This window comes from Taudactylus pleione, unplaced genomic scaffold (genome assembly GCF_031769625.1).
Source record: "Taudactylus pleione unplaced genomic scaffold, aTauple2 ptg001041l, whole genome shotgun sequence".
Taxonomy (NCBI): Eukaryota; Metazoa; Chordata; class Amphibia; order Anura; family Myobatrachidae; genus Taudactylus; species Taudactylus pleione.
The window spans coordinates 549,602-693,780 of NW_028285442.1; the positions used below are offsets into that span (position 1 = coordinate 549,602).

Genomic DNA, 144,179 nt, shown 5'->3' on the forward strand with positions numbered 1-144,179 from the left:
AGCACATTCAACAGTAATGCAGTCTCCCAGAGATCTTTTTTATGCTGGGCTGCCGTTGTACTGTAGACCTAATGACCGGATAACCTTCCAGCAGGGGGCGGCTCACGCTGCGCGACTTTAGGCCTGGTCACAGTGTTATACGGACCTCCCGAGAAATATAGCGTGGGGAAAACACTGGTAATGTGAAGGTTGGTTTAAAGATTACTGCGGCCTGCCTGTGTGTGCAGCAATCTTCCAACATTTTAATATATCCCCTCCAATATTGTTGCTCAGCCTTCGCTCCGGATGGAATGGTCTGTGCCATGTGGTCACCCAGGTATGGCCAGTTTGGAAAGTGAGGTTCTGCCTTCATGCGGCCATCTTTGTGGATACAAATTATAGTTATAGTGCACTTCAGTAATCTAATGAACAGAGTTCAACTATCTTTTTTCTCTGAAATGTGCACTAATGTTGTTAATTAAGATACTGTCTTGCCTTAAATTTTAAGATGGCTGTTAATATTTGGATATCCCCTCCCCCATATACAGAAGGAGCGATCGAAAAATTATTGGACAGATTTAGACCTCCTGCTCTGTGAGCTCACAGTAGGATACATCTTCTAGCTTCTGGTAATGGGTTTAGGAGTTTGGTGTGTTCTTGTAAATTCAACTTGATCAGTGGTTCTCAAACTCTGTCCTCAGTACACCACACAGTTCATGTTTTGCACAGGTGTAGTCATTACTCACTGACACACTTAAAAAAAATCTACAGGTGAAGCTAATTCTCACTTGTAATTCTGTGGGGAGACCTGGAAAACATGCACTGTTTGAGGACTGAGTTTGAGAACCTGTGACCTAGATAAAAACATCCATAGTTGGAGCCTTGGGAGTCTGTTACATGTATGTAATGATCTTTGCTATTGACATTTTGTATATAAATATTTGAAATATTTTACCTTGGTTTGAACAAGTACCTGCTTTTATTTTCATTGAGAATTCAATCTAATCACATGTTCTTAATTTAAAATTAAAAAAAATCTCAGTTGGCTACTTAAAATAAAACAACCTCTTAATCCTGCGCTTGCAGGTAATTCCAGTATTGATGAAAGCTCCAAATGTATGATATCAGTCCGTACATAGAGAGAAAAAATAAAAAGAAGAAACTCGATATATTCTCCATTTGGGATAGATATCATAACACCCTTGGTGTGGGTTATATCGTAGGTGAGAGTACAGTCCAAAGTTCAGATAGTTTCCACAATATCCAAAGTCCCGAATATAGACACCTCACACGTGCCTGGTTGCATCAATAACTAGTGCTTACATGTATGCTTACTTTTCATAAGCTTTGTAGATGCACATAGCAGTTTCTTTATTTCCACTTTCGATGTGTCCAATTATGGAACCTTACATCCGGATATGTGGAACCCAAGGAATCCAAAAGATATAAAATAATCACCAAAATGATGGTAGGTATCTTCAATGTATTAAAATGTAGATAAAATACATATAGCCTATTGCATACCAACATCCACACACAAATGCAGAATTTTAAAAACTTGCTTTAGGGACATCAAAATATGCTAGTACCCATTTTCATGTACCCCAAATTTGATGGGACCACTTAGGTTATTTTTTTCATTTTTTTAAGTGCTCTTCTGCATCACTTGTTCAATGTCGGGTAAAAAATACCTGCTGCGGCTATTTAAATCCCTGACTTTCAATTAAAGGCTAAAACGGGGGTACCCATAGTGATCTCCCATGTTTTTACAACTTTAGGGGGGTCTTACAATTATTTTAAGGAAAACTTCGTAACTTTCCGCAAATCCAACTTCGGAGTTTCCCGTTTTCGTTAATTTTATATTGAATACGGGGATAAGCGGGAGTGCGCACCATACTTTACCGCAGAAAAAAACTCCGATATGAAACGTTAACTTCGACAGTGAAGTTAACATTTCATATTGAATACCCCTCTATGTATTTTACTCCTTAATTCCACACTGGACTTCATTTTATCAAGCCTGACCTGAACCAGATCAATAATATAATCTGCAACATTAAGCTGTATTAATGAATAAAACTTAAATGACATCTCCCCCTTTATCCTTTACTTGTAACAAACTAAAGAGGACAAGTGAAGGTATTTACCATAGCAATCAGTTCTAGCTATCATTTTATAGAATGTAATAGATGAATTATATCTGATTCTGTTAAGGATGGTGTTATAATATCTCTCTCTCCAGCAGGAGCACACTTTTTACGCTTGTTGTCAGGGACGCCATTTTTTTCAGATTTCTTCAGAAATATGACACCAACACCATATTTCTGAAGAAAGCACTATGAAAATGGCGCTGGCTCTCTCAAGGCAGGTAAATTCAGTTGTTGCAGGCTGTGCTGTATGGGCCCTCCTTGACCCAGGGGCCCGTATTCACCCCTCACCCAGTATAGATACGACAGTGATTGTTGCCATTACACCCCCCCATTCTTGACACACATATGCAGTATATCTAGTAAAAGCCCCTAAGATATAGTATAGTAGTAGGACAATAAAACTTTAATATAGAGCACTTCTCTGGAAGATAAAGGGATTATGGAGAAGAGAAGTGTAACAATAGCACCTCTACTGGATAATGAGGTCCGCAGCATAATAGAAATCAGCTAAAGTCCCGTCACAAAATGTTTAATCTTTCCTTAATATTTACTTATGACATATCTAAAGGGGTAATAAAAAAATGTAGGGTCAGAGTCACTTTTATCAATTTATTATCCGATTTGTGCTGATGGTCATTTTATGTCATGGCTTTATTTCAGAGTGTGTTTCATGCTTGGGTGTTGATCGCAGGTTAGAATGGAAATATTGGAGTAGTGCTCCTGAATCGTGCGTCTGTGCACTGTCGTGTGTTTACTGTTTGCTGTGGCCTTGATTCATCATCCATTAGCACCTGAAACAAAAAGTATGTATAATAATCTTGTTAGTAAAAAAAAAAAAAATCTGTATATCCTATCCATTGCACATGATAAATGAGCGATTTTATAACCTAAAACTATTAATTCATAATCTCCAGTCATGGAGAACATTGAATACAGCTGTCTTCAAATTACACCTGTAGTCACAACTTTAAGGTCTGTAACACTAGTAGACTTGTGAATACTAGAGGAAAGTTGTTGTAATGATCTCACTTGTACAAAAGGTCAGTGATAATGGCCATGGTTGGATTTAAATTAGTCTCCGTTTCATAGAAAATCACAGGGGAGCGAAGAGACCCATATAAGGTTCAGTAACATCTATTGCTTAAACTTGTTTAACCGTTCAAATAAAAGTCCCGTGCGAGACTGCCAGATCTTTTAAAGTAGCATTCATTTAAAAGGCAAAAGACTAGGGTACCTGCGCTATAACTAATTACTAAGTAGGTATTCTAAATAATAGTAGAATGGACGGTTTCTCAGTATATAAAAAACAAATTTATTAAAATATAAACATATAATCTAAAAGCACATGAAAATGAAAAAAGGTGTAAATATTAATGAATAATGAAATTAGACCAATGGGTATGAGCTAAGATCGCATAGGACAACCATATGAGGAAACTGTTAAGTCTCTGTTGTTCAGTTTGTATCCTTGGTATTAATTATGACTCATGAGGCAGCACAATATTACCGGTTCTGGAAAATCAAACGTTCATTCAGCCCTTAGCATGATAACCGTAATAGTATAGGCTGAAGTGGGTCCTCCGGATGTTTGTAAACTGCTGCAATTGCTGATATAATTCAGTCCAGAGTCAGGGTAAATATCCAAGTGAGATAAGGTATGGTAAGTCCAAAATAGCAATCAAATGTAGCGCTCAACGCGTTTCACTGGAAGTGTTTGGAGTCCAGCTTCCTCAGGAGCATATATAAATGTGTTTCCAAATGGTCTCGTTCATGTCCACTAATCTTTCACATCTGTGTATAATTTACACTCACACAGAAAAACCATCCATTAAAACTAAAATACTCTAAAATGAAGGCAATCCTACTTAATCATAATACATTTAAACTGCAACATTTAAAATAATAAACAGCCAATTGTGTTACCTTAAAAAGTAAAAAATTCAATGAAGAAAATTGATAGTCCGGTCATGTGATCACTCCCGATTACATGACCCGGAAACGCCACATTCGTTAGAAGCAAAATAAAAGACACAATGAAGTTGCAGAGTCATGTGATAGCTCCCGATCACGTGACCCGGATGTGCCGCATTCATTAGAAGCAGATAGAGGGACATAGATGTGAATTGCATAAAGTTATGTGATCGCAGATCACATGGATCTCATGCATCACTAATCTAAGTAAATAAATAATATAATTAGATAAAGGTAACAGTGTTTTAAAACATGGATAGAAGTTAATGGCATAGATGTTGTCACGTACCAACATACAACCACGTGACCCAAATATCCCCATGGATCATGAGAAAGGCAAAAGGAAATACAATTGAATTTTATTAATAGGGTCACGTGAAACATGAAAAGCAAGTCAGATGACTTACACAAACCAACAAATATTCATAACACAATAATAATTATATAATAAAAAATGTATATATATATATATATATATATATATATATATGTGAGTGGTTAATAGATAAACCCAATCAATAAATATATATCTATAAACATTAATGGTGGTTGATGCAAATCAAAAGTGAATCATCCCCCAGATGTATAATGTAATAGGGTCTACATACCATCAAAATTGGAAAATACTCAGAGTATCCCAGTACTAACGTATGAAAATAGGGAGAAAAAATAGGAATATAAATGAATATAAGAAAAAATTGTCTAAAAGTATAATGAATCGGATCTCAATGTGGGCCCACATAAAAATCTGTAATGGTAAAGATATTCCTATACTTAAATAATCATAATCAAATTTAATGTTGCATTCTTTCCATTTAAAAGGCAAAACCAGGTTGACTTTGCCTTTTAAATGAGTGCTACTTTAAAACATTGGTCAGTCTCGCATGGGACTCGCTGATTGCCTTGTGCTTACTGTATAGTTTTTATACACATAGTCAGTCCTCTCCTCACATCGTGACACTGCGCCTGTCCCATCCAGACCTGTACAGGATGCTGCCGCCCACAAGATCAGAGGATAGTTACAAATTGTCACCAGGTGGCGCTATTGTGGTCAACCACAGTTTTCATTAAAAGAACATTCTCTACAGCAGAACGAAGCATGTTAGGGGGAAGATTGCTTTGTACTTGCTTCAGAGTGCTCATAGTAGGGAGACTTTCATTTTAACAGGCTTGTAGATGAAGAAATCAAATATCAATTGAAGACAAATGTACATTCAATGGCACTCTATCAGGAGGGTAAAGAGCCACCAGTGTGTGGTGTTACGATGTGCCTGCCTATAACCAAAATTTTTATATTTTCAATGCAAATATTTAAATTTAGGTATGGAATAGAAAGTTTCCATTGCATACGTTACCTACAGTTCAGAATATCTGCTCCTGGCGATATATTTACTGAAGGTCGGTTTTGTATTTCAGGGTCTAAATCATACATTTACTAACAGATGATGTTTAACATTTTTTTTTAAACAATGTCAACAATCATCTGTTAAGCTGCCTACACACTATACAATTATTGGGCTGATTTGACAATAATCGGGTGATTGGCCTGATCTATCGTATAGTGTGTATGTTTTATCAGTGAAACGCTGAAATGGTTAGGGAACATCCACAAACGCATTCCTTCAATGATCTGATCTGTCGGTCAAGAACGAAAATCTTGGCCTCAATAACCTGATATCGAGCAGTGTGTGTGCATTCTCCATAATTACCCATATTCCCCATGTTCTCCTGTCACTATGTCATCATCCTTGTGGGTGGTCATATGTAAAATCGGTGAGGTGTGTATTGGAAAATTGGTAGCTACTATGGAAAAATTGCATATTGTGTAGCATAGATATTAGGGTTTTCAGTTTTCCGAAAAATCGTTCCGTTCCTCGTCCCGATCAAAAAAGTCTGACAGTGTGTAGCTAGCTTAATTAACTGTGCAATTTAGGGGTGTATTTACTGAATGTCCATTTGGGTCGATTGTGTTTTAGGGTCTAATGACACATTTACTTAGAGATGATATTTTTTTTTACATTGTTTAAAAAAAAAAAAAAAAAAAAATGATGTAAAAATTCATCTGTTAGTAAATGTGTATTTTAGAACCTGAAACACAAAATTGACTTTTAGTAAATATACTCCTAGGTGTATAATGCAGACATCGCTGATGAGCAGCTTTGGCCTGTTAATGACAATAACAAAGAACATCTTTAGTTACAGCCTAATGCTGGGTACACACTGACAGATACATTGGACGATAAATTGATCGGCAAATATATATGCTGCACGTCGCCAGTGTGTACCCGCGATATGTCGGTGAACATCGTCGTTCACCGACATATAGCATTGGCTGTGCTTTACAGCCGATGGACAGATATGTCTGCAGACATATCTGTCCATCGGCAGGTGTGTACGGGCAGTCGTCGGACAGTCCGTACACACAGAGCGGCAGCCGCGAGTAGGAGGGCGGGACACGCTCATGACCCGGCCGCCGGGTCCTGCCCCCTGGCTGCCAGAATCCGAGGGCACAAGCAGATGATGGCCGTTCAGTGTGTACGAACAACCATCATCTGCAGATATATCTGTCAGGTGTGTACCCACCTTGAGAGAAAATTGTCTAACATGTGGATACCCCTTCCTTGTTCAGTCCACCTCCCCTCACCCACTGTTCTGCATAATATATGATATTAGTACATTAGAGTGCAGCCTGGAAGCTATGTACAGTCCTATGACTACAAACTAATGAATAAAAAACACTGAATCCAAACAAAAAGTGTCAGTCTCAGTGAAAATGTATTTGTGGTATAGCTGCGTTCTTTGATTTGTGCAGGTGTGTTGAAATTTCCACCAACGCCTATGGGCTGAGAAGCAAATTGGCTGTGGTTGTGGAAGCCCTCAGTATATATATATATGAGACTATACCAACGCTATTAAAGTACATCTAGCATGTGCCAGATAAGCGGCTCTTCGTTTAAATGTAGTAATATGAAGTGTTCTTATGTTCCATCCCTGATCATCAGCATTATCATTTACTATATTCACTTTGCTATACCTGAAATTAGTGTCTGTAAAAGCCTATTTGACGATAAATATTTATAAAATCGCTAGTAACAAATATTTCTACTTCAGGGTCCATAGGGCGTACACAGGGTGACCTTGGGGTACAGGTGGTGTCGAGTCATCCGGGCACCTTACACAGTACATTTTTCTTCCCAGGATGCACTTGGGTCTCCCTCTATACCCCGCCCCCGAGCCAGAGGCACCTCAGTTTCATTGAGTGTCCGGCTGTAGTCGGGTCACTTACACGCAGGGGGGCCTGTTGATGTAGTCCCCGAAGATTTTTTTATTTTAAAAGAAGTTTGCTTCTACATAGCGACAGCGAGGACAGTCCAGGGGAAGTCCGAGCTGTCGCTCCGTCACCCCGCCGATGCCGGTACTGATCCGGGGATCTTGGCGGGCCTCTGGGGTCTTGGCTAGTAGGGACCCTGGAGGATCCCTGGACTGCGGCCAGACGCTACGGGGATGCAGATAAGCGGCAGGTCTGCGGTAGTGCACGCCGAGTCACAATCTTTTCCCCCAGGGCGGGGTACTCCCTGGAGATGACAGCAAGTGGGGCCAGCCACTGAGTCCTGCGTCCCCTCTAAGCCACCTGGGACTTTGGGCTGGAGTTCTGCAGAACGCTCCAGCGTCCCAGGGGTTAAACGCCGGCCAGGGGAGGCAGCCTTCCCTGTCTAATAGCCGGCTCCTCCCCGCTGCACAGTGCGCCTTTCCACCGCGGTCTGGTTCGGCTGTGGTAGCTTCCCTCCTCTGGTTCCGCCCCCTCAGTAACCTCGGTGGCCATCTTCCTGGCTGAGTGTCGCAGAAAGCAGGCGGTGCGGAGTCTGGGTCCCCCTACATACCTCTCCTCCTGGACGGTGGTCAGTGTACGTAGCACTTTTGTCCTACCAGACGCTAGTCTGCGTAGTTGACCAGTAAAGTGCGATTTAGTGCAGGTATTTTTATTATTCTGCATTGTATGTGTGTATTTGACTGTATGCTAGTGCTGTCTGAGTTTCACTTTCTTACTGTCAGCCATTTTACTTTCCCTGTACCTGTTCTCTCTCTCTCTACACGGGTGTTGTCGGGATACACCCTCACAGTCTGTTAATTCTGTGCAGGGGGTTACATACCTTGTACTGCTATCCTCTTCACTATGTCTGGCAGTGAGCGTGATATGCCTAATTTGACTCCCGCCCAGCTGTCCTGTAAAAATGTACAGCGACTTTAGGGGTGGGAGACATGGTACTGGAGGGATTATGTTTGAGGTGCTATGATCCCCCAGGTCCCTCTACGGTCCCTGTCACTCCGTGGGCATGCGTTGCACAAGCACTTACGCCCATTGCGGGATGTTTAGCTGCCCTTCCTGTGTTTTCCCCTCTGGGGCTCTCACAGCAGCAGCTTATACCCTCTCAGAGCCTGCTTCAGGCGGCTGCACCCTTACAGGTGCTATCTCTCCAGTGGGTTAATACAGTTTCCACTGCATTGCAAAATGCCGCAGAAGTGCGACAGGAGGAGGCCTCTCAGGGCAGGCTGGCTAAAAGATTTTTGCTGTCATCCCAATCTACTCTGTATGATGATGACAAGGTGTCATCTGAGGATGGGGCGATCCCGGATGATTCTGACTCCGACTCTTCCATACGTGAGAGGGAGTCCAAGTCGAAGATGAATATCCCGGGTCTGATACAAGCTGTCCGTGCGGCCTTGGTCACAGAGGAGGACGATCCTCCAGCACCTAAGTCCAGACATGCTCTTTTAAGCCTGTAAAGGCGGCCACAGCTATTTTTCCTTTATCCGACCAGCTGGTGGACCATCTGGAGGTGACATGGAAAAATGCTGGGAAGCGTTACCAGCCGCAGAAGTGCCTGGCCCATGTTTATCCATTTGCTGAGGACTATTTCTTTAAATGGGAAACTACACCAGCGGTGGATTCCCACTTTACACGCTTGGTTAAAAGCGCGACTCTCCCTATGCATTCCACATCGTCCCTTAATGATAATACTGTTAGGAAGGTGGAGGTTTGCCTGATGTCCATTTATTCCCTTTCAGGTGCCGCGTGCAGGCCAGCTATGGCTATCTGGTGGGTGGCTCGGGCTATGAAATGTTGGGCAAACACCCTGGAGGGGTCCTTGTCTTCAGATGCGACAAGGGAGCAGTTGAATCTTGTGGGCAACCTGCGAGATTCGGCTACTTATATAAATGAAGCAGCCTTGGATGTCAACTTATTGATTGCCAGGATCTCCAAGGCAGCTTTTGCGGCTCGCCGCTCCCTGTGGCTTCGTTTTTGGCTTGTCTGCTACTGTTCCCTCAGGGTCTCTGACTTCGTCCTTTTGGGCCGCAGGTAAAGCCAGAACCCAGTCCTTTCCTAGGCTGTCTTCCTCCAAGAAATCTACCAAGCCTAAGAAGTAAGCCTGGAGTGAGCGACGTCCAGCTGCCAAGTCTGATGGGGCGGGCCTCCCCTGGTGGATCCCAGGCTAGCAGGCCGACTTCTTCAATTCGCCCAATGCTGGTGTCAGACTACCACAGACACCTGGGTGAGAGAAGTGGTCTCTCGGGGGTATGCCCTCCTTCCGCAGACGGCCTCCCCATCAGTTCTTCTGCACAGGCCTCCTGTCCAACAAGGACAAGGTTTGACCATTCAAAAGGCAATACAATCCATGCTCCAGGCTAGGGTCATTGTACAAGTCCCGTTATTCCAGAAGTGAACGGGTTATTATTCCAGCCTTTTTCTGGTTCAAAAGCCGAACTGATCCCACTGACCGATCCTCAATCTCAAGTCCCTGAATAAGTTCCTTAGGGTACCTCGGTTCAGGATGAAACTCTACGTTCCATTATACTAGCTATGGAACCTGGGGATTTTATGGTGTCTCTGGATATTCAGGATGCACCTTCATATTCCGATTGCTTCGGGTCACCAACGTTTTCTCAGGTTTGCTGTGTCTCAACAGCATTTCCAGTTTCAGGCCCTGCCGTTTAGCATTTCTACTGCACCTTGGGTGTTTACAAAACTTATGGCGGTAATGGCAGCCCATCTGCTCCAGGGGGTCCACCTTTTACTGTACCTGGACGACCTCTTGCTGTTGGCAGGGCCTCCAGAGGTACTTCACCACCACCTACAGCTGACAATATCTGTCCTACAGATGCACAGATGGTTAATCAATTGGAAGAAGTCCTCCCAGATCCCATGTCAAAGGATGCTTCGTCTGGGAGCTCTGTTGGATTCCCAACAGCAGAGGATTTTTCTGACAGCAGACAAAATCTCTACTTTGCAGACGCGAATGCGTAGATGCCTCCACAGTCGCCGAGTGTCCATACACTTAGCCATGCAGTTACTGGGATCCATGGTGTCGACATTCGACATGGTGGAAAATGCCCAGTTTCATTCCCGGCCTCTGCAGAAATTGATCCTCTCCCGGTGGGATGGATTACCGCATCGGATAAGGACACTAACAATGGTACTGTCACGTCTGAGACTGGAGTAGAGGATGTGGAGGGCCTAAGTTGGGGGAGGAAGTGGAGACGAGGGGCCTGGATATATGTTCTCCTCATCCACAGGTCTTGAGTGTCGGCGAGACCTGGGCAAAGGTGCGGAGTCTAACCCACTGGATGGTGTTCGCCAGTGACCCCCCAATTGGGATTTGGGCTTAGCTGCACCCCGTGAGCAGGTCGCGGTCCTTTGACCAGGTACCCAAGCCCTGCAGGGATAGAGACACAACACCCGTGGCCCAGAGAGGTTATGCCTGCTTAGGCACAAAGCAATACCCTAACCGTACAGTAATACACCTTGACACGAGGACCAAATATCAATAAGGATTTCAAGTGGAGAGCGACTCACGGTTACTTGAGAATTCACCAGAGACGTTAAGGCACACAGGTAGAGATGGTAACACTGCTGCACGGATATCCACCAGAGACGTTTAAGGCACACAGGTAGAGATGGTAACACTGCTGCACGGATATCCACCAGAGACGTTTAAGGCACACAGGTAGAGATGGTAACACTGCTGCACGGATATTCACCAGAGACGTTTAAGGCACACAGATAGGGATGGTAACACTGCTGCACGGATATTCACCAGAGACGTTTAAGGCACACAGGTAGAGATGGTAACACTGCTGCTGTAAGGAAAATAGGAACCTGGACCGGAAACTCACTAAGGCACGCTAGGAGACAACCATTGTTCAGGCAACTTCCTGTAACCTGTGGAACAGTTATATACCCAGGGGAACCCTTAGACAGGTGCACAGCATCAGCTGATCACAGACCTATCAGGAAGGAGGATACAGTCACATGGGCTGACTGTCATGGCGGCGCCCATGTCCGGACTTGCGATGCCAGACACCAGCCCACCTGGAAGCCACTGCATGCGGGGTGTGCTCAGCTTCTCCCCCGCCGTCGCGCAAGCTGCCCGACCACCCGGGATGACAGGGGAAGCCGGCGGCGCGGTAAGCGGGAGCCGATCCCCGGCTGAGCCCTGACAGTACCCCCTCCTTTAAGGGTGGGCACTGAACACCCATCAGGCTTATCTGGAAATCTCCTATGAAAACTCTGGATTAGTCGCGGAGCGTGCACATCAGAGGCTCTGATCCAGGCCCTTTCCTCGGGGCCATAGCCCTTCCAATCAATGAGATATTGAAGGGTGTTGAATCTGTGTCGGGAATCCGGGATCTTCTCCACCTCAAATTCAGTGCCTTGTAATGTCTTAACTTCAGGCAATTTAGGAGAACAACTCTGAAAACGATTGAGCACCAGAGGTCGTAAGAGAGAAACGTGAAAAGTATTTGAAATCTTCATTTGAGGAGGAAGTTCCAATTTATAAGTTACTGGACTGATTATCTTAAGGATACGATATGGCCCAACAAAACGTGGGGCGAGTTTCATGGACTGGACTCTTAAGCGAATATTCTTGGAGGATAACCAAACCCTGTCCCCAACTCTCAACAGTGGAACAGCCAAACGTCTTCTGTCCGCAAATTTCTTGTAATTCCTTGAAGATTGCTTTAGAGATAGATGAATTTTATTCCATAAAACTGAAAAGGATTGGATCTCTTGGTTCACAGCCGGAACATCTATAGATGGAAGCTTCTGGAAATCTGGAACTCGTGGGTGTCTACCAAAAACGACCACCCATACCGTGTTATGCCCCTTGCACCGAGGTAATTCAGAAATAAAATCCATTGAGATGTGGGTCCATGGAGCAGCTGGGATAGACAATGGACGAAGAGGACCAACCATCTGTCTACGCAGAGTTTTATGTTGGGCGCATTTGATACAGGCCGGACAAACTCCGTGACATCCTTCTTCATGGTCGGCCACCAGTAAGATCAAAGTAAGAACTGGTAGGTTTTGGTGATTCCAGTGTGACCTGCGAACAAGGATGCATGAGCCCAAACCAGTAGTTTTTTGCGTAAATTAGGAGGTACAAAAATGTTCCCAGGTGGCAGAGACACTACTTGAGTAGGAGCAAATACATTTGGGTCCAAAATGGAACGAACTTGAGAACACTCCTCCTCCTCCAAGTTAGTCATAAAGGAGCGAGATAATGCATCGGCTTTCTTGTTCAACACACCAGGACGAAACTGAAGTTTTAAATTAAACCTAGAAAAAAAAAGTGACCATCGTGCCTGCCTGGCATTCAACCGGTGTGCAGTTTGCAGATAGATCAGATTATTATGGTCTGTAATAATCGTGACAGGAAATTTAGCCCCTTCAAGAAGATACCGCCATTCCTCCAAGGCTAAACGCATAGCTAGAAGTTCTTGGTCGCCTATAATGTAATTCCTTTCTGCAGGAGAAAATTTACGGGAGAAAAATCCACAGGGATGCATCTTCCCATCTTCAGCAGACTGAGATAATACCGCCCCTACTCCAACAGAGGATGCGTCTTCTCCACAATGAATGGTTTGTCTATTTGAGGCTGGCAGAGGATTGGAGCTCTAGAAAAGGCACCTTTTAGGTTTTGAAAGGCTTGTACTGCTGGGACAGACCATTTAGAAGGATTGGCTCCTTTCCTTGTGAGGGAGGTAATGGGTGCTACCAGCGTAGAAAAGTGTGGAATAAACCTCCTATAATAGTTTGCGAATCCTAAGAAGCGCTGAGTACCTTTTAAAGAAGTAGGCAGGGGCCACTCAGAGATTACTTTTAGTTTATCAGGATCCATCTGGAGACTCCTCCCGGAGATTATATGACCTAAAAAAGGTACTGAAGTTTGGTTAAACATACATTTGGAAAGTTTCCCAAAGAGGTGATGAGTACGAAGGCGGGACAATACCTCCCGTACATGAAGATGATGGCTCTGTAAATTTCTGGAAAAGATTAAGATGTCATCGAGATAAATCACAACAAATTTATGAAGAATATCCCGGAAAACCTTGTTGACATAACCTTGAAAAATAGCTGGTGCATTGCAAAGACCGAAGGGCATTACGAGGTACTCGAAGTGTCCGTCTCTGGTATTGAACGCGGTCTTCCACTCGTCCCCAGTTTTAATTCGAATCAAATTATACGCACCACGTAGATCCAGCTTGGTGAAAACCTGAGCCCCTTGAACCTTGTCAAAAAGTTCCGAAGTTAAAGGTAAAGGGTACCGATTTTTTTTTATGGTGATTTGATTTAAGCCTCGGTAGTCTATGCAAGGGCGGAGTCCACCATCCTTTTTCCCTACAAAAAAGAAACCTGCCCCTGCAGGAGAAGAAGAAGGCCGAATGAATCCTTTAGCAAGGTTTTCCTTAATGTATTCTTCCATGGCCGCGGTCTGGCACGGACAAGGGGTAAACACGGCCAAGTGGAGGGCTTTTCCCGGGAAGTAAATCGATAGCACAATCCCAAGATCGATGCGGAGGAAGTTCATCTGCGGCTTGTTCACAAAATACATCAGCAAAGTCTTGATAAGCCTCGGGCAACCCCGGCTGGGGGGAATGTTTAGGAGACTCAGAACGGAGGAACTTCTTAGCTGGGTTGGAAACCGTCGCTTGGTTACATACTGGAACGACCTTGGTCAAACAATTTTGGAAATAATGTAAACCCGAGGATAGGATTTGCATAGCATCCCAGTCGAAGACAGGATTGTGTTTTCTCAACCAGGGCAGCCCTAATACCAGCTCATAGGAGGATTCGGGTAAAACAAAAAATTCCAGCATTTCCTGATGTATTCATCCAACTCGAACAGTCACAGGATGAGAGAGCGAAGAAATGGGTAGCCCTACCAGAGGTTTACCATCTAGGCCGGACAGTAACAATTTATTAGGTAGGGGAACGACTGGAACACCCAAGGTGTGAATCAATTTTTCCGCAATAAAATTACCAGCGGCTCCAGAATCCATTAAAGCGTGGACCTTTCTTGTCCTGGACTTATGGGAAAGCGACACTACTAGAAGACTCTGATAATTGGGATGGCTTGAGAATAACCCCCAACTGAATGCTCCCTACTTCAGTCAGGGTCTCGCATTTCCCGCAAGTAAAGGACAATTTTTCAGAATGTGGTTAGGTGCAGCGCAATAAATACACAATTTATTTTGGAAGCGTCTATTGCGCTCTGCCGGGGTGAGTTTGGTTCTATTGACCTGCATCGGTTCCTCTTCACTAGCTAAGGTGGGCATAGGCGGATTAACAGCAGAAGAACGAGCTGGTAGGCGTTCACCTCTTCCCCTACTAGCCCATCTTTCCCGGTGGCGAAGGTCAATTTTGATGCAGAGAGAGATAACGTCAGCGAAAGATTCTGGCAAATCTCTGGAGGCAAGTTCATCCTTCATCCTCTCAGAGAGTCCATGAAGGAAGGACGCTTTAAGAGCTTCCTCATTCCATTTTAATTCCGACGCCAGGGTCTGAAACTGGACTACATACTGCCCCACGGATCGTGTGCCCTGACGCACTCGGAGAAGGTCAGAAGATGCAGATGCAGAACGGCCTGGCTCATCAAAAATTCTCTTAAATGCTGAAACGAATTCCTCGTAGGTAGATACGATGGGGTCGGCCCGTTCCCATAAAGGGGAGACCCAGTCTAACGCTGCTCCTGTTAACAGTGATATCACATATGCCACTTTTGCCCGAGACGTGGGAAAGTTCTGGGGAAGACATTCAAATTGGATTTCACATTGGTTGATGAATCCGCGGCACCGCCTGGGATCACCGTCAAACCTTTCCGGAGTGGCTAACTGGAGTCGGGGTTTGGGGGTCGGAACCACCAGTGAAGGGACTGATGGAGAGGGTACAGGGACTGCAGCCGGAGGAGCCGGGAGAATAGAAGCCAACTTGGTTTGAATAGAAACCAGTTGCCTCAAGAGCTCCTGTAAATACTGAGCTACTTGCTGTTGTTGCGCCTCTTGGTTGTCCATCGGAGAGGTCAACTCTTGTAGTGACCCAGTACCTTGGGATCCTGCAGCCTCCATTGGGCCTGAACAAACTGTCACGTCTGAGACTGGAGTAGAGGACGTGGAGGGCCTAAGTTGGGGGAGGAAGCGGAGATGAGGGACCTGGATATATGTTCTCCTCATCCACAGGTCTTGAGTGTTGGCGAGACCTGGGCAAAGGTGCGGAGTCTAACCCACAGGATGCTGTTCGCCAGTGACCCCCCCCATTGGGATTTGGGCTTAGCTGCACCCCGTGAGCAGGTCGCGGTCCTTTGACCAGGTACCCAAGCCCTGCAGGGATAGAGACACAACACCCGTGGCCCAGAGAGGTTATGCCTGCTTAGGCACAAAGCAATACCCTAACCGTACAGTAATACACCTTGACACGAGGACCAAATATCAATAAGGATTTCAAGTGGAGAGCGACTCACGGTTACTTGAGAATTCACCAGAGACATTAAGGCACACAGGTAGAGATGGTAACACTGCTGCACAGATATTCACCAGAGACGTTTAAGGCACACAGGTAGAGATGGTAACACTGCTGCACGGATATTTACCAGAGACGTTAAGGCACACAGGTAGAGATGGTAACACTGCTGCACGGATCTTCACCAGAGACGTTTAAGGCACACAGGTAGAGATGGTAACACTGCTGCACGGATATTCACCAGAGACGTTTAAGGCACACAGGTAGAGATGGTAACACTGCTGCACGGATATTCACCAGAGACGTTTAAGGCACACAGGTAGAGATGGTAACACTGCTGCACGGATATTCACCAGAGACGTTTAAGGCACACAGGTAGAGATGGTAACACTGCTGCACGGATATTCACCAGAGACGTTTAAGGCACACAGGTAGAGATGGTAACACTGCTGCACGGATATTCACCAGAGACGTTTAAGGCACACAGGTAGAGATGGTAACACTGCTGCACGGATATTCACCAGAGACGTTTAAGGCACACAGGTAGAGATGGTAACACTGCTGCACGGATATTCACCAGAGACGTTTAAGGCACACAGGTAAAGATGGTAACACTGCTGCACGGATATTCACCAGAGACGTTTAAGGCACACAGGTAGAGATGGTAACACTGCTGCTGTAAGGAAAATAGGAACCTGGACCGGGAACTCACTAAGGCACGCTAGGAGACAACCATTGTTCAGGCAACTTCCTGTAACCTGTGGAACAGTTATATACCCAGGAAAACCCTTAGACAGGTGCACAGCATCAGCTGATCACAGACCTATCAGGAAGGAGGATACAGTCACATTGGCCGACTGTCATGGCGGCGCCCATGTCCAGACTTGCGATGCCAGACACCAGCCCACCAGGAAGCCACTGCATGCGGGGAGAATGCTCAGCTTCTCCCCCGCCGTCGCTCAAGCTGCCCGACCACCCAGGATGACAGGAGAAGCCGGCGGCGCGGTAAGCGGGAGCCGATCCCCGGCTGAGCCCTGACAGGTACTCTCTCCAGAGGTGCGTCTAGCTCTGACTTGGTGGCTGCAGTCGGTCCACCTCACCAAAGGGCACCTCTTTTGGATTCCGGACTGGGTCCTTCTGACAACGGACGCCAGTCTCCGGGGTTAAGGCGCAGTGAGAGGGTCCACACTCCTTTCAGGGGAGGTGGACACTAGAAGAGTCTGCTCTACCGATCAACATATTGGAACTTCGGCAGTCTTCAGGGCCCTACAACAAGCAAGACTCATACTTCACGGAAAGCCTGTGCAAGTTCAGTCGGACAATGCAACGACAGTGGCTTACATAAACCATCAGGGAGGAACTCGAAGTCTGGCGGCTTTGTTAGAGGTATCACGCATCCTGACATGGCCGGAAGGCCATCTACCAGCCATATCGGCAGTGTTCATTCCAGGAGTTCTCAATTGGGAAGCGGACTTCCTCAGCCGTCACGACGTACATTCTGGGGAATGATCTCTTCACCAAGATGTGTTTCAGCTTGTAGTGGACAAGTGGGGCCTTCCGGACGTGAACCTCATGGCGTCTCGACAAAATCACAAACTGCTTCTGTACGGTCCAGGACAAGAGACGCCAAGGCTCTCGGTAGACGCTCTGTCGGTCAAGTGGAACTTGCGGTTTATGTACGTGTTTCCTCCCATTTCCCTCCTTCCTCGAGTAACTTGGAAGTTCAAACTAGAAGGAGGCACTGCCCTGCTGGTGGCTCCAGCGTGGCCCAGACATCACTGGTACTCAGAATATCTCCATCGACACTCCGTTGCTGTTGCCTCAACATCCGGACCTGCCTCAAGGTCCTTGCCTTTACCCGGACCTGGGTCGTCTGTCTTTAATGGCGTGGCTCTTGAGATATCCCTCCTAAGGTCCAAGTGGTTTTCCGGCTCTGTGGTTAACACCATGCTCAGGGCGCGGAAACCTGCGTCTGCTAGGATTTACCACAGGGTGTGGCATACCTACTTTCAATGGTGTTGTCCCAGAGGTTACGACCCCCAAGTGTTTACGGTATACAGAGTTTTGGCTTTCCTTCAGGCAGGTTTGGACCTTGGTCTCCGCCTTGCTTCCCTGAAGGTGCATGTCTCTGCCCTTTTAGTGTGGTTCCAGCGAGGGATTGCTCCTCTTTCTGATATCTGCACTTTCCTTCAAGGGGTCCTTCGCATTCAGCCTCCCTTTGTCCCTCCTGTGGTGCCTTGGGATTTGGCTGTTGTCCTTAGGGCCCTCCATTTGAACCCCTGGACTCGATGGACCTCACATGGCTTACTGCTAAGACCGTTTTCTTCTGGCTATTGCTTCTGCCAGAAGAGTATCTGATTTGCGTGCTCTCTCTTGTCATTCCCCATTTCTGGTTTTTCCCCAGGACAGAGCGGTGCTTCGGACTCGCCCTGGTTTCCTTCCTAAGGTGGTCTCTAGTTTCCACATCGATGAGGAAATTATTGTGCCGGCCTTTAATTCCCCAGACCTCTCGGCAGGTAAGGCCTCATTGGATGTGGTACATGCCCTCAGGATTTATGTGGACAGTACTAGTTCCCTTCAGAAGTCAGACTCCTTGTTTGTCCTTTATGGATTCCACAAGAAGGGATGGCCAGCCAATAAGTAAACTGTGGCTAGCTGGCTTCGCATGGCGATCTCTGAGGCTTGCGCTCATGAAGGCCTTCCAGTGCCGCCCTCTGTTACTGCTCATTCTACTCAGTCTATGGATCCTTCGTGGGCAGCTCGCCGTGACGCCTCGGCTGTTCAGCTTTGTAAGGCGGCCCCATGGTCCCTACCTTTTTACGGTATTATGCATTTGATACCTTTGCCTCTCAGGATGCATCCTTCGGGTGGCGGATTCTCCTCTATGAAGAGGAGCGTCCCCACCCTTGAGGGTACTGTTTTGGGACATCCCCAAGGTCACCCTATGGACCCTGAAGTAGAAAATGAGTGAGATATGGTAAGATCTTACCTTTGTTATCTCTTTCTATGAAGTCCATAGGATCCACAGGGCACCCACCCTGACGCATCTGTGCTTCAGATGGGCTTCGCTCTGGTCACCGGTTTTCCGTCTCCTTCTGTGTGAGAATGTGATTCTAGTGTGTTAGACTTTCTTCTCTCTCTTTTATCCTCCTCCGGCCTTTGGCTTGCTACGAAACTGAGGTGCCTTTGGCCCGGGGGCGGGGTATAGAGGAAGACCCAAGTGCATCCTGGGAAGAAAAATTTACTGCGTAAGGTGCCCGGATGACTCTGCATCATCTATACCCCAAGGTCACCCTGTGGACTTCATAGAAAGACAGATAACAAAGGTACAGTAAGTTCTTACCATATCTCTCATTTTTCAGGCTTTAGTGACCTCTGCACCCACTTTCCATCCACACCAAGTATTTATTAGCACCTCAGACACACAAAAAAACACCCAACTACCCTCACTTGTTTTAGTATCAGAAGTAGCTTTTGACACACAGGATGGCACATTTAGAAGAAAGATAACTTCCAACTACAAAGACTGAAGCAACGAGTAATAAATGAGTAACTAAACAAATATATGCAATTAAATATAAAGGGCCAAATGGGAGACATAGAGCCTGATTCAGAGAAACCCGATTGCTTGTGAACTACTCCGTTTGTGAGAGACCTGCACACGGGCAGGATCTGTACTGCACATGCGCCGGTCTTCCTCTGCGAGATCTGTAGCAGTTCCCCCACGCCACAGCTTGATTGACAGGCTGCGGCTGTTTGGGGCGGGTAGTGGACAGGGCCAGCCTGCGTTCCCAAAAACTGGGGGGGGGGGGGGGGATGGAAGAGATTTGCTCCCCACTGTTTTCCAGGAGTGCCGAAGTCAGGGTCTGCGTCTTCTAACGGAGCAGTGAGGGCCATTCTGGGTAACCCAGATTGCCGATGGTCTCGCAGAAGATCCTTAAGGCGCAGTACTTGGATCTGCGATGCTGGCAGGAGGCTTCTATTTACACCAGGCACCTCCTGCTGCATTTGCATATTAGTTATATGCAGGGAAGCGGCTGTGCAATACCGTACAATTCTGAATCAGGCCCATAGTCACTATATAAATAGGATAATGCCAACATGGTTCTAATACTACTTTGTTTTAACCGCGTGGGGTCATTACAACTTTAAACTTCCGCTTTACCAGCATGACGCTTTACCAGAATGTTTAAAGTTATAATACCCGCACGGTTAAAATGTTTAATTAGAAATATCCCATGTTGGGATATTGGTGCCGGCATTCTCCTGGCAACATAGTGACTACATCTCTTCCAATTTATTATATATGTATTTTTGAAGTAAAGGATAAACAGACATAATTTTATAATATAAGGCAACTGAGCCTAGATTTTAAATAAAACTGATCGGAAAACCAAATGTTATTTAGCAGGACAATACCTGTGAGCTCCTTGAAAGCTCTGGGTTCTTGCAGCTTGTGCCTGCAGTCAGTGGTGTTCTGCAGCAGCTGTTCCATGTCTCTGTGCCCCGAGTCCAGAGCTTCAGTCAACTTCAAAACTTTGGGAAATAACACTTCCTTCCGGCACAACTTTGGCATCTGGGGCAAAATAGAACAAATGAGTTTCATGGTTGTTTGGAAGACTAACAAGAGCTTTGGGAGAGATCATGGGGAACAGAAAAACAATGGCAACTGCACTGAATGATGAAGTCTGCAAGCTGAATTACTAGCACCATCAGAAATCCTATTAAAATAATGTGTTTATACCAGAGGTTCTCAAACTCAGGACCTCATTCAGAGTCGGTCGAAGCGGTCGTACGGGAAAAGGGGCCGGATATGCAAATGATTCCCTCGCAAGTTGCGTCCCTAAGTTCGGATCGGTAGCTGGCCGACCAAGGGGAGGAAGCGGTCGGAAGACAAAAAAATACGCCCCCTTCTCGTACGCATTACACGTCATCTCCGGGCATATAAGGATTAATCGAGACAATCGGGAACCATCGGAACTGGTCGTAGAGCTTTAAGGTTGACCATACCCTCTCTTAAGCTCTACGATCATGTCAGTGTAAAAACCTCCCATGTCACATGTGCCATGACGCTACTTTCTTAATTATGCACTCCCGTAAACCGTATGAACTCGGAATTAAACGCTGTTCGCATAATTAGGCACGCCTGCGTTCGGATCTCCACTCCCCCGTTTTCAAGCACCTTCCCCTCTTACCACCCACAAATGCCTCAATCTGTCACTCAAACTACCGACCTGGCTGTGTTCAAGGAGAGAGAAATTTCTGATCGTAGCGGCTAGTTTGCGCACACGCATTGCGAACTTTATGCATGCGCAGTATAGCGAACATCGGTGGCGTACGACCGTGCGACCGCTTCGACCGACTCTGAATGAGGTGCTCAGTCCTCAAGGCTCCATAGTACATAGTACTATGTGCTCAATCATGGATAGTAGAGATATCCATGGTTGAGCACAGATTACTTAATTAGTACATCAGTCAATTTGATTTAACCACCTGTGCTCAATCATGGGTGTCTCTAAAACCTGAACTGTTGAGGTGCCTGAACTGTTTAAGAACCTCTGGTTTATACAAACAACTATTATATAAAGCTTTATATGTGTGTCTAGCGCAGGAACGCTGGACGTCATATACATAACACACAGGGGCCCCATGGTGGTACGCGCTAAAGGGAGGTAGGCACACACCTACCTGCTGCGAGGGCCCCCACTGGCTCATCAAGCCACAAGACATGCAGCCGGAGGAAAAGTCCCAAAAAGGCTATTTCAGATGACAGAGGGCATGAGGTGGTGAAGATGCGATGGGAGGGGGAGGAGCTGGCTGTAGAGAACGGATTTAGGGGACAGGCTTCCCTTACACACAACACTATTGGCTGCTCCCCTCCCCTCCAAAAAAAAATAAAATAATTTGTGTTGTCTCCAGTGATATAAAAAGATAATGTATTACGTATGTGGCCTGTTACTTAAATACTTACTTTATGTATAGAATATTTAAGTTCCAATATCGGTAAATTCTAGAAAGGGCTGCCAGTGCCACCAGACAGAGATTCATGCTTCAGTATTTCTGGTGACCAAAGCCTACACCTGCGTCTCCCATGTCAACTCTGTGGGCACTGCAGTTCAGCATAGCTGCAGAGCAACCCAGCAGTGATATCCACTAGCAGTCTGTGCTGCCTCTACCTATCATGTCATCATGATTACATCACTCCCGGCTCAGGCTCCACCTCCTTAATTAAGTGGCTGGCTGTCCTGACTGGGATGCCTCTGAAGTCTTGTCAGTAGGGATGGGCAGAGCGACTCACAGCACTGAGTTGAGCTACATGGCTCAACTCAGTGAAGTGTCTCCAGACACGGCTCTTTAGAGCTGTAGGAAACAGAGGTGCCAGCGACTCTGAATGAGTCGCTGAGAACTCCGCCCCCCGCAGCCCAGCACTGCAGATCAAGGTTCTGCACTAACTCTCCTGAGTCAGTGCACTCCCCCGAGACCTGGAAGTAGCAGTGCGACTTGGAGTGAGTCGCTGACAGCTCCGTCCCCTACACTGCTGATCTGACTCAGGGCCTGATTCAGAGCCAGATGCTATTTGCGCTCGCTCGTTCATTAAAAAGGGGTGGCTATTCAAATGAACTGTTCGCACTTTGCGGTCTGTTCACGCCTCTATGTCTGAACGAGCGAACAAAACTTGCGGTCGTAATTTTGAAAAAGACGCCCCCTGGCTGCTCGCACAATACGTCATGTCCCCTATTTAATAGATTAATCGAGTACATCGAACAGCTTATGAACTGCTCGCTATTCTTGTGGTTGGTTTTTCCTACCACAATCTTGCGAGCAGTTCTGACTTTAAAATAACTAAGTGACGTGGTCAAGGAAGCTCCTGTATTAATTATGCACACCCATAAAACGCACGTTTTGACCTTTAAGCACGCCTGCGTTCTGATTTCCACTCCCCGTTTTCATGCACCTTCCCCTGTTACCACCCACATACGCCTCATCCTGTCACTCAAAATAGCAGGCATTCGCTATTTAGCGAGCAAACGATTTTCGGCCGCACTGACTGGTTCGCGCATGCGTATTAAAATTCGTACGCATGCGCAGATGTGCGAACATCGGTCAGAACGAACGAGCAGCTGCTTACGAGCGGCTCTGAATCAGGCCCTCAGTGCAGAAGTATGATCGGGTGAGTGGGATCAGCAGTGTAGGGGGCAGAGCTGGCACTCACTCAGGCTCCCACTGACAGAGAGGTGAGTGTCTCGACACACCAAACGCTGAGTGACTCGAATCATTCGAACATCTGAATGATTTGAGTCATTGTGTTGAGACACTCAATCACTAGCCATCTCTACTTGTCAGGCAGACAGCAATGAGGTTGACGTCAACCCCAAGCTCACCTTCACCTCCTGCACTGCCAATCTCCACCAGCAACTCTCCCTCCGTGGTGTTAAATAAAATAAATGGCCAGCTGCTCTGATGCACAATGGGAAGGGGGGAGCCTGCTGGGCCGCTTCCAGTAAATGGCATCTCTAGGCATGTGCCTAGTGGGAAATCTGCCACTGGCAAGCTGTAGTGAGGATTTGCTTATGGGGACAGGCTGAGTTATGGATGCAGCGATGTAGGGAAAGCTGGAGCGGGTATGCAGGTCCGCCCTCCTTCCCCAACAGCTGTCCTCTGTCTGTGCAATGCGTGACACACCACAGAAATGGATATAGAAAAAAGAGGCAGAACAGAGGAAAATGGAAAAAGAGGGAAAGAGACAGAGATGGAGGATGAGGAGAGACAATAGAAGGACGGGGGAAGATAGATGGAAAAGAGGAGACACAGTACAAAAAAATAAATGAAAGCAATGCCAGGCACAACAACTAGCGACCTGGGTCCAAAATACTAGTCTGTTAATATTTATTTCTCCTTCATCCACTAGGGGACACTGGAGGACTTCAAGACAGTGGGGTATAGACGGTGCTGAGTGGAGCTGACACTTTAAATTTAAATGAAGTGTGACTAGCTCCTCCCCTCTATACCCCCCTATAGACCAGTTGTGCCCGAGTGGGAGCGGGACACAAAAAAGATCTCTCCTGCTCTTAGGGCAAGGAAAGAACAAGAACACTGAGGACAGACAGGCAGTAGCTGCAGCTACCTGTCTGCTACGCGTGATGCTGCCGGAGGGGACCCACTCGCAAGTGCATGCACTTAGCCTGGGGTTCCCGACACCTGTGACCTCAGTCTTTAGGGGGGGCCACATGCTGCTGCTTGCAGCACGCATCGCGGACCCCCCCACAGTCAGATTAGCAGGGCAGCCTGCTTTACGCTATCAGAGGCGGCTTAACAGACCCCCCACAGAGCTGCGCCAACGACAGCACAGCCACCAGCGCATCTTCCTGGTAGTACAGCTGGCTCCCTGATTAGCAGGGAAGCCAGCTTATGGCTACATTAGGCGGCTTCCTGTGTGCTCCGGCTCCCTGATTAGCAGGGTAGCCGGTGTTGTCTCTGCATTAGGCGGCTCATCATAATACTACACAAAGGCATGTGTGTGTGTGTGTGTGTGTGTATATATATATATATATATATATATATATAAAGAATGTACTGGGTACACGCGCCAGTTTAAAAAACGGCGCTAGAATGAAGGGGGCGGAGCTTAGCTCCGACTTCCTTCTCCTGCCTCCCATCAGCCCCAGCGTTTCACTGCAGACTGAAGGCGGCCATTACATGGAGAGGCAGCGCTGGGCAGCCTACACGGACCTGTATGTATTACAGCAGGGGTTTAGGCTGATGTAGACAGAGAGCATAATAACAATTAATCCTTTGCCTGGCGTTCTGGCACTGCTAGGAGCGCTGTTGTAGGCAAGTGTGACTGTCTCCAAACTCTCTGTACACCAGTATATTCTTTTTTTTCTTACCCTGTTACTTAACCTTTTTGTGGTTTGTGTGGGGTTTGTATGTAGCATGACTGGCAGGTCTAAGGCTGCGCAAAAGTTATTTACCTGCAAAAAGTGTTGAAAAAAATGTACACAGGGACAGTCATCTACCTCCAGATTGTGTGAGGGTTGTTATACGGATCAACAATCTGCAGAGATGTCAGAACCACCGTCTTGGACGCAGGTTACATCTGTTGTGTCCTCTCTCTCGGCTGAACTGGAGGCTTCTCGCAGAGAAAGACCGGCTTACAGGTCAACGGCTACAGAGGAACCAGCTTGAGCGAGATCCCTAGCTGTTTCTATGGAGGGGATTTTCAAAGCCATGACAATGGCGTCCCCGCGCCACAGGTCACTAAAAAGAGATTGTTACCCTCAGTCCTCCGTTGGGATGACCCAGAGGAAGAGGATATGCCAGAATTAGAAGAGGGTGAGTATGCCCCAGATTCGCCTAAAGAGCCTCTGGAGTCTGATCCTGAACCGGTATCAGAGGGAGTAGAAGCCTTGATTGCTGCAAAACGACAAGTATTGCACATACAGGAAGAAGACTCAGGTCCTACAAAACAGTCTTTCTTTCTTAAGAAACAAAGACAAGCTACAGCTTTCCCGATATCGGAAGAGCTGGATTCCCTTCTATCGACAGCCTGGGAACATTCAGATAAAAAGTTTCAGATGTCCCGGCATTTATTATCTTTTTACCCCTTTCCAGCAGATAATAGAAAGGCTTGTGAAACTCCCCCTACAGTAGATTCATCTGTATTGCGACTGTCAAAAAAAGACTACGCTCCCTGTTCCTGGAGTCAAGTTTTTAAAGGACATGTCCGATCGGAGACTGGAGAGCACTCTTAAGTCCATTTACACCGCTGCAGGGGTGACTCTTCATCCAGCGATAGTTAGCTGCTGGACTAACCAGGCTATCGAATATTTGGGCTAAGCAATTGGCGGACGGAATGAAAGATCAGCTGCCAATGGAGGAACTCATTCCATTAGCAGAATATATAGGTGAAGCGGCGGCTTACCTTGGAGAAGCGTCTAAGGATGTTTGTTCTATTGCCTCCAGAACTTCAGCTTAGGCAAATTCAGCACGGCTGGCGCTGTGGCTCAAAACTTGGCAGGCTGATGCAGAATCCAAAAGGGCTGTGGAAGCACTCCCTTTCACTGGAAATGTTCTATTTGGGGCAGAACTAGATAAGTGGATATCTCAGGCTACTGGAGGTAAATCCACTTTTCTACCGACTGCAGCTCCTCCACCTAGACGATCTTACTTGGGACCTTCATTTTGGTCCTTTCGGGACCCGGGTCGTTCACGTGGTCGTTTCAGAGGAGGATAATCAACATCTCATGGTACCAGGGGTCGGGGTACAACCGCAGCCACCACAGGCTCGAGGCTACAGGAGATTAAGTCAATTTCTAAACCCAGTGCCTGACGGGCTTCCCTCTCACCTGGGGGACCCCAGAGTGGGAGCGCGTCTTCAACTAGGTCTGGACGGAAACCTGTGCGGGCGCTTGGGTCCGAAATCTAATAATTTGGGGCTACAAGCTCGATTTCCAACTTCAACCCCCGAATCGTTTTTTACCACAGGTTTGCCAGTTTCCAACGACAGAGGTGTGGTCTTACAGAAACCAATAGACAGGCTTCTGTCCATGAAAGTGGTAATCCAAGTCCCCAGTCTTCAGAAGGAAAAAGGATTTCACTCCAGTCTTTTTGTCGTTCCGAAGCCGGACGGCTCGGTCAGACCCATTCTAAACTTAAAGGATCTCAATCCATATTTACGGATTTTCAGGTTGAAGGTGGAGTCTCTTCAGTCAGTAATTGCAGGCTTGGAGGAGGGCGAGTTCATGGTATCTCTAGATATCAAGGACATACACATTTGGCCACCTCACCAGGCTTTCCTGAGATTCGCAGTTCGGAATTCACATTTCCAGTTTCAGGCCTTGCCCTTCAGCTTATCTTCGGCCCCACGGGTATTCACAAAGGTTATGGCTGTGATGATGAGTCTCCTTTGGAAACAAGGGATCACTATTATTCTGTACCTGGATGACCTACTACTGAAGGCGAATTCCAAGGATCAACTATTACAGGACATCACCGTGATGCACAACCTCCTTATTTGTCATGGATGGATCCTGAATATTCCCAAGTCGCATCTGCAACCGACACAGAGATTGCAGTTTGTAGGAATGATCATGGACACAGTGTCTCAATGTGTGTTCCTTCCCCAGGACAAGATAACTTCCATTCAGGAGATGTTGAGGTTGGTCCTTCGACGTCGGAAGGTTTCGGTTCATGCATGTATCTAACTTCTCGGGAAGATGGTGGCAGCCTTCGAGGCTGTTTCGTACGGTCGTTTTCGCTCCAGACCTTTTCAGCTAGATCTCCTATCACAATGGTCGGGATCCCACCTGTTTCTTCCCCAACGAGTCAGGTTACAACCCAACACTCGGATATCCCTACTGTGGTGGTTAACTCAATTCACCTTATGGAGGGAAAGAGATTTGGAGAGTGGGATTGGACGCTTCTTACCACGGATGCAAGTCTAAGAGGCTGGGGGGCAGTAATTCTAGAGCATCACTTCCAGGGACACTGGACAGCACAGAAATCGAGTCTTCCAATCAACATGTTGGAAGTAAGAGCAGTTTTCTATGCATTACAGACAGTAGGTCACCTTCTGAGGGGCCGAGCAGTCAGGGTCCAGTCCGACAACGCCACAGCAGTGGCATATATAAACAAACAAGGAGGCACCAGAAGTCGTGCGGCCATGAAGGAAGTCAGCCGGATTCTTATCAGGGCGGACAGCTACGCAAGGTCGATTTCAGCAATCTTCATACCAGGCGTCGAAAATTGGAAGGCAGATTACCTCAGTCGTCAGGATGTACATCCAGGAGAATGGGTTCTACATCCACAGGTGTTTCAGCAGCTGGTCCAACGGTGGGGTCTTCCACAGGTCGACCTTATGGTATCCAGGCAGAACCATCAACTGCCCCTATACTGCTCTTGAACAAGGGATCCACAAGCTGTGGCTGTGGATGCACTGTCAACACCGTGGTGGTTCCAATTCATTTATCTGTTTCCTCCATTTCCCCTTCTCCCTTGAATCCTTCAACGCATCAAGAGGGAACAGGCCAAGGTCCTGCTGATAGCTCAGTACTGGCCTCGCAGAGCTTGGTACTCCAACATTTAGCTCCTGTTGGTAGACAATCCGTGGCCCTTACCACTCAGAGAGGTTCTACTCCTACAGGGTCCTTTAGTCTATCCAGACTTAAAGCAGCTACGTTTGACGGCGTGGTTGTTGAAAGGGCCATCCTAAGACGTAAAGGGATACCTTCCAAGGTGATTCCTACGATGCTTAGAGCCATGAAGGAAGTTACTTCCAAGCATTACCATCGTATTCGGAAAGAAAAAAATTAATGAACTGCGCTAGATATGTCTACACAGCGGCTCATTAAAAAAATCAAGTTTGAGAGGGGAAAACGAGCGCTTTTTAAAACTAAATATTCTATAATAAAAGGAAAAACAAAAAAGTTATCGAACAAACAAACATGAAACACTGAAACCATATGTTTAAGCTCTTTTAGGATAAATTAACAGCAGGTCCAAGCAAGCGTGCAGTGGTATATTGAATCCAATGCGACCTAGCTGTCCCTACCTTTATCTGCAGCTTCTGATGCAAGCCAGTCACGATGGGCCAGGTAAACAGCGTGCACACCGGCGGCTGTGCACGCTGTTTACCTGGCCCATCGTGACTGGCTTGCATCTTTTATGGATGCTGTATTGTGAGGCAAGGCAGGTACGAAACGCATTGGACCCCAGAGATAGAGTCGAGGAAGAACAGTGGAGCATTACCGGGCTACAATTTGACGATCTCCCTGACTCACTGACGTCATCCTGTGCCACCGCTCACAACCCCCGCCAGCCCACTTACACTTCGTGTGGCTTCCCGTGCAGTGCAGGCAATACAACACGCTGCCAGCACCAGAAGCTGCAGATAAAGGTAGGGACAGCTAGGTCGCATTGGATTCAATATACCACTGCACGCTTACTTGGACCTGCTGTTAATTTATCCTAAAAGAGCTTAAACATATGGTTTCAGTGTTTCATGTTTGTTTGTTTGTTTGTCCGATAACTTTTTTGTTTTTCCTTTTATTATAGAATATTTAGTTTTAACAAGCACTCGTTTTCCCCTCCCAACATATTTGGAAGGCATATGTATCCTGGTGCGAACGTAGAGTTTTGCCTCCTACGGAGTTCAGTCTTCCCAGATTTCTGCTTTTTCTGCAAGCAGGTCTCTCAGCGGGCCTTCGGTTGGGATCTCTGAAGGTACAAATGTTAGCGCTCTCGATTTTCTTCCAAAAGAAATTGGCCTTATTACCGGACGTGCAGACTTTTTTGCAGGGTGTGGTTAGATTGCAACCACCCTTTGTTCCCGCTGCAGCTCCATGGGACTTGGACTTCGTCCTATCTTTCTTGCAGTCTTCGCTGTTCGAGCCTTTGGAGTCAGTGGAATTGAAATATCTTTCATGGAAGGTGATACTTCTGGTGGCTCTTGCTCCCGCCAGGAGGGTGTCGGAGCTGGGAGCTTTATCATGTCGTCCACCATATTTGGTATTTCATGAGGATAGAGCTGAGCTACACACCAGAATGGATTTTCTGCCTAAGGTGGTTTTGGCCTTCCACATCAGTCAACCTATTGTAGTTCCAGTTTTTCCACAGGATTCTCCTTCTTCTAGAACAGTGTTGGCTAACCTTGACACTCCAGCTGTTATGGAGCTACATAACCCAGCATGCACTGCTACAGTTTTGCTATTAGGGCATGCTAAAACTGTGGCAGGGCATGCTGGGATATATAGTTCCACAACACCTGGAGTGTCAAGGTTAGCCAACACTGTTCTGGATCCTTGGATGTGGTTAGAGCTCTTCACATATATGTAGATAGGACGGCAGCCGTTCGCAAGACTGATACTCTTTTTGTTTTGTATGATGCTGCTCGTCCAGGTTGGCCAGCTTCCAAACAGACACTGGCTCGATGGATTCGTCTGACCATTCGACAGGCGTATATGGCCTTGTCTAGAGAACCTCCATCTTCCATCACCGCACATTCCACTCGCTCGTGGGTGGCTGCTCCAGGCGTTTCTATGGAATCTCTATGCCGGGCAGCTACTTGGTCGGGCCTGCATACTTTTGTTTGGTTTTACAGATTTGACACCTTTGCGACCTCTGCAGCGCAATATGGTCGGTCTGTCTTGCAGGGTTCTCAGCACTTTCCCACCCGTGATGGGAGCTCTGGGACGTCCCCACTGTCTTGAAGTCCTCCAGTGTCCCCCAGTGGATGAAGGAGAAAACAGGATTTTGGTACTTACCGATAAATCTTTCTCCGATTCCACAGGGGACACTGGACGCCCACCCGGCGCTGTTCTTCCTACCACACCTGTTATGCCTGTGGCGACATGTTTGTTGTCTAGGGTGATGTTATGAATGCTAGAGACATGTTTGTCGTCTCTTGTTTCATTCTATTTTCCTTTTGTTTTCAACTTTCAGTTGTTTTGTGTACTTTCGCCTCCTCTTCTGTCAATCTTTTTTATCAGCTCCCATCAGGCACGGTTCTAATACTGGCCTATAGAGGGGAGGAGCCAGTCACACTTCATTTAAATTTAAAGTGCCAGCTCCACTCAGCACTGTCTATATCCCACTGTCTTGAAGTCCTCCAGTGTCACCTGTGGAATCAGAGAAAGGTACCAAAATCCTGTTATTAGATTTAAAATATATATATATATATATATTGAGAGAGAGAGAGAGAGAGAGAGAGAGAATATATATGAATGAATGAATAAATAAATAATCTTGTTTGCATATCACATTTTAAAATACACACCGGCAGAGCACTAGGATAGTTAGGTTTCTCAACACATACAGAACAGTACCAACAACTTTCAAAGTATCGCAATCACAACTCGTCATCAGTAAAGAATGCGCTACGCTGATGTCAGTAAAGAGCATATCAACAATTTATCATATTAAATGTATGAATAAAATAAGTTTTCAAACTTATTATGTCATGTAAATTGCGCAGTGGGGTAAATGATTAAAAAAACATGCAGTAACAACAAAAGTTATCAATAGAATTGATCAAGCTAGCAGATCTAAGATAAAGAAAGTAAATAGTTGGTTGCTATTAGTTACTGCAGTTGCACCTTTACACTTTGTTAGCTAATAACCCCTTGTGGGTGCAGTTTCCTTAATACATACTTGTTGCTTGATCATTAAGATCATCTCCTGGTTCCCGGTGTGCGCCAAGTTTAAAGTAGTCAGTGTCTGTTTTACCTCCCTAAATGGAGAGAAAACAATCATTTTCAAAGCTTATCTGTCATGCAATGTTTTCCTGAGTAAAAGCATGATTGCATTGTAAAGATATTAACACACATAACATTGTTCAGAGCCAATGAGTTGAGAGCTGACAGCTTAATGATGTTTCTCCAGAGCACACTGAGCATGCTCCTGCCAGTACATGGGGTGTTTTCTCTCTCACTAATACTCCTGAATATTCACAGATGCCCAGAAGATTGTTAACTTCATGCAGACATGTAAAAGGAAATTATACAGCTATAATACACTTTAAATGTACACTTATGTTGTCAGTATCACCCATACTGGATTCCTTCAGGCGGTCCAGAAATGGTAAGACCTGTCCGGAGTCCGGAGGTTTTCTCATCCTGGATGGGTGGGGTTTCGGAATTCACTAGCCTTTATGTAGCTCCACCTCCGCCCATCTTGGTCTGCCAACGACATGCCTCTACCCATCCTGTGACATGCTTCTGCCCGACCTCAATACGCAGAGTCCTGACCGCCCACCGTCCGGCCCATCTCCTCTGACTCACAGTGTGGTGTCAGGGCTATTTCACACATTACGGTTTTCACCAGCCGGCAAAAAAACTGTCCAAAGCCGGACGTTTTTTTGCCTGTGGATATGACACTGAAACCGTGGACGGCAGCTGTCCTTGTCAGTGGATATTCCCGGCTGTAACACAGCAACCGTGCCATGTCAGAGCTGTGTGAAAAGACCAATCTGCTTACATACATTATTAAAGTTACTACACAACAAAAAACGGCAGGTTTTTTGGCAGCTGGTGAAAACCGGCGTGTGTGAAATAGCCCAAACTGTGTGACAGAGTCAGAGAGGAATTGGTGGGATCCAACATCCAGGGCTAATAACACTCGAGTCGTGAAAAAGATTTTGCCTCAAAAGTCCCAGACAACAGTAATTTCTTAACGATCATGTTTAATGTTATAATGCCGACATTATTAAAATGCTGTAAGTAACATTTCAACCAAATCTGTAAAAGACTCACCTACTGGCGAGTTCATGGGATTCCAGGGTCAGCCTATCTTGCAGAGCGTGTTGAACTTCAGAATCAGACAAGTGCAGTACAGCAATACAGCGGTATGCCTCTATACGCACTCCTGGATGCTCGGCCCGCACAGCACACAACAGAAGCTCTTTCACACGGGGTGTAATAAGCCCTAGTTTGCCTAGAGCTGGGGTTAAAAAAGAAGCAATCTGAGTTCACTCCTGGATGCCAATGGTAATCTAGATATACAGTTAGCATCCCAACGGTCGAGATGCCAGCGCTCAGAAAACTGACAACGTAATTCTGACAGCAGTCGTAATCCCAGCGCCAGCATCACAGATGGTAATTATTAGGGTTAGGGGAGGGTTAGGCTGCAGAGGGGAGGGTTAGGGAACATACCTAGTAGGGTTAGGGCACTTACCTAGTTGGGTCGGGATTCTGACTGTTGGCATGCCGCTATTGGTATTGTGATCGCCAGCATCCAGACCGCCAGGATCCCGTACCCAACCCCTTTTACAATATATAAAATCTAATTATAATAATATTGTAATCATGCAACGAATACCAGTCAGGTTGTTACAGCCATTCTAAACACAAGCTTTAGGGATTGCGGCATGTCCATTCCCTAGGAACTTGTGACATCACGGAAGCCTCATGCCTCAGGTACGTCACTAGTTCTTAGTGAATGGATATATTGAATGTTGGATCAGCTCACAAAATGGGTGTATCCACATCCTAATTTAACATACAATAAATAGATTCGGTTTATCCAGAACAGAGGTACAGTACAGCTACTGACCTTTGATTGCATGCGCTTGGATTCTCCACACTGGATCACTCTGAATTAGCTGGTAGAGACAGTTTATGACCTAGAATAAGGATACTGTAAGTCTGCTGAAATAGCACCACATGGCTGTTTCCCTATAAATCCAGACAATGCAGCCTAGTGGTCTTCAGCAGTTTAACATCAACTCAGCAAAACAGCTAGTAAAGTTACAGGTGGCCCGATTACATATTACGTAAGGTTGTTAGATTGTAAATTCTAAAAATAAAGGACAACAGTGATACACAATGTTTCCATGCTTATTTTTTCTACAGTATATACATTATTCTTCACATTAAACCTTATTTCTATGCATTTATTACTAGTGGCGGGCTGCTCTATTGCTTGTCATGCAGGGATGAGTCCAACAGTGCCACCAAGGGATGGGTAATTATAAAATATTTGCTTGTCATTAGCAAGCTGTAGTCTTTTGATATAAGTAGTTGTTCATAATAATACTCCTTTATGAAGCAGACACAGGACCTGATTCAGACCTGCTCGCTAGCAAACGATCGCTTGTTGCTGGCGACGTTTGCAAATGTGCACATGCGTATAGTTCGCAGTGCGTGTGCGCAAACTAGTACGAGTGATCGGGATGCGCTCACTCGCCCTGCAAAGACAGCACAGTGGAATGAATGACAGGAGTGGTCGTTTGTGGGTGGTAACAGGGCCAAGGCAGTAGTAACGGGGGAGTGGATTTGCGGACGCAGGCGTGCCAGAGTGTTTCAACGCCATTTCAGAGGCGTGCATAATTAACCGCCATCGTCATAGTACACGTCACCTGGTTGAATTATACACTGAAGTGCTCGCTGTGCTTGCGGTAGGCTACAGTCAACCCCAAGCGCTGCGGTCAGATCTGATGATTCCCGATGTACCGATGGTTGTATATACTTCCTGGAGATGACATACGCAAATGGGTGGCTAAAGACAGGCTGGTGTGCGTCTTTAAACACAAAGTGATTGCTCGCCAAGACATAGTGGGTGTGCTTATGCCTTGCCGTGCGAGCGGCTGCCTTGACGTCACTTAGCTGAATTTCCATACGCTGGGAGCGAGCGGTCGCATCTAGCGAGCTGGTCTGAATCAGATCCACAATCCACTAATATGAATTTCCCATCAAATCAACATTATTCTCGATAGCCTGCTCTATACAGAAGCATGGGTCAGCAGTTTTTTGTTACCTGCAATAGACATTACATTGGTCAGTAGATTAGTACTCATTCAGTATCACCATTCTCATTAGGTAACACAACTGTGCATTATGAGTAGAGATGAGCAGCTAGTTTTGGCTCAGATCATGCCGCCAAGTTTGAATCTTATGGTGCATACACACGGTACAACCTGCACAACCAACAATATCGCTGATAGATTTCCCTCTAACTTTCTGTAGTGCAGGGCAAACGATTTTGGGTGTACACACTGATAGATATCTATGATAGATATTTCAGTAAAGTCATTTCTTAACATGAAAATCGTGTTGAAATCGTCCAAGTTGGCCTGCATGTATGTATGAGCATAGATATAGTTTTCGTCCATGCGGGAACGCGCATCGTTAGTTGTTTGTTGATCGTTCGTTGCATAAAGATGAACGATATATGGTTGATTGTTATTGTTCATATCGTTCACTAAAATCGTACAGTGTGTATGCACCATTAGAATGAGGCAAAAAGTCATTTTTCACGAACATCTGCCATCAGATGTCTGCGAAAGAGGACGTTTTGTATGTGAAAGATGACGTTTTGTCTGTGAAAGAGGATGTTTTGTCTGTGAAAGATGACATTTTATCTGTGAAAGAGGACGTTTTGTCTGTGAAAGAGGATTTTTGTCTGTGAAAGAGGATGTTTTGTCTGGGAAAGAGGACGTTTTGTCTGCGAAAGAGGATGTTTTGTCTGTGAAAGAGGACGTTTTATCTGTGAAAGAGGACGTTTTATCTGTGAAAGAGGACGTTTTGTCTGTGAAAGATGACATTTTGTCTGCGAAAGAGGATGTTTTGTCTGTGAAAGAGGACGTTTTGTCTGAAAGATGACGTTGTCTGTGAAAGTTGATGTTTTGTCTGTGAAAGATGACGTTTTGTCTGTGAAAGATGACGTTTTGTCTGTGAAAGATGACGTTTTGTCTGTGAAAGATGACGTTTTGTCTGTGAAAGATCACATTTTGTCTGTGAAAGATGACGTTTTATCTGAAAGATGACGTTGTCTGTGAAAGATGACGTTTTGTCTGTGAAAGATGACGTTTTGTCTGTGAAAGAGGATGTTTTGTCTGTGAAAGACGACGTTTTGTCTGTGAAAGATGACGTTTTGTCTGTGAAAGATGACGTTTTGTCTGTGAAAGAGGACGTTTTGTCTGTGAAAGAGGACGTTTTGTCTGTGAAAGATCACATTTTGCCTGTGAAAGATGACGTTTTATCTGAAAGATGACGTTGTCTGTGAAAGATGACGTTTTGTCTGTGAAAGATGACGTTTTGTCTGTGAAAGAGGATGTTTTGTCTGTGAAAGAGGACGTTTTGTCTGTGAAAGATGACGTTTTGTCTGTGAAAGAGGACGTTTTGTCTGTGAAAGAGGACGTTTTGTCTGTGAAAGATGACGTTTTGTCTGTGAAAGATCACATTTTGTCTGTGAAAGATGATGTTTTGTCTGTGAAAGAGGACGATTTGTCTATTAAAGATGACGTTTTATCTGAAAGATAACGTTGTCTGTGAAAGTTGATGTTTTGTCTGTGAAAGAGGATGTTTTGTCTGTGAAAGAGGACGTTTTGTCTGCGAAAGAGGACGTTTTGTCTGTGAAAGAGGACGTTTTGTCTGTGAAAGAGGACGTTTTGTCTGTGAAAGATCACATTTTGTCTGTGAAAGATGATGTTTTGTCTGTGAAAGAGGACGATTTGTCTATTAAAGATGACGTTTTATCTGAAAGATAACGTTGTCTGTGAAAGTTGATGTTTTGTCTGTGAAAGAGGATGTTTTGTCTGTGAAAGAGGACGTTTTGTCTGCGAAAGAGGACGTTTTGTCTGTGAAAGAGGACTTTTGTCTGTGAAAGAGGATGTTTTGTCTGTGAAAGAGGACGTTTTATCTGTGAATGAGGACGTTTTATCTGTGAATGAGGACGTTTTATCTGTGAAAGATGACGTTTTGTCTGCGAAAGATGACGTTTTGTCTGTGAAAGATGACGTTTTATCTGAAAGATGACGTTGTCTGTGAAAGTTGATGTTTTGTCTGTGAAAGATGACGCTTTGTCTGTGAAAGATCACATTTTGCCTGTGAAAGATGACGTTTTATCTGAAAGATGACGTTGTCTGTGAAAGATGACGTTTTGTCTGTGAAAGATGACGTTTTGTCTGTGAAAGATGACGTTTTGTATGTGAAAGAGGACTTTTGTCTGTGAAAGAGGACTTTTGTCTGTGAAAGAGGATGTTTTGTCTGCGAAAGATGACGTTTTGTCTGCGAAAGATGACGTTTTGTATGTGAAAGAGAACTTTTGTCTGTGAAAGAGGACTTTTGTCTGCGAAAGATGATGTTTTGTCTGCGAAAGATGATGTTTTGTCTGTGAAAGAGGACGTTTTATCTGTGAAAGAGGATGTTTTATCTGTGAAAGATGACGTTTTGTCTGCGAAAGATGACGTTTTGTCTGCGAAAGATGACGTTTTATCTGAAAGATGACGTTTTGTCTGTGAAAGATGACGTTTTGTCTGTGAAAGATCACATTTTGCCTGTGAAAGATGACGTTTTATCTGAAAGATGACGTTGTCTGTGAAAGATGACGTTTTGTCTGTGAAAGATGACGTTTTGTCTGTGAAAGAGGATGTTTTGTCTGTGAAAGATGACATTTTATCTGTGAAAGAGGACGTTTTGTCTGTGAAAGAGGATGTTTTGTCTGGGAAAGAGGACGTTTTGTCTGCGAAAGATGACGTTTTGTCTGCGAAAGAGGATGTTTTGTCTGTGAAAGAGGACGTTTTATCTGTGAAAGAGGACGTTTTATCTGTGAAAGAGGACGTTTTATCTGTGAAAGAGGACGTTTTGTCTGTGAAAGAGGATGTTTTGTCTGTGAAAGATGACATTTTGTCTGCGAAAGAGGATGTTTTGTCTGTGAAAGAGGACGTTTTGTCTGAAAGATGACGTTGTCTGTGAAAGTTGATGTTTTGTCTGTGAAAGTTGATGTTTTGTCTGTGAAAGATGACGTTTTGTCTGTGAAAGATGACGTTTTGTCTGTGAAAGATCACATTTTGCCTGTGAAAGATGACGTTTTATCTGAAAGATGACGTCTGTGAAAGAGGACGTTTTGTCTGTGAAAGATGACGTTTTGTCTGTGAAAGAGGACGTTTTGTCTGTGAAAGAGGACGTTTTGTCTGTGAAAGATGACGTTTTGTCTGTGAAAGATCACATTTTGTCTGTGAAAGATGACGTTTTATCTGAAAGATGACGTTGTCTGTGAAAGATGACGTTTTGTCTGTGAAAGATGACGTTTTGTCTGTGAAAGAGGATGTTTTGTCTGTGAAAGACGACGTTTTGTCTGTGAAAGATGACGTTTTGTCTGTGAAAGATGACGTTTTGTCTGTGAAAGAGGACGTTTTGTCTGTGAAAGAGGACGTTTTGTCTGTGAAAGATGACGTTTTGTCTGTGAAAGATCACATTTTGCCTGTGAAAGATGACGTTTTATCTGAAAGATGACGTTGTCTGTGAAAGATGACGTTTTGTCTGTGAAAGAGGATGTTTTGTCTGTGAAAGAGGACGTTTTGTCTGTGAAAGAGGACGTTTTGTCTGTGAAAGAGGACGTTTTGTCTGTGAAAGAGGACGTTTTGTCTGTGAAAGAGGACGTTTTGTCTGTGAAAGATGACGTTTTGTCTGTGAAAGATCACATTTTGTCTGTGAAAGATGATGTTTTGTCTGTGAAAGAGGACGATTTGTCTATTAAAGATGACGTTTTATCTGAAAGATAACGTTGTCTGTGAAAGTTGATGTTTTGTCTGTGAAAGAGGATGTTTTGTCTGTGAAAGAGGACGTTTTGTCTGCGAAAGATGACGTTTTGTCTGTGAAAGAGGACTTTTGTCTGTGAAAGAGGATGTTTTATCTGTGAATGAGGACGTTTTATCTGTGAATGAGGACGTTTTATCTGTGAAAGATGACGTTTTATCTGTGAAAGATGACGTTTTGTCTGCGAAAGATGACGTTTTGTCTGTGAAAGATGACGTTTTATCTGAAAGATGACGTTGTCTGTGAAAGTTGATGTTTTGTCTGTGAAAGATGACGCTTTGTCTGTGAAAGATCACATTTTGCCTGTGAAAGATGACGTTTTATCTGAAAGATGACGTTGTCTGTGAAAGATGACGTTTTGTCTGTGAAAGATGACGTTTTGTCTGTGAAAGATGACGTTTTGTCTGTGAAAGAGGACTTTTGTCTGTGAAAGAGGATGTTTTGTCTGCGAAAGAGGACGTTTTGTCTGTGAAAGATGACGTTTTGTCTGTGAAAGATGACGTTTTGTCTGTGAAAGAGGACGTTTTATCTGTGAAAGAGGACATTTTGTCTGTGAAAGATGATGTTTTGTCTGTGAAAGAGGACTTTTGTCTGTGAAAGAGGATGTTTTATCTGTGAATGAGGACGTTTTATCTGTGAATGAGGACGTTTTATCTGTGAAAGATCACATTTTGTCTGTGAAAGATGATGTTTTGTCTGTGAAAGAGGACGTTTTGTCTATTAAAGATGACGTTTTATCTGAAAGATGACGTTGTCTGTGAAAGTTGATGTTTTGTCTGTGAAAGATGACGTTTTGTCTGTGAAAGAGGACTTTTGTCTGTGAAAGAGGATGTTTTGTCTGCGAAAGATGACGTTGTCTGTGAAAGTTGATGTTTTGTCTGTGAAAGATGACGTTTTGTCTGTGAAAGTTGATGTTTTGTCTGTGAAAGAGGACGTTTTATCTGCGAAAGAGGACTTTTGTCTGTGAAAGAGGACGTTTTGTCTGCGAAAGAGGACTTTTGTCTGTGAAAGAGGATGTTTTGTCTGTGAAAGAGGACGTTTTATCTGCGAAAGAGGACTTTTGTCTGTGAAAGAGGACGTTTTGTCTGCGAAAGAGGACTTTTGTCTGTGAAAGAGGATGTTTTGTCTGTGAAAGAGGACTTTTGTCTGTGAAAGAGGATGTTTTGTCTGCGAAAGATGACGTTGTCTGTGAAAGTTGATGTTTTGTCTGTGAAAGATGACGTTTTGTCTGTGAAAGTTGATGTTTTGTCTGTGAAAGAGGACGTTTTATCTGCGAAAGAGGACTTTTGTCTGTGAAAGAGGACGTTTTGTCTGCGAAAGAGGACTTTTGTCTGTGAAAGAGGATGTTTTGTCTGTGAAAGAGGACGTTTTGTCTGTGAAAGAGGACGTTTTGTCTGTGAAAGAGGACATTTTGTCTGTGAAAGATGATGTTTTGTCTGTGAAAGAGGACGTTTTGTCTATTAAAGATGACGTTTTATCTGAAAGATGACGTTATCTGTGAAAGTTGATGTTTTGTCTGTGAAAGATGACGTTTTGTCTGTGAAAGTTGATGTTTTGTCTGTGAAAGATGACGTTTTGTCTGTGAAAGAGGACTTTTGTCTGTGAAAGAGGATGTTTTGTCTGCGAAAGAGGACGCTTTGTCTGTGAAAGATGACGTTTTGTCTGTGAAAGAGGACGTTTTGTCTATTAAAGATGACGTTTTATCTGAAAGATGACGTTGTCTGTGAAAGTTGATGTTTTGTCTGTGAAAGATGACGTTTTGTCTGTGAAAGTTGATGTTTTGTCTGTGAAAGAGGACGTTTTATCTGCGAAAGAGGACTTTTGTCTGTGAAAGAGGACGTTTTGTCTGCGAAAGAGGACTTTTGTCTGTGAAAGAGGACGTTTTGTCTGTGAAAGAGGACGTTTTGTCTGTGAAAGAGGACGTTTTGTCTGTGAAAGAGGACGTTTTGTCTGTGAAAGATGATGTTTTGTCTGTGAAAGAGGACGTTTTGTCTATTAAAGATGACGTTTTATCTGAAAGATGACGTTATCTGTGAAAGTTGATGTTTTGTCTGTGAAAGATGACGTTTTGTCTGTGAAAGTTGATGTTTTGTCTGTGAAAGAGGACGTTTTATCTGTGAAAGAGGACTTTTGTCTGTGAAAGAGGATGTTTTGTCTGTGAAAGAGGACGTTTTGTCTGTGAAAGAGGACGTTTTGTCTGTGAAAGAGGACATTTTGTCTGTGAAAGATGATGTTTTGTCTGTGAAAGAGGGCGTTTTGTCTATTAAAGATGACGTTTTATCTGAAAGATGACGTTGTCTGTGAAAGTTGATGTTTTGTCTGTGAAAGATGACGTTTTGTCTGTGAAAGTTGATGTTTTGTCTGTGAAAGAGGACGTTTTATATGTGAAAGTTGATGTTTTGTCTGTGAAAGATGACGTTTTGTCTGCGAAAGAGGACTTTTGTCTGTGAAAAAGGATGTTTTGTCTGTGAAAGAGGACGTTTTGTCTGTGAAAGAGGACGTTTTGTCTGTGAAAGAGGACGTTTTGTCTGTGAAAGAGGACATTTTGTCTGTGAAAGATGATGTTTTGTCTGTGAAAGAGGACGTTTTGTCTATTAAAGATGACGTTTTATCTGAAAGATGACGTTGTCTGTGAAAGTTGATGTTTTGTCTGTGAAAGTTGATGTTTTGTCTGTGAAAGTTGATGTTTTGTCTGTGAAAGATGATGTTTTGTCTGTGAAAGACAAAGCATCATCTTTCACAGACAAAATGTCATCTTTCACAGACAACGTCGTCTTTCAGACAAAAAGTCATATTTCACAGACAACGTCAGAGTTCCAGGCTCCGTATGGAATAATAACTCTGCCCATGTCCACTTTATATAGTCACAAAATTCACTAGCGACATTTAATATGCTATAATTTACACTAAGACATATATTATCCTCTAAGTAAGCGTGGAATAAGAATTGCATGAAAATTAAAGGAGTCTTTCTTACCACATGTTCAAGGTTTGCTACAGCTGCATGCACACGAGCAGTATAAATGCTGAGTCTTATTTTGTCCTAATTATTTCTGCTTAATGTGAGTTTTACTTTGCCTGTTAATTTCTCTGGGACAATGTTGTTGCCATGCCCTCTGTACACTCACCATCTCATCTTTAATCTGGAGTAGACCAGCAGTCTGACAGGCCTGCTTGCGAACAGCTATAAAGTCATTAGCAAAGCACTGCAAGTATCCTGGGAGCAGCTGGGCTGTCATAATCTGAACCCAACCAATGAGGGACAAGGCTTCCACTTTGGATTTCCAGCTGTCACCCTCCAAGTGCTTCCTGGAAAATAGATTATTAATATTTATTATAATTATCAATAATAATAATACTATATTAGCTGTATACAAATATTGGGCGCAATGCAGCAATCATAGTCAGATGACTTATATGTGGACAGCCTGTACATATTGAATTGCACATCGATAAAGGTCATTTATAAAGTGCAAACTATATATTGTTGCAAATGCACCCACTTTACGGGAGAGCACATCTGCTTGACAGGTAGTAGAAATAAACGTAGACATGGTCCTACACTGGTAGTATGTAGTGACCTTTTCACTCACAGCCATGACCATTTCCAATTACACCCATAACCCTACAAAAGTAGGCGCAGACTTTCTGTAGACAGCTGATAATAATCCACCTATGAAGCACCGATTGGAGCAGGACAAAATGGACTCTCTAGTACAATTATTACTGAATGATTGTGTATTCTGGTGCTTAATGTACAACAACAAGAAGTGGATATCGGCAGGTTGTCTAAGCATCACTGACTACCAACAGGTTCTATAGTACATCACTAGGCCCAACATCTACATGTTGGAAAGATTAACACCAGATTAAGAGGATGAGGGATAAACAAGAAACATCAATGAATTATACCACCTCTGAAATTGATTCTTCTGATGGTGAGAATGCAGGAACATCATTTGGTAGACGTAATTTTTTAGGGAAGGGTGGAGATATTATAGAAGAACCCCTAAGAGAAAGAAGATACGGAGAGGGGGCCAGAGATCTAAAACGAAAAGAAACAAAGAAAAAGTGGGAAGATGCTCCGAAACGACAGAAGAGGAATCACAAATATTAGGGAGCGTCACAGACAATTTGAGAATTATCAATCTGCCAGATAAATTATTACAAGAAGAACATATTTCCCTCTTGAATAGAGGATTATCCTTCTTTCCCACTAGTAATATCAACAGATTTGAAATAGAGAAAGATCTTAATCTTTTTGTGAGAAAGTTACTTCTCTATAAGTTTTTTAAGAATAAAAATACTCATGATGAAGAGACTAATTGGAGAGACAATATATCCATAGAAGAATGTACTGCAATAGATACATTAGAAGAATTATTACAAGAGAGTTCAAGTGAGCCATTAGAAGTAAGTGACAAGAGACCTATTTTGAAAAAACAATCCACCTTTACACCTGATATGAAGATATGCCCGCAAGTAGAAACATATCTCAAGTTGGTTTCTAGGGAGATGGATAAAATTTCCTTAGAAAAATCAAAACAAATTTATAATTTGAACAAAAAAGAATATCAAGCACTGAAAGAAATCCAGGAATGGGATGATGTCGAAATAAAGCCTTCAGATAAAGGAGGTAATGTCGTACTATGGCCTAAAGATATGTATTTGGATGAAGCATATAGACAATTGAGAGATGTCTCATGTTATAAAGAGCTAATTTTCAATCCTACACAGAACTTCCTTATTGTATATCGAAATTTGATTACAAAAGGATATAAGGAGGGAATTTTAACAAAAGCTGATTTTGATTATTTGTGGGTTGATAATCCTAAAATTGCTACCTTTTACATGTTGCCTAAGGTGCATAAAAGTGATAAAGTACCTCCAGGAAGACCGATAGTGTTGGGGATTGATAGTTTGGGTGAAAAAGCTAGTAATTTTATTGATAAGCATATTAGGAAACATGTCACCCAATTACCATCTTATCTCAGGGACACCTTGGATGTCCTAGGGAAAACTGAGAATGTAATTGTGAAAGAACACACTATCCTGGCGACTTGTGATATTGAAAGTCTATATACTAGTATCAACCATGAATATGGATTAAGAGCAGTCAAGTATTTTCTCGACATGGAGAGAGATAGTGAATTAAATAATTTTCTCCTGGAATTATTAAAATTCATTCTAGCCAAAAATTACTTCACGTTCAACGAACGGTATTATCTACAGGTGCGGGGCACAGCTATGGAATCTACATGTGCCCCGACGTATGCCAACCTATATTTAGGTTGGTGGGAGCGTGAAGTGGTCTTTACGGAAGAGAATGCGAGATATACGGATAACGTACTGCTGTGGTTAAGGTATATAGATGATGTTCTGATTGTCTGGGAGGGTGAACAACATAACCTGGAGGAATTTATAGACAAATTGAACATCAATATGCTTAATTTAAAATTGACCTCAGAAATTGACCAGGTGAAAGTGAACTTTTTGGATTTAACCATCGAAATTGATGGAGATGGTAAATTAACAACGGATATCTATAGAAAACCTACGGCAACGAATAGTATATTGCATTATCAAAGCTTACATTTCCCCGCCACTAAGAACAATATTCCCAAAGGGGAATATTTACGAATGAGGCGCAATTGTACTGAAGATAGTACATTTGAGAAGAGGGCCGAAGAATTGGGGTCTAAACTTAAGGCGAGAGGATATAGCAATACCATCATAAAAAAAGCATATTATGAAGCCAAGAAGACCAAGAGGGATTGTCTCATTTATCCCAAGAATAAAGACAATTCCAAGGATTCTCAGCCTATTAGATTCATGGTACATATTGTAATCAGTGGAAAGAGATTAAAGAGGCCTTACAAAAACACTGGCTTGTATTAAGAACTGTTGATGACTTGGCCCAACATATAGGAGAGCAAATCCAGGTGAGCTGGAGAAGATCCAGAAATTTGAGAGACCATTTGTCACATAGCCACTTCTTGAGACAGAAGAAGATCAAGAATGTAACACAAACTATAGGCACATATAAATGTGGACATTGTAGTGCCTGTTCATATATGATCAAGAAAGAACAGGTTGTAGACAAATTTGGCAAAAGTTGGAAGATTAGGGATTTTTTTAATTGCTCTACATATGGAATAATATACTGTCTCATCTGTCCTTGTCAAAAATTATATGTAGGCATGACGAAGCGACAATTTAAGACTAGGGTTTTAGAGCATATCTATAATATTGAAAATGCTAGAAGAGATGTGGAGAGAATGAAAACCCTGACAAGTGTGGCCAGACATTTTTTAAGACATCATGAAGGTGATAGTGGTGGATTAAAAAGTCTTTGGTATTGAAAAAGTACAGCTTGGCCTAAGAGGAGGCAATTTGGTGCAGGAATTGCTACGTAGAGAAACAAGGTGGATTTTTCTCTTGGATAGCATATACCCGAAAGGGATGACTGAGAATATTAATTAGTCTATGTTTCTGTAAATTTACTATCAAGGTCCTGTGGGGATTATTGGATGATTTTGGAGATATTAATAATATTATGAGACATTCCATTATTATATAGAATAGGTAGGTATATTATTTATAGGAGAACAATATGGAGAATAATTATTTCTGTTTATATTTATCACAGTTTGACACTATTATTTTTATCTAGTTTAGTCACTAGTATTGGTGTTTTCACTTTAGTTTTAATTTATTTTATCTTTATTTTTATTTAAGAGCACAGAGAGATGATTGTTATAATCAGATTATATTACATATAGGTTGTTATGTATATTATGTTTTATATGACACTATGGGCTCGATTCTATTCAGCGCGATGTAAATAGCTCCGGGAGTGAGCTCACGGAGCTATTCAATACACCGTGCTGACAAGTCCGACTAATGATTTCTTCTCTCATCCCTCCGGGGATGAGAGAAGAAATCCAACAAAAGTCCCGGTGCGAGGCTGTTTTCTGCCCTTAGCGCCGGGAAAACAGCCTCACGCCAGGAAGTTAGGTCAGGGAATGCCCGTTATCGCACCTAAACACCCTGTTTAAGGCGCGATAACGAGCCTTCCCCGACCTAACAGCGCGATGAATTGAATAGCTCCGGGAGCTATCTCCCAGCGCTATTTACATCGCGCTGAATTGAATTGTGCCCTATATATTTTAGAATATGTATTTATAGTTATTAATTAGGTATGCACTTTTTCTAAATTTTACACATGTCACTTATAGCACGGATTGATATAAAGATATATATTTGTGTATATGTGGATATATATACATGTGTGTGTATATATATATATATATATATATATATGTGTATATGTATATGGGTGTATTTTCTAGGTGTAGTTATTTTAATTAATAAAATTTAATTAGATATATTGTAGATATTATGGATTGTTACAATTAATTTGTTGATGCACTATTGTATATCATATGTAGATATATTAATATGGATAAATCTGCACATTTGAATACATATTTTTTATGATTTATTATTGATAAATATTTATAAGATTGATTAGATAGTAGATGGTAATTTCTATTAATTTATAATATAACACAAATAGGTGGAATGGAATATTAGAAATATGGAGTAGTTGATTGCAAGAAACTGTATTAATAGGATAGTTATAATTATGTAGCAAATAAGCGTTTTTCCAAGTTATACACTATATCCAGACTTAGTTAGCTATTCCCCCTTTGTGATTGGCTCTTCATTATGTCAATCATGTTAGAATTGAGATTGATAGGAGGATGCTGGTATTTAAGGAGTATCAGGAGGTTTGTTCTGGTCTGCCTTTTGAAAAAGCACTGCGAAATGCGCGTCAGGCGTTTTATGTGCCAGTATAGATGTGTCTAAATATGTTGCTATAAATATGTTAATGGAGAACTAAACTATCTGTCATTGTTACTGTATGTCCCACGTTGTGTACGATACACGGCTGTCAGTAGTGGAGCTGCAAGCCGCACGACGCTGCAGAGTCAGTGCGGGCTCCAGCTGACAAGCCGCTCACGCTGCCCGTACACGCAGCAGCCTTGTCTAATAGTATTCAGTTACACGAGTTCAGCTGACAAGCAGCTCACGCTGCCCGTACACGCAGCAGCCTTGTCTAATAGTATTCAGTTACACGAGTTCAGCTGACAAGCAGCTCACGCTGCCCGTACACGCAGCAGCCTTGTCTAATAGTATTCAGTTACACGAGTTCAGCTGACAAGCCGCTCACGCTGCCCGTACACGCAGCAGCCTTGTCTAATAGTATTCAGTTACACGAGTTCAGCTGATAAGCCGCTCACGCTGCCAGTACATGCGGCAGCCTTTTCTGTTAGTATTTAGTTACACGAGTCCAGCATATTCATTAGTAGGTGGATGTGTAGCATTTCATGTATCTCCTAATAGACGGACTGCTATGATACATGATCACTTTGGGATGCCTGGTGCACATTTAATACCAATTATACTTGTGGAGATTTATACATTAAACTCTATGATGGCTCTATATTGATATTGCACAGATACTATGTGAGAGATATTTACCTACTAATTATTAGATCGTAGATATTATATATTGTAAGAAGAGGGTGGGTCAGTTTATGTATTGTGCACTCCATATAGACAGATAAAATATATATGTGATATTGAGGGACATAACAGTACTTGGTGGCCTATTTACCTACCATCATCTACATTTATATTTATTATTAGGCACCAATATATATTGTATATAATCAACATATATTTAGCATACCACTGAGTATCTATAATCAGAACACACATGACTGAGCACGCATTAGTATTACACATACTATTTTAATTTTTTCTTTTGATTTATATTTTGTTGTGTTTTTAAATTTTATCACTGAGGTGGTTATTTAATCATTCTAATAAAGGTTATATTTTATGTGGATAATGGCAAGAATTAGTGCACTTGTATGGGGATTATTTTTTCTTTCTTTGTTTATATAAGATTAACACCATATCTTCTTTCAATGTACGGTATTTTTATTATTTTTACCATATTATTTTAAACAAATGTACTTAACATTAAGAGGCCGATTTAATTACACACAAGCTGCCACCGGAACGGCTTTGCAGCATGTGTCTTTCGCTCATTTCTGCTCGCTCAAATGGAAGTGTGAGCAGAAATGAGCTACTATAATTGCTATCATTTGCGCAGCGCACATTCTGTGAAGCTGATCATGTGTAATTGAATATGCCCCAAAATGTACAAAATTGAAAGTGTTAATTTTTTAAGATGTCAGCATCCCGGCGAATCCCGGAACTCAGAATCCCGGTGTCAGAATCCTGTAGTCAGCATCCCGGAGTACACAATGCCAGAGGTCAGAATCATGGCTCCAGAATTCCGACGGTGAGTATTAGGGTTAGTGTTCGGTTTAGGGGTTATGGTGCATACGCACGGTCAGATTTGTCAGATGAACGATCTGAACTATTTGATGAACGATTTGAACTACGAACGATTTTTGACTGCATTAAAATGAATGGAATCGTCCAAGTCTGGCTGCAAACACATCAGAGGTCAGATATCATTATCTGACCATCGGGAACGCGCATCGTTCATCGTTAATCATTCAGACATGACAGATATGTCAGATTTTCCTTCAGATATGAATGATTGAACAATTTTTTAAATCGTTATCGTTCAGATCTGAAGAAAAATCTGACCGTGTGTATGCTCCATTAGGGCTAAAGCACTAGGGGTAGGCTTAGGGTTAGGCTGCAGGAGGGGAGCGTTAGGCTGTGAGGTTTGGACAGTTAGAGTTAAGCTGTGGGAGAGGAATTTTAGTTATGCTGCAGGAAAGGTGGGTTAGGGGTAGGATTGGGGGAAGGGCTAGAATACTTACCTGCATACATCAGGATTTCCACCATTAAGATGCCGGGATTCTGACCGCCAGCATTATAAGCGTTACATACCTAACCCTGTAATGATCTCTGTCTTGTATATGTTTGGTCAACTTTTCTTATAATCAGGGTATTTCTACTATTTAATGATGCATTTTATATTTGACTAAAATATTTTAATCCTGTCCCATCATTGTTCCCAGACAGGAGTCAATGATGAGACAGGATTAAAATATTACTACTCTGTCCCTAGGAATTGTATTTGTTGTCAATAATATATTCACTCAATTTTTGTTTTACTTTTTTTCTCTTTTTGTTGCTAATTCTTTCTAAATCTGCATGCAAAATGCTACGTTACAGTGTCAGCGGTTGTGACGGTGGGCACCAAATTATAACTTGCCTCCAGGTGTCTGGGATAAATTTACGCCACTCCTACTGCGAGGGTCCGTACAGTTTCCATGCACATTGTCGCACCTCCCCGTGTTTTTGCATCCGCAGCTACACCCATCATCATTAGTATCACCACTTACACCTACTCCATGCTGGGTCCGGAATATCCACAGAAACAGGCGTCTCAATGTCACACGTGCAACCCATAGTAGCACAGAAGTCCAGCTACACGCCCACAACACTCCCACACCGACCAACCAGATCTCTTACATGCATTTGCAAAGTATCCACCCAGTGGACAGCCAGACACAGAGAACCAGGCTCTATCGAAGTGTGTATGCATGGTACTGCACGTGCGCAGTCTGCTAAGATAGATGTATCCACATTTGGATTTGCCTACGACAGAGAACCAGGTCCATAGTGCTAGAAATTGTTATATGTTATTGCTGTACGGGTTGGTTTTCTAATCACAGTCCCTGTGGCCAATCATGGAAAACTCCATAGATCGTGGTTTTCAATCTAGCCATTCATTTCTTAGATGCTGACATTTGTGTACTCTTGTAGGTCATCTGTATACACTTGGATAGAGGCAGCTTCGGTCTCTACTGGATAATGGACACCAGCATCCAGTTTCCTCGTATATAAAGTAAAACACCTGTAGAAAAGAGCAGGCCAAAGGAAATTTACTAAAAATGTAGAATACACCGCAGCTAATCGGATTGAGGGCCTGATTCAGAGCCGCTCGTAAGCGGCCGCTCGTTCGCTCTGAGCGATGTTCGCGCAACTGCGCATGCGTATGAGTCGTAATGCGCATGCACAAACCAGTCATTGTGGTCGGAAATCGTGCGCTCGCAAAACAGCGAGGGGCTGCTAATTTGATTGACAGAATGTACCGTTTGTGGGTGGTTAACAGGGGAAGGTGCTTGAAAACGGGCGAGTGGAGATCCGAACGCAGGCGTGCCAAACGGTCAAAAGGGCGTTTAATGGGAATGCATAATTAGTAAAGGAGCGTCATCGACCACGTCACTTGGTTGTCTTTTAGCCTGAACTGCTTGCAGTATTAGGGGAAAGAAAAACCTACCACAAGCACTGCGAGCAGTTCAGATGCCTTTCGATGTACCCGATTAATCTAATAAATACCGGAGATGACGTATGATGCGAACGGCAAAGGGGCGTCTTTACAAAATAGTGAGCGCATTTTTCGTTCGCTCGCTCAGACATAGAGGCATCAACAACCCGCAAAGAGCGAGCGCTCAATTTAAATAGCCGGACCCTTTTTTGGAACGACCGTTCGCAAATAGCATCTGGGTCTGAATCAGGCCCTGAGCCCTTTAGTGTCCTTTGTAAGAGGACATTTTCTTCAAAAACCAGAACAAAGCCAGTGCAAATGATACATTAGTAACTTTATATACAGAGAACTAGATGCTAGAGACAGGATATGCAGGTGAGAGGGAGCCAGGCATATACAGCCAGTGCCATCAATTACAATGCTGTCATTTACAGGAGCTGTCACAGTGCTGCTAGCGATAAACTTAGTGCTATGACTCATTTGCTTTCTGTTTTTTTTTTAAATCCACTGTTGACTCAAACTTCAATGTAATTTATGGTGCATACACACGGTACGATCTGTACCACCAATGACTTGAAAGATATCTTTCAAAGATATCGTTCATAGATATCGTTCATAGATCGTTCAAAGATTGTTCATTGATCTTTCAAAGATATCTTTCATCCTGCCACATCTCTGAACAGGGAAAATTTACGATATCGTCCAAGTTGGCCTACATGCATGGACTGTGAAAGATATCTTTATCGTCCATGCAGGAACGCACATCGTTGGTCATTGGTTGATTGTTCACTGCCTAAAAATTAACAATATGAATGATATGTCGTTCAACAACAGACAATAGTTCTGTCATACAACCACACAGGATTATACTGTCAGGACTGGGGACTCTGGACTTCCCAGGAGAGACCTAGATACCTGCTCACTGATAGCTCTGGATGTTTGTAGTAGAGAGGAACGTATGTAACACTTCCTCATAGGTGTGAAAAGTAACGGATGTTAAGCTGCTGGACAGTACTGGAAGGAGAGGTGCACTACGGAGTGCAATTCTGCTTATACGCACGCAGCGCAGTTGGTAATATCAGCGGTGCTATTTAAATGTTTGCATTCACATTGTGACCGCATCCTAACATAAGGATGCCCACTTCCTCTTACTCACATCCGTATACTAGGGGAACGCAGCAAAACCAATGGTAAAATCAAGTAACATCGGACCCATATGCACACTTGCACAAGCCCTGACTTTACTCAGAAATTGCTAACATCCATGCACGCTATCAGTGCTTTGGCTGCTTATGGCCAAGCAGTGGCTAATTTATGCATGCCCCTCCAACGGCATTGAAACGCACTGGCACACCTGCGTTCGCCCGACCACTATCCCCCATCACCACCCACAAACAGCACTTCCTGTCAATCACTGTGCTCTGGATCTGCGTAGCCTCAGCAATCGCTGTTCCCATCGCAATTGCTAGTTTTTGCACTACGATGCATACGCATACCCAGAGCACAAACATCAACCGATCGCGTGTGTATTAGCATCTGCGTTTCTTGCTGAATCAGACCCTGAGACTTGTACTGGATGCTAGCACAACTGGGACCGGATAGGAACCGGAATGTAGTACATACTGGAGCCGGAGTGAGACCGGACTATAGCACCACTAGAGCTGGAATGGGACCGGACTACAGCACAACTGGAGCCAGAGTGGAATGGGACTTTAGTACAACTGGAGCCGGAGTGGGACCGGACTATGGGCCTGATTTAGCAAGGATCGCAGTTGCTAATACGCACGCAATCAGCTGATTGTTGCGTACTGCGTGCGTGAAATGGGCACTGCATTCTGGACTGCAATCGTATCGGCTACGCAGACCCATCGCAGAGTGATTGAAAGGAAGTGCTGTTTGTGGGTGGTGAAGGGCGAACGCAGGCGTGCCAGTGCGTTCCAACGCCGTTGCATGGGCGTGCATAAATTATCCACTGCGATACCAGACGCAGCCTGAGGCCTCATAGCGTGTGCTGAAGTTAGCAATTCCTGAGTGAGGTCTGACCTGCCTTAACTGTGTGTATGGGTCCGATGTTACTCGAGGTTACCGATTATTTCACTATATTGCTAAAGTATAGTAATGTGAGTAAGGGGAAGTGGTTGTCCTTATGTTAGGCTGCGATCACAATGCGAATACAATTATTTGCATATCACCACTGATATTAGCAAGTGTGATGCGTGCATATTAGCAGAATAGTGATCCTTGCTGAATCAGGCCCTATAGCAACTGGAGCCGGAGTGGGACCGGACTTTAGCACAACTGGAGCAGGAATGGGACTGGTCTATAGCAACTGGAGCTGAAGTGGAATCGGACTATAACAACTGGAACCGGAGTGGAATTGACTATAGCTACTGGAGTCGGAATGGAATCACCACTGGAGTAGACAACTGAACCATAGACAAAAAACCAGGGATCTGGAGCCTTGGACATCTAACAGCGAAGAAGCTCAGGCACTGAATGCAGTCAGTGGAAGATCTTTATACCCTGGGTCTCACAGAGATTGGCTGATGCGGCCAGGTGGACACCAGCCTGTTTGCCATTAGAGATTAGCAGTCAGCTGACCAGGACCAACATAGTGGCGCCCAGTGTCCGGAGCCGGCAGTAACACCACTGGAAATCCGGGCTCCTGAGACCACTACTACACTGGGAGGTCATCAACAATGCACTCAGCTGGCCAGAACCGACATGGTGGCACCCAGTGTCCGGAGCTGGCGGGAACGCCACAAGAGCTCTGGGCCCCTGAAACTACCACCATGCTAGGAACCCATCAACAGCGCACTCTGAGAGCCTCCAGGCCTGAACCCCTGCCAGGACAGAGCACCACGACCCCAAGGGTAAGAACGGTTCCTGACATAAACTTGTCTACAGTGATTACCTAAGGCGAAACAGTGGTGTTCTTACCTTATCTGGTCATGTACCTCCTCCCCCTGACCCAGTTTGCCAAGAGCTTTGGCAGCTGCCCCACGAACACTAGGGCTCCAATCATTCCACATGAGATTACTCAACTTGTTCTTCACATCCTGAAGGGAAGAAAAAACATCATAGGTTAGCCAAAACTATATTTTCAATAGATCACAGGGACTAGTAAACTTCCAGGGGAATTGCTAACCCTAGCGTACATGCCAGTTATGATAATAAAATAACGGGGTATATGTAAAAAGGCTTGGACAATAGAGACTCTAGTTGTATAAACATGCAGAGAACTGAGCTATAACTTGAGCCTAGAACCATAACTGCATACAGCTCTGTCTGGTTTGGGTATGTGCACAACTTCATCAGATTAAAAGTACACCTAGCCACCAATTCAGTCACATAAATAGGAATATATGTATTACAGGAGAAGCACACTTTAGACTCCAAATATGTACTAATTACTTTAACAAACATTTGTGTATTACACTCTGTAATATCAATATGCAATAAATGATCTAAAGTTTCATCAAATTGTGGATGTGTATCTACTGCGACAAGGTGGCCTCAGTCAGACGTGTTTATTTTGAAGAGAACACTAATAAAGTTAAAAAAAATAATAATGTTAAAACGAAATAGGAAGAATCATATATCCGTGAAGTACTGTAGATTTTATTCATATATACACATAATCCATGTACTGTATATTAAAGAGATATAACAGGACTTCCGAATACTTGTCTGCAAACAAGTACTTTTTATTAGACTGTTTGTTCCAGATGGTAACTAATAACTTTGGTGATTTTATCCTTTTATGTGGATTCCAATTAAGAAGAATGTATTATTCCTAAGTCATCTTTTGTCTCTTTAATATGAATGGATTGTGTGTGTGTATATGTTAGTATTGTTTTTTTTATCTTGTTAAAATAGTACACGAACTTCATGGATATCTGATTCTTTTATGAGTTTATTAGTAGGTCTTCAAAATATATATTTTTTTGTTAGAGTGGCAGAAGTATTGGTTTAACTTGAATTGGCAGTAGCTTATTTAATATTAGAATATCCTATGTATTTATATTTTGCAACTAGTCCCTATTCAAAATATATTTTATATGGGTAAACTATTCATTTCAATAACATGGATATATATACAGATCTCTGTTGCATCTGCTTACAGCCCAATCCACAATCCCAAGAATAGAAGATCAACACTATCAACACTAGGGGGCAGATGTACTAAGCTTTGGAGAGTGACAAACTACCAACCAATCAGCTCCTAAATGTCATTTTTCAAATACAGCCTGTAAGATGACATTTAGGAGCTGAGTGGCTGGTAGTTTCTAATTTATGACTTTCCAGAGCTAAATACAAATGAGAGAAGCATGGAAGGGGATGGTGTGGCAGGTGTACCAGGGGGAGGAAGCCACATGCACCCAAAAATCAAGCACCGGCTCTGAATGCACCTATTCATATATTTGACAAATACGGGGTGATTGGGTCGGAAGCAATAGGAGAACCGTCAATGGTCTGTAGGGGAATGGAAGAGGCCTTATGGGTAATAGAAATTGCATTTCTGTTGTTTATCCATGAAATGTCCCACAGCCAAGAATCAATGACAGCTGGTATTGTCACCATGCTGCTGTAAACTTTTACTTGGAGAAAAATAGATGGAGACCACTAATGGAACATGGTCAAAGAGGAATACTTAAATGGACCCAGACATCACCTCTTTACGGCACTTGAGTCAGGGTAAGTTTCCACATATGATCTCAAGTTTCCATGCAGTGGGATCAAAGGGAGAAAATGTTCTAGCATAATGCATTCAGAGATTCTTACTACATACACTGCTAGATAATTCTTTCTGTCAGTGAACCACAGACCCACCAATATGCCTGTGTTCTTCCTTGGTGATAGCGGGCCCAAGGGTGGCACAAGAAACCAGATAGTAATAAGATGTAGCCTTGGTGGATCAGTGATATCACTTTATACATGTACCTCACTGTCATACAGCTTCATTAGTGATACACCAAGTCCTTCATGTCTTCCTACATCTCATCATTGAGAACAAGACAAAGTTGATGGCATCTGGCCAAAGCATTCCAGAGTGTATCATCCACTCATCTCTGAAATTCTATGGTATATCCCCATCATGGATCTGGAGAATTGCCATAACACATGCCTGCAGGAAGTGGCACAGTGAATCTGTAGGGCTGTCCAAGCAAGGGCAAATCCTATCAGGAGTCTGAGCAATATCCCCTTTTTCAGTGGATCCATGGTGTAGGTATGTAGCTTTAATATAGAAAAAATCTAAAAATTGTCAACCAAATCTCTCAGACATAACCACACTGTGATTCTGGCTTCAATGTCAGAGGAAGTCCCACTGAGGGATTTGGTAGACAGTCCGTAGGGACTGCAATTTATCCAGCTTTTCCTGCATAATGTCATCTGGGTCTACATATGTGGAATGGCATCACCCCTTCACAAAGTGTAGACATTTGTACGCGAAAACTTTACCGAAGCACAGCTGTGAAAAGTGCCAGTAGCCTAAATCTAAAGAGAAACTTTGATGATAAAAACATTGTGTTGCAGGTAGTGTAGCAACAGTGTCATTTTGAAAAATAGTGGTGATCTGAGGGTGTGGCCTAAATGTACATACCGTGAAGCCTGTAGAACAGCATTTTTCAACCACTGTGCCATGGCACACTAGTGTGCCGTGAGTGGTTGTCAAGCGTGCCACGGTGGTCAGCTCATCGCACTTGTACTGTAGTGTGTTTTATTCCTGTGGGGGCCAATGTAGTGTGTTTTATTCCTGAGGAGGCCAATGTAGTGTGTTTTATTCCTGTGGAGGCTAATGTAGTGTGTTTTATTCCTGAGGAGGCCAATGTAGTGTGTTTTATTCATGTGGAGGCCAATGTAGTGTGTTTTATTCCTGAGGAGGCCAATGTAGTGTCTTTTATTCCTGTGGAGGCCAATGTAGTGTGTTTTATTCCTGTGGAGGCCAATGTAGTGTGTTTTATTCCTGTGGAAGCCAATGTAGTGTGTTTTATTTCTGTGGGGGCCAATCTAGTGTGTTTTATTCCTGAGGAGGCCAATTTTGTGTGTTTTATTCAAGTGGAGGCCAATGTAGTGTGTTTTATTCCTGAGGAGGCCAATGTAGTGTGTTTTATTCCTGAGGAGGCCAATGTAGTGTGTTTTATTCCTGCGGATGCCAATGTAGTGTGTTTTATTCCTGAGGAGGCCAATGTAGTGTGTTTTATTCCTGTGGAGGCCAATGTAGTGTGTTTTATTCCTGTGGAGGCCAATGTAGTGTGTTTTATTCCTGTGGGGGCCAATGTAGTGTGTTTTATTCCTGAGGAGGCCAATGTAGTGTGTTTTATTCAAGTGGAGGCCAATGTAGTGTGTTTTATTCAAGTGGAAGCCTATGTGTGTGTATTTTTTTTTTATATGGGAGCCAATGTGTATGTTTTTTCATTGGTGAAGTACACCGCATCACCGGATAGTGTGCCTTTGCAAGTTTAAAATCTTGTGTAGTGTGCCTCGAGTTGAAAAGGTTGAAAATCACTGCTGTAGAACATAGGAAACTCTTGTAACTAATCTGACAGTAGATAAAGACCAGAAGATCACTATACAGTGGTTTTAAATAAAAAGATCCTGTTAATGCCTCTATGTAGAAACACAGGTGGCTCAGTAAATTAGGCACCAACAAGGTTTACTTTTAAACCATAAAAAAGTGAGTTTTCTGGCAACTGTCCCGATTTTTCTGAACAGCGCATAAAAAAGTCACTTATAACTTCCATCATTCCAGGCAAAAAGGATCAGTTAGAAGAACTTAGAACTGCCTTTATTAAAGTGTCCAATATTAAATATTTCTTAAAATCTATGAAGTGATGCTTTCCAGTCAACTGTGATGCTGAACCCTCATCAATATTAGTTTAGCTCCTTAAATGGCCACCGTTATTGTGTGTTGGTGATGGGTACATTTTTGTCATATATAATTATGAGTAATGCTAAGGATGCTTACCTGGCTGATGTCCCCATGGAGGTGAGAGAGGACTCTGCAGGATACAGTCCTATCTCTCCAATTACCACTGTTTAGAGCTTCTCCCAGCATGACATGTACCAGGGTCTATAAGAAGAAAGCACAGACTCACATACTAATAACATATGACTATGGCCTAATATTCCAATCAATGTCAGATTTGAATTCTGGATGCACTTAATGTACTAATAAACAGGGCAGGACCAAACCAACAGATCAGGTATTATAGAGCAAATAGAAGTAGTTATTGATATGCAGAAGAACTGGGCAGCCACATGTAAAGTTGATGATGCTGGCTGTAGAGAGACATTGGTAATGAACGTGGATGGAGTTATATAAAAGATATGAATAAATAGCTACAAGGAATTACAACAAGCCCACAGATAGTAACTCCTACATTAATATAAATAGCCATCATCATCCCAGATGACTGAGAAATATTCCTAGAAGTCAGGTTCAACGGATTCGCAGAAATTGTACAAAAGATGATAGTTTTATAGAACAAGCAGAAACATTACGCCAAAAGTTCTTGGTTGAAGGATACAATAATGACAATATAGAAAAGTCTATTAAAGAGATAGGTGAAATCCCACAAAACGAACTCCTAGTATATAAGGATAGAAATAGCCCGGAAAAGAAAACTAAAGTGACATTACCATTACATTCCATAATCAATATAAAATGATCGAAAATATCATTAGGAAAAATTGGTTTCTTCAGCAAGATCCTATATTGAAGGAAATTATTCCACAAAAACCATTGTTCACCTATAGAAGAGCACCCAATATTAACAACAGATTAGTTAAAAGTGCTATACCAGAAAAAAGAACTGGAAGAATTAAGACAAAGGGCTTCCATAGGTGTGGCTCATGTTTGGTGTGTACTACACACACCAAACAAACCACAAAACTAGAAACATTTGACTCCAAGTCTAATCTCAAGAAGTTTAAAATACAAGAATTCATGACTTGTAATAGCAATAATTGCATTTATATGATTGAATGCACCTGTGGTCTACAGTATATAGGCAAAACCTCGAGGAAACTTAGGGAAAGGTGGGCAGAGCACCTACGTAAATTCAGGAGGGGTATGACCAATCATGCCCTCTCTAAACACTTTCAGGAGAAACACCAAAACTCTGTTAATGATATTAGGTACATTATGGGAATAAAGAAAGTGGAGGGTAATTGGCGAACTAAGGGCGTTGAAAAATTTCTAGCCAAAGCAGATATGAGATACATTTATTAGGTGAAAACCTTGGAACCACATGGATTGAATGTTGACTTTGAACTCAAGTGGTTCTTATGATAAGTCATTTATAGCTTTCATGTATGCATTCATATCTTTTCTATTTTTTATATATCTCTTATGCTTTTCATATTTCTTATGTAATTTATTCCTCTGGTTGAAGGGATATTTATTATGATTTTATGTGTACTGCTGTGTCTATGATGATTTTACCCTTCGTTTTACCCTTGAAGTTTTAATTATACTATTTATTTTAAAACTTCCGATTCATTTATTTTCAATCCCTGTGCCTTCATTTTTTATATGTACAACATAAACCATTGGATGTGTTTTATACCTGCTTTTATGAATTATGTTGTAGAGTTTGTATGACAATGGACCCATTGCATATTTATAGCCACAACGCACTTTGTATGTACACGCAGGATATTATACATTATGAACATATGATTCATCTATTCAGCACCCTGGACATATGTCCATTACATGAGATACTGAAGAGTGTGGAATATTCTTTTAGCACATTAAACCTAAGTGCTATATACCCCTAGCTATGAGAAGCGCTATAGATAAGGACTATTAACTTATTTTAAAGATTACATTGGCCGCGCTCCGTTCACTAGGACGCGACATAGGCAAATAGGTCACGTGGTCTGGTCATGAGGTACGATCACGTGGAGCGGCAATAACAGCCAGAGCCGCCCGGAATTATCATCAGTCCAGTCAGTGGAACGCAGTGTAACATTACATGGACGGAGAGACGGTCACGAGATGCTCTCAGCACCCGCGAGCACAGAGACAGCTCCGCAACATACAATAAGTAAGTTACATCAACATATACACATTATACACACAGTAAGGGGCGGGTCTGCCCTAACCCTACATATATTGAGTCACTCCATTATCACCATACACCTTGATAAAGACCTATGAGGAGGTTGAAACGCGTTGGTGGCTTGCTGTATTGTGATTACATCTTGTGTACCCAGACTGGGAAGGTAATGCTCTATAGGGTGAGCACACTAATACCCCTATATGTGCAACAGTGTGCCTTTCTCAAAAGGCCATTTTTGGTACGCATCCATTTGTTTGTTTTTATACTCCAATAAACTGTGAAGAGTTTACACTATGCTGGCAACCCTCTTTTGTTTTACATGCATGCACATTTGAGAAGTCTGCATATAGGAGGATTGACCCTGGATGAAGGAGTTTAATTTAAAGAGCTTGGAGTGACGATCCTACAGTTTGAAGCTGCGGTGAACTGTTTTACACTTTATTGTAACATTGTTATATCAACATTGGTGTTAGGACATTGCACTGTGACTGCTTTCTGATTTCAGTGACTCTATTAGCATCAAGTGCTGGTATATAGGATAGCTATTGACTCAGGACTTTTCCTACACTTCCTTTGGGAATTTGAGTACTACTCTCTTCTCACCAAAAAGTCTAGTTACGTCTCTGGTGCCTAGCATCTTTTTGTGCAAATGTTCCCCTTATAATGCGTCTTATTGGAAAGCCTATATTCTGTGTGCGACAGCGACTATATCTGCATGTGATTTACTATTTTATAGTATCAGCAGCTGTGACACTGTAACACCATGGCGCGACTAGAATAGCTGTTTAATGCACAAGGAGGCTAGATGTATGTGGACACATCTGCATACACAGAGATACTTTAATGATATACTTTATTTCAGACTACTCTAGTCTACCCAGGACTTTACTATCCTCCTGGTTCCATACAACCACCTGATAGCATGTGGCCACTCCACCCTTTGGTGAGAAATCGATAACCGTAAGTGCCATGTGAGTGGGTAAGTGACTTCACTACGAGCCCCCAACTAATGATACTGCCTTTGAACCTCTATATACACCTGCCTATAAACCTCTAAGGATGACGCTAATTTGCGTATGCAGTCATACAGTAAATAAAGACTCCAGACCTAGAACCTGTGGTTCCAAAGCACAAAGTATTATTCAAGTAAAAGTACAGCAGTTACACGCTATGATCCTCATATAATCTTAGCGCAAAGAGATTATACAGACCCAAGTACAATTATACATACGCAGCGCTCTCTGGTCCAGATGTTAGGCATCAGCAAGAAACCCCTCGTCAATCAGCATTCAGCATGAAGACTAGGAACCCAGGGTCAGAGCACACATATTTATACCCCCCAGGAATAAACAACACAATAGAGAAGTTTGTTGCTAATACCATTGGTCCTAAAGGAGAGGGCATATGTTACAAGGAGTTTAACAGGTTGGTTCAATTAGACACAGTCCAGCCTCTAACAACTGGAGGTCTCTGGTTTCCTGCCTCATGCAAATCCTAACAGTTGTTCATATAATGTACATTTTGTTGCTTGAAGTCTCTGCGGTCCATAAGTTGAGAATGCATGTTGCGATCTCTCCATCGATATTACCGGAATACTGTTGAGAGAGTACGCATCAGCACAATACCAAACATGGCTTACTTATCACGTATAAAACCTTAGTTACGAAATAATCTTTATTTCATAGCAATTATAGTAAATGTGCATACTTGAATCTTATACCTTAAAGCTTATGGAACCTTGTATGTGAATATGTAATGTGTGAGTATGTGGGGTTTGATGTAAAGACGCTAGTTAACTTGGGGCAGATGCATGTGCATGAAGCTAATATTCAGCGTTTTCATACAGGATCTTATGCATTCGCTAATATGCGACTAGTTAACAACGCAATTGTGCTTATTAATGTGTGTATGAGAAATGGTGAAAGATGCAATCGCATGATGCTAATAGTAATATCGCCACATGTACTAAAGTGTGAGTTTATCTAAAATGGCGCTTAGGTGGCCATTCGCAAAGTGGTGTCTTGCGATCTCATTTCCAAGATGGCGTCGCTGCGATCCAATTTTAAACTGATCTTGTCTCAGCCAATTATCCAGCTTCGACAGTCCACCCTTTGATAGCGAACAACATGCTATCACAATCTGATTTTAAAATATAATTTAGGCTTACATTTATATACTATTTAGTGTTATTATGGGATGGCACAAGGTGGTTCTTAATCCATTAATAATGTGTCTCTGAGTGGGGACATAAAACTACTATTATACGCACACCACGGATCTTGGAAGATCATGTGAAAGGTGTGGGGATACACCAGTCCTATAAAGGCAGTCTTGAAGGGGAAATTTGAGACTTTACATTATCTGAGGTGTTTTAAAATAACATTTCAATAATACATTCTATGCATGTCTAAATATAATACATTAAATGATGGTATTTCCTAGTTCAGGGTTGTAATGCAGTTCTGTATTTACCTCGGTATTCATACTGACCACCATCATAATTTCGTTCTTTCGTTTTACTCTATTTTTACATTTTCCATACTTCAACACAATAGGAACACACCTATATGCCAATTATTAAGATAACAATCAGTATAAGGATTAAGAATTTGCCGATGCTGGTGATCACTTCCTGGACCCATTCCCCTAGACCTGAGAACCATTTCACTGGGTTCATCCATGAAACCCATCCTTCTATCTTCTCCCCTACTTCAGCCACTGAAGCATTATGGTTCTTACGAAATTCCCATTTTAGCTGCAGAATTTCATCCATCTTTTGGTCTATCACCTCCTTGGGGTCGCTGGTATCATTGGTGACATAGGTGCAGCATTTTACTCCAAATTGGGTGGCCAACGTTACGCAATACCCTCCAGTAACAGCAGTTAAATAATTTAACACTAGCCTGTGTGGCACCAGTTCTTTCTTGTACGCTTGCAATTCTCTCCCTGTATACCTGAATGTGTCATCATACATCTCAGTGATATTATCTATCAATTTAGCAAGTTCCACATTATATCTAAAGTTTAATGTACCCCGAGCGATCCTGGTGGGATCCAATGTGACTAAAACTTGAAAGCCAGTTGTCTCACTAATTAACTGAGTGGCTTTGTGCACGTCACCAAGTATCATATTTCGTTTGCCTCTGTGTTCATATTGTGTGTGAAGATATGGTGACGGGGTGTTTTTATGTACACCAAGCATTTCAACATGTGTGAGGGTCATAACTTCTGGGACTACTCTTCCCAGGTAACACAAACCTTCGGAACTCGGGGAGAGCCACTTATACGCTTTTCTTCCACATATAAAATATACATTATCAGCGAGAACATAAGGAATGGTATGCATCATTATCATTAAGCACATTTCCCTTGCAAACAATCCTATTTCTGGGTCTTCCATCTGGCACATGCAAGTTTCTGGCTGTATTATTTTAGCACAATAACCACCTGGCACCTTACGAATAATTTCTTTGGTGGAACTCAATGCATACCGGTACCTAAAATGTCTCCCACTAGATTTAATTGAGCGTAACAGATCATGGGTTATGGACTCATTATCAGCTCTTTGTGAGAAGGTCATCGTCTGATTATTCCCTGTCACTTCCCAACTCCCGGGTTTATTGGGGTTGGTTATGTTTAAACACAAAAGTGATCTATCTACTTGGAATTGATAGTTTGAAATGAGGTGGTTTGGATGAGAGGAATTTTCCATCCAAGGTTTTCCCTTTCTGTAATTCTAAAATTTCCATGATATTCAGCGGAAATGGCACCAACCCTACATTATGCTGTCCCTGTGGCACATGTGAACACACCCAGCAATTGATTTAACACTTTGCCGACCATGCTATGATAATCCTCTAAAGGATACCCAACCCAGTACGGGTAATATTTAGGCTGGCACCGCTGGATACAATTCTCATCAACTAGGGACCCACAAAGCTCACAAATGCAGGATCTTCAGACGATAAACCTCCACACCGTCCCCGAGTATCTGGAATAACAGCTCTCTTAACAATAACAGTACTAAGATTGATCAGATACTCCCCTGATTGGCATTGCACTCCTTCTGACTCCACTCCATCAGCGCTGCCATCAACTCCCCTCTCCACAATCGGTCCCCCTTCACAGAAACCGGACATTCCCGAACCGACCAGGATGATGAACACTCTAAAAGAGAACATGAAAATGAACACAGCAGGCCCGTCCATTGCCACAACAAGACCTGCAGATTTCTTTTAGTTCAGGTATCTCACTACAACCTTTTCAATCCTCCCGGAACAAGTTCGCGAACGACAGGTCCACGCTATCAGCCTTGTCTCCGACTTGTTTCTCCACCGGTTGATTGACCTTTTTGCAGTGAGTGGAATGGACCCAGGTATCTCTCTCAGCCACCTTCAAAGATGTAGTACTTGTCAGCAGCACCTGGTACGAACCTTCCCACCGATCAGTCAAACAACCTGAACGCAAGAAATTTCTGATCATAACATATTCTCCTGGTTCAACATCATTACTTTCAGGCATATCATTGGACAACAATTTCAGTTTCTGCTGCTGTTGTTTTAACTGCTTACTCATTGATATAAGATACTTTACAGTTACCTCATTGTTACCTTTCAAGTCTTCCTGTGGACTTATAATCAAATGAGGTTGTCTACCGAACAGTATTTCAAAGGGAGACAGATTTAGAGGGGGTCTGGGAGTGGTCCTTATACTATGCAGGACCAACGGTAATGCTTCTGGCCAACCTAGTCCAGTCTCTGCCATGATTGTACTTAACTTATTTTTAATAGTCCCGTTCATCCTCTCTACCTTGGCACTGGATTGCGGTCTGTAGGGGGTGTGAAGTCGACTATTAATACCCATCAGCTTACACATATTTTGAAAAACATCACCTGTGAATTGAGTACCCCTGTCACTCTCAATGATTTTAGGGATACCGTATCTGCATACAAATTCCTGAACTATTTTCTTGGCTGTAAATGCAGCAGTATTAATTGCCGCTGGGTAGGCCTCAACCCAATTAGAAAATACATCAGTGCACACTAATACATACTTAAGATTCCTGCAGGGTGGTAATTGGATGAAATCAATTTGTATCACCTGGAAAGGTCCATCAGTCGGTGGAATGTGGGACGGTTCGGTAGGGATCGCTTTCCCTATGTTCTTCCTCAAGCAGGTCAGGCAGGACATTGCTATCTTTTCTGCTTGTGAAGAAAAACATGGTGCGCACCAGTATGCTCTCACCAACTTGCACATACCTTGTTTTCCCAGATGAGTCAGACCGTGTGCTGCCTCAGCCAGGCTGGGGTAATATGCCTTGGGGGCTACTGGCTTACCTTGTCCATCCCTCCAGAGCCCGGAGGACTCTTGCCCACATCCCTTGAACTTCCAAATGGACTTTTCCTGAATTGAACACAAATTTTGCATCTCAATTAATTTCAGCATATCATTTGTTTGGAAAGACATAATTTTTTCAGTGGGAGAAAACATTTTTAACCCTGCTGCCCATTTTGCAGCTTCATCGGCTCTGTTGTTGCCCAGTGACACCGGGTCATCCTCACATGTATGGGTTTTTACACTTGATTACTGCCACCGCTTTGGGCAGTTGGATTGCTTCTAAAAGATGTTTTATGTGTCGGGAATGTGCAACTGGTGTGCCTGCTGCTGTCATAAAATTTCTCAGATGCCATAGAGGCCCAAAATCGTGCACCACCCCGAACGCGTACCTCGAGTCAGTGTAAATGTTAGCAGATTTGCCTGCTGCCAGTTCACACGCTCTAGTTAGTGCTACTAACTCTGCCACCTGGGCTGAGTGAGGAGGACCAAGAGGTTTGGCTTCTATGATGTCTGTGTCATTTACAACAGCATAACCTGTACATAATTAACCTGTGTCTGTTTGTCTATGACAACTCCCATCCATGTAAAAAGTCACATCTACATTCTCTAAAGGTGTGTCGTGTATGTCAGGTCTAGCAGTAATGGTCTGATTCAGATATTCCATACAATTGTGTGTATCATTAAGTCTGCTGAACTCACCCTCCCCCAGCAACTCGTCTCCTTCCACCCTTTGTACATCATGTTGTACATATGGTAAATACATTGCTGGATTCAGCATGCTGCAACGTTTAACAGTGATGTTCGCAGGTGCGATTAGAGCTAGTTCCCATTTGGTAAACCTAGCCAAAGAGACGTGTCTGGTTTTAGCAGAGCAGGTACAGCGTGGGGAGTATAGACAATTATATCATGACCCAATACTACGTCCTCACTTTTACTCACCAATAGAGCGGTAGTTGCTACACTTCTCAAACAGGTGGGGAGTGATCTCGCCACAGTGTCCAATTGGGCACTGTAATATGCTATGGGCCTACTGGCATCACCATGTTTTTGTGTAAGGACACCTGCAGCACAACCATCGGCTACCGTACAAAACAAATCAAAAGATTTTTCATAATCAGATATTCCCAATGCAGGTGCTTTGGTCAGACTATCCTTAAGATTAAGGAAAGCCTTCTCTGACTCCTCTGTGTGTATGACACGATCAGGCTTTGAGGAAGAGATTAAGTCCCGTAAAGGCAAGGCCAAAACAGAAAAACCTGGGATCCACATTCTACAATATCCACACATTCCCAAGAAGGTACGAATTTGCTGTTGATTCTGCGGCAGTGTCATGTTCTGTATGGCCTGGATTCTATAATTGTGAGATGTCTTAACCCCTGGGTTAGGCAGTGTCCCAAATATTTTACTCTGGATTGGCACAGCTGTAGTTTGTCCTTAGCCACCTTGTCTCCTGTATGCGAGAGATGAAGCAACAAAAGTTTAGTATCATTCAAACATGACATAAATGAATCAGAACACAGCAATAAATTGTCCACATATTGAATTAGAACAGATCCATTTGCAGGTTGAAAAGATTGTAAACAGTCATGCAATGCCTGAGAAAATATACTGGGGCTGTCTATGAAACCTTGGGGCAACCGTGTCCATGTATATTGCACACCTCTGTATGTAAATGCGAATAGATACTGACAGTCAGGGTGGAGAGTCACAGAGAAGAAAGCAGAACAGAGGTCAATGACAGTGAAATGGGTTGCGTTTGGAGGGATCTGCATAAGAATGACAGCTGGATTTGGCACTACGGGGAATTGGCTCTCTACTACCTTATTAACACCTCTAAGGTCCTGTACCAGCCTATAACCCCTCCCACCACTCTTCTTTACCGGAAAGATGGGACTGTTGGCTACACTAGCTGTATGAACTAAAATTCCCTGTTGCAATAATCGCTCAATTATTGGAAAAACCCCTAATTCTACCTCCTGTTTTAGTGGGTACTGGGGAATTTTTGGAGCTTGATATGTGGATATGATCTTATAGGGTGCACCTATTGGAAGTACATATGTAAAAAACTAGGATCAACGTTGTCAAAAAATTTTATAATGTATATTTATGTACATGTCTATATATGAATGAATAGATAAGTATATTGTATACAAATAGAAAATAGCGTTTAATAAAACACGGTATAGCAATGCAATTCAGATAAAATATATCAGTATGTGTAATCAATGTACAACAAGGTTAATGACAGCACAAAATAAATGCACACAATAAATATAAATATATATCCATGGAGTCACACAGTGTCCAAAGTCTAAAAGCAGTGTGTTGCAAAATCACTGCTCACAAATGGTAAAAAGGCCTGTAGTTCATATGCAGTCTACATATATACGAAAATCTTGTAAAAAAAACTTGCAAAAAATATGTATCAGTCACTTTTAACAAGTAATAGATCCACTCTGGTTATTCCCTTGGTCAGTAATCCTAATGCCGTCTGTAATGATTATATATGACCTGGATCAGGTCCGGTCATAAGCTGTAATTAAGTTGCTGGATAGTCAGATGGCAACACTGGGTTCCTTATTCTGATATCACAATGAAGGTAATGTATGAGTATGAGAATGCAAGGTAAAGTTGATGTTATTAGGGTGCGCGCACCTCCTACCTTGGGCTTGTCAGCTTCGCTTGCAGGTAGTGAATTCCAGCTTAGCGTGTTCCCTGCCTTGCATACATTCTTCCAAAAAAACATTGATCAGAGGAGTCCGTGTCTTCCGCCTCCCTCCGTATGAAGTCCCAATCAAACGCCGGCGGTGAGGGCAGCAGGTCTGGATGCCCCCTGGTAGAGCTCTTACCACGTGTCCAGGTCACCTGTTGCTGTTGTGATGTAGGCTGGCACTGTTGGAGCGTGTGAGTCTTTAATCAGTGCAGGTGTCCTACACGTTTCTCCCAGGTGGGCTTCGTCAAGGACAGTGATTGTGTTGCTGTGGGCACAGTCCTTCCTTTGATAGGTGCCTTAATTGCACTTCAATTGGAACATCATTAAATAAATTGTTTCTGTCTGTCTGTGTCTCTAATTAACAGCAATGAATACAGTTCTACAGTTGATATGCTTCAAATATCTTTACTTAATAAAAATCAGGGAATATATCTATGGTTCCTACAAAATAGAATAAAATAAAAATAAAATAAGATAAAATAGTAGTATTAGTGTCAGAATGGGTGTAGTGCCTCTAATTCAAATATATGTTTATACAAAATCGCTTAGATATAGAAAATATCTTTTAAGCTTGAAAATTAATAATTAGCATGGGGATAAGTCAATTGCTATCACAAATTAAAGAATATTCTCCATGGTGTTTAGTTAGCAATATTGAGGAAGGAGAGGAATATTACTAACTCATTATATTTAATGGACTCCAAATCTCATGTGTATATATATCTCTATATTAATAGATCGAAGTCCTGTAGGATGAATAGGTGGTAGGGTATAAATTAGATAATTAAAAAGAAGAAATACCTGGACCTATATCTTGCACCAAAAAAATAAAAAATATGGAGAGTTTGTAAACTATTTCATATTTCTTGAACCTGAGTAATACGTTTTTAATATCCCTAGAATAGAGCATTCAATTCCATGATCTTCTATTTTCATTATATAAAAAAGCATCCATAAGTTTCAGGGTTTTCAATTTATTATATTGAAGAGAACGCCTTAGATGGGCAGTTTAGGTCAGGTAGACTAACCGGTACCAGTGAGAGATGTTCACTTACAGTACCTGTATTTCATGGGCGGTCTCCCTCCCCATTACTCAACAGGCCCAACCCTTCTTAGCTTCCAAGTTCGGATGGTTTGTTGGGCGTTTACCCGGGTGGTATGACTTTAAGTGGTCTCTTTGTCCCAAATGGTATCTCATGAGCCAAAAGGCTGCCCATTGTTCATAGGCATTCCGATCAAAAGTCCCTATTCAGAAAACTGGAGAGCTCGAAGTCAATATTGAGTCCATATGGTGTTAAAGTTATTAGTTCAAATATCCATTTACTTTCTTCTTTAGACATTGCTCTAATGTGATTTCCACCTCTCCATGAGGGTTTAACTAGCGAAATGGCTGAAAATTTCAATAAAGAAGAGTCTTTGTTATGATGTGTTCTGAAATGCTCCGAGACACTATGTGTCCTTAGGCCATTCTCAATGTTTCTCATGTGCTCTCCCAAACGTGTACTTAATTTTCTTATAGTCCGTCCAACGTATTGGAACCCGCATGGACATGATAATAAATAAATAACATTTTTGGAATCGCAGCTGAGTTTACCTTTTATTTTGTATTCCTGCATTCTGTGTATACCACAGAGAAGAAAGGATCTATAAAGAAAATGGTCTGACCAATACACGTGAGCTAAGATTCGCGGATTCAGATATGACCATTCAATATCACCAAAGGAATGGAAGAAAGCATTTAGGCAGATCTCCACTTATAAAGTTTTTCCCCAGACATACAGTGCAAAACAGGATATATCAACCCTATAGGGAAGATCATTTTGAGTATCCAAAAGACCATCATAGAGTCTCTTTAGATATCAGTCATGTGAGGGAAATTTATAGAAAAGGAATCCAAAAGGCACAATAAGATAATCTGAAGTTAACGAATACATTGATGGAAAATATAGGGAAAGTGACCTCAGGGAACACCAACCTACCAACAATAGAGGATGAACACAATGTAGCAGAAGAAAACCTGAATCTTTTTTTAGAACTGGTACAAGACGATCTCCCACCAAACATCACATTGGATTCAACACAAAAGAGGAAACAACCTTGCACAGAAAGAGAAGGATCAGACGAGGAGTCAGAGGTGGAACTACACGAAAAATGCATAAAAAACATCGAAGAACATCAAACAAGGAAGAAAAAGAAAACTATAACTTAGGAATCTTCAACCTTAGCCAACACATGCTAAGCGAAGCAGAGGAGCACCTACTGAGTAAAAGCATTAAGTTTGCACCCTCAAACAGCTTAGATGAATTCCAGACGTTTATAGACTTAAATATCTTTTCACGCAAGCTTACTCTTAAGAAGTTATTTCTAAAATGTGACTCTAAATCAACTCCGGGAACTGAAAGCACAGATTGTTTTATACATACAGATCTTAGAGAGAAGTGTCAATTCTACAATTCTATCCAACCCACATCAGAGGTGCCTTCATAGAGACTTTTCAGAAAGCAGTGGAATTGGACCTAGCTAAGTTCAAACAGAAGAAATCAAAAAGGAAGATGAATAACTTAACCAGGAAGGAGAAAACAGCCCTGAAATCTCTAACAGAAAATAAAAAAATAGTAGTTAAACCTGCAGATAAGGGGGGAGGAATTGTCATTATGGACATAGAAGATTATGACAAGTTAGCTAGAAGACTCCTCTCATATAAGGAAACATATGAATCCCTCCTCTCCAATCCCACAGAAGATACAAAAAAGAATTTGAAGCACTCTTACTGGAAGGGAAAACATTTTAAACAAACAAGAATTCCAATATTTAACACAGCCATATCCAAGAATGCCAGTTTTCTATTTTCTTCCGAAAATCCATAAGGACTAAAATAAACCGCCAGGACGACCCATCGTGTCAGGAATTGCGTCACTTACCACAAAATTATCAGAGTACATCGATCAGATTTTACAACCTTTTGTATCATTACAACCTAGCCATCTCAAAGACACCACAGAAATACTAGAATAACTAAATCAAACACATTGGGAAAAGGGTTTTCTGCTTGCAACATTCGATGTGAAAGCTCTGTATACCTGCATAGACCATGAAAAAGGATGTCAAGCAGTAAAAGAGATTCTAGAAATGAACGATGGGCTCCCAGAAAAACAAATACAATTTGTCATCAAAGGAATCTACTTAATTTTGCAACACAACTACTTCTGGTACGGGGGCTCCCACCATAGACAGGTTCGTGGAACAGCGATGGGGACAAAATTTGCCCCTAGTTACGCGAACCTGTTTATGGGTCACTGGGAGTCAAATACCATCTGGAAGAACAACCCCTACAGAGAGAAAATTGCCGTATGGAAATGGTATATAGACGACATCATCCTAATTTGGAAAGGCACACCAGAAGAATTAGAGAGTTTCTCATCATTCATTAACCAAAATGACAGAAATCCGGAATTCACGTCCACTTCCAGCACAAACACAATATATTTTTTGGATCTGACCATAATGATAGTAGAGGGTAAGATTCACACAAAAACCTTCACAAAAGATGTTGACTGTCATACATTTATTCCACCATCAAGTAACCATCATAAGAACTGGATAAAGAGCATACCTAAGGGCCAATTCAAAAGGATCCATAGGAATTGCTCAGAAATTAAAACATTTGAAGATCAAGCAGGAATTCTTAAAGACAAGTTGCTAGAACAAAAGTATGAAACAACCATGATAGACACAGCCCTCCGAGAAGCCAGGGAGATGGACAGGAAAAAACTTTTGACCTATAAAGAAAAGAGAAACCAGGAATCACAACAACCACTATTCATTACCCAGTATAGTAATGAACACAAAGATCTGGAACGGATTACTTGTAAAAATTGGCATATCCTTCTAAAAGACAATTCTCTTAAGCAGATACTGAAAGAAAGACCTACATTTGTCTATAGGAGGGCACCCAATATTAAACAAAAACTGGTGAAAAGCTTTCTATCTCCAAGGAAAATCTCCCAAGAAAACGGTACCAACTGGCTTGACACTAAAAAAACAGGTTTTCTTTTCTGTAATTATTGCAGAGCATGTAAGACCTGTAAGAGTAACACAAGAATCACTAGGCCCCTTCAGACATTAATTTCCCATACCACGCAAAAGGAATACAAAATAAAAAGGTAAACTCAGCTGCGATTCCAAAAACATTATTTATTTATTATCGTGTCCATGCGGATTCCAATACGTTGGACGGACTATAAGAAAATTAAGTACACATTTGGGAGAGCACATGAGAAACATTGAGAATGGCCTAAGGACACATAGTGTCTCGGAGCATTTCAGAACACATCATAACAAAGACTCTTCTTTATTGAAATTTTCAGCCATTTCGCTAGTTAAACCCTCATGGAGAGGTGGAAATCACATTACAGTAATGGCTAAAGAAGAAAGTAAATGGATATTTGAACTAAAAACTTTAACACCATATGGACTCAATATTGAATTCGAGCTCTCCAGTTTTCTGAATAGGGACTTTTGATCGGAACGCCTATGGACAATGGGCAGCCTTTTGGCTCATGAGATACCATTTGGGACAAAAGCTAAGAAGGGTTGGGCCTGTTGAGTAATGGGGAGGGAGACCGCCCATGAAATACAGGTACTGTAAGTGAACATCTCTCACTGGTACCGGTTGGTCTACCTGAGCTAAACTGCCCATCTAAGGCGTTCTCTTCAATATAATAAATTGAAAACCCTGAAACTTATGGATGCTTTTTTATATAATGAAAATAGAAGATCATGGAATTGAATGCTCTATTCTAGGAATATTAAAAACGTATTACTCAGGTTCAAGAAATATGAAATAGTTTACAAACTCCCCATATTTTTTATTTTTATTTTTTTGGTCCAAGATATAGGTCCAGGTATTTCTTCTTTTTAATTATCTAATTTATACCCTACCACCTATTCATACTACAGGACTTCCATCTATTAATATAGAGATATATAAAATCATATATATATACACATGAGACTTGGAGTCCATTAAATATAATGAGTTAGTAATATTCCTCTCCTTCCTCAATATTGCTAACTAAACACCATGGAGAATATTCTTTAATTTGTGATAGCAATTGAGTTATCCCCATGCTAATTATTAATTTTCAAACTTAAAAGATATTTTCTATTTTCAAGTATATAAGCGATTTTTTATAAACATATATTTGAATTAGAGGCACTACACCCATTTTGACACTAATACTACCATTTTATCTTATTTATTTTTATTTTATTCTATTTTGTAGGAACCATAGAGATATTCCCTGATTTTTATTAAGTAAAGATATTTGAAGCATATCAACTTTAGAACTGTATTCATTGCTGTTAATTAGAGACACAGACAGAAACAATTTATTTAATGATGTTCCAATTGAAGTGCAATTAAGGCACCTATGAAAGGAAGGACTGTGCCCACAGTAACACAACCACTGTCCCTGACGAAGCCCACCTGGGAGAAACGCGTAGGGCACCTTCGCTGATTACAGACTCACACGCTCCAATAGCGCCAGCCTACATCACAACAGCAACAGGTGACCTGGACCCGTGGTAAGAGCTCTACCAGGGGGGATCCAGACCTGCTGCCCTCACCGCCGGCGTTTGATTGGGACTTCATACGGAGGGAGGTGGAAGACACGGACTCCTCTGATCAACGTTTTTTTAGAAGAATGTATGCAAGGCAGGGAACACGCTAAGCCAGAATTCACTACCTGCAAGCGAAACTGACAAGCCCAAGGTAGGAGGTGCACGCACCCTAATAACATCAACTTTACCTTGCATTCTCATACTCATACATTACCTTCATTGTGATATCAGAATAAAGAACCCAGTGCTGCCATCTGACTGTCCGGGAACTTAATTACAGCCTATGACCGGACCTGATCCAGGTCATATATAATCATTGCAGACGGCTTTAGGATTACTGACCAAGGGAATAACCAAAGTGGATCTATTACTTGTTAAAAGTGACTGATATATATTTTTTGCAAGTTTTTTTTACAAGATTTTCGTATATGTAGACTGCATATGAACTACAGGCCTAACTTTGGACACTGTGTGACTCCATGGATATATATTAATATTTATTGTGTGCATTTATTTCGTGCTGTCATTAACCTTGTTGTACATTGATTACACATACTGATATATTTTATCTGAATTGCATTGCTATACCGTGTTTTATTAAATGCTATTTTCTATTTGTATACAATATACTTATCTATTCATTCATATATAGACATGTACATAAATATACATTATAACATTTTTTGACAACGTTGATCCTAGTTTTTTACACATGTAGTTCCATTAGGTGCGCCCTATAAGATCATATCCACATATCAATTATTTATTCCGGTGATCTTGGAAGGGGTCACTTTGATCTGTGGCAGCCCTAAGGATATATAATACAGTTTTTTAATTACTCCCTGTCACAATAGCGTGGACATCACTTTACTGCTATACAATTTTTGGAGCTTGCCTAACGCTTTTTAAATTTACCATTACTGGGCTTACGTTTGCCATTAATCCAGTGTCCTGTCCATCCTTAGTCCAAATGGAATCTGGAATTTGGGACAACATTTGATCTACCTGGGATGGATTTTCATTTACACTGGTAGAGTGATACATTATCCTTTGGGGAGTGTCCAACATATCCCACACCTCGTGCGCAACTCTTTCAGGGATATCTAAAAATACACCATCAGGGGTGCAATATATAATACATCCCATCTTACATAACAAGTCTCTACCCAGCAGGTTAGTAGGAACCGCAGCAGCCAGAAGGAAATGCAACGGCCCAATAGTAACCTCTGTGGACTTTGTTAAAGGATAATGTTGCACTTTACCTGTTACACCCATTGTTGGTACTGTCTCGTTGGTCAACTGTAAATTAATTGGAGATTTTATCACTGACCTGGTCGCCCCTGTGTCTACAAGAAAAGGATATTCAGTACCAGCTACATCAACCATCATGACCGGTACTTCCTTAGTACTTCCCGTTAACCTGACTATCTGTAGACTACAGGTATGACCTGACCCCTAGCGTTGGCTACCATTCTCCAATAAAGCATTAACAGCCACAATTGGAGCTGGTGCTTGCTGGATATTTGCTGGTCTCTGTGCGTATCCCTTATGGGGATATCCAGGTACTCTCTGGTTTGGGGGTCCTACCCTTTTTACTCTGCAGGTTCTACTTAAATGTCCTGGCTGGTTACAATTAAAACAAATTCGTGGATCGGATGAAGACACGGGTTGTTGTGAGGTTTGAGCAGGGGGAAGAAGTGGTGGATATGGGTAGGGATATGGAGGATAAGGGTACTGTGGGGGATATGAAGTTTGTGAATAGTGTGGTACCTGTGGTTGTGTAGGGTTAGTAGAATAGAGATGTGTTTGCTGTTGCGTGGGATTAGTGAGGGCATATAACTGTTCAGGTGTAGGTGTGTGTGTAGATGCAAGTGTGTCTGTTGGCTGTGATGTTACCGTCATTCCTTCCAGAGCTTGAATACTGACAGCCATTAGTTTTTCGCTCTGGGTCTCTCTCTTCTTTGAGATGTTCTTATCATGTTCTATGGCAGATTCTATGAGTGTATCTATTGTGACTCCCCTCCAGCCAGGTTGTGAGGTCTGAACCCGAGTCTTTAAGTTTTCCTTAAGACCGTCCATGAGTACCGTGACTATCATTCCCCTGTGGTGAGTGCTATCTTTAATATCTTCTATCCCAGTGTACTGGGTGATAGCCTGCAGAGCTCGGTTACAATAATCTTCTGCAGATTCACTCTCATTTTGTTTTATGGTGAAAATTTTGTTCCAGTTAACTACTACCGGAAAATATATACCCAATTGAGTTACAATGCGGGAAATGTTACCTTGGTTTATTTGGTCCGTTAAGGGGACGTCACCATCCAATACACAATCCGTGACAAATTTTGTCACGTCGGTATTGCGTGGTAGACAGGCCCTTAACACCACACGCCAATCTTTATTAGTTGGGTCATGAGAACTACCCAAATTCCTCAAAAATCTCTGACATTTGGCTAGTTCCTTTTTGGGATGGGGGAAATCATTTATGATGGAATTTAGTTCTGCTCTTGTCCAAGGACAATGCATTACCACTTCCCTCGTGGGCACTACACCATTCGCATCTGCATTCCCATTCGGAACAGTTATTGTCCGAATGGGATGCAGACCAGTAGAGTTGCTACCTTTGACCTTGTTACTTGGCTAGGGGTTTAATCTGTTGCTGCTACGTATGGTATTAACAACTTCCTCTACGGGTGCAGAGGGTGTTAGCACTTCCCTTGCAGTTACCGATGGAGATGGCGGCACCACTTGTGATTGTCGTGGCGTAGCATCTATCATTTGTACAGCATGCGAAATGGCAGACATTACAATAGGCTCATCATCCACATCATGAACATTTTCTTTATAGTTGCTTAAGAGAGGGTACAAATTGCTTGTTACATTTTTATGGGTATTTTTGATAACTGTACTTGCATCTCCATCCACATAAGGTGGGGGTGGTGCTCATGAACTGCTGGCAATACCTTCCACAATGCTACCTTGCTGCACGTGCGCGCCATTTTGCGGCTCGCACGCATTGCAATTCAGCGTCACGGATGTATTCTCTGGCAATGCGCTCGCAATGCTAGTTTGCGTCGCTTGCGCATTTTTAAGCCACGCATCCCCTTCATGCTGCCACAACTTTAAACATTCATAATATTTGACCTTTTTCTCTCTGGAGCTCATCAGACTCATGTGATCCCGGACATTGGCCCTCATTCAGACCCACTCGCAAGCGGGCGCACGTACGTTAGGCGTACGTACAAAAATATTTAAATTCAATGGCTCGCTCGTATTTTCGTTCGCATCTAAAATTCCTCCCTAAACTCTGACGACCCCTCCTCTAACTAACGAGCGTACGAAATAGCGAGCGTACATCCCCGAAATGGCTTGAAAGGAACGCACGCACAAGTATAAACAGGAAGTGGCCTTGTCAGATGTCGATTACCTGCTCCTTTATTCTGCCTACCTCCATCAATCGTATCATGCCAATCAATGTATCAATTAGCTTAATTGTTTGTTTTTTTTCAACACAATGCAAGAAACTTTACTCTTGTCCGTGTTTGTGTTTACCCGCAGAATACGTACGGATGAAACATTCGCTTTTATTGTTCAAAAAACATGTGAACCACAATTAAACAATTGTTCTATTGCTGTGGATCCCCGCATATTTCCCTGGGTTCATTTCTTTATTTAAATTTGCTTACGCATGTCACTGCATCAAGCCTATCATAACTCTCCAGAGATTTCTGGCCCTGTCGAACACATGACTCATACACTAACCAATAAAATTGCTCCTGTTAATTTCCAAAATACATTAGCCAATCAGTAAATTTTTACACACTTTATCAAAAATGATTTTTAAGAAAAACACCATTGCCATCATGAGAGCCTCCGCATTCACCAGGCGCGAGCTGCTGGTGCTTACGGAGGTCATGGATCGCCGGATCACCAGCCAACCTCAACCCATGACCAACCGGCAGAAGCGCTCCGCGTATGCGGAGGCACGGTCCCGCCTGCGGTCCTTCGGCTCACGCCGCAACATCGGGCAGCTGGAGCGCAGGTGGTCCGACCTGCAACGGCGAACGCCCCACTTGCTGGCATGCTTTCGCATGCAGATCGAGGAAAGTAAGTGTTATGTATTGTGGTTTTAATGTTTGTGTTTGTGGGGCAAACTGCGTGTGCATGTTTTCCTGTCTGTCCTATTTATTATTTGTACTCATATCTGCGTGTGCATGTTTTCCTGTCTGTCCTATTTATTATTTGTACTCATATCTGCGTGTGCATGTTTTCCTGTCTGTCCTATTTATTATTTGTACTCATATCTGCGTGTGCATGTTTTCCTGTCTGTCCTATTTATTATTTGTACTCATATCTGCGTGTGCATGTTTTCCTGTCTGTCCTATTTATTATTTGTACTCATATCTGCGTGTGCATGTTTTCCTGTCTGTCCTATTTATTATTTGTACTCATATCTGCGTGTGCATGTTTTCCCTCTATTTCTGATTTATTCATTCTACTCCTATTTGGCTTATTTTTTGGGGGGTTTTTTTGTTTTTAGTTTTGGTCCCCGGATTTGTCCATAAACTAACCGCAATTTCTTTGACATATTTTAGGGGGACAGCCAAGACTCCGCCGTCACCGTCCGTCCAGACGGCGTTCCCGGCCACTATCCCCAACCCCCAGCCAACACTCCACCCCAAATCTTTCCCCTATTCCCCACTCCTCCCCATCCTTCCCAGACCCTCTCCCGGAAATGTCGGGCCTCCTTCCCCTCCGTCCCACTTCTCCCTCTCCTCCACCCACCCCTCTTCCAATTACCCCCTCCCCGGAGTCCATCATAACTCCTCCCCATTCTTTGGGGAATGACGGATCCTCCGAGGAGGATCATGGAGGCATTTCCGGAGCTCCCGTTTTGGCTCCCGGTATGTTTTTATTTTGTTTTTTTTTAAAGCACAAACTGTTTGTATGTAATCATGTGTCGTGCCTTTCTTCGTGTTTTTGTGGCTTGACTTTTGGTGATTTTGCAGTTTGCCTTTACCTCTTCCTGGTGATTTCAACATACACATATCACACCTGTGGGAATTTGTACATAGGCCTTGTATTTTTGGCAGCACCCCCTTTTTTTTTTTTTTTTTAGGTTTAGGAGTGATTTCGTTGTGTTTTTGTTTTTTTAATGTGGATTCCCTATTGTTGTATTAACCCACACACTTTTCTCACCCACAGAGGAACAGAGGCGTCGGCAAGAGGTGGCGGATTGTGTTGGCCAGATGCGCCAACATGTAATTGGCATTCTTGTGGCCCTCGACCGGCTGTCTGGCCTCCTTCGCCAGTAGTTTTTTTTTTTTTGTTCACTTTTCAAAATAAATTTTTTCACACATATATATGTTCTGGCTCATTTTTTAAATCCAAAAACAAGATAGTTTAGCATGACATAAGTAGACTGATCCTGCAAGGATTTCCCTTTTTTAAAAGTTAGATTGTGTTTTGTCTTTGTATGTCAAACAGACACAAGAAACACATAACAGTAACAATGTCATTTCCCTTTTTGGGTGTAGTGTCAATTACATATTTCTACATTTTACAGGTTCCTAGTTGGTGCGCAAGCTGCTTAGGCCAATCTTACAAATCCCAAGGTTGGGCCAGGCTTCCTTTTGGTGTGGGTTGGGAAGCTGAAAACATATTTCAGTTTAGCTCAACTGGCGTCAGTACTGGATTACCCCTTAGTCAAATGTAACTTGTGTTAACCTGGTTACACTTGCTGTTAACGTCCCAAAAAAGGAAGACCATTTCACTCTCCAAACATTTATTCACAACATAACAGAGAAAACAAAGTGGTCACTCCCAAAAAAAGAACACAGTGATAAATTCAAATACAACACATACCAAGAAATAATTAAATAAAAACAAAAAATCAAGAACTGGTTGACGAAGGACCATGCCAACATGATTCCACAAACATGGCGTTGCGATATGGGTTCCAGAATATATGCCCAAAAGGACCAGATCCAGGTTTGGTAAGGGTAGCAGGAAGTAGTGAGCGTTGGAGTGCCAAAGATTATGTGAACAAACAGAAGATGGTGAGAAAAAAAACACAAAATTAGATGTTCGCAAACAAACACAAACACATTAGGTATAAACACTGTAGTTTTGTTACAACTTACCTAAAAAATCTGGCCACCACATCATCGCGTATGGCCCCCCCACATACTGACCTCCGACCAACCTCGGGGGGGCCATCCTCAGGTAAGGCATCCTCTGGCTGCATTGGGACACCACTCCTTATGGCAATGTTGTGAAATATCCCACACAGGACCACAATTTTAGACACCATATCCGGCACATACATGAGCTCGCCACCAGAGCGGTGGAGACATCTGAATCGGCCTTTTAAAAGGCAGATACAGCGCTCCACCACTTGCCTGGTGGCTGTAAGTGTGGAATTATACGCACTTTGTGGCCCTGGTGTGGGAGCCAAATAAGGAGTGAGCAGCCAGGACATGCAAGGGTATCCACTGTCTCCTGTGAAAAAAAATAGACAACATCAGGAACACTGTGTATCAAGCTTAACATTGTTATGTACTAAAGGTCTCCACTTACCCAGAAGCCACGCATCACCAGCTTGTAGGTTGGTTAATTTCTGCCATATCCCTGATTGCCGGATGACGAAGGAGTCATGAGCACTTCCTGGTAATTTAGCATTCAGGGACAGGATCTGGAGGGAGGCATCACATACCACCATTACATTCAGGGAGTGATAGTGTTTACGGTTTCTAAATATTGCCTCCAGCCATGCTGGAGGCTGAAGTGGTATGTGAGTACCATCCACAACCCCTATGATGTGTGGGAAGCCAGCTATTTGGTAAAAATTGGCCTTGGCCACACTAAGGGCACCCATATCCAAAGGCATTTTAATAAAATGATGGAGGTGCTTGAAAAGTGCCTCCATCACTGCCCTCAGGATCCGGGAAAAGGAGGATTGGGAGATGCCCGCCACTATTCCCACCGTTGTTTGAAACGATCCTGAGGCACAGAAATGTAACACCGCCATAAATTGCGTCAGTGGTGGTATTGCTGTTGGACTGTCAATTTGCCGCTCAAGATCACTTTCTATTAATGAGAGAGTGTCTATGATGATTTTGGGAGGTAGACGGTAGCGTCTTAAAACCTCATCATCGGGCATTCCAAAAAGGGTGACACGTGTTCGAAATATCTGGGGCCTTGCATGCCTACGATGCCTACGCCTGGGACGAGTTTGAGGTTGGTCGTCTTCCGGGAGCAGGGCCAGAACAATTCGCCCCAGATCTACCTGAAATTCAAAGTTTTCAATGTAAGGCTTTTGAGCCACCCCAAAAGTAACATAAAACAACTTAGCTTTATGATACCATCCATAGCTGCTTACATGCCGGGGTATTGTCATGATTCGTATAAACTGTAAAAAAGCCAAAAATGAGACATCAAAAATTTAGAGGGTCATTTTATGTTTGTCAAATTGGTGCAAGCCAACACATAAAATAGGCGAAACACACATTTGGCCATCGATGAAAACGACATTGCACACCGTACGTCAAATAGGGGTCAAATGGACCCCAAAAATGGAAAAGGGAAAAGCAAAACTGGTTTACATGATGAATAAGCCTCGAAAAATGCGTTAATTAGTTCGCAAATGCAAGTCACTACACCAACAGTCAAAAATGCGTTAATTAGTTCGCAAATGCAAGTCACTACACCAACAGTCAAAAATGCGTTAATTAATTCGCAAATGCAAGTCACTACACCAACAGTCAAAAATGCGTTAATTAATTCGCAAATGCAAGTCACTACACCAACAGTCAAAAATGCGTTAATTAATTCGCAAATGCCAGAAAAATAATGGACTTACCAAAATCGAATATATAAGATTTCCCTCAAAAAGGTCTTTGGGTCCGAAAGCCAAAACAAACTAAAATAGATGAAATTAGTGTAAAAAAAATATATAAAACAAAAAACCAGAAGTAGACACCAATTGGCCACAAATTAGACTGCACAAAACTTACCAAATCAGGAAACGATGGCCAAAAATAAACCAAAAAAATGCGAACGGAAAACCAAAACAACTGTAGCAAACCAAAAAAAATACAAACACCGCCAAATCCTCCAACCGCAAACAACCAAATCCAACCAACTTAACCGCCAACAATCCAACAACGCAACCTCGACTCCACACACACCAAGCCATAAATAGTGTTTATTTTCCCGCACAAATTAAGGATGAATCATAGGGACGCACAATCAATGATGCGGCCGCAAACTAAGGACGCATGTATAAATACGTCATGAAATCACATTTAATTTCTGGTTGATTTCATTCTGGAAGCAGAGACATGGCTTCAGACCAGGGAAACAATGGCCAAAATTCCGGCGGTAAGGCCTTCATGCATTTTGTCTCAATGATTCTTTTAAAACATAATATTGTGCAAGTTGTGAAGTGGCTAAATCTGCATATTTACCCAAATAGGTGAGGAGGATGACATGGAAGAGACTGCTGGCCCCAGTCAACCCGCCAAAGCTGCCAAAAAAAAAAGGCAGCCACATTTCACAAGCAAGGAGATGGAGGTTTTGATCCAGAAGTGCGTTGACATCCTGCCTCAGGCAGCCAGGAATATGAGCCAAAGCCAGAAGTGGAGAATGTGGGAGGAGGTCGCCGTTGCTGTCAATAGGGTGGGTGATTATGTCCGTCTAGCCCGGGATGTCAAACGGCGGTAAGTAAACACTTTCCCATCCTATAAACAAACCCCATTGTAAAAAAAAGGATAATGGTTCCAATTTCATTCCACAGATGGGCAGACTTCAAATATCGTCTCAAGCAAAAACTTGCCGACAGGGCTAGGCATGCAAGGGGGACAGGTGGGGGTCCCACCCCTGTGTCATTGGAGTTGACAGACTTAGAAGAGCTGGCACAGGGGTTTGTGCAGGCTGTGGAGGTGTTTGGCGTGTCCAACATGGATACGGACATGCCAGACTTTGCGGCTCCTCATGTTGGGCAAGGTAAGTCTTGTGATGTCACCAACTCTGAAATGCTATTGTGCCAATATGTAGATTCTAATGTGAGTCTTTTCGCATTTTTCCTAACAGAGACAGAGGCGGATGAGTCTGCTCCAGAGGGGAGCCTTGGCCGCAGAATTTCTGCTGGCTCTGCAGGGGAGGAACCAGTACATCCGGCTGAGGACCCTGCAGAAGCCAGTCCAGGGCGTGCCCCCTCGCAGGCAGTGGGCCTCCTCACAGAACTCAATTCTAAATCGGATTTCCATACGGAGATTCTGCAGAGGATGGACGCCAGTCTGATACGGGTGGCTGAGGCCCTGGAGCAAAATGCTGCGGCCAACGTGACCATTGCTCAGGCCCTGGCGGAAAATACCAGGGCCAACATCCGCATCGCCGATGCCCTGGAGCAGCTCGTTCGCCAGCACATGGTGGAGACGACCTCCCTTCCTGCCGGAACATCCGGATCCTCCACCTCTGGCACAACATCAGCCAATCGTCCAAATGTGCCTAGCCCTGTGCCTAGTCCAGAGGCCACAACATCTGCCTCTGGACAGGCCAGCCCGATGGCATCCCGGACCCGGTCTGGCGCCCACCCTCACCCAGCCAAACGGGCGAGAAAACGGTGACAGCAATGGCGACTTTTCCAACACTCCTTCTGTGCTTGGCTCATATTCCTTTCTGGTCAAAACTTCCCTCTCCTTTCTTGTGAAATTTTTTTAAATTTGGTATTTACGTTTATGTTACCAGTTATGGCTTTTTTTTTTTTTTTTCAAAATATCTTTGCCACAAAAAAAAGGCAACAAAATATTAGGCCAATTTGTTTGTGTTTAAACAATAAATTTAAAACAAAAAACTGACATTGTATTGTGACATTATTGTACAAATGGGTTACATTTAATCCTGGCCCTAAAGGCAAAAACTGACCCTCTTAAAAAAAAAAAAAGGCCTCTTTAAGGAACGTTTAAAAAATCACATAGCGATGCAAATTCCACAGTAAACCAAAAAAAAGGGGAGCTAATTAAAACATGATGACATTATTGTTACAATAGGCCATAACCAACAAATTGTGGCCAAAATAAAACACCAAAAATGTACGCTAATTGATTGTGTAATCATGACATTAGCAGCTCTGATTTCCACCTGCGTACGCTTTTGTGCTATCCCAATAAACTGCTTTCCAAACACATACCAAGCCGCTTTTCAATCCAACACTAATTACTTTACTGACCAGCCGCGATTAATCGCAGCACCATCGTTGAGTCCCGGGACGGAGGAGAAGGCCATCGCCAATGTGGTCGAGTAATCCTGACCCTAAGCTGTGCGAGCATTTTGAAGGGAAAGCGGATGTTCCAGTGACGTATGAGACGGTCCGAACACATTTGACGTTCGCATCTGCTAATGTATGTACGCCCCAAAAACGCCTCGCCACGCCTGCGTTTTTTCATCTCCACCCCCGTCAACACCCAAAAACAACCTGTTCTGTCAATCACATTTGACATGTCACTTCCTGTACGCTATTTTAGGAACGAGAGAAAAAAAACTCGCAATCTGCCGTACGCACATGCGCAGTGTAACACCGACGCATGCGCGGTTAGTCAACATCGGAACGCAACGAGCGTACTGTTGTTAACGTGCGGCTCTGAATGAGGGCCATTATCTAATACATCTTTATCAAAACTACCAATTCTGGGAAACGGTCTAACACTCTTCATCATCATTTTAAACCATACATCACAATACCTTATTGCATAAGTACCGTACTTAGTATGCATAATACGACGGGCCGATCCAAACGGCGCTTCCATTAGCAGCACATCATTGTCTAACATCTCTATTGTTTGCATGGCCCCCATTCTGAGACAACTCCTATGTTTTTCAATAAAGATTTAAACTGGTGAAAGACAGTCAAGATACTTTCACTTACCTGTGGACGATTTAACAGCAGCGCCCACACACCTGTGAAGATTTGAAGAAGGATACTCCACCCACCCGGATAAGATTTAAGAAGGCAACTTCCACACCTATGGAAGTTTAAGTCGGCTACTTCCACGCACCTCTCTACAACAAAGACAACATGTACACTGCTACTGTGTATAGAACGGTAAGCTGCTTACTGAGCGGCTAGCACTTAGCCCTTAAAGGTCATACGGTACCTCTAACTTTAGAGAACAAGTTACCCCTACCAACAAATACTCACTGTTACACACTTTTTTCCTGCGCAGAAAAATACACGTTAACCCAGATATTGACAACAATTGAAAAGAATGTAAACCTCAACGGCTTTGTTTAATCACTTGGCAGCACGACCGGAAGTACGTATACGCTATTGTGCGACCAGTCGCATACACAATAATGCGACTACCACACAACCGTATGACAACCTTTAGATGCGTACACAAAAGTGCGTCTTTACTGTGCGCTAAACTGCCACTCAGCCGCGTGTTCAATACTGCGGCACCCCTTTAAATGTTAGGTTCTATCAACAAAGGAAAACAAACTTTTTCCTCTCTTGTCCCTGGATTCTAGTCAGCGTTCCTGGCTCACACGAAAACTGGTAGCGATCTCTCAGCACCGAGCGGTTGCAGGTAAACCTTGCATGTGGCCATTCCCCCCTTTGGTGAGAAATCGATAACCGTAAGTGCCATGTGAGCGGGTAAGTGACTTCACTACAAGCCCCCAACTAATGATACTGCCTTTGAACCTCTATATACCCCTGCCTATACCTTCTAATATCCTGCCTATAAACCTCTAAGGATGACGCTAATCTGCGTACGCAGTCATACAGTAAATAAAGACTCCAGACCTAGAACCTGTGGTTCCAAAGCACAAAGTATTATTCAAGTAAAAGTACAGCAGTTACACGCTATGATCCTCATTTAATCTTAGCGCAAAGAGATTATACAGACCCAAGTACAATTATAAATACGCAGCGCTCTCTGGTCCAGATGTTAGGCATCAGCAAGAAACCCCTCGTCAATCAGCATTCAGCACGAAGACTAGGAACCCAGGGTCAGAGCACACATATTTATACCCCCCAGGAATAAACAACACAATAGAGAAGTTTGTTGCTAATACCATTGGTCCTAAAGGAGAGGGCATATGTTACAAGGAATTTAACAGGTTGGTTCAAATAGACACAGTCCAGCCTCTAACAACTGGAGGTCACTGATTTCCCGTCTCATGCAAATCCTAACAGTTGTTCATATAATGTACATTTTGTTGCTTGAAGTCTCTGCAGTCCATAAGTTGAGAATGCATGTTGCGATCTCTCCATCGATATTACCGGAATACTGTTGAGAGAGTACGCATCAGTATAATACCAAACATGGCTTACTTATCACGTATAAAACCTTAGTTACGAAATAATCTTTATTTCATAGCAATTATAGTAAATGTGCATACTTGAATCTTATACCTTAAAGCTTATGGAACCTTGTATGTGAATATGTAATGTGTGAGTATGTGGGGTTTGATGTAAAGACGCTAGTTAACTTGGGGCAGATGCGTGTGCATGAAGCTAATATTCAACGTTTTCATACAGGATCTTATGCATTTGCTAATATGCGACTAGTTAACAGCGCAATTGTGCGTATTAATGTGTGTATGAGAAATGGTGAAAGATGCAATCGCATGATGCTAATAGTAATATCGCCACATGTACTAAAGTGTGAGTTTATCTAAAATGGCGCTTAGGCGGTCATTCGCAAAATGGTGTCTTGCGATCTCATTTCCAAGATGGCGTCTTGCGGCCAGTCGCAAGATGGCGTCGCTGCGATCCAATTTTAACCTGATCTTGTCTCAGCCAATTATCCTGCTTCGACACTATTTAAAAAATGGGGGGGGGGGGGGTGTCAATGCTCTCTCTGGCACAGGGCACCAAAAAATCTAGTGATGGCTCTGATTTAGTTTAAATGGTAAACTGGAAACTACTAAATGGTCATTAGTATATTTGATTCACTATTACATAACCCCTCAGTGTTGTATCAGAGAGAAGCAGCACACCCTTTAACTATAACCATAGACATCTCTTTAATCTGTGCATGCATATCACAGTACCATGACTATGACAAGCATCATCATGTTGGACCCAGAAAACAAATGCTGGCATTGTAGAACTAATGTAACTCAGTACTTTTAGTATAATAGTAGGTTATTACTTTCACACAGGGGCGGATTGGGCTGCCGGGAAACCGGGACAGTTCCCGCTGGGCCGCCACCTCTCAATAGTTTACACAGGGCCGGGCCATTTAATATTATAGCTGCAGTGATCGGAGCTCAGCTCCGCTCAGGCAGCTTTGGGAGCTTCTGCGCATGTGCAGAAATGTATTCTCCTGTCAGTGTAGGGGCTGGTGCTTTCTACGGCAACGCCGCGGCTGGAGCACAGACTCTATACAGGGAGAGAGTCATGCCGGCCCGGGACGCCTGGGCTGCACGGAAAGAACAGGCTCCAACTGCAACTACAGTAGTGTGCAGAGGTAAGGAGCTCAGGGAACCGGCTGCAGTCAGTCTTACCAGGATTTAGGAGGAGATCCCCGTCCTCCACCCAGCCGCTGGTAGTGAAGATTTAAGCTGGAGGGGGAGGGAAGGGAAGAGACAGCAGTGTTGCACTGGGCGCAGTGCACTGCCGTCCTTCTACAGATCTACAGGGTGATAACATCCCGGGGCCGGCACTGCCAGGGCTGGAGCATTGAACTCACTGAGCTTCAGGGGAAGGGTAAAATTAGATCTTTGTAACTGTCCTGTCACTGTGCCTTGTTGGTTGTATTGCTGTAAGCATTTGAAGGCTGTGGGGCAGTGTGTGTAGCTATGGGGTGTGTGGCTATGGGGGCCATGTGTGTGTGTCTGTGCGACCATGGGGCAGTGTGTGTATGTGTGTGGCTATGGGGGGCATGTGTGTGTATGTGTGTGTGCGGCTATGGGGTAGTGTGTGTGTGCGGCTATGGGAGGCATGTGTTTGTGCATGTGTGCGGCTATGGGGGGCATGTGTGTGTGCGTCTATGGAGCAGTGTGTGTGTGTGTGTGCGTCTTTGGGGCTGTGTGTGCGTCTATGGGACAGTGTGTGCGTCTATGGGTCACGTGTGTGTGCAGCTATGGGGCAGTGTGTGCGTCTATGGGCCACGTGTATGTGCGTCTATGGGGCAGTGTGTGTGCAGCTATGGGGCAGTGTGTGCGTCTGTGGGCCACGTGTGTGTACAGCTATGGGGCAGTGTGTGCGGCTATGGGGGGGCATGTGTGTGACTATGGGGGCCATGTGTGTGTCTGCGGCTATGGGGCAGTGTGTGTGTGTGGCTATGGGGGCCATGTCTGTGTGCGTCTATGGGGCAGTGTGTGTGTGCGTCATTGGGGCAGTGTGTGTGTGTGCGTCTTTGGGGCAGTGTGTATGCGGCTATGGGGACAGTGTATGTGTGTGCGGCTATGGGGCAGTGTGTATGTGTAAAATTGTATGCAGTTGAGGGAGTGGAGCCCCAAACTAACTTGCTTAGGGCCCCATGAGTTCTAAATCCATTTCTGCTCTGTATTATCCAAATTGGCTGTGTCCCTCCATGCATTCCCCTGAGCTGAAGAGACAGAAGATAACTAGTTAGCTTCACAATTGTGTGCCAGTCATGTTTCTCTCCCAGGACTCCTCTGATGCTCTGCGGGGCATGGCCTTCTAGGGGTGATGGGGAAGAGAGAGGTGAGGGGTCCACTGCTGCACTCTGGACTGAAAGTGAAATCCAATCCCCTCACATACCCTGACAAATGAGGAGCTACTCAAACTGGGCATTACAGTTCATATAATGTTTAGGCATTACTGCCTCACATTATGGAGGTAAAGGGTTCAATACCTGCCAAGGCCCTAACTGTGTGGAGTTTGTATATTCTCCCACTATTTATGTGCATGTGGCAGGGAATATAGTATGTAAGCTACACTGGGACAGAGGCCCTGATTCAGAGCCGGACGCTCTGACAGAGCGCTCGCTCTGAATCAGGGCCGTCCCTCTTAGTTTTTAAAACAGCCTCCTGGCCGCTCGCATAGCTGTGGGTGACCACCCACAGCTATAGCGAGCGGCCAAAAAGATGGTCGCGATGGTCAAGACCATCGTGACCATCGGGCTTGCGATGAGACCCTTGCGGTAGGGTCTCGTTGCCGCAAGCCCTGGAGTGCTTTTGGCTCTATCAGAGTCAAAAGCACTTCCACTGACATCACTTGTGATGTCCGTGGGGCCGGCCCCAGACAGTAGGCGTTCCCATGGGAACGACTCCGTCTGGGCAGCCATGTCCCCGGCACGCCCACCAAAGGGGGCGTGCTGTCACTCACCATCAACAGCACGCCCCCTTTGGTGCGAGACCCATAGCGACAGCTTGGCCGTTGTTATTCGGGTCTCGCGCATGCGCACTTGGCCAACATCGACCCGCTTGCGAGCGCTCAGCGCTCACGAGCGGGTCTGAATTAGGACCAGAGTCCAAAAGTGTTCATCTTTCAAGAAGAAAGACTCAGCCTCCTAAATAGACCATGCCCCCCTCCCCCCCAATTTAGGGCTGCTTCCAAAAAATTTCCCGGGCTGGTTTTCAATCCCAATCCGCCCCTGCATTCACATATCTGTATAAAGTTTACAATTTTGGGGATTTGTTCTATTTTTAAACTCCAAACTTCCAGCAAATTTATGGGCTCAACCCACCCTTCCACTAACAAGTACAGTGTTCATTTCCTCAGTGCCCACAAGGTTCCGGACATACTCAAGCCCTGTATTTTTTTCTTCGAGCAGCAGAACTTTCAGGGAATTCAGTAGAGAAGTAATGTGCAGTAAGTAACCTCCTTGAATTAAATGTAATGGTCTCTTACTTTCTCCTAGTCCCAGCCCAATTTTAGCAACACACAACCAGTAGTCACTACTTACTGTGTGCTTACTAAGTTCACGTAACACATAGCAACAGAGTTCCTCTGTTTCTTTATTCGACACTTCAAACAGCTGGGTGAGGATCCTCTTTATTACAGGGTAACTGTGATTTCCTTCCAGAGCCAGACACTGGGCAGCGGCCCAGCTGTCCACATCCGTACCTAGTGTAACAAAACGTGTAAGAAATGAATGTGTTTGTCTCTCTGTACAGGCACTTTTAATCCACTCATGATGCAATCTGGTTTTTTTTATTGTTAGACAGAGGAGAGGCCACAATGACATCTTCATATGACATAGGTCTATTGGGGAAGCAAGACAAACACGTCCTTATTTCTCCTGTCCAGTGTTATTTACAGATGCTTGTGTGCATGGACAGCAACTTTCTCATAAGGGTCCCTGTGTTCCATCTACCAGAATAAAACGAGATGCAGCACCCATGGCCTTTATTTTGAATGTAGATTTAGGCTCTGCGTGTATAGGCCCTATTTAACTGGGTTCTGAGAAATGGAAAGATAATCTTAGGGAATATTGATCCGTGTGACTCATTTACGCAGAACCTTTCCTCCCTCACAAGAACAGATATGTACAGGTGCTGGTAATCAGGAGTCCCCACATCTAATGAGTGGGATGACTTTTGTACTATCCAGGCACATATAATGCAGTTAGGTGCATTAATATGAGCTGAAATACCCATGTACTAAAAACTAGTGACAAGTAGTAAACCAAGTATACAGATAGGACAGTCTGTCTGCAGCTAGCGTACAACTCTGCAGCAGGGCCAGATTAAAGGCCACATGGGCCTGGTGCTGCAAATGATAAAGGCACTGGTGTCACAAGGGGGGTGAGGGAGTGGCATTACAGACAAAGTGGTCCCCGGGGGCAGTCCACACATCTGGGACTCCCCGCAGTGATTAAAACAGGGGGGAGGGGTTCGGCTCATGAGGCCACGTCCCCTGCCTGTGAGGCCACACTCCCCTTTCCACCCGTACTACAACCCTCCCCGCACTGGGTATACTAAAATGTTTAGAAACAACACTGGAGCACTGTGAGTAAAAGCTGCCAAAGCGTAGGACCAGGTCTTCCCACCTTGAACACCCCTAGTAGACAGATAAGCAATAAATAGATAATGTCATACACAAGTGGCGCTACTCATGTTCAGATAGTCACTTTCTTCATTAATCATGCCAATCCTTGTTCCCTTCAGATAGTCCAGTCCTTATATTCCATGTAGTGTCAACCTCCCCGCACTGGGTGTCCAAACAGGGAGGGACGCCACTGTATAAAGGGCCTATTGTGGGAAGGGGAGGAGCTGTGACCAGTGCTGTGTGGGTGTGACCAGAGCCATGTGGGTGTGTACATCCCCTACACTATCAGCCCCACTATCTTCCTAAATACATAAAAATAGATTTTTTTCATTTTGTGAGGAAAATAGAAATACAATTTTAACACACATGATTTATGGCCAACTGTGTGGCAGCTGGACGTCTGGTGACCATACTGTCATGTTTATGGGCCTACTTTTCTGTGGAGGCCTGGAGATGTAGTCCCATCTGCCCCATTGTTAATCTGGCCCTGGTTCCATGCACAGTATGCTGGAGCACTTACTCCTGACCTGCGATATCTCTGCATCAGACCCATTATGAATAGGAATATATACATTAGTTTATAATATATGTATTAGCAACACTTGTGCATTATATACCATATAACATACAAAACCATGTATAAATAATAACCAGCAAGCCACAAAGTTGCATACCGCTTTCCAGGATACTGAACATGAGCTCCCTTGCCTCCTTGCTTACTTGCCAGGCAAAGAACTGACACAGAGCTGCTGCCATTCTTACAAGACGATCCTCATGTCGCAGGGCATCAGAGACAAGGTTTAGTATCTCTACGGGTAATGGTGGCACAGCCGGTGGCCTGCTTGGGCTGTTCTTTATTTTAGCTGAATAAAACATTAAGGAATTCATAGATGCATTAATAAGATGCTTACATGCGGTGATTCTCACATCGTAGTGCTTTTCTTCTTACCAATCATAAATTAATCTTATGGGGATATTATGCCATTTTTTACTAGGTTATGCTTTTGTGCATTTAAAGTTGTTGTTTTTTTTTTTTTTGCGTGGGCGCAAAATTAAAGTCCTTTTGAGAAGTGGACTTGTCAGGTCCTCACCTGAAATATGCACCCTCACTACCCTTTTAACCTCATTACAAAATGTTATTATTTTGGCTCCGAAAAATGAAGTAGACCAGAGCTCCTTCTCCATACCTGGCAAGGAATGTCCGTGCTCCGCCCAACTCTTCCTATAAACTGGTGCTCATCCTCCAAAACACCTACTTCTTGTTCCACATCTATTATCTATTGTGATATTCTAGTTCCATTTTTTCTAAATCAGCACCACAGAAGTGTATTGGCACTTTTGCATTTTGTAGATAAGACCAAGTGAATGGGCAACGATATAAATTGATCCTTGCCAAACAATAGAAAAACACATTATAGTTCCACAATTCCGATCGTTATAACTAGAGATGTGTGGATTTAGTTTTATTCTGTTCTTTTTGCCAAATTAGCGCATCGGTTATCCAAAACACGTGAGAGCCAGATAGCCAATATGATGCCATTTTTTAGATCCAAACATAAGTAAAACCGAATAAAAAAGTACCCGCACATCTCTAGTACTAACTCATTTAAAAGTTAATTGAAAATTTCTGTTTGTATCAATAAAAATTTAATGATCTTATTGTACTTTAGAGGTCCCAGTTATCGGAGTAGATTTACTAAACAAAAGGTTTACAAAACTGTCGATGATTGGTGGCTTTCACCGATGTTTTTAAACAACAATAGTAATTTATGCAAAACCCAACTGACTTAGCATTAATTACTATTGGTCCTCGGGCAAAGCCGCAGATCGTTGGCAGCTTTGTAAACCTGACGACTAGAGTAGGTCAGTTTTCCTGGGTCCCTCTCCTTACATTTAGTGTGACCCTTTATGGCAGGATTTGACCATAAGCTAAACATTGGGGCCTCTTATGGTTCTAAACTACATAAACGGTACCACAGTTACAGTAGTTCCACAGAGATATTGATAAAAGAGCGCTGTGATGATGATATGGTGGTATGTTCTGTACAGTGGTGGTATGTACTGTACAGTGTAAGTACGTACTGTATAGTAGATTATTTTAGGATATAAGCGTTTCATGTCAGTTAAGTGTTTGAATTTTAGCAATCTATTACTTACCCATCTCCTGGGGCAAAGTCTCATGTTGTGTACCAGCAACAGTTGAAGTAGCGATAGTTATAAGAGCCGAGATTTTGTCGGTGTTGTGTATACTGCCAAGATCTCTGGTGAGCTGTTCCAGAGTGGCATCTTTCCAGCTGGCACCTATATTGACCAAAAAACATCATCTATATAATAATTAGGAATGGAACTAATAAATCCCAAATATGTTTGTACAGAAGCCACTTTTGTAACCCATAATCTTTAAATCACAAAATGTTTTTTTTCCCGTAACCTAAACTTCTAATAAATGCAAATTAATAGCACGAGTTGGATTGTATAACCTAAGGAGATTTATCTCAGGCTGATGTGTCTTATTAGAGGATTCTGAGAGCCCTAAACTGACAGAATAATAAACAGGTACTTAATTAATAAAATTTTCTTCGATTTTAGTGAAAAGGAGGGTAATTAACACCATAAAGACGGTCATATAACTTAGAGATAATAACACCCAGATATTTTACAGAAGTGTTTTTCCAATGGAAATCAGAATTAAGCTTAAGGATTTTTTAAGAGAGTTCGGTAAATGAAACTGTTGTTATAAATTTTATACCCAGAGTCTTTGCTGAATTTGCATTATTCTTTAAATAGGTTCAGGAGAGAGATAAGGGGGTCTATTCAGCAACAGTGATGATGTTGCCCAGAATATTATCGGGCAACATCGTCAAGAGATTTGATCAATTATGATAAAATATGTAAGCTATTCATCAATATTTTGAGCAGGGACAGCGGTTGCGGTAACACGCTGTCCCTGTGATGTTACAGAAGGCATTGTATTCGGGATTCCAAAAACAATCCCTTCTGTTTGTTCCTCTGCACATGCTCAGTCATGCGCTCGGGAACAGTCTCCGTCCTGGCTTCCCTGTGACCGCGGAGGGGTAAGTACAGCTTCAGCCACCAGAAACTGATTGATATGTGTATACAGGCTTTATACTAGCCTGAAAACATGTATATTTATGTGCTTTAATATTTAACATTTATATATAAATGTTAAGTATAAAAGCACATAAATATACATGTATACAGGCTAGTATAAAGCCTGTATACACATATAAATCAATTTCGGAAGGTTTAAAAGGCTCTAGAGTGACTTACCTGTCGCTGATCACTGGGAAGCAGATATGGAGATTGGGCAGGTTTACAAGATGCTGCAGGGACTTATGGGAAAATTTCCCTCTGTCCCTGCAGTTTTCGGGATATTTAAGTATTTTCTTCATATAACGCCATTCTGAAATGGCGTTATATAAAGGAAATATTTATCGATGATTTAACACTTTTTGCTTTGCTGAATAGCATGTAGTGTTAAAGCACTGTAGAGATCAATGGCTGATCCCTACAGTGCGGTATTCAGCGAGATGGGAATCAATGGAGAATATAATTGCATTATCTTCTCCATTGTCCCATTGCTGAATAGGGGATTTACATAACAAAATACGGAAATCATAGTTTCCATATTTTTTATGTCAAAAAATCATTGCAGAATAGCATGCAAGGGGTTTTGGTTAAGGTGAGAAGGATGTCTTTACTAAGTATTCTATTAAGATCACATGCAATAAAATGAAAAAATAGATAATAGAAATCGTGCTGAAAGAAAAGAAATTATGTGTTGATATTTACAATTAGAAAAAACGTTCTGCTGAATCACTGTTATATTGGTGTTTGTGGCTCTATATTATTTAATGTTTGGTGTGTCCCTTGGTTAGGGCAGTCTGCAAAACCATATGATAATTTAATATTTTAATCAAATATTCACATCGAATTCTTCAATATATTTTTGATGTGTTTTGCCAATATAGTTATGCAGTGCTGTCTCCTCAGAACACAAGTTCATTCATTTGTTTATACAATAGAAGAGCAATTGTAACATTGTAGGCTATTTATTGTCTCAAAGTTACTGAGGTCCACAAATGATAGTAATGTTGCAATTTCCTTTTCAGGCTTGTTTCTTTTAGAAGGAATACAAATTCAGAAGGGGGAATAGGGGGTTTATTACAATTCATACTGTACTCACTGAACGTCCAGGCATTCCTCCACTCAGACACAACACGCTGCAGGACCTGAATTTCATTCAATGGACTCTGCTGCACCTTCTTAGGCCCCTTGTCTCCACCGCAAGGTACATTTGTAGAGGTGACCTGTGTGCATCTTTGAATCTCATCCACATCTGGTGTTGGAAGCGTTAGACAGTGACGGACACCTCTATCAGGTCTCAAGTGATAGTCAATATAAAAAACAACCACACAATTTTGGTACAACAGATTCCGGTAATGTATAGACTCCAGGTTTACCAGTTGTCGGTAACATTTTTGTCTATCAATAGTTAAAAGTCAACTAAGATCTCCCCCTCAATGCTATAATATGCATACAAGACAAACCAATGATTTGGAGATTGTACACTTTTTAAATAGCTGACTTCTTGAATCACAATTTCTTTGCTATACATCTTGTTCTACTTTTGTTTCTAGATACATTTTGATCTAGCATGATAGTCTCTCAACAAATGCATGCCGTCTCTCCTGCCAACTGATTACTTCCTCCCTCTCCCGCCTCCAAGATTGTGCCCGTGCTGCTCCCTACCTCTGAAACTTTCTCCCTATCCCTATCAGCCTTACCACCTCTCTACAAATCTTCAAACGGGCTCTCAAGACCCATTACTTCATTGGGGCCTTCCAGCTCTCATCCTAACCCGCTACTTTTCAGCAGCACTCACCTACTTCACTAGCCGAGGGGAGAGAGGGGGGGATTTGGTTGTTTTCAGCATCACTCACTTTCTCCTGTAGTCCCTTGGTAAAGGGTGAAGGGTGCAGGCCGCATGGGGGGGAATTGTTTCTGTTTAGGGGGAGGGGGTTATTAGGTAGCAGATCTGGCCAAAGGAAGGGGGGGGTTGTGTTACCAGCAAACACTGGCTATAGTCCAGGGGAGGTGGTGGGTGGCTTCCGTGTGTATTTTAGGGGGTGATGTGATGTGTGCACTATATAAATGGCAATGAACAAATGTGAAGGAGCTGTGCTCAATTCCACCTTATAATTGTACCTTTAAGGATCAAGGATTCAGAGCGCGCAGACTGACATCCACTGCTGATTGGCTGCCGTCAGCATGCTCCGATTGGCTCACGACAATGGCCAGATTTGAATGACGTCAGTGCTGTCTTTTTCAACTAGAGGGCTGCGCTGCCTGCTGGTGCGGCATCAAATCCAGGCAAGTGGCTGCTGAGGCACATGAAGAGCAGGCTGAGAGGCGGGGGAGGGGGGTGTTGCTGGGGATAGGGCATAATGTGTAAGGGACATTACTGTGTGGCACAATGCTATAAGGGGCATTACTAAGTGTGGCATAATGTGTAAGGGCATTACTGTTATAAGGGGCATTACTGTGTGGCATAATGTTATAATGAGCATTACTGTGCGTGGCATAATGTGTAAAGGGCATTACTGTGTGGCATAATATGTAGGGAAATTACTATGTGTGGCATAATGTATAAGGGGCACTACTAGTGCATGGCATTATGTGCATTAGGAGCACTACTGTGTGGCTTAATGTGAATGGGCTCTGTGTGGCATAACTTGAATGGGCTCTGTGTGGCATAATGTGAATGGGCTCTGTGTGGAATAATGTGAATGGGCACTACTGTATTGTGTAACCTGAATGGGCACTACTGTGTGGAGTAACCGGAATGGGCACTACTGTGTGGTGTAATGTGAATAAGGAGCATATTTGTGCGGTGTAATGTGACTAAGGAACACTACTGTGTGGTGTAATGTGTTGTAGGGGCACTACTGTGCGGTATAATGTGACTAAGGGGCACTACTGTGTGCCATAATTTGAATTGGAGGTACTATTGTGTCATCACACCCCTTCCCAGCGAGACCACACCTGTTTTTTTTGGTGCACGCTTTCCCTGCTTCAATTATGGATATATGCTCTTTATGTACACAGGGCACCAAAATGTGTAGCTATGGCTCTGCATTGGTGTGTTAGATGTGTCCTCCACCCCTGCCCTAAAAAATTCCTACAGTGATCACTATCTAATCCTCTACAACTGCTAAGCTAGGGCTTCATCATTTGGGAAAATGCCTTCACTTATCTTTGTGCGTGACCTACAGTTTTAATAAATTATTTTGTATTTACACTGTGTATTTTATGTTCCTTTTAATGTTTGTAATGTCATTAATGTTTAAAGTCTTACAAAGTTGCACATAAGGAGGAAAAACAACAAATACTGTAAGGAGAATAAATCAGGAATTAAAATATAGTGTTATGGATTGTTAGAGGAAGGGGAGCCCCAAATCGGTGTCACAACGGCACCTAACACTTGGTTGCTCACTCCCTACTGCTTATTTGAGTGTTATAATCGCTAATGCAGCAATGTGTATAAAACATGTCCTTTTGCTGTATTATATTGTACTGTAAGTCACTAGTTTCTTGTTCACTTCTTTGTTTATGTGCTTTGCAAGGTGCTGTGGAACACTTGTGGCGCTATATAAATAAAGAATAATAATAATAATGGGTCAGTTAGAAATCTAATCCTCCCATCTTCTTCTCCTGTCATTCTCTTATTAGATACTGTGGGGGAGATGTACTAAGCCTTGGAGAGTGATAAAGTACCAACCAATTAGCTCCTAACTAGTTTTTCAAACACAAGGGTCTAAGTACTAAGCCTTGGATGGAGATAAAGTGAATGGAGATAAAGTGCCAGCCAATCAGCTCCTAACTGCCATGTCACAGGCTGTGCTTAAAAAATTACAGTTAGGAGCTGGTTGGCTGGTACTTTATATCCGTACACTTTATCTCCATCCAAGTCTATAGTAAATAGACCCCACAGTCTGTAACATGGCCATTAGCAACTAATTGATCGGTACTTTATCTCTCTCCACTTTATCACTCTCCAAGGCTTAGTACATCTCTCCCACTGTGAGTTGTCATAGACCTGCATAACTGTTTAATGGGACATTTTTAGACCGGCGGACTAAATGCAGCCGGTCTATATCCCGACAGCAGAAGCCCAACAAGGGACTTAAGAGAGGTGTTGAAATACCGACGCCAATCTTAAACCTGACGCCGGACCAATCAAAGTAAGTCCGCGCAGCACAGACGGTGTAATGGTTAGCGTTACTGCCTCACAGCATTGAGGTCATGGGTTCAATTCCCACCATGGCCCTAACTGTGTGGAGTTTGTATATTCTCCCTGTGCTTGCGTGGGTTTCCTCCGGGTACTCCGGTTTCCTCCCACACTCCAAAAATATACTGGTAGGTTAATTGGCTCCCCTCAAAATTGACCATAAGTGTGTATGTGTGTGTGCATGTGGTAGGGAATATAGATTGTAAGCTCCACTGGGGCAGGGACAGATGTGAATGGCCAAATATTCTCTCTGTAAAGCGCTGCGGAATATGTGTGCGCTATATAAATAACTGGTAATAATAATAATAATAATAATAATAATAAGTCCAGCTGCCCTTAGTACTTAGCCACGTAGGGGGGTTAGGTTTATGCACCCCAGGGGTGACATAGGGTTAGGCACCCCCCAGTAAGGGTTGGGGTTAGGCTAGAGGAAGGGGGGTTAGGGTTAGGTGCCACTAGGGGGAGGTTAGGGATAGGCACCCCCCGGGAGGGTTAGGTTTAGGATGCAAAGGGGGGATTAGGTTTAGGCACCTCCAGGGGGGACTTAGGGTTAGGCACCAGCCCAGGAGTTTTAGGGTTAGGCACCCCTAAGGGAGGGTTAGGGGGGGGAGAAGGGTAGAGTTAGGGTACTTACCTGCTCCATCGAGATTATCCTCTGTCGGGCTTCCGGCATTGGCATTTGCTATTGAGCCACCAGGATTTCATACCCAACCCTGTTTAATGCTCTGTTTTGCTTGTACAGTGTCAATGACTACTAGTAGAATCATGTCATTAACTTTGTACTTATATTAAAAAAATGCTAGTCATATCTATTTATTTTAATCGTCTGGTAAAACAAAAAGTACATTCAAGGTCTGGCAGCTCATCTGAGTCAGTAGTTGGTGGGTAAACTTACCTGTATGTCCCGCGGAGGAGAACCATTCCTGGTAAGACCTGGGCAGTGATTCCTGTACGTGCTTTTTATATCTATTGTTACCATCCATGACAATGTAATTCTTTTCTTTTAAGTTCTTCTGGTGTATAATTTTGCTCACCCCTGAAAACCAAAAAAATATCTAAACATAATTAGATGCATAACATTTTTAAAGGGAAGCTTTTTGAGTACATATGGACAGACAGACAAGACACATGCAATAGGCATGTCTAACCATTGGCAACAAAACACCTACAGATTGGCTTCCAAGTACTTCTCCCATGTGTACTGTACAGTGAGAACGATAATCTCAGAAGGGGTGAAATTACCTGAGTAAAGCTCGCTCTCAAATTCATTCTCTGTGGCATGGACATATTTCCCAGCCTTTGGACTTATCAAATCTTGGAGCCGCAGAGGTGGAGACAGCTCAGTATGTTTGATGGTTAATGATTCTGCTGTGCTGTTTTTGCCAACGTCCTCCTGCACGTGCTTTAGTGGAGGTGAATAGCCCGGCATCCTGTGAGGTGAAGACTGATATCATTGCTCTAAAAATAACATACATTCCTGTAATGATTATCTCCCAGATGAGAAGGACATGTAACCAGCTCAGCAATTTTTTTTATGTAGGGCAGAGTCTGTAACAGTCTTAGGGGCATATGTATCAAAGCTTGATGTGAGATTAAATTGTGAGATATATATCACCAACCAATCAGCTCCTAACTATCATTTTTTAAACACAGCCTGCAAAATGTAAGTTAGAAGCTGATTGGTTGGTCATATATATCTCACATCAAGCTTTGATACATATGCCCCTAAATTTTACTAAAACATACAAATTCTGCGCTGGTGTGTTTGTATAATACATAAAAAATATTTAATTAGCAATATATATCCCATAAAATTAAGTATAAACCAAGTTGTAATAGAGTAACAACAATTAGTTACATTAGCACAACCAAACATCAATGTAGCACAGGTATCTGCAACATTAAAAATAAACAGAAAAAGAAAATGTCCGTAGTTATAGATAACAAAATAGCTCAGATGTATTATTAAATGCACTAAGTCCAACCTTCTATGCCAGTAGTTGTAAAAAATACTTAAGTTGTAAAAAGAAGCAATAGTCTTATATGAAGTTGTTTTATAGCTTGAAGTAATTATTGACCAGTGGAAGTTGCCTCCAGTATAGTGTGTTAATATAAGACCCGTTGCTTAGATGATGGGAGCACACATGTTAGCGAGTCTCTGTGAATATTTAGGGGTAAATTTACTAAGATTTGAGTCTGATCGAGTTTTTATTTTTTAAACTCGATTAGAAGTGAGTTTAGCTGAGAGTGAGTTGATCGATGGTGAAGCAGATCGAGATCTTTCCCCTGAGTAGCAAGTTTAGATGAGATTACTCACCCGAGATTGCAGTGTTTTCTCTCTGCCAAACCCTCCCGAACAAGCAGCCTGTACATATCAGTGAGATATGTGAAGGCTGCTTGTGTTGCACCTGTAAAAAAAGGGTTAAATTTTTTTTTTAAATGATGTAGGGTCCCCCCTCAAAAGACATAACCAGACCCATTCTGCTCAGCCAGTCCTGGTTCCTCAAATTATGGGCAAAAAATGTGTAGGGTTCCCCAGTAATTTAGGAACCAGCATCTGGTTGAAGGGCCAGTCCTGGTTTTAAATATAGTAGGAAAAAAATGCGTAGGGGTCACCCTATAATTAAAACCAGCACCAGACCCAAACCGTCTGTGGTGTAATGCCACAGCCAAGAGACCCTATCACCAGGTCACCCCAGCCAAAGCATTTGCACCCCAAGCCAGTCAGCCCAAGCCAGGGATCTCAGGGGACAGGGGGACCCCCCAAGAAGGGATCCCCCCTCTCCCGAACACCCCAGGCTTAGTCTGAAGTCCTAGGCTCTTCCCAACACCCCTGGGCTGTGGGTACAGGGGTAATAGTTTTGTACAAAATGAAAAACTATTGTATTTTACAATGGAACTACAGGTGCCAGCATGCCTACCCTTTGGCACTTGTGGAACTACAAAGTACCAGCAGGCGGCCAGCACCCATACCCCCACTGTAAACTAAATAGTTAAATAACCACAAGACACACACCGTGTATAGTAAAACTCTATTCGAGTAGAATCCAAATGGAGTACCTGGAAAAAAGACCCCATACTCACCTCCATCCTTTGTGCTGCTCTCTGTAGCATCCTTATACTTGCCAAAATAAAAAAATGATTGACCCCATCCATGCCCGACATTTGGATTCTACTCGAGAAGGGGACAGAATACCTGGCAGCATGTGTGAATGAGTTAGATAGGTATGTAATAAAGTTTTACTATACACGGTGTATGTGTCTTGTGGTTATTTAACCATTTATTTTACAGTGGGGGTATGGGTGCCGGCCGTCTGCTTGCTCTTGTAGTTTCACAAGTGCCAAAGGGCAGGTATGCTGGCACCTGTAGTTCCATTATAAAATACAATAGTTTATCCATTTTAACAATACTATTACCCACAGGCGTGCGGGGAAGAGCCCCAGGCTACAGACTAAGCCTGGGGTGTCGGGAGAGGGGGTACCCCTTCTTGGGGGGTCCCCACCTCCCCTGAGATCCCCAGCCTGACTGGCTTGGGGTGCGAATGCTTTGGCTGGGGAGACCCAGTGATAGAGTCCCCTGGCTGTGGCATTACACCCTGGTCGGTTTGGGTCCAGTGCTGGTTTTAAAGGGGGAGGGGACCCTTACTCAATTTTTTCCCCTATATGAATAACCAGGACTGGCCCTGCAGCCAGGTGCTGGTTCCTAAATTACGAGGGAACCCTACACATTTTTTCCCCCCGTAATTTGAGGAACCTGGACTGGCTGAGCAGCCATGGGCTGGTTATGTTTTTTTTGGGGGGGGGCCTACGTCATTTAAAAAACATAAATTAAACCTTCATTTACTATTTACAGGCAGAAACATATATGGATCACACGGATCTGTGTATGTTTCTGCTGAATTCGCAGCTCACAGGCAGGTGAATTGATTTCACGAATTTGGACAGGAGTTTTGTCCGTTCTCATGAGAGTTTGGAAACTCTCATCTTGGTAAATTCCCAAATCCTATCTTCACTAGTGAAAAGTTACTCGAGTTTGGCCGATGGTGAATTGAAGAGAGTTTGCTAACTCTCCAGACTTTTCCTGTAGCAAAGGAGATTTCTCTCCCGAGTTTGACATTAGTAAATTTGCGTGTGGAAGAAAATGCCTAAACTCTCCAGAGAATGCTAACTTGACCAAACTCGAATCTTAGTAAATTTACCCCTACTTGTGGGATATACTGTAAGGGCAAGCTGCTACATGTTTTATAGAAGGACTAGGGTCCAGTAAACTTTGCCTTGGCCTCCTAGTAACTTTAATTGGCCCTGGAGGAGCTGGTAGCCTTGTACCCCTGCAAAATAATTATATCCATGGCTGTTTCATATCCTGGCATTCTGTATGACTGCTTATAGGTTTCAGTAAAACCATGTACAGTAAAGAGTCACACATACAATATGTATTACATAAAGAGTTACTAACTGCTGAGTGCACCAATCACTGCACAAACCTTTTCTCAGTGCTGACTCTAGTGTGCAAAACAATAGCAGCCTCTGAGAACCGCTGTCAACGCTCCCCTGAATCAGGCGAAGTGAAATATACTGGGTATCTCCATTTATATACATATAAGCCAATATACCAAGCCCATCAAACCCTTCTTTTAATAAATATACTTGCATAAGTGCATAACCCAAACCATCGGAGTAAGTGCCTAACCCTAACCGTCGGGGTAAGTGCCTAACCCTAAAAAAAAAAAAGTGTCAATCAATTGCATGTCGACTATATGAGTTGCAACCTAATGACCCTGTCGACCTTCAGTCCCTGTCGATCTTGTTACTAGTCGACCTTTAGTGTGTCGACCTTCAGACCCTGTCGACCTTCAGTCCATATCGACCTACTGCCTGGCGACCTTCAGTACATATCGACCTTCAGTACATGTCGACCTATTGCCTGTCAACCTTCAGTCCTGGTCGACCTATTGCCTGTTGACCTTCAGTCCCAGACGACCTACTGCCTGTCGACTTTCAGTACCTGTCGACCTTGTTACTAGTCGACCTTTAGTGTGTCGACCTTCAGACCCTGTCGACCTTCAGTCCCTGTTTATCTATTTCCTGTCTATCTTCCATTGTCTACCTAAACATTATCTATCTAGACAATGTAGATCTAATGATCCACACCCGCTCACAACGAGTATGAATCCAGCCGAGTAAAGCACTAACCTGGTTAGTGCTTTACTCAGCTGGATTCATACTTGTTGTGAGCTTTACTGCTTGTTTCTGTTTATGGCTTGAAAAAGGTTGGTGAGGCCAACCGAAACGTCGCTGTTATACTGTGAGCAGATAAATATAACCTAAGTTGCTTTCATTGGTGAGTGCCTGCAATTTGTTAACTTTCTGACATGCTGGAATCTATGGACTAGATGACTGGCTGCCGTGCACCGGCTGCTGTGGAACTATGTTAATGTGAGTGCTGCACTAAAGTGGATATATATATATATATATATATATATACAGAGATAGGTAGATTTGAGTTGGGGAATCAGTATGTATGACCGCCAGCCGCATACCTTCGTTCGGTATGCCGGGCGTCGGGATTTCGACGCCTATCACTAGACCCTTGTTGAGATTAGACAGTAGGGAGGTGGTCGGCATTTCGACAATCGGCTTCCTGACTGCATCCCCTGAGTTGGGTGCATCTGTGGCCATTTCTTACTACCTTTACCTTATGCTAATGCAAGTATCCACCTATGCATGCTGATTATCTGTGCATCTGCATAAGGAAGGCCAGCCCGCACACTGTTTTTCCTTTAGGATCAGGACTTGCACCCACCACATACTGGGTGCAAAAGGATCATCTGAAACAGGCGTCCCACATGATGGGATGCCTGTTTCAGATGATCATTTTACTCCCATCTCCATCTGCATGCTGCCAACAAGCATGGAAGTCGACTTACATGCTCACGACACTACCACCAGATTGACCTGTCCTGTACGATCTCATGGTCCAGTTATCGCCGAGAAATGGGCATTTCCTGGAAAGAGTGGTCCGTCAACGGACAGATCAAGCCCTACGCACTTGCAAACTCTATCCTTGTGCAAATGCATGGTCCAGCACATGTGCAGTCAGCGATCGCTTTCTACAGCACATGTGCAGTTTTGCAGGGATCCACGAGATCCATCCTGCACAGAATCAGGCCCTTTGGCCATGTCTGATATGAGGATGTAACTGACATGATAAGGAAGGTTTAACGCTATTTTCAAATGACCACTTCTGACTGGTATTAACACAAGAGAATGTGCCAAAGACTGCAACAGAATACAGTTAAAATACAGATGGAGGGGATTCCGCGGGTCAGAATCTCGGCGCCAGCATCCCAACCGCCGGAATCCTGAAGGTAAGTAGCAGGGTTAGGGGGAGGGTTAGGCACTAATGGGGAGAATTAGGTTTAGGGTGTGGTGTAGGGGACGTTAGGTTTACTTTAGGCACAAGGGTGAGGTTAGGGTCAGGCACCTGGAAGGGAGGGTTAGGGTAGGGAGAGGGGGAGGGTTAGGATACCGACCGTCAAAGTGTCTGTATTCTAATCCTGTCGGTTGTCAGCGCTGGGATACTAACTGCCGGGATCTCGAATGCCAGCATCCTGTACCCATCCCGACTGCAACACCTACTCCATTGTAAGTGGAAGCTAGAATGACTGTGAATCTCTGCTCTGAGTGTAATATGTGTATTACTGTGTGCACTCACTTACTTATAATACACGGGAAGCAGTGTCTCAGGTGTCTGCTCTTCTGTAAAAACCTGATCATTCTGTAGTCGTAACTTTTCTAGCCCATTACAAGCTCTGATGTCCTCTTCTGATATGGGATCATCACTAAATAACTCAGCGGAGTTACTCAATCCATTGTGTTGGAAGGACTGATGCTTGGCTTTCCGCCTTTCTGTTTGGTGACCCTTAATCCATTGACCTGGAGCCTTTGTCTTCATCTCAGAAGCAAAACACGCTTTAGATTGCTCTTCCCTTTTATTTTTACATGGGGTGAATATGCTGGGTATCTCCGTTAAAAAGCTTCTTGATTTTGTGTTCTCTACAGAGACATGGGAAGAGATAATAACACTTCTTGGTCCATCTTCCTCACATTTCTTCCACAGACTAGTTCCAAAATCTACACAACTTTTGACTTCGGTTTGTTTGGAAGTTACAGATCGTCTTACATGACGTAACTTGTTTGGCTTTGGCTGTATTTTTGTTCTACTTTTTAAATGTGAAATTATAGCCGAAGGATTATATACACCTTTTGAATTCCACTCGTGATAGGACAAACTGGCGAGCCCTCGGTCTTTTATTACATCTTTAGAAAAACTAAGGTTACCGGCTACATTCTGAACGTATTTGGATTGACACTGTAGTGAATGACGGTTTGATGGACAGAATTTGGTAACAGGAAACGAGAAAGGATTTTGGAGCTGAAGTACATGTAATGGCTTCATGTTTTTTGAAACAATTTCACAATAGTTTGAAAGGAGCTCCATGGCAAGTGAGGAATTTCCTTTAAAGTGAAATATAAAACAAAACACACATTATATTTAAATTATAATATTACTTATTTTTGTAGAAAATATCAGTCGCATCAAAGCGTTATTTTTTAAAATCAGTGAATAAATAATCCTTGTGAATAACTAGATGGACTGGAAAATAATATATATGTATACATTTAAAAACTAAAAACGTAATAATATGCGAGGGAAAAGTATCCTAGATAATTGTTCTTTCATTGTCTTGAAAATATTAACCTACAACATTTCAATCTTTGTTATTTTTCAAATTCAGGATTTGACAAGAACTATTTTATACTGTGCTGTAATAATGTGTAACATTAAAGAAAAAACTGACCAACCACTGTACCATATGAGGAGCCCTTCATTGATACCGAAAATCAGATTGCATTGACTTTACTTCGATCAAGCAGGGTGGAACATTAGACCATGTAACATCTACCTGTTATACCTAAAAGCCTCTGTTTTCCTACCATGCATATTATTTATTAACTACTCACACACCGATTACATTCTATTTTTAATTTATTCACAATCTCTCCACCTAAATCCTTCTGGATATTCTCCCACATAAGTTCTTAAAACACAAGGTTATCCTACCTATAACTTGCATTGTTGGGCACACACTCCTGTGACACTGTGTCCGCCATTCCACCTCCCTCCCTCACTCCATTCCCCTTTCCTCTTCCCTTTTTCTGACATCATCTTAATCCATCTCTCCTGACATCATATTGGTCAGTTTGACCGGAATGCCATAGTCAACCGGGCCCAAACAATTTGACAGTGTACAGAACCCATTTCTGAATAAGGAACAACACTCTCTAATTACAGGTGCAGATATTAAAGTCAGTGACGTGAGATGAGGTCAATGGCTGGGGAGGCACACATGGAGATGGGTCTAAGCGCTGGGAGCCTGTCTTACCCCCTACTCACTGTAACTTTCCCCTCACTACACTAAGCTTCAGTGTCCATTTGATTTTCCTACCTGCATCACTGTCTTCTCTTGCTGCTGAGTTCCGATCTCTAAACACTGCAGTGCACTTCCTGGTCACATGACACATCCAAGATGCTCAAGCCACGCCCCCATACTCAGAGGCATCCCTCTATTAGCTCTCTTTCTGTGCAGCTTACTGCCGTGGTGTGGCCCCACCCCCAGTTCTGCAAGCAATATCTGACTATACAGAAGCAAGGCTGCGCTGTAGCTGCCTCATCTCTCATCTCCCTGCAGTCCCAGGGAGCTCCACAAAGCTGGTGAGTGTTAACTATAAAAATTATTGCAATAAACAAAGAAGGTGTTTATAAGTTATAAATATCTTCTTTGTGTTATTCTAATCATGTTTATGTCAAATCTCAGGAGTATGACAGGGGAGGCAGAGCCTACCCTCAGTACCCTGACTGCACATCCCAGATTAAAGTGTACCAATCACAGGCTGAATAAAAGAAAACACACTGAACAACTCCAGCCAATCAAAGACAGAATAAACCAGACCCTCCAATACCATTTAAGGAGGAATGAGCCTAAGACAAGGCATATGTCTGCCATATACCATATTACTCCTTCCTCATCATTGAGGTAAGACTGCTAGAGTAACCCCGTGAAATGCCCGCTATTTATCACCAAACATCATGTCGGCCAATGCCACCACTCTTTCAGAGGTTTCCGGCGAAAGTAATGGTCACATAACCACCGGGATCCGGAAGCCATGCTGGATCCGCTGCAGCTGCTGGTATCTAATAAGTGACCGACAGGCCATCAGAGTTGTTAGGTTAACACAGGACTGGAGTAACCATCTGGCACTTCCGTCAAACTCACGCCCCTTTTGCACAGCGCCCGCTTGCCAACACCGCGCGCACTGGGGGACTGCCAGGGCTGCGTTAAACATTCTATCATGTCGGCATGTTATCAGTATAGACATAATTAATGTTGGCGTGGTCGACATGCTGTATACTGACATTTTGCCCATGTCAACATTATCATGTCGACCTGATGCATGCTGACGTGATAGCTGTCAAACATGAAAACACACATTGACCCAAAGTTCTGCCATTAGCCCAAAAGGTGTGACTTCAGGGAAGCAGGTTATTGCACGCTGGTGTGTCAATGTGACTGTTTGTTAACCAAATCCAAACCAACCTGACCAAACCAGATGACAATTTTACTGTGCTGCACAACTAGTCTCGATCCCTTACATACAGTGGGGCTGATTATGAGTAGCATGTAAGTCAGAATGCTGCCGCATTTACTGTAACTTATTTTGCATAATATTATTATTATATTATCCTTTATTGTTATGGCACCACAATGGTCCCGCAGCGCCTTACTACGCATGAATTGGGTTGGGTATGAAATCCCGGTGGCAAATCCCGAATACCAACGCTGGAATCCCAAAGAAGAAGAATTACGACAGGGCAGGTAAGTGAGCTAACCCTACCCTTCTCCCCCCCTAACGCTAACCCTCCCTTAGTGGTGTCTTACCCTAAAACTCCCGGGGTGGTGCCTAACCCTAAGTCTTCCCGGGGGTGCCTAAACCATAACCCCCTTCCCTGCACCCTAAACCTAACCCTCCCGAGGGAATGTCTAACCCTAACCTCCCCCCCAGTGGTGCCTACCGCTAACCCCCCTCTCCACAGCCTTACCTTAACCCCCACCGGGAGCTGCCTAACCCTAAGTCCCCCCGGGGGTTCCCTAACCTAACCCTCCCCCCCGCGGCTAACAACTAACATTAGCCGGCTTACCTTCGTTTGGGAAGCCGTCTGTCAGGATTCTGTCATTGGGCTAAAGATAGGTGTCGGGATTTAGACACCTATCTTTAGTTCCAAGTACAGATTTAGGGCCATATTCAATTTGAGGCGAAAAGTCCGAGGTCGAACTTTTCCCCATCATCGCCGTTTTTTGCAGGGATAAAGTATCGGGCGCGTGCCCGCTTATCCACGTATTCAATTAGGATACGGCGAAAACGGGACCCGGCGGAAAGGTAAGTATCGTAAAGTCCTGTTACTTTATGGGAAATCAGCCTGTCACCCCCCAAAAGATGGTCTGATATGGGGGATCACTATGGGTACCCCCGATTTGGCCTGCTGAAGGTAGTCGGGGTTTTTAAATAGCCGAGGCAGGTGAATAAATGCGCCTGTGAAGAACTGGTGAAGGATAGCACAGCTTCTTTGGGGGGAAAAATAGCTATGTCCATCAAAATTGGGGTACATGAAAATGGGTGCAAGCATATTTTTAAGTCCCTAAAGTGATTTTTTCAAATTCTTCAAAAATCCACCTACCGCAACCACCCGCATTCTAGAAAACACCTGCCGCATACTTGGGAACCCCTCAAGAATAAAACACAAGTTAGGCTACTTTTTTTAAGTCTGGACCCCAAAACCTCAATTCTGCACTTTTTTCACCACCTAAACAGTGGTTTAAAACAGTTATCCCTGTTTTTTTTACAAAGACTTTTCGCACCTGCGAAAAGTCTTTGTAATTGAATATGGGGGTAAGTGAAACTGGCAAAATGACGTCATCGGCAATAAATTATCGCCGATAACGGACTTTTCGCCTCTAATTGAAAATGGCCCTTAGACGTCGGCATTTCGGCAGATGGCTTTCCAGCCATCTGTGTTGTCACTACATCCCCATGAATGACGGCTTTCATACACATCTTTGCACACACATGCATGATTCTGAGTGGTACGCATTTCAGCTGTTTCTGAGGCTTTCTAGGGAATTTCTGGCTGGCAGCATTGCTTATTCATGCAAGAAATCCGTCTCATGGGTGTGTAGAGTGCAGAGTTACTCACAATTCAGGGTCATGCGCACACATTCTGGATGCCAAATTCAGACAGCTCCCCTGCACCTGGCTAATAATGATGGTGGTTGCTCTCACGCACAGAAGACAGTGAGTCACTGTGATCGCATAGATGTGTGAGCATTAGGACGTGTGCATTCCATCTTCTATCAAGACATATTCATAATGTGGCCTCATTCAAACCCGCATGCAACTCAGAATCAGGAGTAAAGCAAATTTGGTCTAAAATGACAAAACTGTGTGGTGATGCCACAAGATGGTTGAGGAATGGACCAAAATTCCTGCAACATCTAAATGTCGATTACCCGTTCTGCCGATGCTGGTCCTATCTGCCGATCGGCGGACTCCAATGATCAGCGAGTTGTCAGGGGATCTGCAAAGACCAACATGTTAACAATCCCTGACTCGCCAATTTTGAACATTTTTGGGTTCAAATCCGGAAATCCAGATTGTCCAATGTGTTGGATTTTCTTGATCCCCCTCTCTCAGGCGTCGGCAGAGCAGGGAATTGGCCCGATAAAGGCTAAATGCATGGGCCCCATTAAGTGATGTTCTGGACTGATCAACAATTACCATTAACAGTTGATTGCAGTCATTGTTGCTCAAGGGAATCACAGCTGTTACTGAATCCTAGAGGTTCACATACTTTTCCAACAATGAAATCTTATGCTAGATCATTTTGACCAATAAATGATTGAAAAAGTATTATAAGGGCTGACTCTCCATAGAGAATTTGGTGGGGGGAGGGGGGGCATGGTGTTTTAAGGGGCTACATCTCAAAAGCTATAGGAGGTACAGAGCTGAAATTTGGCATAGACAGGTAGGGCTGTCACTCGGTGCTGCATGCCAAATTTCATGCAAAAAAAAGAAAATGAGGATTTGGGAGTAATCTAAATTTCCAACTGTTTCTGACACTCTTGTGCAGTAGTCTATGGGGTATTTTTTGGAAGGCATAACTGTCACGGCCAGGGTTTCTCGGCATGGTAGTCACCGGGTATTACCTGTGAGGTCGTTATGGCGGGGGGTCTCTGGCAGCAGTGCTGGTGTTTGGCGAGGGGCATTGGCTGCACGTGGTTCTGTGTGGGCATATTGTCACTAGGCCTGGTGAGGTCTGGCGGTGTTTCTGTTCCGTTGGCATGGGCGCCGCCATCTTGCCTGCAGCCATGTGATTCTGACTGTCCAATCCTGGTAGGTCATGTGCTCATTCCAGCCAGTCACAGTGCGGCACTGAGTATTTAGGATGGTCCAGAGCCTTCCTTCTTTTGCCAGTGCAACGTGTTTCTCAGCTGCGGCTGAGAGAGAGTACCTGTGCCTTACCTGCCTGCCTGTCTGTTACGCTACTAGCCTGAACCTTGCCTGCTCCAACCTGCTGGATTTAACCTGCACCCTCCACATACCTTTTACCTGCCTGAGTACCTGAACCTGCTGTTCCCTGCACCTTGCCTCCCTTCACTCCCAGCTGGACTGAATTATCTCAGCCTGCATTTGTTACAGCTCACCATACCTGCATTCGTTACAGCTCATCATTCCTGCATTCTGTTTCAGCTCACCATCATTGTTTACTGGTCTGTTCCTGCCTGTCACTATCTGGGCATTTCCCATTAACCCCCACTACAGTTATCAAGTGCACTTTAGTGCTATACCTGGACTTTTCATTTGTCATTCCCATGTCTTCTAAATCACCTATTAAAAACCCCACTTTTTCATTTAAGTCTGCTTCTGTGTCTGTTCCTATCACCACCCCGGGTCCACAACAAATTCAGAACCTCACAATAACAGGGTAGGGGGCAAATTTAGACTTGGGGTTTATTTTATTAGGTAGCTCTTATTCCAGTGTAGGGCCTTTTGGGCTTCAGGTAATTGAGAAAGTTACAGTTTTTAAACTATTACCTCACAAATACCCTATTGTAGAGACAGGGAGTTCAACTTGTTGTGCAGCCTCAGTAGGAGCCTTCCAGCAGGGGGGTGTACTGTGGTGGCTTCACCTGGGTGAATCATGATGGCTGCCTTTTGCAGGCATTAGCAGCAGGGCAACCTGGCAATGGCAGCGGGCGGAAGCGGTGGCAGGGACCTGTCGCTGTAGTTACTTATCAAGGACCCGGTGGCGGAGGACCGGGGTACAGCGGCAGCGGTGGTGGTGCAGGCTGAGGGACCCAGCGGTGGTGGCAAAACCCTCGTTCTGTGAGTGTATTGGCGGCGGGCCTGGATCCGAGAGGATCCAGGCCCTTGTTCAGGCATTCTGCCAAGTTTGGCAGCGGAGCCCATTTGAAAAATGTAATCTCAGTGCCATTTTTGAAATTCAAAGATGGCCACCGTGAGCCAATCACGGCTTGCAATGTAATTGCCCCACCCCCTTGGCAGGCTTATATAAACCAGCGCGAGGCGGCGGCATGGCAGTCCGGCGGTGGAGAGGGAGCAGTCAATAGCTCCCAAAGAAAGAAAATGCTGGAAGTCCTAGAGGGCGGCGGCAATGCAAAAGAGCTTACATAGGCTACTAGGTGAAGAGGACACCAGAAGCCCTAGGGAGGTGGCAGCCGCGCAAAAGAGATAATTGGCTGCCACCCTCTAAGTGAAGACGCCGAAGCCCTGGCGAGTTGGCGCCCGCCAGGCAAAGACAACGAAGTCCTGGGGGGTTGGTGCCCACCAGGTGAAGACGCCAGAGCCCTGGCAGGTTGGTGCCCGCCATGCAGACACGACTAAGTTCTGGGGTGGTGGCGGCCACGAAAGAGAGCTTAAAGGCCACCGCCCCCCTGGTGAAGGTGCAGACTAAATTAATTATTTTAAAAAAATCGGTGTAGCCTGTTTATTTAAAATTTCTTTTACAGGTGTACTATAGGTACCAGTGGGCCCTAAATGCCCCGCTTGCTGGTACTTGTGGTTCCCCAAGTACCAGCATGCAGGGGATATTTGTTGGGACCTAATTCAGAGGCGGTCGCTAGGGTGCAATCGATTGTATCATAAAAGAGCGAGAAAATGCAAATCAAGCGCAAAATCACAGCGCACATCGTAGGCGAGGAGACTCCCATCACAATGAAAACACACCTCCTGATTCTCGTAAAGGGGTGAGCGAGGACTACAGTCACAGAAATTTGTCGGTAGCTATGTGACCATCGTGGTTTTTTGGCAGAGTCAAGTTTTCACATCTGCACTTTTGATGGTTCTTTTGCCTATTTCGATGCGGATACAAGCAGCGTGCAATCGCTTTGTTTTTTTTGTCTATTCTTCTAATGTAAATCGCCTGCAGTCGCAGTGCTTGAGGTAGACCCTGGGCTAACTCAAGCACTACGAGAAGTAGCATCTTAAAGGCTGCGGTATGATGTGTGCGATGACCTGCTCAGTAATTTATGCACGCCTTTAAATCTCCCTTTTTACGACAGACACGCCTGTGTTCACAGCGCCACGTCCCCGTTCACATGCACCTTCCCCTGTTACCACCCACAAACGGAACTATCTGTCAATCAGAGCTACGACCAAGTAGTGACTGACGACAGACTCCATATAGCTCGCAAGAACTGGCTTGCGCACACGCAATTCCGACTACACGCATGCGCACATGACAAAAAATCGCTCGTTGCGATCAATCGTGCCCTAGCGACCGCCTCTGAATGAGGTCCTATATTCTTTCAAAAGCACCACATTACACAATCAACCTGGCTATCAGCCTAGGCCTGGAGAGGGGAGCCCCTTTATTGGGAGGGTCCCCAACAACCAGAGATCCCCAGCCTGGGCTGACTAGTGGTCAGGCTTGATGCTTCGCCTGGGGGACCCGGTGAAAGGGCTCCCCTGGCCGTGGCATTAGCCCCCTGTTAGAAAAAGTCTGGTGCTTGTTTTGGATAATACAGGGGGACCCTACACATTTTTTTCCCCTGTGTTTCCAAATGAAGGACTGGATCTGAGTCCAGTGCTGGTTGCACTGAATACAGGGGACCCCTATGTCATTTGTCCCCTGTATTTTGGCAACCAGGACTGGCAGTGAAGAGCCCGGGGCTGGTTGTGCTTTAAGGGAGGGGGCCACTTTACACAATCAACCTGGCACCCACTGCCCAATGGTGCCAGGGATAGTCCCAGACTATCAGTCCAGACCTGGGGTGTCCTGTATAGGTGGACCCCTTCTTGGGGGGACCTTTGCTCCCCAGGGATTCCCAGCCTGGGCTGATTAGCGGTCAGGGATAATGCTTTGGCATTATCCCCCGCTAAAAAGAGGTAGGTTTTGTGCAATTTCAGATCATGTCTAAGAAGCCTTAATGGGACATGTGAAACCGTAATGTTTTTTGTCTATGGAATATATATATATCTGTATGTTATTTGATTTATTAGACTCTATTTATTTTAAAGAATTCTGAATACATGTATAGTCGAGAAGATTCAAGAAATATTAACAGTATCACAAACTTTCTAGCACCACTGTATATCAAGTTTCATTATTATGCTCTAAATCAGTGGTCAGGGAACAGGGGTAAATTACCCCACATGGGGTAAAAATGAAATTCCTGGGGGTAATGGATGGACAGCCGGGCATGCATATGAATCATTCTATAATATGTGCCGCAGGGAGGCTCTATGCCGGACGCCCGCTGAGATGTTATTTCCAGCGGGCACCCAGCTCCTTCCCTGCAGCGCCGCGTTAGCCGGAGGCTGGAGTTCTCTTCTGAACTTCTGCTTCCGGCTCTCTAAAAGCGCACTATGGGAGAGACGTCATGACGTATCTCCCATAGTTCCGTGGAGCAGCCGGGCGGACAGGACGGCGGCGGATGCAGGAGCGGAGATTAAGGTAAGTGTTTTTTTTTGTACAAGTGGCACCACAGGGACATTATATGGGGGCACTACTACAGGGGCATTATATTGGGCACTACTACAAGGGCATTATATGGGGGCACTACTACAGGGGCATTATATGGGGGCACTTTTACAGGGGCATAACTATGGGGGCACTACTACAGGGGCATTATATGGGGGCACTTTTACAGGGGCATAACTATGGGGGCACTACTACAGGGGCATTATATGGGGGCACTACTATATGATTTCCTTTCTTTCAAATCGAGAGGGTAACGTCGGCGTATCTAAATATATTTTGGGGTAAAAGGTAAAAAAGTTCCCTGACCCCTGCTCTAAATGTAATGGTTCTTGGCATGGAGTGCTCTTAACATGTATGAAACGTAAGTAGTGAAGTAGCATTAATGCCAGCTAATTTAAAAAGACAAATACTGTTTTAACATTAGTAAATATTAGGGGTGTGCACCGGCCACTTTTCGTGTTTTGGATCTGGATCTTTCTTCGTGTTTTGGATCTGGATTGGTTTTGCCAAAACCACCCTTCCGTGTTTTGGGTTCTGGGTTTTGTGTTTTGGATCTGTAGTTTTTTTAAAAAAAGCATAAAAACAGCTAAAATCACAGAATTTGTAGGTTTTTCTGCTCCTATGCTATTATTAACCTCAATAACCTTAATTTCCACTCATTTCCAGTCTATTCTGAACACCTCACACCTCACAATAGTGTTTTTATGTCCAAAAGGTTGCACCGAGGTAGCTGGATGACTATGCTAAGCGACACGAGTGGGCGGCACAAACACGTGACCCATCTAGGCGTGAAACTGCAGTGGCAGACAGGATGGCAGTTTGAAAAACTAGGCCCCAAACTGTACATAATGCAAAGAAAAAAAAAGAGGTGCAAGATGGAATTGTCCTTGGGCCCTCCCACCCACCCTTATGTTGTATAAACAGGACATGCACACTTTAACAAACCAATCATTTCAGCGCCAGGGTCTGCCACACAACTGTGGCTGAAATTATTGGTTCGTTTGGGCCCCCACAAAACAAGCTGGCAATTAATGTGTCCCTGCACAAACTGGCTCTACGGAGGCAAGATGTCATCCTCATCCTCCTCATCCACCGATTCCTCACCCTCTTCAGTGTGTACATCCTCATCCTCACAAAGTATTAACTCGTCCCCACTTGAATCCACCACCACAGGTCCCTCTGTACCTTCTGGAGGCTGGTCTCCATGGAAGAGCTGATAATTCATTTTGAAGCAACCTCCTACGCCTTTCGCTGACAAGGTTCCCGGCTGCACTAAACACTCTTTCGGAGTACACACTGGAGGGGGGGCAACTCAGGTAAAATAGAGCCAGTTTGTACAGGGGCCTCCAAATTGCCTCTTTTTCCTGCCAGTACAGGTATGGACTGTCTGACATGCCTACTTGGATGCTGTCACCGATGTAATCCTCCACCATTCTGTCAATGGTGACAGTATCATATGCAGTGACAGTAGACATGTCAGAAATTGTTGCCAGGTCCTTCAGTCCGGACCAGATGTCCAAACTTGGTCCTGCCTGCCCTGCATCACCGCCAGCGGGTTGCTTAGGATACCTAAGTTTTTTCCTGGCAGCCCCAGTTGCGGGAGAAAATGAAGAAGGAGCCGTTGACGTGTCACGTTCCGCTTCAGCTGACAGTGTGTTCACCAGCAGGTCTTTGCACCTCTGCAGGCTTGTGTCGGCCGGAAAGAGAGACACCACATAGGCTTTAAACCTAGGATTGAGCACGGTGGCCAAAATGTAGTGGTCTGATTTCAACAGATTGACCACCCTGGAATCCTGGCAAAGCGAATGAAGGGCTTCATCCACAAGTCCCACATGCCGAGCGGAATCGCTCCGTCTTAGCTCCTCCTTCACTTTCTCCAGCTGCTTCTGCAAAAGCCTGATGAGGGGAATGACCTGACTCAAGCTGGCAGTGTCTGAACTGACTTCACATGTGACAAGTTCGAAGGGCTGGAGAACCTTGCACAACACGGAAATCATTCTCCACAGCGCTTGAGTCAGGGGCATACCTCCTCCTTTGCCTATGTCATAGGTGGATGTATAGGCTTGTATGGCCTTTTGCTGCTCCTCCATCCTCTGAAGCATATAGAGGGTTGAGTTCCACCGCGTCACAACCTCTTGCTTCAGGTGATGGCGGGGCAGGTTCAAGAGTGTTTGCTGGCGCTCCAGTCTTCGGCACGCAGTCGCTGAATGGCGAAAGTGGCCAGAAATTTTTCGGGCCACCCAAAGCGTCTCCTGCACGCCCCTGTCGCTTTTCAGAAAATTCTGCACCACCAAGTTTATTGTGTGAGCAAAACATGGGACGTGCTGGAATTTGCCCAGATGTAATGCCCGCACAATATTGGTGGCGTTGTCAGATATCACAAATCCCCAGGAGAGTCTAAGTGGGGTAAGCCACTGGGCGATGATTTCCCTCAGTTTCTCTAAGAGGTTGTCGGCGGTGTGCCTCTTACTGAAACTGGTGATACACAGCGTAGCCTGCCTTGTAACAAGCTGGCGTTTCTGAGATGCTGCTACTGGTGACGCTGCTGCTGTTGCTGCGTAAGGTGATACATCTACCCAGTGGGCTGTCACAGTCATATAGTCCTTAGTCTGCCCTGTTCCACTTGTCCACATGTCCGTGGTTAAGTGGACATTGTGTACAACGGCATTTTTCAGGACACTGAGGACACTTTTTCTGACGTTTCTGTACAGTCTCGGTATCGCCTGCCTAGTGAAGTGGAATCTAGACGGGATTTGGAACCGGGGACACACTACCTCCATCAATTGTCTAAATCCCACTGCACTAATGGCGGATACCGGACGCACGTCTAACACCAACATAGCAGTCAAGGCCTCAGTTATACGTTTTGCTTCAGGATGACTGCTGTCGTACTTCATCCTCCTCGCTAAGGACTGTTGGAGCGTCAATTGTTTAGTAAAAGTAGTGGTGTTCCTACTTCCTCTCTGGGATGATGAACGACTCCCAGCAGCAGCAACAGCAGCAGCGGCAGCAGTAGGCGTAGCAATGCAGGATCCTCCGGAGGAATCCCGGATAGGAGAGTCAGTCATGCCAGTGACATGGCCTGCAGGACTACTTCCGATCCTGACTAAGGAGGAAATTGACGAGGAGGGAGTTGACGGTGTGGTTTGCAGGCGCTTGGATACAACAGGACAACGGGATTTAGGTGTCCCTGGACTGCTTACGGTCTTAGCCAAAGTTTCTGAACTTGACAGTAACTTTTTATGAACGCGCTGCAGGTGCCGTATAAGGGAGGATGTTCCTAGGTGGTTGACGTCCCTACCCCTACTTATTTCACCTTTACATATGGTACATATGGCAAGACAGTTGTTGTCCGGATTTGGATAGAAATATTGCCAGACCAAAGAGGTGGAATGTTTGGTCTTCTGCCCAGGCATGACCGTGATGGGCTTTTTCATCCCACGGACAACAACTGTCTCCCCCGGAGCCTGATTTAAACAAACCACATCACCATCAGAATCCTCCTCGCCAACTTCCTCCTCAGCGCCAGCTACACCAGTATCCTCATCCTGTTGTACTTCAACAGTGACATCTTCAATTTGCATATCAGCAAGTGGACTGTGGGTGCTCCTTTCAGCACTTGCAGGGGGTGTGCAAATGGTGGAAAGAGCCACCTCTTCCCGTCCAGTGCTGGGAAGGTCAGGCATCGCAACCACCACCACACTTGGACTCTCCTTGGGGATTTGTGATATCTTCTTAGAAAGCACAGTTCTTCGCTGTGCTTTTGCCAGCTTAACTCTTTTGATTTTTTTAGTGGGAGGAGGGCTTCCATCGTCATGTAAAGCTGAACCACTAGTCATGAACATACTAGGGATCGACCTTAGCCGTTCCTTGCCACTCCGTGTCGTAAATGGCATATTGGCAAGTTTACGTTTCTCTTCAGATGATTTAAATGTTTTTTTCAAGGTCATTTTCCTGAACTTTGTCATTTGTATGTGCCCTCTACTATGACATTGGGCATCGGCCTTGGCAGACGACGTTGATGGCATGTTATCGTCTATGTCATGACTAGTGGCAGCAGCTTCAGCACTAGGAGGAAGTGGTTCTTGATCTTTCTCTATTTTATTTTTATCGGAGAAAGTTTGGTCAACCATTTATGTTATATCGATTTGATATATACGTGCGGCTAAACACAGAAAATATTTTTTTATTTTTGCTGGAGAGTAGTGCACTTTGTGGGTTACACCAGCCTTTAAGAAATGAGCCAGCCGGCTCTTTACTTATGGGACACAGGCGCACGCTTGGCGCTGCTCCTTTGTTGATGCACGTGCGGCTACTGCGCACACAATTCACAAACACAGAAAAATTATTTTTTTTTGGTTTGGAGTGTACTTTGGGGGTTACAGCACCCTTTAACGGTCAAGCCAGCCGGCCCTTTACTTATGACACAGGCGCATGCTTGGCACTACTTTGTTGATGCACATGCGGCTACTGCGCACACAATTCACAAACACAGAAAATAATTTTTTTTTTGGTTTGGACTGGAGTGTACTTTCGGGGGTTACAGCACCCTTTAACGGTCAAGCCAGCCGGCCCTTTACTTATGACACAGGCGCATGCTTGGCACTACTTTGTTGATGCACGTGCGGCTCCTGCGCACACAATTCACAAACACAGAAAATAATTTTTTTTTTGGTTTGGACTGGAGTGTACTTTCGGGGGTTACAGCACCCTTTAACGGTCAAGCCAGCCGGCCCTTTACTTATGACACAGGCGCACGCTTGGCACTACTTTGTTGATGCACGTGCGGCTACTGCGCACACAATTCACAAACACAGAAAATAATTTTTTTTTTGTTTGGACTGGAGTGTACTTTCGGGGGTTACAGCACCCTTTAACGGTCAAGCCAGCCGGCCCTTTACTTATGACACAGGCGCACGCTTGGCACTACTTTGTTGATGCACGTGCGGCTACTGCGCACACAATTCACAAACACAGAAAATAATTTTTTTTTTGGTTTGGACTGGAGTGTACTTTCGGGGGTTACAGCACCCTTTAACGGTCAAGCCAGCCGGCCCTTTACTTATGACACAGGCGAACGCTTGGCACTACTTTGTTGATGCACGTGCGGCTACTGCGCACACAATTCACAAACACAGAAAATATATTATTTTTTTAGCACTTGGGGGGAGCACCCCTGATGGACAGAGCACCCCCTGGACAACACTACAGCACCCCTTTAGGACTGGGACACTGCACAGGACTTTGGAGTGGACACAGCCCCTATTTAGAACTGACTGCACAACACAGTCCAGCCAGCCCCTATGGACTTTGAAGTAGTGGACACAGCCCCTATTAACAACAGCAGCACAGCACAACACAGCCAGCCCCTATGGACTTTGAAGTAGTGGACAACAGCTGCACTACACTACACTACACTACACAGCCCTAACTCCCACCCTCCCTCTTCACTGTCCACAGCCGAGTGAGAAAATGGCGCCGACGCGGGTACCTTATATAGGATCCAAAACCCGCGAGACTCGGAAGGCGGGATGATGACGTTTTGCCTTTATTTCAGATCCGAGTCAGGCGGGAAAAGTCGAGCCTGACTCGGATCGGACTCGGATCGGGGGGGCTCGGGGGGGTTCGGATTTCAGAAATCCCAACCCGCTCACCCCTAGTAAATATGTTCCTAATAAAAAAAACACTGTTTAGTAATTTTAACTACTTACTTCAAATATTACCTTTATCTCCAAATTGAAGTGCTCTGAAATCAACACTTGTAGTGACTCTGATACCTGTACTGCGAACAGCCAGATAATGGTCTATTGCTAAATATTATTTTGTTAAGCAGTAAAAAACTGGTACATAAATGTAAAAATAAAAGTTTACCTGAAAAAGTAAAGCTGCACAATCTCATAGAAAAAGACAGGTGAGATTGTAATCACATTTTCTCTCCCCGATCTAGCACAAACAATGACATATAGAGAAGTGTTGTGTACTGCGATTGCTAAGTAACGTGTCCTGGAATGTCGACTATGTCTTTTCTTTTTTTTTTATATCCTGTACTTAGATTCTTTTTTTAAACACAGTGAAGCCTTTACTAATTGTTTAAAAAGGCTGCTTTATTTTAACTATAATGTAAAAGCAACATCATTGTTTTCTAGTTTGTATATTTTTATACAGAATTAAACCACAACTCCCAGCATATACTGCTAGTGCAATCAGCTAAATAGCCAGATGGAGTTATCCTATGCTACCTTAGATATGAAAAACTAGAAAATATTTATTGAACTAAAGTAAATCAAAGAGAGAGGAATAAGTAAGGCCATTACTACTATGAGCAGGGGCTGGCTGGCAACTTTTAGCCTGGGAGGCAAATGCATGCAGGTGGCCCTGGCAGAGGAGTAGCGTGTAGCCAGGGTGCCCGGAGCACGTGAGTGCTTAGGCGCCCCCCCCCCCAAGTGTTCCAGGGAGGAGGCAGCTCCATATGGAATTAATGTAAAGTAAAAATAAAGATATGGGGCAACCCCCTATAGTGGTGCCCATATGCAGTGCCCCCTGAGCCCCAGGAGAGGACCCCCTTATGCAGGTCACCAGTGGTGCCCCTAGTAGTGATCCTCCTATGCAGTGCTCCTTATACAGTGCCCCCAGTAGTGGTCCCCACTGTGCAGTGCCCCTTGTGCCCCCAGGAGTAAGCCCCTTATATAGTGCCCCCAGTAGAGGTAGCCCCTATGCAGTGCACCCAGTAGTAGTCCCCCCCTTGTAGCTTGTAGTGCCCCCAGTAGTAGTCCCCCCTTGTAGTGCCCCCAGTAGTAATCTCCCCTTGTAGTTCCGCCAGTAGTAGCCCCCTTGTTGTGCCCCCAGTACGGCGGCTGTGTGTTTGTCACTGTGTAGCGCTGACTGAACTCCGTCCGGTCAGCGCTACACGCGCGGTGCAGCTGTGTCACAGTGACACAGACTGCCCGCAGCCCGCATGGCGCTGCGGCCCGGGGGTTACATGGCATCCTGCCCCCGGCCCAGCCCGCCACTGACTATGAGGATATATGATGACAACATTACAAACAGCACAATCGAATACAATTAGTCTATACGGGCTAAGGGCCTGATTCATTAAGGATCGCAACTGCAAGAGCTCTCGCAGTTGGCTGATTGTTGCATACTGCGCATGCGTATGCATTACAGTGCGCGTGCATGATGACTACACTGTGGGCCTCATTCAGACCCGCTCGCAAGCACATAGCGCTCGCAAGTGGGTCGATGGTGGGGTACTGCGCACACGCGGCACGGGCTGCGTGCATGCGCAAGCCCCGGAGTGAGAGAGAAATTCTCTCGCTCCCGGACTCACTACAAAAGGGGCGGCTGTCGATGTTGATGGACAGCTCGCCCCGTATTGTAGGCAGGGCAGGGGGGTGGCTACACAAACAGAGGCGTTCCCGAAGGAATGCCTACCATTTGTGGGAGGCACCACTGACATCACCAGTGATGTCAATGGAGAGCTTCCTGCTCTGTTAGAGCAGGAAGCTCTCTGGGGCTTGCTACGGATGAGACCCTACCACAAGGGTCTCGTCGCAAGCCCCGATGGTCGCGACCATCGCGACCATTACCTGGCCGCCCGCAAAAGCTGTGGGTGGTCACCCACAGCTTAGCGAGCGACCAGGAGGCCGCAACAACAAAAAAAAAAAAACGCCCTGATTCAGATCGAGCGCTCTTGAAGAGCGTTCGGCTCTGAATCACGCCCTGTGATCGTACTGCGATTACGCAGGCGTGCCTGTCCATTTGAATGCCGTTACTTGGGCGTGCATAAATTAGCCACTGTGACAGCATACGCAACTTGAGTACTTACTGCAGCAATGAGGTTAGCAATTTCTAAGTAAGGTCAGGGCTGCTGTAATTCTGCGTGAGGGGCTGATGGTACTCGATGTTACTGATGTATACGCAGGACTGCAAGGTATTACGGATGTGAGATAGTGGTAGTGGGAGGAAGTGTGCGTCTCTGCTGGCAGTGCAATGGCATTGCGATAGCAATCATTAGCATATTTTGGCAGCAGACCTGAATGTGATTACAGAGCTACGATCGCAATAGCTATCCTTAATGAACCAGGCCCTAAATCTGCATGGAACTAAGGACCTCAGGGCCTGATTCAGAGCCGGACGCAAGCAGCCGTTCGCTCATACGCATTCGATTTTTTTAAACCACGCATGCGTCCGGTTATCATTGCGCATGTGCTGCCTTATCTTTGCGGTCATTTTTCTTTCGCTCGTATACACATTGAACAGGAAGTGACCTATGTAATTTGATTGACAGAATGTTCCATTTATGGGTGGTAACGGGGGTGGAGATGTGAAAACGCAGGCGTGTCAAGCCGTTTTTTGGGCGTACATGTATTATCTTGAACGAACGTCCAATTTGGACGGTATTTTTGATACGTCACTGTGTGATCCAGTTTCCATTATTACTGCTCGTTCAGCTTGTGGTAGGGTATTGGATCTCGCAAAGACGATGGTCTCTTCGTAGCTCCCTAAGCGAATCGATGTTTTGCTATTCTCCTTAAGAAGGCACAAGACCAATCACCTAATAATTGGTTCACTTGTTAGAAGGTGATTTGCAATGGCCCTGATTTATTAGCTAAATTTAGAACGCATGTTGTGTTCCTATTTGTTTGTGTTTTGAAATCACAGCAATCACCAAATAAATGTTTCACTTATGTTAAAAATGCTTGATGTTTTTGATATATTCCGTACGCATGTTGTTGTCCGATTTCTTTTGTTTTTGTATAGCCCAACACCAATCTACTTTTTTGTAAAATATTCTTTTCGTTTTGTTTTAAATACCGAAAGACAATCAGCTACTAATTGCTTTGCTTGTGTTATTGTTTACTTACCTGTTACCTGATGTTTTTATTTTTTAATCATTTTTTGTAGTATATGACCTTTGTTATGTATTTAAGTATGTTTGTTCCAGTCCCTTTTAGCCAGTTGATAATGAAATTGACACACAATTTTTGACTTTTTTTTTTTTTTTAAATTAAATTCAAACTCTTTTTTTTTTTTGGCTTTTCGTTCTGCCAAAAATAAAAAAATTTTACATTTGCAAAAATACAAAGTAATTAAAAAAAAACAATTCACAAGAAAGGAGAGGGAGGTTTTGGGGTGCAAAAATATGGGGCAAACACAGAGATGGAATTTGGGGGAATTAGCCAGTGCTGTCAACGCCTTTTCCCCTGCTTGGCTTGATGTTGGAGGGAGCATGACTTTGTCTGTCTGGTCGTGCACCTGGCCTGGCCAGAGGTAGATGTTGTTTCCTCTGGCCTAGGCATAGGGCTAGGCACATTTGGAGGGATGGCTGATGTTGCGCCAGAGGTGGAGGGCCCTGATGTTCCGGCAGGAAGGGAGGCCGGCTCCAACATGCGCAGGCGGACAAGCTGCTCCAGGGCATTAGCTATTCTGACATTGGCCGCAGCATTTTCCTCCAGGGCGTCCGCCACCCGTAGCAGATTGGCGTCCATCCTCATCAGAATCTCTGTGTTCTATTTTTTCATTGAGATCTGAGAGAAGGGCCACTGCCTGCGAGGGGGAAGGCCCTGGACTGTCCGCCACAGGGTCCCCAGATGGATATACTGCTTCCTCCCCTGCGGAGGCAGCAGATCTACTGTGGCCAAAACTCAGTTCTGGAGCAGACTCGTCCTCTTCTGTGCCTGTGTGAAAAAGATAGATAATACAAATATTAGTACATTTGTAAATTTACTTAAACAAGTTTTTCAAACATTTTTTACTAAATTACCTGCGGCAACATGTGGAGCCGCAAAGTCTGGCACGTCTTTGTCCATGTTGGACACGCCAAACACCTCCTCTTCCTGCACACTCCTCCAAATCTGTTAGCTCCAATGACACAGGGGTTGGCACCACCTGTCCCCCCTGCATGCCTAGCCCTATCTGCCAATTTTTGTTTTAGTCGATATTTGAAGTCGCTCCATCTGTTGTTAAAAAATGTAGGGTTAGATTTTGTCATAATTTAATAAAAATGTGGAAATAGGTTACAGCATTTACGTACCGCGTTTGACCTCTTTGGCTGAACGGACAAAGTCACCAACCCCATTGACAGCACTGGCTATTTCCTCCCACAGTTTCCATCTCTGGGTAGCACCCATATTTCGGGGTGCCTGTGCCAGGTTATCAATGCACTTTTGCACCAAAGCCTCCATCTCCTTTCTTGTGAATTAAGGCTGCCTTTTGCGTTTGGCCCTGGCCTGGGTACTAGGCCCCGCAGCCTCCTCATTCTCAGTCTCAACACCTTTCAAACAATTTAGAAAAAAACATTATATATATATTTTTTTTTTTGGTGGTAACTTTAATTTTGGAGCTACTTACTGTGAGGTCCTGGATTTTGGCTTTGCTGCTGTTCAGTGGACATGATTAAACCCTTGAATTCAGCAGACCCATTGTGGGCTCTCATGACGTTTTTATAGATGCATGTGCATTATACGGGCGCATCTATTGTGCGTCATTGATTTGAGCGGGAAAGTTCGGTCTATTTAAGGCTTTTTTGTGGCCTTGTTTCGGGGTGGGTTGTTTGGAGTGGTTGTTAGCATTTGAGAGTTTGGTTGTTGGAGCAGAGTTTGGAGGTTTTTGGGCGAGTTTTATTTTGTTTGGTTATTTTCTTTCGCATTTTTGCGTATTTTTTCTTTCACAAATTTTTATTTTTTGTTGAGATAGGTTTTTGTGAAATAATTTTTGGTCGATTATAACTAGCAAATATTTTTTTCATTTTTACTGTTAATACGTGTTTGCTTTGCTTTTATTTAGGTTTATTTTTTTTTTTGTTTGGTGTTTAAGATATCGTTTATTTTGGTGTTATCCTCTTTGTGCGGTAAGTGTTTTTTGTCATACATTAGACCCCGTTATTTTTAATAATTTTTCATGTTTATTTAAGGGGTCACACTATGCAGATAGGTGTACATAAAACATGTTGTTTTTTAAATGTTTTTTTTGCATGAAAAATTCAAAATGTATTGCGTATAGTTTGTTCATCTCTTGTCTGTGGGTTAAGCGTACCATTAAGCGTTATTTTGTAACCTGTATTGCGTATAGTTTGTTCATCTCCTGTCTGTGGGTTAAGCGTACCATTAAGCGTTATTTTGTAACCTGTATTGCGTATAGTTTGTTCATCTCCTGTCTGTGGGTTAAACGTACATTACAATTTTCATGTAAAATCCTAGAATAACAACATCTGTGTAGTGCATGCATTCTTTATATTTTAGCCTTAGCCTGTCTTTTTTTTGTGTAAATTTTTACATTATTTATATGGAAATTCTAATTCGTAGGTTTACTTCAAGATGTCACTGCCCAACTCTGTAAGATTCTTCTTAATGTGAAAAAAAGATAAGTATATTTTCACATTGTTAAATTTCGAAAAAATAACTACATTGTCTAACATTTCAGATTGATGTTGGGCAAATTATAGTGGTGATGGTCCACGACCCCGACCAACCTGAACATCCTCCTAGGTGTAGGCCTTGTAGGCGTGCAAGGCCACAGATATTTAGAACACGTGTCACCCTTTTTGGAATGCCTGATGATGTGGTCTTAAGGCATCACTGCCTACCACCCCAAATCATCCTAGACACTGTTTCATTAATAGAGAGTGATCTTGAAAGGCAAATTAACAATCCAACAGCAATACCACCACTTACGCAGTTAATGTCGGTGTTACATTTTTGCACCTCAGGATCCTTCCAGACCACAGTTGGCATCGTTGCGGGAATTTCCCAATCCACCTTTTCAAGGATCCTGAGGGTGGTAATGGATGCCCTATTTAAGCACATCCATCATTTTATTAATATGCCATTGGATATGGGGTCCCTTAATGTGGTTAAGCAGAAGTGTTTTAAAATTGCAGGCTTCCCACACATCATAGGGGTTGTGGACGGCACTCACATACCACTTCAGCCTCCAGCAGCGCTGGAGGCAATATTTAGGAACTGAAGACATTTCCATTCAATGAATGTAATGGTGGTATGTGATGCCTCTCTCCAGATCCTGTCCCTGAATACCAAATTTCCAGGAAGTGCACATGATTCATTTGTCATCCGGCAATCAGGGCTTTGGCACAAATTAAACAACCTACAAGCTGGTGATGCGTGGCTTCTGGGTAAGTGGTACCTTTAATTTTAAAAACAAACACTGTTGACTTAGAAATGGTACTGAATTTTTTTTTATTTTCACAGGAGACAGTGGTTACCCTTGCATGCCCTGGCTGCTCACTCCTTATTGGGTTCCTACACCAGGGCCACAAAGTCAATATAATTCTGCACTTACTGCCACCAGGCAGGTGATGGAGTGCTGCATTGGCCTTTTAAAAGGCCGATTTAGATGCTTCCACCGCTCTGGTGGCGACCTCATGTATTTGGCGGCTGTGGTTTCCAAAATTGTGGTCCTGTGTGGGATATTTCACAACATCGCCATAAGGAGTGGTGTCCCAATGCAGCCAGAGGATGCCTTGCCTGAGGATGCCCCCCCCCGAGGTTGGTCAGAGGACAGTGTCTGGGGGGGGCCATATGTGATGAGCTAGTTTTCTTGTTTTTTCAGGTATTTTATTTTCCTTTTTTTAACATTTGTTTACTTTGGGCAGAAGGTAAATTATGTGTGTTAACTATCCTATGTTTTGAATTGTAAAATGCTTCTTTTCTTGTTTTTCCCAAACAAAACAACAACCTGCTTACTCCCTGAAATTGAATGGCTGTGACAATAATGACTCAAAAATGAACTTAACACCTGGACAAATGTGTTTTTATCCTGAATTTGGACAAAATGTTGGCATGCAACATCTTCAACCAGTTCTTGATTTTGTGATTTTTACTTTTGTGTGGATATTTCTTGTTTTTTGTTATAATGTGTAATAAAATTTGAAAAATTTTGTTTTTTTTTAAAGTTTAAAATACACCAAAAGCCTTTAACAAATGGACAGTACCTTTGAAATTTGTGTAAAGTGTTTTTTTTTTTTGGTTTTTCAATTTTTTGAACCAAAACTTAACAACATGTTTGCATAGTTTTGACAACCTTTTTTCTGCTTTATTTTCCCATTTTTGGTTTTGCAATTTTTTTGGGTAAAAATGCATTAACTACATAAGGGTATTCTAGCGAACCATTATGGAGTTAATGTCAATTTTCCAAATATTAGAAATTTTAAGTTATGTCTCCAATTTCTGGAAATCCACTCAGATTGTATGTTATATCATTTTTTCAAAATATTTCTAAAATTTGGACCCTAAAAATGTAAAACTTTTTTGTCTGGAACATTGGCCCTGATTCAGAGCCGGACGCTCTGACCAGAGCGCTCGCTCTGAAGCAGGGCCCACCTCCATAATTATGGAGCGTCCTCCTGGACGCTTGTATAGCTGTGGGTCACCACCCACAGCATATATGAGCGTGCAGGTTGAGGGTCGCGATGGTCTTGACCATCGCGACCATCGCCACTGCGAGCCGAAGCCTGTGGTTGAGTTTCTCAACCGCAAGGCCCGGAGTGATTTTGGCTCTATCAGAGCCAAAATCACTCCCACTGACATCACTAGTGATGTCAGTGGGGCCGGCTTCTGACAGTAGGAGTTCCCTTGGGAACACCCCCGTCTGGGAGGCATGCCCCTGGCACGCCCTCCAAAGGGGGCGTGCTGTCAATCAACATCGACAGCACGCCCCCTTTGATCAGACACAACGAGCGAAGGAAAGTCCTTCGCTCATCGCGTCTCGCGCATGCGCACGACGGAGCTACCTCCGTTGAGCGCATGCGCAGTGCACACCATCGACCCACTTGCGAGCGGACAGCCGCTCGTGAGTGGGTCTGAATCAGGCCCATTGTTTGCATTTTCATAAGCAAAAAAAAAATGAAGCAAAAACATTTAACACATGCAAACAAATTGATTGTCCTTGGTAGGCAATAAATTAGATTTTTTGAATGTAAAAATTTTTAATAACCAAAGCAACAAAAAAACAATATTAATGGCGCAATAAGGACACCAAATGGTCCATGGCCACAAGAATCTCTATCAAATGCCCACACATATTGTGGAGTTCTTCCAAAATCACATGATCCCGCATCCTCAGCTCTGTTGAAAGAGAAATCTGTGTATTAATATACTTTTTTTTTAAATAAAAAAAAGGACAGTATGATTTACCATGAAAATTAATTAACATACCATGCAAATTTTTTGATCAAAATATAGTGGTTAAATTAAATCTCCTAAATTACCAATTGCCCCCCCCCAAAAAAAGAAGCAACAACATGAGAATAGTGGGTTGAACAATCACTTTGGCATCTGAAATAATCCTTACACAATTTGTATTTTGATTTAATACAACAAATTAAAAAAAGCCACAAGAAACTTGTATTGGGCTGTGGCATATGTGGTCAGGAAAAAATTATTTGGTAAAGAAGAATGTAGAAAACCCCCCCAAAAAATAACAAAAAAAAAACATTTTGTTGTGCACCCCAAAATGAAAAAAAAAAAATGGAAGACATTGTAATATAAAAAATGGACCTTAAATTTTACATTTAAACCAAATAAAAAACATGTGATGAATGTCCAAAAAAAACCACATAATTGTTCAAATTGGTAATGCCCTTAGATTGTATTCCAGGATACCACTGTGTATGCATATAGGGCAACTTTTCAGAAATTACTTGCACACATGTAAAACAAATTACCTGCAGCTTCAGGAACAGGGACAGGTTGGGCAAGATCCTCAGACGATGTCGGCCAATGGATTGAGGAATAAGGAGGGGTTATTTGAGATAGGGATAAAGGGGAGGGAGTTGAATAAAGAGTGGGTGGATCAGGGGAGGGTGTGGAAATGTGGATGGGGAGGACATGGGAGGGAGGGGAAATTTGGGATTGGGGTCTAGGAGAGGGATTTGAAAGAGGGATGTCCAGGTTAGGGGAGGGTGGAGAAATTTGGGAGGAGTGGGCAGGGGAGGACATGTTGGGAGTTGGGGAGAGGGGTCGGGCAGGCCTCCGACGACGTCTCTGCCTCCGCTCCTGACCTAAATGATGTATAGTTTGGAATATTACCAAATATGTATTCCAAAAAACATTTGAAATGTAAAACATTAACCAAAAAAAATTAAAAAAAACAATAAATTTACATTAACAAGGTCTCATTTAGTAAAATAAAAACGCATACTGCACACATGCACATACATTAATGCAAATTTACATTAGCAAAGACAAAAATGTAAATAAGATTGACATAGATATTTAAACATTCAAATATCCACTTACGCCGATGGATCCGCATCCGAAGATGCGCAAGCAGGTGCGGGGACCTGCGTCGCAAATCGGACCAACGGCGCTTCAATTGTCTGATGGTCCGGCGATACCCCAAAGTACGCAGCCTCCGACGCACCTCCGCATACGCCCGTCGCTTTAGGATGTTGGTGACGGGGGCGGCCTATCCGTTATCCGGCTATCGATCACTTCAGTGAGCACCAGCAGCTCACGCCGTGTAAAAGCACTGGCTCTCATGATGGCAATGTTTTTTTTTTTACACACATCAGTTTTATTAAAGGGACCCCTAAATTTTGATTGGCTAATGTACTTTCATAAATAACATGAACAATTCTATTGGTTAATGTGTGAGTCATGTGAACAACCCATAAAAATATATTGTGACTTAGGATTGGCTTGATGCATTTTGGTGCGTTAGCAACAATCCGAACAAGAAAAAAAAAAGATTTTCTATATTATAAACCAAAATAAAAAAAAAAACCAAATAAACAGTGTTTGGAATTAAAAGAAACAACAAGTTTGCCCTTAAAAGCGGACAGAATCTACGGAACAAATTGAACACAAAACAAACAATAAAGTTTATTGACATTCAAAAAACAAACAAGATTGAAAACATTCGACCAACATTTAAGTAAATTAAGGTAATGATTGGCACCAATCGATTCACGGACAATCGGCAATCGACAAATGACAGGCCTACTTCCGGTAGTACTTGTGCAAGCGAACACATCAACAAAAAACGAGTAGAGTGCTCGCTATTTCGGACGCTCGTTAGCTAGAGGAGGGGTTGGGGAAATATGGGGCGGAAGACTCGCTACAAGCGACCACACGTGCGAGCGCTTGATTTGACATTTTGAAGGTCGTACCTACTGCGGGCGAACACAGTTTTGCATCCGGCTCTGAATCAGGCCCTCATTCAGAGGCGGTCGCACGGAGCGATTGGACGTAGTGAGCGATGTTTTTTTCAACTGCGCATGTGTGTACCTGGCAGTGCGCGTGCACAAGCCTGTCTTCCCGACCGCAATCCTCTTGCTCGCTAGTCACTACGAGGTCGTAGCTGTGATTGACATTTCCTGCCGTTTGTGGGTGGTTACAGGGGAAGGTGCTTGTTAACGGGGGTGTGGTGGTGCGCCCGCAGGTGTGGTTGACCTTAAAAAGGGGGTTTTAAGGGCGTGCATATATTACTGAGCGAGTCATCACATACATCATTTTGTTGAAATAACGACGCTACTGCTCGCAGAGCTAAGGGTAGCCCAGGGTCTACCTTAAGCATTGCAAGTGCTGGCGATGGTTACTGCCTCAACCGATGTTTGTAGGCAATTAACAATGTAACAGGTGTTAATCGTGCTGACATAGGTTGCCACCTTCGACCGACTCTGAATTAGGCCGTAGAGATAGGAGGTGTGCCTTCATTGTTGTGGGTGTTTCCGCGCTTATGATGTGCTTTGCGACTGAGCGCTCGTTTTGCATATTCTCGGTCACTTTGGGTGTGACCAATCGCTCCCGAGCGACCGCCTCTGAATGAGGTCCTAAATGTGTAAGGTTAACTAGTGGAGTGGAGTGGAGACAGGTGGCTGGTGTAGTGCATGTCAAATGGGCTCCAGACCATCCTAATGTAAAAAAATAACAAAACTTTATTAACATCACTCCACTTCCTCCAGCACAGTAAGAATAAGTTTACTGCAAATAATTTTTATTAGATAATAGTAACAAATCATTACAAACATAAGAATGAAAAAAAGGAACAATTTAAAAATTGGTAGTACAAAATTAACCTGCAAAATAAGGTGTCAATCAGGTCCTAAAAATACAAAATTTCCTGATCAGAATATAAAAAACCTCTATAGTCAAAAAAAGAAAAAAAATATTGCATATTAAAACATTAATTAGATACCATACAATTTAGGGAAAAGACAAGACAATTAGGTAAAAAAGAGGGGGAAGGGAAGATAAAAAAAAAAGAAAAAAAAAGGGAGAAAGAGAAAGCTGCTCCATGATTGGAGTGTAGATCAACAACAAGGCCGCAACAATTTTAATGTATAACGGCTCCACTAGGTCACACAGGGCCTAGGCAGGGAAATAGATATAACTTACATAGGTGTAGGTCGGCTAGAGAGCATAGTTTTATATAACACAGAGTCTTTAAAGTCCATCCAATGAAACCAGGTATCCCTAAAGGATTCGTAGTCGCTATCAGCAGAGGTTATCAAATCCTCCATATCCATATATAAATCTAATCTCGTGAACCAGTCAGTCACCGCGGGAGGAGAAGAGGAGCGCCATCTCACCGGGATAACAGCCTTTGCCGCGTTATTCAAATTATATAATAAAGACCTTTTGTACCTCAAGAGGGTCCCGGACGACAGATGGAACAACCAAAACAGGGGGTCTTTGGGAAGCGGTTCACCAAGAATAATGGCTGAGAGGCGAATCACTTCTGACCAATAGGGCCGGAGGAGTGGGCATTGCCACCAGATATGAAAAGGGTTACCCTGGCATTCGAGCAGCGCCAACATATATTGGGCACCCCAATCCCCATTTTAGAAAGAGTATCAGGGCATCTGAACCATCTAGAGATGAGCTTGTATTGAGTCTCAACAACGGTGGTACTCTTGGAGCAAGCATGCGCTACTGCAAATATTTTTCTCCATTGAGTGTCATCTAGACTGGAACCGAGGTCACGGTTCCAACGTTCAGTGAAGTTGGGGAGAGAGATGCTAGCATCTGAGGAGAGAGAGCTGTAAAGTAATGAAATAGTATGGGTGGGGGGAGTGGGACTTGCGCACAGTTGCTCAAAAGGAGTATACACCCTACTTAAAGTCTGGGGTGTTCCCAAGGAATGTAAAAAGTGACGAACCTGGAAATAGCGCCAATAATCATTAGCCTGCAGCTTCCATCTCTCACGTACCTCTGCAAAAGATAATACGCTACCACTGCTGACCAACTGTCCAACTCTGAAAAGGCCTGCCCTCAACCAAGAATGGAAGGCAATATGGTCCATCCCCTGAGGAAAACCATCATTATAGAGGAACAATGTTAGAGGAGAATTGGGAGCAAATATCGATGGGGATCTCCTCATGTTCCTCCAACAGGAGAGCGTAGGACCAATAGTGGGGTGCGTAAGATTGGAGAGGACAGGAAGCCACCTAGCTATCGACAAGGGGATCTCAAGTGCTTGTTGCTCTATACATATCCATTGTTTAGGGGAGTCAGATCTAGTCCATTCTAAAATGCAGTGTAGGAGGCATGCTTGATGATATATTTTAATATTTGGAAGGGACGGGACATAATATCCAGCCTCAAATAGGGTCTATTTCCCTTCCAGATGAAATCTCTAATTAGATTTTGGATGTCTAGTATCCACTTGGGTGATAATTTGATTGGGAGAGTTTGTAGGAGGTATAGGATCCTAGGTAAGAAGTTGGTTTTCCATATCTGCAAATCTGACTGGAGTTTGGCTAGTAGGGGGACAAAATTAGATTCAAATAGGTGTGTAAGGTTTCTAGTTAAAGTAACACCGAGATATTTTAAATGGGTCTTTTGCCAAGCAAAGGGAAAATATAATATAATTTGAGACCAGCTACCATCTGGGATGGGGCAGTAATGTTTAAAGCAACAGATTTCGAGTAGTTAATTTTAAACTTAGAAAGGTCCCCAAAGGTCTTAAACTCTTCTAATAAATTCGGAAATGAAACTATAGGGTTCGTGATTGTGGCCAATAAATAGTTGGCAAATAGAGCTAATTTATATTCTCCCTGCCTACCCTAAAACCCGATATATCCGAGTTCAGGCGTATGGATCGTGCCAGGGCCTCCATACAAAGCACGAAAATCAGGGGAGATAATGGGCAGCCCTGTCTAGTTCCATTTGCTATGGGGAAAGAATTTGAGAGGGAGCCGTTAATTCTAATTCTCGTAGATGCAAACATATATAAGGCAAGGATATGTTGAAGACAAACAGGGCCCAATCCCAATTGCCTCAAAACTCCTGTCATAAAGTTCCAATCAACGTGATTGAATGCCTTCTCTGCTTCAGCAGACAATAAAATAGCTGGGGAAATATGGTGGATAAGAGCTGTTAGTTTAGAGGTGTTATCTCTGGCCTCGCGTCCCGGGACAAATCTCACCTGGTCGCTATGAATGAGAGAAGGCAAGGAATGTTTTAATCTGTTTGCAAGAAGCATTGCAAATAGTTTGACATCAACATTAAGAAGGGAAATTGGTCGATAGCTGGGGCAGAGAGAAGGGTCCTTACCCTCTTTAGGAATTACCGTGATATGGGCCTCCATAGACTGTTTAGAAAAGGGTGAATTGTCTGAGATATTGTTAAAAGCTTTCAAGAGCAGGGGGGCTAGTTTGTCCTGGAAGGCTTTATAGTAATTAATGGTAAAGCCATCAGGGCCAGAGCTCTTACCAGAAGGGGTAGACTTGATAGCTACCTCCAGTTCCCGTAAGAAAAAGGGTGTCTCTAACTCATCTCTGACCAAGGTGTCAAGTTTGGGAAAACTAACCTTAGAAAGATAAGTGTCGATAGCTCGGTGTTTCATGTCAACATTGGGAAAGGCCGCGGAAACTGGTAAATTATAAAACAAAGAGTAATACGAGCAGAAGGCTTCTGTAATTGAAGTGGTATCATGAAGGGTCTTACCCCCTCTATCCTTGTCAGAAGAGATAAAGGAACGCATTCTTTGGGTTCTGAGAGCATGTGCCAACATTTTCCCGGGTTTATTACCCCAGTGAAAATAGCGACTTCTACATTTCCGGAAAGAGTATAGGGAGTCTATTTGGCCGAGACATTGTTTCTTTAAAAAATAGCCTAATTGGATAAATTTTCCCCTTAGGACAGACTTATGCGCCTCCCATATGGTAAGATTAGAAGTATCAGTGTTATTATTACATTCAATATAGGTGTCTAGTGCCTCTAAAAGCTTCGCTCTACAATAAACGTCAGTCAGCAATGATTCATTGAAATGCCATGTTCTAAAGAGAGGGCTGGAGGGAGCGAGAGAAAGGTCAACACTAATAGAGGCATGGTCTGACCATGTAGTTACGCCTATCGAAGTAGCCTGGACCAGGTGGAGGTAACAATGGCCAATAAATATATAGTCAATTCTAGAGTAGGATTGATGGCAGCTAGAATAATGGGAGTAGTCCCTGTCAGAGGGGTGAAACAACCTCCAGATATCAGACAGCTGGTGAGCATGCAGCAAGTGCCTTACCTTTCTCAACGATTGGTATGGGACGGAGGAGGAACCGGTTGAGGTATCTTGAGAGGGGTAAGGGCCCAGTTAAAATCGCCCCCGACTATCAGAGTTCCCTGCTGAAGCTTATCCACCTTGTCCAGAACCCTCTCGAGGAAGGAAGGTTGACTATGATTAGGGGCGTAAATATTGACAAAAGTAAAGAGATGGTTGAAAATAGAACAAATGACCAATAAACCCCTCCCCTCCTCTAGGCAGTGTACTTCCTGGTTCACAATTGGCAAATGTCTAGCAAACAAAATAGCGACACCCTTAGACTTGGACAAGGAGAAATTTGAATAAAATGCAGTAGGGTACCAGTAATTACTTAGCTTCATAGGAGTAGAAGAGTGGCGAAAGTGGGTCTCCTGTACAAGAACCACATCCGCACCATCAGAGTGAAAGGATTGAAGGGCTTGGGTTCGTTTCTCGGGGACATTCAATCCTCCTGCGTTAATGGATACTATGCGGAATGGAGCAGCCATGGGGGAGAAGAAGTAGGGCATAAATTGAGTATCAGAAGACATTTAAGGGTAAATTTACTAAGATGGGGTTCTATTTAAGAAGTAATGTTGCCCATAGCAACCAATCAGATTCTACTTCTCATTTAGTTAGCATCTTCTAGAAGATAATACCTGGAATCTGATTAGTTGCTATGGGCAACATCACTTCTTAATAGAACTGCCATCTTAGTAAATTTACCCCTCAGTTTGGAGCAGCAGAAGCAATAATAGCAACAGAAAATAGAATATATATTAAAAAAAAAAAAAAAGGGTCGAACGGAACAAAAGGAGAGAAGGGGGAGACACAATAGCAGAAAGATAAATCAATCACATACATAAACAATGTGGCAATATATAGCACCAAAAAAACGCTACCGGACAAAGGGAGAACCATCAGGGCTCCCATGTCACGGGGAAAAATTTTGCGGTAGGGAGCACACAGGGGGGTAGTAACCCTATCATTCAAAATGAAAAAGAAAGAGAACTATACATAAAAATAAAAACTTGAAAAATATATATCATTCCGACATTATATAAAAGTAGAGATATTTAACATAAGTTATCAGTAAAGGGAAAAATATAGGGAGGGAAAACCAATTCCTAACCTCTTCCAGAGGAAGAGAAACAGTGAAACTCGAGTACACAAATATTCAACATTAGAACTACAAGAGTAAACGGGTACAGCAGAATAATTTGATTATCCGGCTTCAAGTTGGATCAGTGTGAGGTGTAAATTAATTTCCTTTAGCTTTCTTCTGTTGCTTCTGAACTGTATGCCATTGATCTCTCTTTGGCCGACCTTGAGTGGTCGGAGATGGTGATAGAAAGGCTTGCCAGTCTGGGAGAGCAACAAGATCTATGCCCAAAGATGAGCACAAATCTGGTAAATCTAGAGGTGTTTGGAGAGACACAAGCTTGCCAGCATGAGATACTTGGAGAGAAAAAGGAAAACCACATCTGTATTTAAGATCATGTATACGGAGAGATTTTGTTAAGGGCTTCACTAATCTACGTTGTTGAAGGGTACGCCAGGAAGGGTCCGGAAATATCTGCAGGTTCAAACCATTAAACTCCACTCCCTCTAGGGTACACATTTTGCGAAGTATGTCCTCTTTCTGTGAAAAATAATGAAGTCTACATATAACATCTCTTGGATATTCGGACGCCAGGCCCCTCGGACGAAATGTTCTATGCGCCCGGTCAAATTAAATAGCTTCACTGGGGTCTAGGTCGAGTAACTCTCCAAAGATTTTGTTCAAGGCATCGAGCAGGCCAGAACATGAGACATCCTCTGGAAGACCCCTGACCCGTATATATTGTTTCTGTGCCCTCTGTTATCAAGGTCATCGAGTTTAGATTGGAGGAGCTGCATGCTAGAGGACTGTTGGGAGACCAAGGTGTGAAGGTGGGATAGTTGGTCATTAACGGCATCTTTGTCCTCTTCTAGGACAACCACATGGGAACCCAGCTTTTTGACGTCTTGCTGCACTATAGAAATTTGGGTTTAGAATGAGTCATGAATTCTTGACTCTAGTGCCTGAATGTCCTGTTTGGAGGGGAGTGACCTGACATGAGTCAGGACTTCTGTAATTTCGCCCCGTAGTTGTGACATCTGGACTTGGAAGTCACTGGACGGGGGGATTGAGCCATAGTAGTCTGAGTTGTTGGGATCGATTCCAAAGGCAATGTAGAAGAGTTGGCAGACTGGGATATAGAAAGATATGAGCAGAGATTTGTATGGGAGGGGTTAGGTCGTGGCGTCCTGGGATCCTTTCTGTGTATCTTTTTTTGGTTTTCCCATTAGGAAGAGGTGGAAATGGATACTGCATACTAATATATCATCGTGAATGAGTGGATGGTAAGGGTCACAGTCCCCTGAGGATAGGAGTCAGCATTTTACATAGTGAAATTCTTCTTTTTAACCACCAGGGCAGATCCACAGAAATGGAGACACAAGCCTTATAATTCAAGAGCCAGGTCAGTATAAAATGAAAATGAGATGCTGGAAGCAGAGTCACTCACTGTGTATGAAGACAGTATGTCTGCAGATAAGATACAAGCCACCAGATCATGAGGGTTCTCTCTCAGGGGTCCACAATCCCACAAAGGGTCCTCCGCCTGGATATGGGTGACCTCTACTGGATTCCCCCTTAGAAGGATGTGAAAGGCAGGAGGTCAGGGCCACGGTGTACCGCTTTATGGGAGCAGCGGCATCCGTCTCCGCAGCAGCTGGCAGTCCCCAGCAGAATATGGTGTGGGGAGGGAACAGGCAGCAGCCGCCGGTAAGATCTATGCGGCAGTGGGGGGGAGCGGCCGACTCCTCCAAAGGCTGCAAGGCGGGCGGGTGCCACGGGTGGATCCGGCGCCGGCAGGCAGACTCCAGCTGAAGGTGATGTGGAAAGGAGTCTAGCGGCAGCTGCTGGTAAGGTCTGTGCAGCAGTGGGAGCGAGCGGCCGACCCCGCCAAAGGCGGCAAGGCGGGTGGGTGCCGCAATCAATTGAGTCCCCAGCTTGAGGATGTAGATTGGGCCGCAGTCTGCGGGGGCAACCACCACGTACTCCCTCCGCTCCGAAACCGCGTTTCCCCGCCTGTAGAGGTTTACAGCAAGGGCAGGTGGGTGTGCTGTGGCAGTTATTTTCCTACAAGGGGCAAAAAAATATGTTTTTAAGGGTGGACACAACGGAGCATTTCCCAAAGATGTTTGCTCCGGCTGCTTGCTAGGCCACGCCCCCGTAAGAATAAGTTTAAATAGTATATCAGGCGCTAGATATAGTTAATATACATTTAAAACAGATCTATTCTCAATTTAATATATTGCTGCTTCTAGACAGTACCTCTGAACAGTACTTATATATCACCACACAAAAATAGGAGATATACACCTTAAAGTGCGCAGTTTTGAACAGTTTTGAATAAAAATATACAATTTATTTATAAAACAGAAAAAATTAAATATACATGTATACAAACAATCTTCTATGAGTTAATTAGAGAATGTGATCAGCAGTCACTGTGGTTTTTAAGTGATTGGTTTTCCTAATCACTGACTTTTGATATCGCTTGACACATAGTATAACAAAACATGCCAGGAGAAATATAAGCACTAGGATCCGGTGTTTTAATGCAACTTTGTAACAGTCCTTTGTTATTATAATGGTATTTTAAAGGTAACAGCTGTAAAGTCTGTGTACCTTGATGCCGTAAGAGTCACTCTGCCGGCTTAGTTGGGTGATTGCTGTGTTGGGTGACAGTAGTCCCCCACCCAGGGCCGGTACAAGGTTCCTTGGCACCCTAGGCAAGCTTCAGCTTACCACCCGTACTTTTGCTCAAGACCACTTTCACTACTTTCATCACATGCCCTTTGCTGCCTACCAGCTTTTATCTCACATACCCCTCTGCCCAACTTGTCCCTGACATGCCACTGAGCACACTAGCTCATCCATCACATGTACATTTGCCCACCAACATTTCACATGCCCTCCTGCTCACCATATTTACCCCACAGATTTTACTTACATACCGTATTGCCCCAACCAAAGAAACAAGAAGAATTCTATCTAGTTAGATCAGTATTAACCAATAATATAAATTTAAATATTCATACTTTAATGAATGTCCCTTAAAAAACATAATTAGTTAATTTACCCTAAATTGGGATCCTGGTAAGTAAAGTGCAAAAATGATTATAGATAAAGAATGTGCAAAAGAAAAGGAATAAGTGAATTACAATTCTACATCAACTGTAACCTGTTCAGGATATAATCATAAGTATATTTTAGAGTATCTTATTTACCACTTTTTATGGGTGCTTCCCGTTTATAACTTTATCCCTACCCCATACATATAATAAAAGTAATAAAATAAAATAAAATATGCAGATAATTATTATTATTATTATTACATTTTATTTATAGGGCGCCACAGGTGGTCCGCAGCACCGTACATACAGTAAAGGGTACACAGAACATGACATTACAATACAGTAACCAACTTATAAACAGAGCACAAGTAACAATTAGCAACACAATTCTCCATACACAATACAGCTGGGAAGGTGAAGGCTGTCATAGAAGTGCTAGAGAAGAAGGCTGTGAGACAGTGGGGAGGAGGACCCTGCTCCTAGGAGCTTACAATCTAGGGGAAAGGGGAGACAGACAGATGACATGAGGCATGAGTATGTAGAGGGGGACCTGAATGGAGGAAGTAAGCAGGGTAGAGATGGCTGAGGCGGGAGGGACAGAGACCTGGTAACATGGTTATGTGGTGGAAGGGTATGCTTTGGTGAACAGGTGGGTTTTCAGATAATGATATGCTGTACAAGAGTGAGTGACTATTTTCCATTCTTTTGCTTACTTATCAGGATCCTAATTTAGGGAAAATCAATTAAGTGTTTAAAAGAATAATCAATAAAGTATTTAAAATAATAATACTAATAATAGTGGTCCATAGTGAGCAACTTAGAAAGAGCTCCCCTTATGTTCCTTGTTTGGTTGTGGTGACAAACCATATGATTGCAGGAGAGGCATCAAACACATGTACTAAAAAAAACCCTATATATATATATATATATATATATATATATATATATATATATATATACCATGTTTTCCCCTTACATAGCCCTCTCCACACTCGTACTTCCCAGGATTTCCACCCCATGTGCATACAATGCTAATTACTTGTACCTGATTTACTGCTCCTGACAGCAGGAATCCATGCATGACGGCATCCTCCGACCTCCACTGCATTTCAGCATCCAGTCTGGGGAGGGGGAAACAGCACAGCTCGCTCCGCTTGTGTTTGGAAGGGGAGGAGAGGAGAGAGAGCCTGCGCTGTGCTGATGGCATCACAGCAGCTGCACACATGTCAGTCATGTGACCAGCAGTGCTGTTGTTGCCAGCGCTAGATAGACCACCAGTCCAGGAGACATGTGCAGAGTTACAGTGGAGCTGACGGCGGTGGCAGTTAAGACCCGTGATCACTGCCGGCCAGTGTTATTTTATTGCAGGTAGACTCAGCGGCGCCCTCCAGCTGCTGTCGCCCCTAGGTAGCTGCCTAACTCTGCCTAATGGTGGTGCCGGCCCTGCCCCCACCCTGCCTGTATCCACAGTCATGGACCGCTGCTACTACACTATCGGCGTGGGGGTCCAGTGCTGTAAAACGACTGGAAAATGGCAGTGGCGACCATTTTCCCATCATTTGCGCATGCGCAGTACAGGGAAAATGGCCGCCGCAGCAATTTTCCCGGTGATCTGAGCATACACTATAGACTCTGGGCACACTCTAGTGCCCAGAGTCTATAACTCCGGTGTTGGCCGCACACAGCTCAGGGCGGAGAGGAGGGGGCCCGTGTCGGAGACTGCACATGGGCCCCCTCCTCTTTAGAAACATCCCTGGCTCCCCATATGGGCAGCTGAGATCTTACCACTTCCACAGTGGCAGTCAATGGGATCTCTTCTCCTCCAAGTCCTACGAGCTGGCATACAGCGGCTCCTACAGTTCCTATGGAAACAGCCCATCCCCCTCTACATAATGACCCAGATGAGCTGGCACAGTGTGTGTTATAATGTGTTATACTGTGCAGGATCTGCAGCTGTTTGGGGCATCCAGATGTGAGCCCAGACCTGCCTTTAACCCACATCAGCTGGTATCTGCTAGCTATGGATCTGCTGCACTGTACGTCTATCCCCAAACACTGGCATTAGCTGGGTTCCCAATAGGCCAAGCACCTCTCCAAGTACAAATTTGATACTGCAGGTATCGGGAGCGCACATACGATGATTCCCAGCTGCACCAAACCGTGATTGCACCGCACCCCAATGAAGTGCTGGGTGCCCGATGCGACGGATAATGCAAGAGTGGTGCACCAATCCCAATTGTCCCTGACTCTTCTGGCCATCTCCTTTTGTGTATATTGTGCTTACCATTTAGAGCAGTGATGCCCAAACTTTCTTGAACTGCAGCACCCTAGAGTATCATCTTTTTTTTGCATGGCATCCCTAGGTCAAATGTTTCTTACTGAGAAATTGAGCAAAAATTATAAAATTAAGTAAATTGTGTCTACCTGTTATCCTTAGGTTCAGTTATGTTGTTGTGGACAGTGTTGCACTTTTAATTGTCCACATATTCTATGATTGGCAGCCACCAGCACTTGTTTTGCATATCACATTGACCATAGAAAATTGTATTTGGTACTGAACACCAACCCGTGGTACCCTGCAGATTTGGGAATCACTGATTTAAGGATATAGCATATTCCTCTATTTTGACTGCAGAGTTACTTTGGCCTTTTTATTCATTTCTGATTCTTTTAGCACACCTAAATGACCCTCAACACCTCAACGTGTGCCACTTTTATGCCATCAGTCCCCTCCACATCCCCATTATTTGCCATCAGACCTTTTTCATGTGCCCGTTATGTGCCATCAGATCCCTCAACGTACACCTTATGTGCCATCATACTCCACATGCTCCTTATGTGCCATTGTACTCCTATCCATATCTTGTTTTGTGCCTTCAGACCTCACCACATGCCCCATTATGTGCCATCATAGGCCACCACATACTCCTTATGTGTCATCATACCCTGCCACATGCTCCTTATGTGCCATCAGACTCCTCCCCATGTCCTTTTTTTGCCTTCAGACTCTATGTGCCATCAGACGACTCCTCCATGTACACCATCAGACGCCATCAGACATTCTTCTTATGTGCCATCATACTCCTTCCCATGTCTTTTTTTACTCCTCTACATGCCCCTTATGTGTCATCAGAACCCTCTGCATGCCCCTTATATTTAATCAGACTCCTTCATGAACACTTTATATGTCATTAGACTCCTCCATGTACACCTAATGTGCTTTCAGACTCCTTCATATACACCGCATGTGCCATCAGACTCCTCCTAAATTTCCTTATGTGCCATCAGACTCCTCCTTGTGTCCTTTTTGTGCCTTCAGACTCCTCTACAGGACCCTTATGTGCCATCAGGACCTTCCTCATGCCCCTTATATGTAAGTAAACTTCTTCACATACACTTTATATGCCATCAGACTCCCCCACATATACCTTATGTGCCATCAGACCTCTCCCCATGCCCTTTTTATGACATCAGACCCCTCTGTATTCCCCTTATGTGCCATCAGACCCCTCAGCATTACCCTTATGTGCCATCAGATCCGTCTAAATGACCATTATACGCCATCAGAAACATAGAATTTGATGGCAGATAAAAACCACTTGGCCCATCTAGTCTGCCCTTTTTTAAAACTTTTGGTAACCTCAACTCTATTTTATCCTTAGTCCTTTGTAATTATATTTTTGTGCCTATCCCAAGCATGTTTAAATATCTCTACAGACTCCTCCATGTACCATCAGATCCCTCCACATGCCCCTTATGTGCCACCAGTCCCCTCCACATGCCCCTTTATAAGCTATTTCCATTGAATAACATCCCATGACTTGTAATATTGTCCTAGAGTGTGTTACAGTCTGAGCATAAGTATAGATTATAAAAGTATTTATCCTTCTATGCACCAGGTCGTGCAGAGCCTCCCCTATCATACTCCCTCACCTAACATACTGCTCCAGAGTTTTGATATAAAAACTGCGTTTTTATACATGTGTGCCTCCCCAGTCATTGACCTCATCGCACCTCTCTGCTATGCACCCCCATATTGAAGTTCACCTATTCAGTGCATAGGCCGCTGATTAATTTGTCAGCCCATCATGAAGTGAAGGCACTAAAATATTTAACTATGGCTCTGGCCATGAGGTCTATTTGTTGAGGTTCTAAAATGAAATATTATCACTTCTCTGATGCTACAATAGTTCTTTTGTACATACATTTTTTTTTATTGTTTTAAGGGTATGTAAAGAGCATAGTGGGTCGGGTTCAGGATGGTGACCCAGCATATGTTGGTTTCATTCATATTTCTGCCAATGCTGGTTGCAAGGGTTGGCTTTTTGGGGAACCACAAAAGTTTCACACACGTAATCCAAAGAATTTGAGGCCTCATTTTACCACACTTAAATGACCCTCAACACCTCACCATGTGCCATTTTTATGCCATCAGACCCCTCCACATCCCCATTATGTGCCATCAGACCTCTCCATGTGCCATCAGACCACTACACGCACACTTCATGTGCCATCAGACTCCTCCCTGTGTCCTTTTTGTGCCTTCAGACCCATCCACATGCTTATTATGTGATATCAGACTTCTCCCCATGTTCTTTTTGTGCCTTTAGAAGCCTCCACATGCCCCTTATGTGCCATAAGAACCCTCCACATGCCCCTTATATTTCATTAAACATCTCCATATATGCCATCAGACTTCTCCAAGTACACCTTATGTGCCAACGGACCTCTCCGCATGCCCCTTATATGCCACCAGTCCCCTCCCCATGCCCCTTTATAAGCAGCCCAACTTGTAATATTGTCCTAGAGTGGGTGGCATTCTGAGTATAAGCATAGATTATAAGATCATTTATCCTTCTATGCACTCACATATTAAAGTTCACCTTAAAATAAGAAATAAACACATGATCTGTCCTGTCCCAGTGCAGTGCACAGAATGCTGATTCATTTGTCAGCCCATCTTGAAGAGAAAAACGGAAAGGCACTAAATGCCTAACTATGGCTCTGGCCGTGTGGTCTATTTGTTCAGGTTCTAAAATGAAATATTATCACTACTCTGATGCTACAATAGTACTTTTATGCATACACATTTTTATTGTATTAAGGTTCAGTATGGGGATTAGTGAGTCGGGTTGAGGATAGTGACCCAGCATATTTTTGGATTCATGCATAGTTCTGCCAATGCTGGGTGCAAGGGTTGGCTTTTTGGGGGAGACTGTAGAGGTCCCGCACATGTAATCCAAAGAACTTTGAGGACCTATTTTACATTTCTCCTGCCTCCACTTTTCTCTTATTTTTGTTGGTTGATGTTTTATATATAATGTAAGCTCAAAATAAGGTGTTATGTTACATGTGTTAGTGACCCTTACTGTGGATTTAGGGGTCTATTTATCAATCAATTCTGCCTTTAAAATGTGTGGGACACTTCCTGTGCCCCAGCTATTAAATTTGTAAATTTGAATGAAAAAAAAAGAATTGTTTTTGCCACAATATGCAGCAATAAGGTTTCTTAATTTTCAGGGAGACGCTGAATATTATAATAAATATACCCCTTACAGAGCAGTCAGTAAAAGGATTATGTAATGACCTTCCTCGTCCTTATTAGCTTTACACGACACTAATGCTAAGGTCCATTGTGTTAATTATTACATAGCACAGAGCTGTTGTCAAATCCTAGATTCCTCACAATGCAGTCTCCGGTATCTAAACTTTGGACTGTCTTCTCTCCAGGAGAACGCTATTGTCCTGTGTGTCCCGGTGCAGCCCCCCCATGTTTGCCATCTCCCTGCAGCTCTCCCCGGACCACTGCCTCTTTGATGCCCCCCTGAGGCTCCGGGCGTACGGTCTAATACCCGGGCAGGATGTCACTCTCCAGACTGCTCTGACCGATGAAGGTGGGAAGATCTTCTCTTCCTTTGCCCACTACAGAGCTGGGGGCAGAGGAGAGCTGGATCTTACTCGAAGCCCTGCTCTGGAGGGTGGGAGCTTCACCGGCATAGAGCCCGAGGGTCCACTGTGGGCCCTGGAACCTCAGACTCCCTTTTGGAGACTAATAAAGAAGAACGTGCAGACGCCTTTCCAGCTGCGCTTCTCCCTGCACCAGGCCCACGGGGTGTCTGGGCCTCTCCTAGCGACAGCCACCCAGGAGAGGAGCTTCATGGGGGAAGGGGTTACCCGGGTCCCTGTGCGGGAGGGGAGAGTGCGGGGCAGCCTGTTCCTCCCACCCGGTGAGTATGAGATGGGCCTGTCACTTCTTTCCATGATTATCTATCTATCCATCCATCCATCTATCTAAACCTGGTGCTTGTAGCCACGTTAAATACTAACGGTCGCCTGAACTGAGAAACAATTGAATAGCTCTGTCGCACGCCTATTCATATAGATGCCCAGCAGGGGGCGCGCGGAACATCTGAATCGTTACCTAAGACGCTACAGTACACCAATATTAATAAAGTGGGATTATAGGGACAAATGTAATAGTGTGAGAGTTTAGAAAATGTCAGAGTTTAGCAGTAAACTCCCACATTGGTCAAGTTTTATCTTCAATATGGGAAAACACCTGGATGAGAGTTTAAATCGTGAGTGGTTTTTTATACTAAAAACATGTGAGTTTGCATGTTCTCAGACTCTATTACATTGGCTGAGTTTAAAAAGTGTGGTAGTTTACTGCTACTAACTCTCACATTTTCTAAACTCTCACCCTATTACATTTGGCCCATAGTGTCTATAGCAGGGGTAGCCAACCTCGGTCCTCGAGAGCTACTAATACCTCTTTTCCACCAAAACCCAGGTCCGACCTGGGTTTTTGTACATGGTTCCAACCCTGGTCAGACCCAGGTCAGACCCATTTACACTGCACCTTTGATCTGGGTTACTCCCAGGTCAGCCCTGTTCACAGTGAACTCAGGTCTGCCCTGCTAAACCTGTGAGGTCATAAAAAGTGGGAGGTGAATGCTCCACAACCACCAATCCGCTCATTTTAGGCATGATCCAGGTCAGATAACCCGGGTTGCACCGTTTACACTGCACCATTACCTGGGTCCATCCTGGGTCCAACCCTGGTAGCTACCTGGGTTGGATTGCAGGGTCACTTGACCCAGGTTATTTTTCAGGGACCCTTTTACACTGAGCTGCGATCC

At 43.6% G+C, this 144,179-nt stretch overlaps 2 protein-coding genes across 2 annotated transcripts in view; one reads left to right on the forward strand and one right to left on the reverse strand.

Annotated features, from left to right (window-relative positions):
* Positions 1–19,054: 19,054 nt before the first annotated feature.
* Positions 19,055–103,779, reverse strand: HEATR4 (HEAT repeat containing 4). The gene is given in 15 exon segments (XM_088461368.1): positions 19,055–19,124; positions 20,317–20,367; positions 20,369–20,473; positions 31,045–31,123; positions 32,145–32,331; positions 32,944–33,013; positions 41,057–41,237; positions 52,198–52,316; positions 56,228–56,332; positions 87,882–88,042; positions 89,641–89,829; positions 91,124–91,267; positions 97,174–97,314; positions 97,521–97,708; positions 102,998–103,779. Coding segments are annotated over 15 exon segments (2,562 nt in total). The 3' UTR covers positions 19,055–19,064.
* A 39,031-nt stretch (positions 103,780–142,810) lies between these two features.
* Positions 142,811–144,179, forward strand: part of LOC148454004 (acyl-coenzyme A thioesterase 1-like) — a 5,392-nt gene continuing 4,023 nt past the window's right edge. Inside the window, exon 1 of the mRNA XM_088461357.1 lies at positions 142,811–143,267. Within this exon, the coding sequence (XP_088317483.1) occupies positions 142,811–143,267 (457 nt within the window). The remainder of the gene's footprint in view (positions 143,268–144,179) is intronic.